The 119811-nt window shown below is 38.2% G+C and overlaps 6 protein-coding genes across 6 annotated transcripts; 5 read left to right on the top strand and 1 right to left on the bottom strand.

Annotated features, from left to right (window-relative positions):
- Positions 1 to 1627: 1627 nt before the first annotated feature.
- LOC139128417 (uncharacterized protein C8orf48-like) lies at positions 1628 to 17773 on the bottom strand. The gene is made up of 9 exons (XM_070694188.1): positions 17635 to 17773; positions 16927 to 17012; positions 14738 to 14804; positions 10302 to 10537; positions 7604 to 7817; positions 6084 to 6205; positions 5211 to 5257; positions 4524 to 4629; positions 1628 to 2330 (listed from the first exon to the last, which is right to left on the bottom strand). Exons 2-9 carry the CDS (start codon positions 17002 to 17004, stop codon positions 2232 to 2234), a joined length of 969 nt encoding a protein of 322 aa, XP_070550289.1. The 5' UTR covers positions 17005 to 17012; positions 17635 to 17773; the 3' UTR covers positions 1628 to 2231.
- Positions 17774 to 24627: 6854 nt separating this feature from the next.
- On the top strand, positions 24628 to 45955 carry LOC139128425 (signal peptide, CUB and EGF-like domain-containing protein 2). Its single transcript, XM_070694195.1, has 26 exons — positions 24628 to 24942; positions 25386 to 25571; positions 27361 to 27720; positions 27930 to 28415; positions 29085 to 29204; positions 29899 to 30027; positions 30331 to 30456; positions 31234 to 31356; positions 31616 to 31738; positions 32272 to 32400; positions 33054 to 33185; positions 33425 to 33544; positions 34204 to 34359; positions 35932 to 36057; positions 37185 to 37310; positions 37528 to 37650; positions 38095 to 38187; positions 38602 to 38712; positions 39211 to 39408; positions 39818 to 40051; positions 40772 to 40908; positions 41397 to 41499; positions 42167 to 42355; positions 43084 to 43170; positions 44179 to 44340; positions 44763 to 45955. The coding sequence occupies exons 1-26, from the start codon at positions 24852 to 24854 to the stop codon at positions 44903 to 44905; spliced, it is 4113 nt and encodes a 1370-aa protein (XP_070550296.1). The 5' UTR covers positions 24628 to 24851; the 3' UTR covers positions 44906 to 45955.
- Positions 45956 to 52907: 6952 nt separating this feature from the next.
- On the top strand, positions 52908 to 76557 carry LOC139128432 (sushi, von Willebrand factor type A, EGF and pentraxin domain-containing protein 1-like). The gene is made up of 29 exons (XM_070694201.1): positions 52908 to 53737; positions 54361 to 54569; positions 56688 to 56867; positions 58465 to 58617; positions 58745 to 58927; positions 60469 to 60657; positions 61595 to 61789; positions 62104 to 62358; positions 62701 to 62940; positions 63694 to 63927; positions 64642 to 64946; positions 65262 to 65499; positions 65880 to 66041; positions 66323 to 66484; positions 66929 to 67090; positions 67463 to 67711; positions 67918 to 68072; positions 68294 to 68573; positions 68932 to 69199; positions 69717 to 69927; positions 70312 to 70462; positions 70821 to 71030; positions 71488 to 71619; positions 71870 to 71992; positions 72312 to 72349; positions 72834 to 72932; positions 73257 to 73308; positions 73955 to 74797; positions 75403 to 76557. Exons 1-29 carry the CDS (start codon positions 53253 to 53255, stop codon positions 75582 to 75584), a joined length of 6345 nt encoding a protein of 2114 aa, XP_070550302.1. The 5' UTR covers positions 52908 to 53252; the 3' UTR covers positions 75585 to 76557.
- Positions 76558 to 79064: 2507 nt separating this feature from the next.
- Positions 79065 to 93732, top strand: LOC139128429 (uncharacterized). The gene is made up of 4 exons (XM_070694197.1): positions 79065 to 79442; positions 90305 to 90721; positions 91221 to 91343; positions 92468 to 93732. Exons 1-4 carry the CDS (start codon positions 79358 to 79360, stop codon positions 92872 to 92874), a joined length of 1032 nt encoding a protein of 343 aa, XP_070550298.1. The 5' UTR covers positions 79065 to 79357; the 3' UTR covers positions 92875 to 93732.
- Positions 93733 to 96640: 2908 nt separating this feature from the next.
- LOC139128436 (kin of IRRE-like protein 1) lies at positions 96641 to 99461 on the top strand. Its single transcript, XM_070694205.1, has one exon. It carries the CDS (start codon positions 96733 to 96735, stop codon positions 98389 to 98391), a length of 1659 nt encoding a protein of 552 aa, XP_070550306.1. The 5' UTR covers positions 96641 to 96732; the 3' UTR covers positions 98392 to 99461.
- Positions 99462 to 103838: 4377 nt separating this feature from the next.
- LOC139128424 (TPR repeat-containing protein DDB_G0287407-like) lies at positions 103839 to 118454 on the top strand. The gene is made up of 16 exons (XM_070694194.1): positions 103839 to 104249; positions 105402 to 105616; positions 106893 to 106994; positions 107386 to 107461; positions 108434 to 108638; positions 109378 to 109523; positions 110602 to 110760; positions 111152 to 111362; positions 111678 to 112036; positions 112647 to 112844; positions 113485 to 113669; positions 114060 to 114291; positions 115154 to 115349; positions 115645 to 115727; positions 117556 to 117739; positions 118073 to 118454. The coding sequence occupies exons 1-16, from the start codon at positions 104073 to 104075 to the stop codon at positions 118417 to 118419; spliced, it is 3075 nt and encodes a 1024-aa protein (XP_070550295.1). The 5' UTR covers positions 103839 to 104072; the 3' UTR covers positions 118420 to 118454.
- The last annotated feature ends 1357 nt before the right edge of the window (positions 118455 to 119811 follow it).

Below are 119811 nucleotides of genomic sequence, written 5' to 3'. Positions count from 1 at the left end.
CAACATTGTGCAGGTGTGCTTGGCCAACCTCTGATCTACAATGATCTATTCTAGTCCAGTGTAGCATTTCTGGCTTTCACAAGCTCAGATACAGATATTAGAGAGGTTTGGCTACACGTTTTACGTGAACATGAACGCGAAACGTCACAAATTTCTGCGATGATGTCATCGACTTGTGCTTACGTTCTCCACGTACATGGAGCCGGCGTCGCGTATTTACGTGGAGACAGCTGTTTTCACGTAATTTGTAAACATGTAAATTTATTCTCATTTTTAGGTATCAAAACATGATATAAACTATGAATCATTCATGCACGTTGTTGGTTGGATATATGATAGTGACATCGTCAAAGATATTCATGAATTTTCGTTAGTTTTATGCGAAATTTCTTATTCGATTCGCAGCATACTGGGTAACCATTGAGCTGTCTCAGTGATGCGGAAACAGACTACGAGAACTCGAGCCGAGCAGAATCATTTCTTGCACGTGCCACAAGAACGCGTCACGTAACGCGTAGCCAAACCAATTTTTGCACGTGAACGTGTACGCCAACACCAACGTGGATTCTACGCGTTCACGTTCACGTAAAACGTGTAGCCAAACCTCTCTATTATGTAAACTTTGATTAATCTGCTAACCCTACATGGTTAAAGATGTAAAGATTGTGATGCTTCTGCCTTCCATTGTCTCTTGCCATTCTTGTTAGCTGCTAGCCACCTCACTACATCTGAACCACTGCCGTAGGAGATTGTGTTCAAACCTAGCAGTTTGCAGGAGTCGGCCAATCAGGCTGCATTTGAAAGTATGATGCTACAATTCATCACAAGTGGAAATTGTAAATCTTTTTCTGATTGGTTGGCTGAACTGGTTCCGGAGATTTGAACGCAATCTCGATGGCCTTAGGACAGATGTAGTGAGGCAACCATCTGCTAATGTGAATAGGAAAGAAGAAGTAGAAGCTGTGGGTATGTTGTCATGTCTATATCTGAACTTTAATCAGATTGCTGCTCACCCAAATTCCCTGTAAACACAGGTCTACACTCACTGCCAATGGCTTTTGGCAAAAACATAATGAAAGGGTTAAAGTATATGTTACACGTGAGACCAGGGTACATTATCAGAACAGGCTTCAATGTGGTGTCTGAATAAGTTGCCTAACAGACTACAAATGCACATACAAAGTTTGGCAGTGCTTGAATACATCCCCGTACTCAACTTGCAGTGGAATCCTTGTTATTTGAATTTCAGTATTTGGAAGGTCATTTAAATAGAATGTCAATGAGTGTGCACTGACTTTGACAAAAGTTACCTTCTGCAGAATGGCTACTCTAGGCAAGAGCCCTCTTGAGGTGAGGAAAGGGGTTTTGGTTCCAAATCTGACACTAAACCAAAGTACTTAACACTGACAATAAATGTTGGAGGTACATGTATTTAGCAATGCATGTATGTTTTTTATTTGATTGAATACATTGAAATTCATTAGCTTCACATTTGTTGTGGTAAAAAGTGTGTCAAACCTTCCTTTCTTTACCGGTATACCATACTACGACAGGTACTCACCCTCCTGAGCACCTGTAGCTTGAAGGAATACTTTCTTCCTGAGAACAAAAACTATACAGTCAGTAATTTCTGATAAAACTTTATTCAATGTTTATCATGTAAATAATCATCTTGTAAGATTACAGAAAATTTAGTCCCCATCAAGCTGCTGAGCAAAACCCAAATTAGTGTTGTAAAAACGTTCTTTGTGTCATTTCAGCAGCCCTTTTATAAATTGCCAGGGATTGATATGTTGACACTTCCATAGACAATATCAGTCAATTTTGTGACGTCATCTGAAAGATTATTACTGATAATGTATCCAATTATCCAGCATTGTGGTCGAAGATTTTTCTACAAATTCACTAACATTGCCAAAACATAGCATTGCAATAATGTACGCCCTCCTCGCCCATGATAGACTCAAACATTGCACTCTACAATATACAAGCTGAAGCATAGCACACTATGGTGTAAGCAGTTTGCTTTCATCCACTATGGTCTATGAGGGGGTACATTATTCCTTTAATTATTCGAGAATTAAAACATCTCCATGAAGATTGGATGGTAATTTTTTGGCAAGAAAAATGCAAAAAAGATAAGGCCAATGGGGCTTTAATGTAATTCATATCTCTGGCCTTTTGAAAATAAATTAAAGATTAAAACATACTTTCTGACAGTAGTGTATGAATTATGATATTCCCTGCATCATTTTTTGCCAAATCTGTTGTGGGTCTTCCGTTGGTTTCGGTAGAGTCTTCGCTAGATCACCAATCAGTGTTATTGAATCCTGAAATAGATACACATCAATAGATTTGATAATTACTGATTGCAAAAATAAGGCGATAGGTACCAGATGTGGCACTAACTGTTTCCTAAAATTTTAGTGTTTTCTGAGAAAATTACTTGTATATTACACAGGCTTTGTAAATCCTACATGAAATCAGAGATACAGATCCTTAAAAAAAGGGTCTATGATGAAATTGCGTGATACTTAAACATTCAATCTGTATGAAGTCACTAGTGCTAGTACATGTAAATTTACAGATTAACATCGTTTTGAACTTCTGGATTTAGATTATACAGACATACTTTAACATCTACAAATGGTCCATTTTGATGTTTTGGCATAAGTATGGAAAATGTAGGCACTGTTAGGAAGATGCCGTTGAGTATGGAATATTGACAGGGGTCTACGTTTTTGAAATTTACCACACTGAAAATTCTGTTAAAATTTGCCTGTAGATACTACATTGCCATTTGCTTCTTCTAGTGTATTACACTTTTATGTCTGTTCAGAGTCTGACTGGGGACTTGTACTTATCTCATGTACAAAAACCTCAAGCTTCAGATCTCTCTGTAAAGTAGTATGGAGATTACTTGTGATGCAAGGTCAATCATGTTGACTATCTTGCTTAAACAGTCCAGGCACTGCTTGGCCATATCAATGATATTTAATTTTGGGAATATGGTGTTAGAGACAGTTCTAGGGTCAACTGAAACATGCCTTAAAATCATGTGTGAGATTACTAAACATTTTCAGGGTAGACAACAGCAGTGTGCCACTGTGGTGAAGATCTACTACGTAACTTGTATTTTGACCATAGAGGGCGCACTCCATTACAGCTGAGCCAACTATTCAAAGAATCACATTCAATTAATATATGAAATGTGCGTTGCTTTATTGCTGTAACTTTTGATGATAGTTGAATAAATTTTATGTTACTTTTACATGCAATGTCTGCAAGTATGGCTTCAATTTGTATCAGACCACAAGATATATTTCTGAGGGACAACAGATATAAAACCTTAACATGTAACAAAAACTGACCAACTTACATCAAGAGATGGACAAAAGTTTTGTCATTCATTTATCATGCCTATCAACAAATTTTGGACATTGAAGGTAAAACGGCAGCCTGTTTTACATGTTAAACGCCCAAACTGTTAACATACTAAATCTTCACAATAATTATTGTTCTTCCAAAACACATGTACCTTAGTTGAGAAGTGCCACTGCACCACTTGTAGATTTTTTTATTTTCAGTATGCTGTTGATCTGGTTTTTACATATTATTATTTCTATTTTTCATATCTTCTGTTAAAGCATTGTTGTTTCAGTGTTTCATTGACTGTAAGCTGCTTCACATATGCAGTTTGATAATTATTCTAGGTCCTGGTCATCTGTGTGACTCATCTAGTCTGGATTTCAAGACAAAGCCAAAGCCAAATAAACAATCTACATTTGTATATTATATTAGAGTGTCAGTCATGCAAATGGTTGTTCTGATGAGCGCTTATGCCAGCTTTAGTAAAAAATTGATTCAGCAGTCCAAAAATAGGCCCCTGAGCTAACATGGAAGGTTAATGTGAAGCCAGAGAGCGCTTACATAGCAGAAAAAATTTATGTAGTCACTATGCGACTAAATACAATAAAGATAATGAAAAGAGAAGTGTACATGTTTAGAAAATTGCTTATAGAACTTGCTTATTAAAGCATTTAGCTTGCACATTGTCGTATAAGGCTTTCAAGTAGCTGATTACACATTGTATGTATCCTTCTTGTATACAATACTTGGTCTCAAGTGCGGAACTCCCTTAAAGATTGTCACTTAATTTTTCTCCAAATTGGCTGCTAAATCTATGTCGTAAACATCTCTTCCACAGTAGAAACACAAATGTTGATATCATATCATAGAAATAACACCCTTTGCAGGCAGGCATGCACTCAATTTTGTAGCAATGCACTCCATAAAGCACTTGCCTAGTGGCTTCTACTATATGTCACACACTGTACCTAGTATATCTTGGGTATACCAGCCTGTGGCTAAACTTATTGCTCAAATAAATCAAAATAAGTATTTCTGTGGGTGGCATTTTTGAGCAAATGGGCTATTGACATTGTGTTTTTATTTTACTGTAATAACTATAACAATACACTATAACATCTTAATTGCATAATACCAAGAGTAATATTACTCACATGATTGCTGAGATATTTTTCAACCTTCAGATCCATTGCCTTTCTTTCTGCTAGTGCTGTCTTTGTCTTGATAAAGCTCTGTTCTGTGTTATATTCCCTGGCAATACTGCAACAATGGAGAAACACAGACACAACTTTTATATGTGACATTTCATGAACAGCACACTGAGGGGGTACTGTTGATGCAGCAGTCAGTACCCTGATACCTTGTAAAAATCATACAAAAAGAAACATTGAATAATGGTATGATACACAAGAATAAAACAACAAACAAATAAACAGTGACAACAAATAGTCTCCTATTTACTTATTTATTCATGCATGTGTTGGAGTTTTCTCTGCAAGTTTAACAGGCATACTTTTCTTACTTTGCCCTTGACTACGTTAGCATATATTATCACCTGTAATGAAAGTTTGTGTTAACTTTACAAACTGTTGAGAGGTTAAATTTTAAAATGTAAATAAAAAACATTACAAAACATGAAAATGCTCATAAATTGGAAAATCTGTATGTACACTTTTTATATTTACCAATTTCTACCTGCTGGGTGCAACATTTTTATCTTATTCATTGCAAGAATTGATTTTGGAATGAAATTCAATTTTTTTGAAAGTTACAGTTAAGTGTCTTAAATTCAAATTAACTGTGAGAAGTAAAAGCATAGAAAAACCCAATATTTTTCTTACCTGCAAATGTGACATTTCTTAGGGTCATGAAGTTCAATGTTTGCAGCCTGTGTTACATAAACAAATATAAAGACAAATAATCTACTGGGTAATTTGTCCTGAAAAACAATGCGTACACAGTGTACTCTGTGTAAACTCATGTCGTCATGTGCATCCCTGTTATTGAATTACACTGATTACACTGTTCCAGCCTCTTATTTCATTTTCCCAATAGTTTGGCTGTGATACCTTAATCCTTTTGTGGTACATTTTCCCCTTTCAAATTATTTTATTGTTTTTCGATTTTCGATTTATATACAAATTGCAATGTATGAAAGTGTATCGAGGATAAAACAGTTTGGCACATTTCCTCAAACACAGGACAACTCATTGACATCTACTACGGGTAGATGAGTGAAATCCACGATTAAAATGAAGCAAAGTTGACTCACAAAGTCATGCCAAATGAATAAAGCAACGCAAAATACAGAATCAAAAATGATATTTCTTCAGAATATTTATTTCTAGCATCATTATATTCTCAGCTTTGTCCATACCAGTGAAATTTGTAACGTCATGGATTCTGATAATGAATCCAATTTTCAAGCACTGTTGTCCATGTTTTCTACATCTACAAATTCAGTGGCATTGCCAAAACTATGAATTATGTGTACTGGCAATAATGTACCCCTTCTGGGTATACATTACTGTACAGAGGACTAAAAATAACATTGCACTCTGTAATGTAATCTGCTTCACCCCATGCATTATGTTGTGCAAAGGTTGCTTTCATCCATTACAGGCCGGAAGGGAGTACATTATTGCATTAATACACATGTAGCTTGCTATTCTTTTTGTCCTCTAATTTTCACAACTCATACAATGACCGATTACCTTATGCATTTTTTCCATGATATTGGTCAGTTTCAATCTCTCTATAAGTCTTCTATCAATTTCCTTGCCATCATACTTGTCTTCCTTTGGTTTGGGTTCGGAATAATCTTGGGCCATTCTTGCTGAAAATCACACATACTGTTGTTAGATAACTCTGTCATTTAATAATATGAAAACCCCAGCGGGAACACCATGGTCTCTTATGATATCTTTGTGTTTTCCTTTTCATCGATATTAATTTTGACGAATGATTCTCATTATATGCAGGTATTAAATAACAATATTACATCTACATAAATGAGTTGCACTGACTCACTACCATTTTCATAGTTGGAAGTTTTGATGAAGTTTTCAGAGTATTAATGGATTGCTGAAACACTGTGTATGGCTGTCTACTTCTGGTGGTAACATTAGATGCTGAGTGACTGTACACATGGTTTACTGCTCAATATGCTCTATTGCTGAAAGTCAAGGACTAATCAGCTATTGAAAATCCTGGAAAATTAAGGCATCACTGTTCCTCTAAGACATGTCACTACGTTGACTGTTTGTTTCCACAGATTGGCTGCCAATTTTTTAGAGATACCTAAATTAAAGTACATCAGGGATGTACATGGTGATTTTATACAGTAGGCCAAGGTTTACAGCCCTACACTGGAGGTGCCAGCAGATTTTATTTCAAAAGTCAGATGACTATAGATTGCGACCTTGTTACTAGTACTTTAGTTTGGCATCTAATATCCTTGATTGATTTCAAGGTGACATCACTTCATCAAACGTCACTGAGTTGTTTGATTGTGAGTCCTGAAAGTCTGGTAATATACTACAGCTTGATAGAGTGCGCTATATTTCAAGAAGATACACACAGCCTGTCTGTATATTTGAAATGTTTGAATACAATTAACTCCAAGCATGTAAAAGACATTGTGTGCATTTGTGTTACTTTATCTATAATCAAAAGCTAAGTTCTGTCTCTATAAAATTCAGTACAAAGTCACCGATAAGTACAGTAGACAACAATGGAACCACAAGGTACCATGCACTCTACTTTAGAAAATGTCTGACAGAAACGTACAGTGGACAAATCAAGCTTTTTGTAAATCAATGGAGATAGTTATATGATACTACTACATCAAAATGACAAATTTTGCTTTGTTAAATTATTTTTTGTGACTTGTACAAGTTCAGATTTGGCACAGCAACTAACTGAAATACTTTTGGGTTCAATAAAGGTTATTGTTATCATATTTCTCATGCAGGGCACTGAGTCAAATATTTCTACAACACCAAACATGTTACAGTGACGGGTATGTGTTAGGTGTTAAAACAACTTGAAGGAATCATGTTTCTAGGACGTATAAAAAAATACTTATGGCAAGAAAGTCAGCCAATAATACACTTCACAACTAAATATAAAAAAGTAAATTAATTGATATCTGACTAGTTATTCAGCAGAAATATTTAACAAGAGACCCTACAGAATAAATTTAAAATATTATAATCAATTTGTAAAGTCTAACCTGGTTTTATTTCTGGTGTCCTCAGAATTTGTAACTTTTTCTTGCAAAATTGTTTTGCAGCAGAGGGTTGTTTTGTCTTAGTTTTCTTGAGGAACACTGGTTCAGCACTGTGTTGAATTTGTCGAGGAGATGACGTCCTCAGACGATGTAGTTTCACTTGGATGAATTCTTCTTCAAAAGCTTTTGCAATCACTGCTCTTTCATCTTCTGAGTCCTTCATGAAAAGAATGAGTGAAGAAATATTATAATGGGCCATGAGCAAATGGACAAAATGAATCCATTTGTATGCACTATTTTCCGATGTCTACATGGTGTAGACATACCCTGATACTACAGTATGAGAATGTGTCACTTTATATCTTGCACACACCAGGGTTCTCAAAAATTTTTGAAGTAGGCGGAAAATTCAGAAAAGTAGGCGGTTAGCTTCTGTGTGCAACCAGGTTCCCTGGGTGGGGGGTGGGGGGGGGGTGTTTAAGAATTTTTTTTAATTGAGGACATTTCTGAGCAATTTCATGCATTCTTATACAGTGTATAGAAGGCTATTCCAACATACACACAGGGGGAGGGTTTCAGGCACGGGGTCCCCCGTCCCTGTGGGCAATAAATTTTAAAATTTTGAAGACATTTTGGAGTAATTTCATGCATTCTTGTACAGTATTAAAGACCATTTCAGCATACAGAATAATCATTATCATTGTCAATTACAACATGTTTTAAAGGGATAAAGTTTTTAAAAAACATCAGAAAAATTAATTTGATATCACTCGGGCCTGTCAACTGCATTCAGTTGACAAGGATAATAGCAAAATTTCACAAGACTGTTGTGTAGAATTATGTTTAGCTCATGACTTGAACAAACATTTTGAAATACATCATAGAATAGTGGTTTTCACAACCTAGAAAACGATCCGCTAGAATCCTGACCAGTCTGGCTGTACAAAGTTTTTACTGATTTAAATAAACTTGATTGAAGATACAGTAAAATCAAAAAGTTTTTTCGATTCAATGAATTATAGGAACACAATTTTCAGTGATTTTAATTCACTGTACTAATTTCACAATAAAACGAATCCGCGAGCTGATTATGAATTTTTTGGTGATGTTGAATATAATTGAAAAAGAGAGCTAAATTTCAGTGTTCATGTTTGATAAAACCTCAAACTAACGACACCGAATGCCAGCATGTACTACACCGTATGTGTACAAAGCACCGGCAGTCAATTGTAACACAGTACACACAACGCGATATCGGTCGACCTGAAATTTGACACTGTGATCGACTTAGCGTTTCAAAGTACGAAAAGTGAGACCGAGTAATTTTTTGTTTATTTAGATTTGATCTTAACCTCCCAAAACCAACAGACAAAGTCCTACTCTTACGCAGAAAATCAAATTTTGCAAGCGTCGACTTTCTCTTCCGCGATGCACACAACCACGGCCCTTCCACAAAACGCGATGTCGATCGACTTGAATATTGGCATCGTGATTGACCATGGATGGATTGACATGGCGTTTCAAAGTATGCAAAAATGAGACTCAGTAACTTTTGGTCACTTTAGATTTGATAAAAAACCTACCAAACCCATCAGACAAGGCCCTACTCTTACGCAGAAAACCAAAGCTCTCAAGCATCGACTTTCTCTTCCATGTTTGAGCGCAACAAAAGTCGGCTTCATTCGGAAATGGTCGGCTATTCGCGGGCATAACGTAATTGTATGTTAGTCCAATTTTCGGCTATACCCGATGTGAACGTCGGAATAATTCGGCCTGTGATCGGGCAAGCAAGGTTGACCTCGAGAGCGATTCCCAGTGTAGTACAACACGTTTGCTGATCGCGGTACACCGCCGTAAATTGCTAGACTACATTATATAGCCACATCGGCACTTCTGAAATATTATCTCCGGCTAGCAAGACCACCAAAAAAATCAAAATATTGTTATCAAAACCAGAATTTCCGGGCCAGAGAGCGAAACAGTGCTGAAAAGTAGCCGGCCAAAATATGAAAGTAGCCGGTCAATTTGGCCGGCATCCGGCTAAAAATGAACACGCTGCACACATATATAAGTAGATATGCATATGCACATACACATACATGCGTACATGTACACATTACAAAGTTCAGAATCTGATTATTTTTAACGTAGTTGTGGTTTTTCAGATATCAATGTTGGCGTCTTGTAGATAGTTAAAATTATGATATAGATTATGGATGCAAAACTATATCTGTAGTGACTTTTGTACAGTACAACCACTTCACTAGAACTGTTTATTTTGTCTTTACCATACATGCATAATGTACAATATGTACCAACTTGTTAAATTCTCGATTGGATTGGAACTCACATACAGCATATGGCACCAAGTCACTCAGTCAAGATATCACAGTCAAAACTGTTTGGCTAATTTCTAAACCTTCAAAAGAGTGGTTCAATAACTGAGCTAAGTTATTACAATTTTTTCTGACTGCGACCCCTTATAAAGTTTATGAAGCACTCACATATACATACTCACTATCACACTTTGCACACAAACTCAATCATAGCAATGCATCACTGAACTTGACTTCAGAAAGTTAAGTAGATCTCTCTAGAATTCCACAGATCTATAACTGTTACACTACTTTTCACTGTAATTATCTCCTGTATATGCTAATTAGAATGGAAAAATAGCTAAATATGATGTATTCATACTTACAGTACTAGGAGCCTCTTCTTCCCAGCTTTCATCGGAATACCCCAACTGACTTTCTGTTTGACTTGCCAGACTACTGCGTTCACTAACAGACACTGCTTCAAAACTCTCTTCTGTATACTCTCTCTGCTGCTCCGAGACATCAGTTTCACTCACATAGTAGATTTTTTCAAACCTGGCACTTCGTGAGTCTGGACGTAAGGGACTTGCAAGGAAATCTCTAGAATCTATGGTTGAATCTAGATGGATTGTAACAAGAAAATTCAGAAGTGACCACATGAAATATACTTGTTTCTCCTCTGATTCTAAGGTACTTTAAATAATTTTTTTGTTTACCCTCCACATACTTGTAAATTTTCAGAGAAAATTAAGAAAACAAACACAATGTTAACATTATTACAAATAAAATAATTCTTTTTCTGAAAGAAACTAACCAAAAATGAGCTTATGTTAATACACTTTGGTTTTTGTCTGTGTTTGTCCTTTTCCCTGGATGGCTGGTAGTTTTCAAAAATCCAAGAACGACAAACAAAGAATTTTCTTTAAATGGCCTTATAAAGAAAATAATGCAATGTCATTCCCTTAACTACATGAGCCACTGTGCCTTTAGATTCCTGTCGTACAAGGAACACCTATATATACATTTTGTGCCCCAGTAAATGCTGTAATCCAATACATGTACCTTATCTTCAGTTTGTGATAATCTCAGGCAGATTTCATCAAACATGAAATATATATTGTTTGGTACATTGTTCAGTTCCTGAACCAGCAAGGGTCAAAGAAAAATCAAATTTCATTTGTTATCGTATATAAGATGTTTCAGAAAAGCATAATGAAGGGAAGTCACCATTGACCTTGACCTGCAGTTCTGATTTTACTGAAACACAAGCTGAAGAATCCCAGTGGATAACCTTCAGTTTTATGAGTTGACCTTTTGCTTTCACATGAACAACATTAAGTACATGTAACAAAGTTGCTCAAGTAAAACGTTTAAAGCTCTAAAAGGAGAGAAAGTTTTTGAAATAATCCAATGTTCGAGAATGACATCTTATTTAATGGCCATCTTTAACAGTGATTGAGAGCAACTATGTATAAACAGACATTTATTGTACATAAAAATAACAACTGCAGTCTAAAATTTCATCATTTATTTATGAAACCCCTGATATTTTGGGGGCAGTTTACTTTGGGTGACAGTGAGTAAGATTCAACAATTATTTGTGTGCAATTCAAGAAGATGCTATGCTGTCAGTGTCAGGTTGATACTACAGACAATTATTAAGAACACGTGTATTGAATTCTGTCACAGTTTCTCCCTGTGAAAAGAGTAGCATATGACAAAACACTTGTCTATTTTCTGTAAAATATGTTCGCAGGGAATATCTATATATGCATTGTGTGACCAATAACTTCACTTGTCATGACAAGAAGACAAAATGATAGTCATTTCATTGATAAAAATTTATGACATCTGAAAGATACCTGGGAGGCATTTAACAATATCATAACAATGATGATATTCATTCAACTAATTGAGTCACGTTGTTTACATACTTACTATCTACTGTTGATTGAACAATCAGAGTGCTCAATTCAGGGTGTTTTATGTATAGGATAAAGCCCGAGTACGAGGGCTCCTATAAATGCCCTAGGGCACATTAGTTTATGTTTGTACCACAGCAGATTTTGTGAAATAGCCTTCCAATGTAATGGAACATCCTATAAATGCCCTAGGGCACATTAGTTTATGTTTGTACCACAGCAGATTTTGTGTTGCAGCTGGTTTCCGCTGTGTTACCAAATTTGAATATTAAAACATACCAGATGTCTACAGAATATGACATGTTCACTTTTGATTGGACAGTACTTTACTACGGCGCTGTCATTCGTTTCTGGAATTTGGTGACCAAGGCTTTACGAGTAGATAAAACACCCTGAATTGAGCACTCTGATTGGTCAATCGACAGTAGATAGTTTTTAATTACTCGTAAAGCCTTGGTCACCAAATTCCAGAAACGAATGACAGCGCCGTAGTAAAGTACTGTCCAATCAAAAGTGAACATGTCATATTCTGTAGACGTCTGGTACCTTTTTTCCCTAATATTCAAATTTGGTAACACAGCGGAAACCAGCTGCAACATAAAATCTGCGGTGGTACAAACTTAAACTAGAAAGCATTTGCAAGCAAAAGCGAAGTTCCAGAGACCAGAGCAGCGGAAGAAACAAGAGAATGTGTGACAAAGATAGGTGCAGAATGAAAGAGTGCTTTGGATTTTAATATTCAAGCACGTACCTATAGTTATAGGGCTGCTAGCAGTAAACACCATAATAGTACAACTAAAAGCGAGGCAGTCCACAGATTACAAATGACTACATGTCGGTAAAAACGCAACAGATACATACGGGGGCGACAACGCACGGAAATGTATATCAGACGACATTCTCGCGAGCCAGAGCAATAATTTTCGCTCCGCTGACCTACGCAAAAATCAATCGCTTGACGGGTAGCGCTGAGTTGTTGCCGTAAAGAGGCGCGTGGTTTACGACGATGATCAGACGAGAGGAAACATCGGACCATGGGATCTATTTTTCATACATGATCGCACCTAGGACGTTGAAATTGAAAACCGAGGCCACATGCATTGTCATTTGATTAAAAGCACAGACTAAAACGATTTTCATTGCAATGTCGCTGTTTTCACAAGATACTGACCGTTTGATCTTGGAAAGTTGAGCTGCTTTAACGTGCAGCCAACGCATGCCCTTGCGATGCGGTGACAGGGCTGTGTGTTACCGGCGTTAAACGGCCTCGCAGACTGATAATATATAGGAAAAACCGCTGGTGGCTCCTCAGAAATACGGCGGGCAGTTTCTCCGCCATCACAGCCGATTTTGATCCAAATTTTGCATTGATCATCGTTTTCGAGCACATCCACCTCGCCTAGGTACACGATGTGCCCAGCCGCGCTTGTAAACTTACGGAAAGCATATTTTTCTCTCTCTATGCGAGCGAAATCCGCCGCCATTGTCTCATGAGCATGCGGGCGAAACAGTATAGCGCCACGTACGGCGAGTATTTAGAGAAAAATAAAATCAAAAAGCAACAAAAAACAAAGCGAAAGAAAGCTAGAATTATTAATAGCTGAACGCAATATGATAGTCGAGCAATGGAGAATAAAAAATAAATAAACACACAAGAAATGCCCGTAAACCCGTCCGAGCTGAGCGATGACGTCATAAGCGTGTCGCAATGCATTCTGGGTAATTAAGGTAAAATTTGTGTATAGCATGTTCTATGATAGTAATACCGGAAATAGAGAAAGAAAGAAAGAAGAAAGAAAGAAGAAAGAAAGAAAGAAAGAAAGATAGAAAGAAAGAAAGAAAGAAGGAAAGTGAGCAAAAACTAACAGTTCCAGAGCTGGTCTCTGGAACTAACTAATGTGCCCTAGGGCATTTATAGGATGTTCCATTACATTGGAAGGCTATTTCACAATAAAAGTTTTAATTCATATCCTAAACATGTTACATTGACAAAGGGCACGGTTGACGAAAACACATTGAAAACGAAAATATATCAGTTAGGGGCGATAGTTTTTAAGTCGGATAAAGCCCGAGTACGAGGGCTCTTCTGGTATATAAAGTCCAACCAAACGATAAAATGTCTCGGCCTGCGGCCTCGACATTTTATCGTTGGGTTGGACTTTATATACCAGAAGAGCCCTCGTACTCGGGCTTTATCCTATACTTAAAAACTATCTACTGTTGATTGACCAATCAGAGTGCTCAATTCAGGGTGTTTTATCTACTCGTAAAGCCTTGGTCACCAAATTCCAGAAACGAATGGCAGCGCCGTAGTAAAGTACTGTCCAATCAAAAGTGAACAGGTCATATTCTGTAGACATCTGGTACGTTTTAATATTCAAATTTGGTAACACAGCGGAAACCAGCTGCAACACAAAATCTGCTGTGCCCTAGGGCATTTATATAATGTGCCCTAGGGCATTTATAGGATGTTCCATTACACTGGAAGGCTATTTCACAAATAAAAGTTTTAATTCATATCCTAAACATGTTACACTTACAAAGGGGACAGTTGACGTAAACACATTGAAAACGAAAATATATCAGTTAGGGGCGATAGTTTTTAAGTCGGATAAAACCCTCGTACTCGGGCTCTTCTGGTATATAAAGTCCAACCCTATGATAAAATGTCTCGGCCTGCGGCCTCGACATTTTATCATTGGGTTGGACTTTATATACCAGAAGAGCCCTCGTACTCGGCTTTATCCTATATATCATGATCAGGGAATGTGCAGATAGGCTAACAAGGGCCTTGCTAATCACAGACAACTGCAGTCTTGAAACAATACAATGGAAAAAAACATACACCAGTAGTACAATGATGGAAGTATGGAATTATCGTATTTGGATAAGCATACCTTTGCTTGTGTCTGAGAATGAATCTGATTTGTATGTCCTTGGTAGACCTGTCCTTTCATCTGTACTCTGCAAAGAAACATGGCATAGCCTCTTTGAGTTACAGTCATCTTTTGAAATTCTGGATTTTGAACTCAAAGTATACTTAGACATATCAGAGATATACTGCTAAAGAAGTCAACTTCCATCAGGTTTGATAGAACTTCAACTTTAAACAGTTTAAGGGTAGTGTCATGCATTGAATTCAAACTTGCCCTTGAATGTACATCAAAGAGCTGTTGCACTAAGACTTATGCATGGATAATTGTTATGGTGTTACTTTACATGTGTTTGTGCACAGTGGTTTGTGACAACTATATGAATTTGAATCAAAACAACAGCAATGACAAATTAGTGTTTTTCAATTATAAACAAACGTAAATAATTACATCAATCAGATTAATGCTACGTTAAAATAATTCTCTTTGCAAACACTTCAGTTCAGTGTAGCCTGCCAGTATAGTCTACCAAAATGTCCTATAAACTCAGCATGTGACCAGCTATGTCAATCAACATCACCCAAAGACGCACATCAATGTACTGGCCTCGACCACCTGTTTGTGTTTATACATTTCCCCATTACCATTCTAATAGAACTCTATGTTAAAAGGACCTCTGTAAACCAAACACCTCTCCAAACTGATCAATTTTCTCAGTCCCTGGAGGGTTCAGTTTAGACAGGTTTTACTGAACCTTTATGGTATTAACAACCATAAACAAACAACAAACATATCTCCAACATTGCAGTTAAATTGCTGAACAATTGAGAAATTAGACTTGGTTCAAGTCGGTGAATGTTTAAAAAAACAAAATCATTTTTAATAGTTTCTCTTGTGTCTCTCCTATTTCATACGAACCTATTTGGAATTAGGCAGCCCAGGCCAGGTTTTCCTGGCAATTAAACACGTTACCTAGGAGTCTGCGCAGTAGTGAGTTAGTTTCTGCCGGATTCACCGACTTGGACTTCTTGCAAAGTACAGGCGGTGAGACGGACTGTGTACACAGTGACGTCAAGCAAATACAAAATGACTGACAGCCCTCTCCTGTATATTCTGGCCGAAAAGAAGAACGCATCCTCTTCAACATTGAGTACATTACACGCTTGACAAATATGGCATAAAGTTTGAATTCGCACATGGACCAAGTTTTAAAACTGATTGGTTGACCTTTACAAATCATGCGAGATTACCAGAGAAAGTTGTCGAGATTTATATTCAGGGAAAATACATGTATGTGTGCGTCTGCACACCAACTGGCAGCGGTAAACAACTGACTAAAGAAGTCGCCCCACACTCTTCTGATTTTCATCACTTCGGACAAAACCGTACTGATTAAATCCCCCCTACATATTGCTCTAATGAAGGAGCAAGCCTAGAAGTTGAACAAAAGAGGACCAAAAGTTGTGTACATCAGCGACTGCAACATTGATATGACTTGCGGTATAAGGCTTGTTCAACCATGGAGCTATAAACGGAAGTTTTCGGCAATAAACAGGGGTCTATTGACTTTGATGACAGCATAGAGGTCTTCTTTACCTACATGGTGGGAGTGATTGCACTTGACATTTTATCAACAACGCCATGTGAGTTTTATCATAGATAGTCAAGAAACTTTCTTGACTGTCTATGGTTTTATGCACATCTTTTGGGAGATTGAAAGGTAACTCGTCCCAATATGCCAGATACAATGATGTCATCTTATGAATAATTGATCCATAAATACAAACGTCATCTCATCAATAATTTATAGCAATGCAGATTGTGCAAGAACGCCGGCTGACTCGCAGCGTTTTGGAAGGTTATATCCAATTGGGTGGCTGAATCTTACCAATATAATGAAAACAATACAAATAGACTCCCCAAGTGGCTGTGAATAGTGACAATCGACCAATCAGATAACAGCTTCGAAATCGCTGCGAGTCGGCCCAAGAAAGCCAAGTCTGTGATTCCGGGAGAAACTCCCCTGTATAGCATTCACCCCACTCACACATTTCACATGAAAACAGAACACAAATCATCGCGTTCAACCATAGACAGTCATTTCTCGACTGTCTATGGTTCAACCCACTAAAACATTCACAAATCACAGAGTTGAACCAAGTCAATGAAAAAATAAGCAAGGGCGTTATTTTGACTGAAAACTTCTAAATTACCTCATCGTCTGTAGTTACTGAATGGACATCAATGAGTGTTCTTATGTCTGTCAATTCTTCAAAGTCACTCTCTGTCATGGCTTATGCTGTAATCAAGAATCATCATGCACAGAAATGTAAGAGAAATGTATGTTTCTCGTTAGTTTTTAAACATGACACTTTACAGAAATGCACAGTGTGAATACACCGGGTATTTTTGTGTATAGTCTATAGATGTGCATATTTCACGTGATGGAAATTCTTAGTATCTCATGACAGTGCAAGATGATAAAATATTATGAGGGATTCACACTGCATACGTCTGGCGTACTCTCTGTAGAATATGATCCTCAACCAACTAAAAACAATCCATGCATGCGTGCACGGTCAGATTTTCGAGTGTACAACACTGAATTACCATGAAAAATTCAATGCCTTGAGGCTCGGTCGAGGGGGTCTTTACCCTGGTGTTTGTGCAGACGGTTAGCGATGCATAACACATGTAACAGGAAAACGCTGGGGCTTAATGAGAAGTAGTTTTAGGACGAAATAGTTTTGGAACGATCACGGAGCTTCGGAGGTGCCTCATGGAGGCGAGACCTCCATTTTTGCTGACATATGATGAGATTGAGACGACTCGCGACTGGACGATCGAGTTTGCCAGGGATGATCGACGGTACGGTGGCCAGTGAAATAGTCCCCGAGTGAAACAACTCTACTACTACTCACCTGGAACCTCAGTCGTCTCGATATTAAAATGTAAAGCGGTGCAAAGACGTTGAAGACGGTGAAAACATACACTGCCACAACCAACTTCCAACATGTTCGAAGGAATTTGATTTTCGCTCGTAATTTCTGCGCATGCGCGATGAACTTTTCTTAGTTTTCCTGTGAATGTCTCGTCTCTTCTTGTCATATGACAACAAGTTGTACAACATCTTCCCTTCTACATGTTCTACTGTCTACGGTACGATTCTACCGTTTGCTACTTAGTCTTATTGCTCTGATATAAGCTCCATTATAAACAATAAAAATGCGAAGCAACGGTTGCCGCTGTCGTGAGCTCGCGTGCATAAACCACAGGCGCTCCTTAGCTGGGTCGTCTGCTAAGTAGATCTATATTCGGATCGATCTATTGATCCCGTAGTCGTAGTCGTAGTCGTAGTCTTATGTTATCATTTCAACCTTTGGACATGCCTCCCGTGTAAATATTTAGGTTGCAGTGGCGGGCATATCGACTACGGGATCAATTGATCGATCCGAAAATCGATCTACTTAGCAGACGACCCAGGTAAGGAGCGCCTGTGGCATAAACGTGCAGCCACTTGGACATCAATAAAGCTGTAATAAGGTCATGGCCACTCACTTTGTTGAGTGACTGTGGAAGGTGAATCTTTTTTGTCCATGGTTAGAATCATGTATAGTCCGTCTGTTGTCCATGACGACTTAAATTGAGGGACGCCGAGTATTTGTTCTTAAAGCAGGAGACTCTATGGATAGCGCAGATACTGACAGGTCGTCACAAGGACCGTACGACCAATTTAAACACTGTATCAAGGCTAAAACATGTCTGTCATAGGTGCTAATCCTCCCTGAAGTTTTATTATTGGGCATTCCCCTCCCTCTGCCTATTTCTCGGTACCCACTGCCAGAATTTTCTCCGCCCACTGTTAAAACTGAAATTTCTTCCCTGCCCACTGTAAATATTGACCGTTTTTCTCCAGCCCACTTGTTAGTTTTTAAATTTGCCGCCCGCTAAAAAACTGCACACGAACACTTTTTTCACGAATAGCTTCGTTAGTGGCACCTGTCATAAACAAGCGAGAGGCGCTAATTTTGCATTTCGATATTATTTGTTTAGTAGATATACATTTTTGGTGAGGTTATTGAGATATCATGGTTGAATTCCCGGAACAATAAAAATGAAATCTGGAAATTACTATCTGTGTCACTTCTAGATCTGCTCCAAATTCTGGTCGCTTGAATTCAAATAGTTGAACTAACTAACTTTGTCATTTAGATGCTTCACATGCAGTGCACCTGGATTTCACCGATGGTGCAGGTTCGACCAGGTATGACCAGTGCGCAATAGCTTGCAAATACTTGAATGCGTGGCTTTCATTTCCGCCACTTTCGCAAAATCGCAATCGCCATCACTGTCCCTATTGCGTTTTCCTGTTGTAAAAAGTATTTTTTCTACCTTAGCTTATGTCTTACTATTAATTCCGAGACTACGCCGCGCCGTATCACTCCCTTGCTTTTCCAACTTCACTGTTCGCCCTCACCGTGACTGCAGTCTACTGTCTGCGGTCGTCACCGGGGATCGCCATGCAACATTCGTTGTATGTATAGTGACCTGATGACACAGGTGATCGCTGGTCTCACTTCGTAATACGGGCTACGTTCAAGTAGAAAAATCAGAGTAATATTTAGTTGTTGGCAACAGTATTCGGTACATTTCACACAAAGATGATAAATTTAAGCAAGGTTTTTTCATTATTTTCGGAGTAAAACGAAAACTTGTAGTATACAAACATAGCAGACAATCATACATATACCCCTACGATGATCATTAATGAATAAAGTCACAAAACAGAGTTCATCTCAAGTGCATATTATTTGCTTAGTTAGACAAGCAAGCTCATGGACGCCATCAGCCACTGCACAAGTAACATCAATACCTTGGTGTATATTGATGTTGACCGAGATTTGAAATAGCCTTCGTGCGTTGTCGACGCATCATTTTAAACTTGTAAATAGCTTAATTTTGCTTCAATGATACAGAAAGTACGATTAGAGATATCAGAATTCGTATAATAATAGATATATCGAACAAGCTTTCGAAATTATCTTCCTTGATACGATGTAAATGTTGCACTGGCGATGTTCTACCAAACAAACGAAAAAACTCTGGCTTGTTAGTGGTATTTCCGAATATGCCGTTGGTTAGCTTTCATAGCATTCGCATACCTGCCTTGGACGTCCAAAAATTTGCCGAAGTGATTTGAGAATAAATGATGATGATTCCCCTATTCTCCTCGCCATCGTTCGTCTAGCTATTAATTATATCAAGTGATAGCTTTCTATATTTATGGCGGGATAGTGCACAGAAATATCATCTAAAGGGACTTTTCACTGCTGTGATAGCCGAATGTAAAAATATCAAAGAAGTACAAACGATCCAGAAATTAATTATTTCGATCTAGCAATAAGTCAGATTTCTGTTATCGTACAGACCATATGGTTTCACTGTCACGGTATTGCAATTTGGATGGACGATCAAAATATATCACTGGTAAAAAATACATTGAAGTATATTAAAAATAACAAAAATACCTATAATGCATTACCTTTGACATTCTTTCCACTCAGTTTATAAGGCAGGAAAGGAAAGAGGTCGTATAACACGGACATGAACCAGTTCGGATGGAAGATGAATTTTGTTTTGGCTATGAATGTCGTTAATTACCAGATGAATGTCATTGCTAGACAAGTGTAGTTTGCGACAGAATATTATACGATCCCATCGCTCAATCACCAAGAATTTGTTATGAGATAAACAGGAAAAAACGAAAAATTTGTGTATAAATTTGTATATGCGTTTGTATATGTTTACTTTTTCTGATATCGAAATCCTGGGTAATTCTTATTAAGAGCCACCAGCCCAGGTGCAATGTGCCAGCTTTCTCAATTTTATGTACCGAGGACAGGATTCACGTTCTCTAGCTTAAGCTAGAATTTATAGCATTCATGATTATTCACTTCACTTTACGTTTACGTCATACACAGAGAGAAAATAAGTAGAACTGTTTTTTCCTTACCGTCGACTGCATATCTGGGCTAATTTTAATCGACGAAATCGTAAAATAGCGAAATGAAGAAATAAAGAAACTGAAAAATAGACAAATTCATACATTAATAAAGAAAAAATGAAAATGTGGAGAGATTTGCGACAAACAGCAAAACAGACGGTCGATTCGATGTATTATGGTGACATAAAATCAGCAAAGCGAAATGCTGTCGCTTTTCGAACTTGAAATAAAGATAAGTTGTGGTATTCTGGCAAAATAAAATGACCATGCTTTGACAATGCAAGAAAATTTATATATGTAAAAGTGCATGATACGCCTTCAAAAGTCAGACTTGGTACATTTTTGACTATTTATACAGTATGATGAAAGAAGAACACAAAATGCAACTTCCGTAAAATCAGAAAAAGTGATGATGTCATTAGAAGTTGCCCTTCGCTCAAAATAATCGGTCACATCTTACGCAATATCCGAAGCGTTATCTTTGGCTGACAGTCCACCAAGTGGAATCTTATGCCGGTGGGAAAACGCACTGTTTTTCCTAATGTCTATGCGAAGACCAAACTACTAACATGAATAATTAACATGGAGATCTCGACATTGCCTAACTTTTCAACTACCCTATTCCTAACCGATAGGAATGTCTGTGCAGTCAAATTAAGATCAGAAAACGACCTTTTTTAGCGAATACAAACGTCATTGTCTTGCATATAGGACTATACTGCCCCTTAACATCAGTGTAATTCCATTCCCAATAATTTTAGACAGGATGCTTCAGGTAATATACGCCATGAAACATTTCATCTGCACCTAAAGCAATTTCTTTATCCTCTCTGCTCCAAAATTTGCTTTTTAAGGATTTTTAGTGAACTGTGCAACTTGAACATGGGCGGCCGCTAGTTTACTTTAACATTGAATAATTTTCTTCCGAAAACTTCCATTGACCCATGACCGTGATCCAAACAATTACAGTTTTCTTTAAATTTGTTCGTCTTCACATTTTGATTCTTTTTCCAAAAATGCGCGGCAAGGGGACTTTTCTGTGACTTTTCTGTGGTTTGCAATACAAATTGAATATTCAAACTCAAGATGGTACTTGTGACCTTCATATAAACAGAAACAACGTATGCCAATGTCAAACATTGAATTTCAAACACTTCACTATACTATTTTGATAAAGTAAGGAAACAGGGTGTACCTCGTAGCGTAAGCACGTTTAGACCAAATGATTTCAAATGAATGGCTCTCTGATGTCTTTCAAGGCTTGAGGGGGGACATCCCTACATTCAGTTGGAATTGCTACTGACGGCCAAGTGAAATCTTGAAATAATTTGAGCTGAAAGAATTAATCCTTGGTGTACCGCAGTGAGTGCACAAAGGTTGCGTAATACACAACCTTTATACACTCGCGCTGGTAGGGTATTCACAACTGCTCACTTACTGATCAAAACTGTGATGAAATAGAGGTCGTTCATACAAAATTAATTTGAAATTTAACTTGACCGTCATTAACCAAGGACCATAGTGCCAGAGTTATGAAATGTAAACATAGTGGCACACTACGTCTGAGTGTGCAAGGAAACAGGAATGCTAAAAAATTGAAAACTTTCAATTTAGTAGAACATGTTTTTATTCATAGCAGACTCATAGCTTATTTCAAGTGGTAAAGTTACAGTATTTTTGATTTTTGCAATTGTTTTAACTAAGTATTTATTCATTTATTTAGTAAGTTATTTACTTATTCATTTAGGAAGAATTAATGCATATCCATTTACTCCAGTTTTATCGCTAACACTATATAAGGTGAAACGTTATATTTATGTCGTTTTGTTGATACAATCAAATTGGGCATATATTGTGCATTTTGTCATTTGTATGTTATACCGTACATAGTATAGCGCCTACTACGGATTTTGGGGGTTGGCCATCCCTGCAGCATGTTTAGGAATCTATTCGTGTGTGAATGACAATGCAAAAGAATACTACATTTTTAAAACAAAACGATATTCATTTTATGTCTCGTTATGTAAATCCCCCCCTTTTCCCAAGCTGTGGAGAACACTGAACATTAAACTCCGAGGCTATAAACATCTATATTCACTAACTTAGCCCAAGATGTCTGCGGACTTTCAGGTCTGCATGGTTGTTTCCCTAAGTTTCGTAGTGGGAGAGGTCGCCGTGTCTTATTTTCCTGTAGACAGGACACTAGACCTCATGGAAATGTCACCTATTTTAGCAGTGAATTGGCCTGAACTAACTGGCCCAACTCGACCTCAACGATTGAAAGTTCCCTGACAGATCTGGTAAACAAACTGTGCAACACACATGTGCCCATGAAGTAACCCCGCTATGCAATATACCCAGTACAGAACAGGTCGGAAGCCAGTGGATAACATCATGTTCACTTTGTGAAAAACAAGCATGAAACGTAAAGGCGCTGTCACTGTAGGCCGTCACTATAATAAAGGGACAACAGAGGTCAGCTACATAAATTTGCTTATTGCACATAACATTAGAAGAGATAGTTTATCTCAACTTTTCCAGATATCCAGCATCCTCGATCACATCTTGATTCAACTTCCTGTTATCTTGCAATCTTCTGGGAAACGAAGGTCGTGTCTGACTGTACATATTAAACATTTCAATAAACAGTGTGCAATTTTAAAAGTCATGACGTAGAGCAAGAGTCAACAGAAAACATTTTAGTCGGTACATGTATTAGTAGATTCTTATCATGTTTTGTCTATCCATTGATAGATTAATATACTTTTATGAAAGTCCTGACAAAATCAAGCAAACATGCATGTGGCTGAAACTTACGTAGAACTCTATATTGACACGGTTGTGTTTACACTTGATGCAAGCACGATAAAGAGCAAAGAACAGACGTTTGAATTATTCACTTTGAAAGCTATGGATGGAAGATTCATTCGTTAGGGTACTTCCCCAACTCTCATGCTGGGGTCAGAGATAGAATTGAAGCCATACATGATCTTTCTGTCTGCTTGTGACGCAAAGCATCGCTGTACTTCAGAAGCAGTAAATCATTGTGTTGGTACTGGCAGTCCTTTTGGGTCACTGTAGCAGCTGATTGTAATTCACGAACGCTTTAGTCCGGCACGTCATCATACGTAGAACAAAGTTACGCCAAGACTGATTTATGACAACGGTATCACCTTGTCAAGTTAAATTATCTTGGAGAAGGCGTTTTGCAGTCGCAGTTGAACACTGCACAGCCTGTACAGACATATTTTGGCATTTGGAAGTATATTTACTGTACGAATTGGTAATTGTGTAAAGCGTACTTTAAAATTATGATATTAAGTAGATTAGTAATTTCTATCATTACCACAAATTCGTCCACGGACGTTGTGAAATGAAGTTTGGACACATTCAATGATGGTCAAGGTATCGTTACCCGTCTGCTCCTTTCAATTAATAATATTTCTCCACTGAATTCGAATCGCAAATATGTAACCTTCATTAAAACATGCTTTCCATTCAATCATAGTCTATCAACATTGGCAGTGATATAAAGGCTGTGATTTCACCAACAAAACCTGTAAGATTCGAGAAAAGGCTGTGAAATCGTTGACAGATTATGGCGTACACTTATCTAACAAATCTTATCAGTTTATCTAATCTCAAAACATTTACCTTAGGGGACGCTTTCGAAGTATCGATCAAGGATAGTAAGGGTACAGGGTCCGGCCTAAAAACTGTCCGTAAAAATGTCCATTTTTCAAAATGAGTCGAAATGAAGCCTTGCATGATCAGTATATCAGCGGATAAAATGTCAGTGAGAAAATTTATGATTGAAAGTGTCGAAATGAGCTTGATACCTTTCGGTACACTATTTTGCCTCCATATTAGTTCTACGAATCTGTAAGAGACTGGTTGGATCACCTTCTCCGCAAAAGGTCAGAGTTCAGAGAGTTCAATCGCTGGAAGTCGAATCTGGGGGATGTTGCCACTTAGCTTTTCCTGTGTCCTATGCCATCGTGTTGTGATAATTGTCACATGATATCGAATTTAAAGTGCACTTCCCGGAGTTACCGTTGGCTTTCTGTGTAAGGCAACTGCTTGACGAGACTACTTGGAACATCGACCTTGTATCGGGAGAAGATATTTGCCACAATGCTTGCTCGAACATGGTCCGTCGCCGAGAAGTTTACGTTGGTTGTTCTTCAGTTCGGATTTTTAATCAATGTGCAGTCAGCTGTCGTAGGTAAGTGAATTTTTCATAAATCGTTAAACTAAAGTCTCTAACCCAGATACTCTTCTTGAAAACACTGTTTTGCTATTACCGCGTAATGGCAAGACACATCTTAGTTGCACTTGTCATGTATGGCCACTGCAAAGAATGAAATATTGTAATAACTTTTTGTAACAGAAAGGAAGAGTTTAATTGGCGTTGTAGCTCAGAGAATTACTTGAGTCTAGCATAGATCATGGACATATAGAGAAGCAGGCACATGATAACAGCGACCCTTCTACCTGCATGATACAACTCACCATGTTGTGAGAAATTTACTTTGCAGCATTATCAAAATTTTGCAATCTGTATTCCCTCATACAGTTTATTTATAGATTAAGATTTCTAAACATCGTTTCCAAGCGACTAACAATCATTGTAAGTAGGGTAATCCGTGAAATATTGCGTTTTATCAGCCGACGAGCCTGGCGGAAGATACAGATGTCCAGATATGGGCCCACTTCGCCGCGGATCAAGACTTGCTTACCACGGCGGTGCCACGATGATATACCGATGTAACCCTGGGTTTACCATGTCCGGTAGCAACTTGGTACGCTGTTTACCTACAGGAGAATGGAATCTCCCTAAACCGACATGCATAGGTAAGATAGCAATCCGCTCAAACTTCAGACCATACAAAACTATCCAGACGTTTCATCTAGTGCTTTATTCTCCTCGATGCTGCAGATGATGAAAATTCATGGATTTTATATTGCTGAACGAATGATGAAAGTCTAAGGATGGAGCAGATATTTAGATAGTATCCATTATAGAGTTACTTCGCTGCCATTCCTTCAGTTCAAGTCAACATTACTTTCTTTTTTCATACGAAAACTGGGCAATGAGGATGGCGAAGCGAGTAATTGACACAACGTTTATCCAACACTTCATGGTGAACACACTCACCATTTCGCAGTCGCACTATACGGTCTGAATAAAGAGTTTGCGTTGATTCGGCCTTCAAATCGGTGACTTACAATGCCGACCGGAAGGAAGCAAATCAAATTCTGAGAATAAAATATGATATTACGTGACAAAATTAAGCAAATTTTCCTGTCGCCAGTCGGTATATTTTCAAGTTTTTACCATAATAATTTCAAAATAGTGAAAGTGTCCTTGAATTTTGATGGCGGTATAAATAAAAAAATTGTCGTTATATGCATTATCAGAGATAAAGAGAGTGAATTGTATTATTGAAATGTAACATCTTTAAGAAGACATTACATAGTCATGTACGTAGAGGTTCCTGTACATGTCTCTTTAAAGGGGCAAGTCCTTAATCTCTGGTTCTCGCATTAATTCTTTAAACGGTAGTAGCCCTTTTTATGATTGAATATTTATCAAGTTGGTCAATTTACTTTAAGATAAAGCTGATAAATAACATGGACCTTAAAGAGTTCACAGTGGAATTGAATGTGAATGTTTGTTGTTGAGAATTCTTGCGCAGCCGACTTCGGGAAGTGATAGCTGTGACGTCAGTGATTGACAAGTAATTGTTTTACCCGGACGGGATGAACACCAAACGCCTTCCCATAGGCTTAAACATGTGCGCATGCCCATTACACTTCGAGTAACGTTGCAGTTGTACTCTGAACCATAGATCCTGTGTCTGAAAATTCCATCCATGCCGTCCCCGCACAGACTGGTCGTCACAGGGTAGTGTTAATCGACATTCCCTATTAGCTGTTGTATTTTCTCAGTTCTTGCATTTAACTTAAATACCATAAATGTTGACACTTAAAACTTCTTTTAAATCTGAATAACACTGATCAGGACTAATTTGGGATAATTGGATAGTATAGTATTGTTGGTTTAATCTGCAAATGTAATCTCATCTGCTTTTCCGTTTTTGCAATACATTGGCTTTTTATGAGTAATTTAGAACTTTCAGCTGTAGGGCACCAATCACTTTTGATAAATTTGAATTCTCTAATTAGTATCGTGTTCTGATGACTTCCCCATAATGGACTGGTAATTCTTTAGGAACTTACACCAGTTATGGAAAGTTTTCAATGACAATAACGAGACTTTTCTCTGTTCTGGCAACTCTTTATGTCAATTCCACAAAATAACTGTGACGTCATTCGGGAATTTCTCCTCTGCCACTCGGGCTCATTGATCTCCGCATGTGGCCATATGAGGTATACTTCAAAGTTCAGCGTCTAACTTCTTTATTAGAAGGTTTTTAGAATTTTGAAATAATATGTGGCATTTGTCGTGACTACTGCGTGACCTCATCGAAACAAAACCCAACAAATATACATAACAGTTTAACATGCACGGAAAATTGTTTTCTATCGACATACTTAATGAGCGCAAAATTAGCATAATTGTAATATATAGTCATTACGACTTAATATACGTTACTTGTTTTGTGTGTTTTCTGCGTAGGTAGTGGTTGCCCCTATCCAGGCAAAATACAAGAAGGCTCCGAAAAACAGAGCTATGGTGGCAACATAATCTCGTACAAATGCTACAACGGCTATGTGATGAGAGGGTCGTCCACCATCTACTGTGATGGGGAGAATTGGAACGACACTGTTCCCGAATGCATCGGCACTGTCGCTACGGCTTTCGCGAGGGCAAGTTTCTGTCAAGACCCTGGTAAAGTGGACAACTCGGAGAGGGTTGACTATGAGAATGATGGAGCTGTGATATTCAGATGTGCCCTTGGCTTTGAAACAATAGGATCTTCCGTCATCCGCTGCTTGTACAATGGAGAATGGAATTCACCAAAACCAGCATGTGCTAGTAAGATCATACTTCTCAACTTATCAGTGTCATCACATATCTATATTGTTTCACTCGGTAATTTGTAATCCTTTTTGATGAATGTTGACAAACAGACATTCAATTGCTGATTGATATATTTAGCTCTCATTTACATGGCTGCCATGCATATTTATGTGTTTTTTTTCTCGATATCGTGTAAAACGTATGTTGTTTTTGATCACACTTAGAGACTGGCTGTGCGTCTCCTCCTGTGGTCACGAACGCATACTCACAGGAACTATACCGTGGCACAGTCATAAAGTACACCTGTTACGAAGGGTTTCTACTGCGAGGATCTAGAGCCATCTTCTGCGACGGTCAGAAATGGAACGACACGGCGCCGGAGTGTGTGCCTAAGGGCGTGACAGGTGATTCGTTCGCAGGGCGCACAACCGCCAGCAAGGTCTCCCAAGGAGGAGGATTTGTTCAACTCGAGTCTGAAATCACAGATGAAAATGAAAGCCTGTTTAAAGTTGAAGGTGGAAAAACTTGTAGCAATGCTCCTCGGGTACGATTTGCCGGTCACAAATACGGAGAGAGACGAGACAGCTATGGAAATCGTTATTTTGTGGTAGTTTACGATTGCAATGCGCAGTACAGGCTGTCAGAGGGTGACTTGGAATTATTCTGCAGTGAAGGCCGGTGGAGAGGCACGTTACCGGTGTGTGTACCAGGTAAACTAGAATTATCTTACTTGATTTCGCACTTGCATTCTTGCATTGTGATTTGTCATGTTTTGAACACTGTCCAGTAGATCGCGCAATTGCTGCCCAAGGTCAAAAAGGCAGAGTAAAATCTATGCTTTGGCTGCTTGAGCTCGTCATTGTCTGCTCTGAGTGATCGTTAATGCAGGCATCTTAGAGGCACATGTACTTTTTCCAATCCTGAAATGTAGTACAATGTACTAATCTGTGAAATTTGCATTTCTTTCGCAGTACTCAGTACATGTACCGAAAGCAAATCAAAAATGCACGTTTGGAGATTCACTTCACTTTCGGCTTTTTCCTGTCAAATTAACTTAGACTGATAAAATAGACCAAAGTGCCACTCTGCGCTACAACGACGAAACAAAGCAGCCCATGAGAAATGCATGCGTGAACTGAAATAATTTAAAGAAAAATCAACAAACAAGCTTTTGTAGTATGTTACCAAACTATTCACTTTTCAGACTTTCAATCGAAGTAACGACTTTAAGATCTTTATTATACACATTACAACATTTTCAACCAAGTACGAATCCCATGTCCTACGTCCAAATCAGTAAGCAGTATATGGACAAGGTTGTAATGCTGTATGGCTGTAGTTAAGTTGGTTATGAGTGTTTTGGTTTACTTTTGTTTCAGATGATCCCTGTTCGATCGACAATGGCGGATGCGAACATATGTGTGAACTGGATGATGTTGGAGGCGTTCAATGCATTTGTCACGATGGCTACCAAGTAGTGAACCGATATCGCTGCGTTGGTATGAGCATTTTCATCCAGTCCTCTGTGATCGTTATTCTGTGATCGTTATTCTGTACTACTTATCTCTGGGTAGTTATTTTGTGATAGTTATTCTGTGATAATTATAATTATTCTGTGGTAGCTATCCCGTGATAGTTATTCTGTGGGTAGTTATTCTGTGATAGTTATTCTGTGGTAGCTATTCTGCGGGTAGTTATTCTGTGCTAGTTATTCTGTGCTAGTTATTCTGTGGTAGCTATTCTGTGCTAGCTATTCCGTGGGTAGTTATTCTGTGCTAGCTAGTTATTCTGTAGGCAGTTATTCTGTGATAGTCATTCTGTGGTAGCTATTCTGCGGGTAGTAATTCTGTGATGTAGTTATTCTGTGGTAGTTATTCTCCACCAATAATAAAATATTTCACGCCTAAAAGACGATGCCTACAAAATCGATAGTGTCGTAGCACTCTAACGTGACCTATATTGCGAAAGAGTTAAATACTGTACTTTCATCACATCTTGTGACGGTGGAGTGAACTTGACCAAGATGCATGTCGGGACACACTATGACATATTCCAGAACCACATTAATGAAACCTGCTTGAAATGATTATATTTTAATACGTAAACGCAAAAACGTGTCACTGACCTTGTGAAATGACTTTTGCAATTTTACCTTAACGAAATATATCTCACATTTTTCAATATTTACAACAGACATAAACGAGTGTTTAGAAAATGGCGGCCACGGTCCTTGCAGTCACACATGTCAGAACAGGAATGGTGGTTTTGAGTGTGACTGCCCTGGAGGTTATAGACTGATGAGCGACGAGTTGAATTGTCAAGGTAATGTATCAGACCCTAAATTGGTCGTGTCAGTCAGTCAGACCGTCAGTCAATCAGGCAGTCACTCTACGAGTTGCCAGGTGCACTAATCAACAACTTTACGTTGTTCGTCAAGAAAACAAGTCTGTGCGGTTCTTTAGACGATGTATCACATAAAGAAAGTAAATTGGAAAGGGTACAATATAATCGACATCTAAGGGTGATACTGTTTAACTCAACAGTAAAATTTGTTGATTAACCAATCATCTGACAAATATTGAATATACAATAACCGTGTTGCCATTCATATCTGTACTCTTACAGTTGTGTTGGATCCGTGTCTTGAAAACAACGGGGGATGTTCTCATCGCTGTCACAACATTAACCAACAAGCCTTTTGTAGCTGCCCCGATGGATTCCGTCGTAGATTTGACGGAAAGACATGTGAAGGTGTAGTAGATTTATATCATTGTCACAATGGCACAACCTGTCTTCATGTTTATCCTTTTAGTCGACTTTGATTCCGAACATTATAATGCTGTAATCACAATCTGTCAATTGCATTGGGATAAATTTTGATTATTGCCGAAATTCACCCTAAAGTATCCGGTAACAATAACCGAGATACAGCAGAATTATACTTGAAATCGTTTGAAACTGACAGTGTATCGTTCAGCCTTTAAGTTTGCACTCGATATGACACTTGCACATAGTTAGCCTAGGCTGAAACTTTTTTCATCGAAATAAAACATCGTCATATGAAACAAAAAGATTCATACGCAGCTCTTCTAATCTACTTCTTTCATTCATTGACTTTGACCAAGTCCAAATAATGTTGAACCGTTAATTAACAGAGAGGTCTTACAGACTCTGATAGACTACAGTGTAATCTTCTAAACATGTGAAATAATACGACACCATTGGTGTTCGTATCTTTTTCCTTGTATATATCTTTAGACCGTGAAACTCATACTCATCCAGAAAACTGGCCAATAACGATGCTCTTACTCGACGAGCTAATGGCCAAGCAATCATTAGTATTCACAAAACTTTATGATTTCTTTAAACCTTACCTTCTCGTAAAACTGCACCTTTGCATCATTGTTGTCAAATTATATCATTTTCTTTCTGATACTTCTTATTAAATCTAGGCATCATCCTATCATGATAATTCCAGCTTTATATAACATCCTGTACTGTATTGAGATGTCATAATCTATTTTACAGACATAAATGAGTGTGCTGAAGGAAGGGGCCAATGTTACGACGGAGGCTGTGAGAACACACCGGGATCTTTCCGATGTGTCTGTAACAATGGTTTCTACATGGCATCAGATGACAGATGTATAGGTATGGCATTACGAGTCTTCACTTGTAGTCCATGCATACTTTTAATTATGTGAAGAGGAAACGCACCATTCCAACAATCTTTGCCAGCAAACTCCATGTTGTACTGAAATTGTTTTTGAGTTTTGATGATTCTGAGAATTAGGCCAATCAGGTCACACGAATTTGTGCGAACATATGACAATGAAGTGAAATGCCACTTTTGATTTTTACTTGCTTGTTTTAATTATCTATTACTTTATCTTTTTGTGTCCCTCACAAGACATCGATGAGTGCACCATGGACAATGGAGGTTGTTCTCACCAATGCAGGAATACATGGGGAAGTTATGCGTGTCAGTGTCCTCGTGGATATGAACTGTCAGACGATGCGCACAACTGCGTTGGTCAGTACTCTTCAGTTGCTATGCCACGCATGTCTGTCTGTCTGTCTGTCTGTCTGTCTGTATGTATGTATTATTGGAGTCTGTTCCTATGTTGGTTGTCAACTCAATGATACGTCTCGCCAGGGCATATCTTCCTTAATGTATTTTTGTGCAGAAACCAAAAGCTGAGGTAAAGGAGGAAGATGAGACACAGCCTGAAGAACCCATGACTGATGATAGGGATACTAGTCTGTCTGTCTGTAAAGTATGTATGTATGTATGTATGTATGTATGTATGTATGTATGTATGTATGTATGTATGTATGTATGTATGTATGTATGTATGTATGTATGTATGTATGTATGTATGTATGTGTGCCTCCTAATACAGACTTCGAGATGTATGTTCTAACACGTTTTGACTGAATATGTTAGAAGTCATGTAAGGCTTGCTGTGTTCGAAAATCATGGCGAGGTACTTAAAATCACTTGTCAGCTTGTTGTTCGATAAATTGCTTGCATAAGCTCATGTTTATCTTACTTATGTCATTCAGATCAAAACGAATGCCTGAATCCATATTATTTTTACCAATGTCCCTATGGATGTGAAAACACGCCTGGATCATTCCGTTGCCGATGTCCCCCTGGCTTCACCTCTGAGCGTAATGGTATAACCTGCATAGGTAAGTCGACTGTACAAAAGTCTCATATTTTACCTATTCGCCTTTTTGTCGAGGGAACTTCATCGATGAACAATAGTTTTGCCGTATATTAACTGGAATGTACGTTGCTCAACTATACCTATAGGGCCTACCTATCGGCTTAAAAAGTATCACCTGATCCACAGAGACTATTCATATCGAGAATAGATTTACTAAATTTGAACAAGGATATATTTCTTTGACTTGTGCTATTCAACAATTGTACTCGTCTGGTTCCTCTGCACGACATAATCCAATGTACATCGATTTCAGCTGGTAAAAACAGGAAACATTCAAAAAGTACGACACAAAATTATACGGAAATCCATGTGAAAAGATTATTTAATAAATTGTAAAACGACTGCGAAAAGTGTACACTAGCGATAGAGAATTGTCAGCAATTTTCCCTGACACTTCTTATGTTTCGATGACCTTCTTGGTATTGCGTAGTGATTGCTCACTTGTATTATATTGATCAGCTTCAGCGGTGACGTCAGAGGTATCAGACGACTATGCCATGCCTTATTGTACCACACAGACGTTTTGACACATCGACATTCAGTGCACGAGTGTATTTGTCATGCAACTCGAATAGAACGATTCAGTTAACAAAGGGGATCATACTTTCTTGGCAGACATCGATGAATGCGCAGAGAATTCTGGTCTAGGTCCCTGCGAACAGCATTGTACTAACACTGGAGGATCCTTTATGTGTTCATGTGTGGAAGCCGGTTACCAGCTATCGCCAGATGGAATTTCATGTGAAGGTTAGTGTAGTTTGTGTTATATAGTTTATCAGCATACTTTGTTACTTTGATATTTTTCGCTTTTTGACACTCTTTGGTATTCTCCCGAAAGTTGACAATCAATTTAGATGCTGACGTCTAAATGTCGTCGAAATCTTATCTAAGTAGAGACAATGGTTTTACAAATCAACAAGACAAGGCTCGATTCGTGTATGTTTAATCATTTCTCATCCACATGCATGATCCGTTCTCATTAACAGACGTAGACGAGTGCCTTGATGAACATGCCTGTCATCACATCTGTGTCAACCTTCCCGGTGGTTTCAGGTGTTCCTGCCATCCGGGATATATTATACTACCAGACCGAAGTACTTGTGAAGGTATGATTTAGTTTACAAGTCGATATGAAAACATATAAAATTGCAATATTGAGGAGTTCTTTGTCAGTCACCTGTGGAATGATTTATACGGATGATTTAGGAAACGGTGTCAGATGACTAAAAATGTTGAAATATCCTTCCGCACAAAATATCACAGAATTCGTTCCAGTAAGATTTATTGCTGTTGTTAATTTTCGTGATGTCAATAAATTTATGATCAACACAAGTAGGCTAATAGCATTAAACCACTCTCAGTGATGGTATACCACGAGATTTTGACAGTGTCACGACATATCCACGAGCGATAGCGAGTACACAGAAGTGAACTCGTCAAAACCGAGCGACAGTATATTGAAATTCTATCATTGAACGTCAAAAAAGGATTTTTGCTCTTGTCGAGAGCTCGCGCGTATACCAACCGTGCTATATCGCGAATATACAGTGGCACTGTTCTTTTCGCGTCTCGACCAATCACATCAATGTATTTGCGCCATCAATTTACTGGTATCATCAATATACTGGTATGAGATAATAATTAATATCACAATCAATTTCAAGATGACAAAGCTACCCAGATCGGTTGAAGAACACACCAAACCTTCAGTACAACTTTGTTAATTTTGTAGTAGCATATTATTTTGGCGCCTTTTATGTTGCAGGTTGTCGACTTAACTCATACAAAAGTATGACGGCAAATGAATGCATTGAATGTCCCATCAACTCTCACACTCGAGGGATCGGCAAAGCAAGTATCAGTGACTGTGTGTGTAACCATGGATTTGCAGGTGATCCAAGTCAAGATATACCATGTGAAGGTTAGTGGTTTTGTTAAGGTATAATATTACCTCCTTTCACCAAACTTTATTAGCATGTCGGATCGTCCTCAAATCACAGGATACCTAAGGGAGCCTTCAGTAATAACAGGGGGGTGGGCCGGGGGAATTGGGGGGAGTGTCACTTTTTAGAAAACTGTTCAAGGGGGAGGGTCACTTTTTATAAACCCATCTTGGGGAGGGTCACTTTTGACAGAAGCTGATATTATGGCCAAAACTTTGATTGTCCGTGTGATATTTCCTGAATAGGAAATCACCAACAAAATACGCACACACTTATAGACCGCCATGCATAGTGAATTGACATTTCGGTGAAATTCCAAAATCAAATTTCTTACACAACCATAGACTTGTAACCACTCTAGTCTAATCAAGAACAATAATGTGAATAATCAAGCATACATAAATGCACAGATTTATCTAATTTTGTACTGAAAAAAAATTATTCATAGTTTCATCATAGACCCCCATGCATCATAGTGAATCGACATGTATTTCAGTGAAATTCCAAAATCAAATTCTTACACAACCATAGACTTGTAACCACTCTAGTCTAATCAAGAACATTAATATCAATAATCAAGAGTACACAAATGCAAAGATTTAACTATTTTTTATTGGAAAAAAATCATAGACACAATGGATAGTGTAAACCAGCTTTTTAGATGAAATTCAGAAATCAATTTCTTGTACACAAATGCACATTTTACTTCCTTTTCAAGCAGAGATCATTTAAATACATTATCAAACATATATAATATACAGATATAGCATGTTTTGTGGGGGTAAATTGTCAATAATTTGCCTGATGGACTCCATGTATTATGATTTGATATTTTTGGATGAAGCACTAAATCAGCCTGAGCCACATCTTGCCTTCTTATAGTTGCACAAAATATTGTGACCCTCCCTCAAATGTATGAAATACCATATCTCTTCAAAAATTCTTGCGTGATAAATTGCAACTGTCCCTCCAAAAACACCAACCCTCCCCCCTGTAATTTTTCCCTAACATAACAATGCTGATACTGTTTCAGTTATTCCTGGGGAGAATACCGCAGTGATGGGGGTGGGGGGAGGGTCAAGTTTTAGAATGTCGGACAAGGGGGAGGGTCACATTTTAGACAGGAGGATAGGGGTCACATTTTATGGTACAGGTGTGCGCGAAATTCCCCCGGCCCACCCCCAGTAATTACTGAAGGCTCCCTAAATTCCGATACAAGTACGAGTATTGCAAGTCAATGCATTGGTAGCACCAGCCTTTGAATATGCCAGGCCATGGCTCTAATTACAAAACTTTGCACCAGACAAGGCGACATCGGATGTGGTCAAGGTAGGTCGGTATTCAGACTCGGCCCCGGTAAGGTTATGTCATTTCGAAATGGTTGCATGGAAACGCCGGTCACAGAAGGTCAAGTGTTAAACTTTATGTGAGACCGTTTGAGGTAAATTTATATCCATAAAGATGAATAATTGCGTTATTTTGTATCAACGGACGTCGTGGGACACTTGTAAAAAAGACTTATTATTATTTTTGCCCTTGTCATATTACAGACATCGATGAATGTGAAATCGACAACAATGGTTGCTCTGATCATTGTGTGAATACACCTGGCAGTGCTTACTGCGCATGCCCCGTTGGATTCGAACGTCAACTGCCGGAAGAAAAAATGTGTATCGGTAGGTAGCCAATTATATTCCTCGAGCTGACAAAGTAAGCAAACCACCGCAAAGAAACATGAAACTGTTGAAGAAATACCGAAAAGTGGTTTATATTTATCCGATCCAATCTTGATCAAGTTTACAATATTACAACTCTTGGACCTGATTTCATTTGCATACTCATCAAAAGATGTTAACCGCCACCGACCAGAAGGCGTCATGGGAAGTCTCATTACTTATAAAGAAACTACGAAGACAAACAAATCAGGTGTTTTCCATTATTAGATGCAAGACATAATGTAGCTAGTGGTATTGACCCTGAACAAGCACATCATAGACTTCAGAAACACAATGCCAAGAATTAACTAAGAAATGACATATAAACGATATAATTTGAAATTATCTTTATGTGGCACGATGCGTGTAATAATTATTTGTGTTCTGCATTTTACGACGACTTAAAAGATTCTGCCATACTGCAAGAAAGATTTAGTTTTTGACAATATTAAGATCAGTCCCGGAGTGCTGGCGGCTTTTAAGTTCCAGGCTAAAATATTATCATCCCGTGTAGTTCAGCATGTAATGCTTGGCGATGAAAAATCAGAGAAAAAGAACGAGATATGACTGACGCACAACCTATGTCGACGTAGCGGAACCGCATATATAAGCGCTTTAACGTTGTAAATTCGACTTCCGTTTGCAAAATAAAAGCTCAGTAACTCAGGCAATGCTGGGCGTCAGCCTATCGCACATATTCTTCCAGGAAGACAAAAGTAAGTCTGTTACAACAACATTAAATTATGCAACGAAAAAACTCTATACCATTAAATAAAACAGTACGTACGCAACATTAAATCCTAGCTCAAGTTTTCTTGTTTTTAAATGCTCTTAACGAATACAATCTGAAGTGAAATTCAAAGTGAAATTCGTTTTCAACGATTGTCACACTCTTGATATCCTCTCACAGAATATACATTATCTTTCAATCTTTCATTAACGGGAAGCTGATAATCATGGCGAACAATTTCGACGACAATTGAATTAATGAGTAGAACATCCAAAGTTAGCTGATATTTTCTTCCTGTGCAAAATAAATCATAATCGTCATACAATGAGTGTAATTCGTTATCTCTTTCTTTTAAAAGACATCGACGAATGCAGCCAAAATAACGGTGGATGTGAACACAATTGTTTGAATGGCGAAGGAAGTTTCATGTGTTCGTGCAAAGATGGGTACATCGTAGATCCCGAAGACCCTTACATGTGTATAGGTAATGTCACCTTGATATTCATTGTCATAAAACAGCGATTACGACAACAGTGATAATGACCATGCTCGCGTTGACCACAAGTAGAAATGCGACACTAGTTTGCGCATTTCTCCCGGATTTAGTCGGAGTTTGGTAGATTATAATATAATGCACTTCAATCGGTGTAAAACGTGAAATGTGTGACATTTCTTACATTATATGCAAATTTTATCAACAGATATCGATGAATGTGAGCATAACAACGGTGGCTGCAGTCAACTTTGTGTCAACTTTGACGGTGGTTATCTGTGTGAATGTGATGGTGCATCAATCATGACGGAAGATAGGAAGTCATGCGAACGTAAGACACATACACTCCTTCCCCCGTCTTCGTAGTCTCTCTCTCTCTCTCTCTCTCTCTCTCTCTCTCTCTCTCTCTCTCTCTCTCTCTCTCACACACACACACACAGCCTTTAATATGGCAAACACATACCTAGTGAACCGAACAGTTTCATGGTTCACAGCGTATATTTTGTGAATAGACCGTCATACTCGAATTCTGACACTCTCCCTTGTTTATTTAATTCTGTGAGTTTGTGAATTTCTGCAGGTTTGAAGTTCATTTCCTTTGGTTATGTATAGATTTACACAGGTTATGATCCAAAACTGTGCTTCATCAAACACATCGTCTTTCTATCAGCTTGCTAGTCTTCAAGTGCAACAGTACTTGAAACCTTCCAATGACTTGATAGCAAATATTTTTGCGTGTAATCGAGCATTTTCGATCTCACTTAATTGTTTACAGCGGTAGTTTGCAGTGCCCTCGCCGTTCCTCGATATGGAAAGGTCAAGCCCAAAGGAGTGTGCTCGGGTGAAAATCCAAACAAACCCCTCATCGGTAAGTGAAACAATCCATCATGGGCACCGACGTTTGTCAGCTTGCAAGGGGAAAGGCCAGATGGGTTATGTTAGAGTTATTTATAGAATTCTGGAAACCATACCAGGATACGGATACAGATGGCTTTATTGCTTGCATTACACTGTGGTCTGACTCAGTAGATTAGTGGTACATGCACTTTGAAAAGGAAACTCTATAAAAACCGTGTAATAATATCTTCTCTGTTACGAATATTTGCTGCTGAGGAAATCGCAATGCCGGTTACCCTGTAAGCATTTGTTGCGTGCCTCTAATTCAATCTCAACCAAGAAAAGTGAAAACTTTTCCATTTTATCATTAAAACACAGTGGTGTTGACAATAAAGGGTACAATACGACTATAGTGACTGATGATCAAATTCTGCTTCGTTTGCAGTTGGAACTGAGTGTACATTTGACTGTTTGAAAGGCTACGTACTCACTGGATCAGAAAAACGAATTTGTGAAAATACAGGTCGTTGGTCGGGTTCTGAAACTACTTGTACACGTAAGTCGGGCTTCAGATTCTATTTTTCATGAGTCTCTAAGACTGATCCTTTTCCAATAAACTGAAATATAATCATGGCGTCAACATGTGTAAACATGGATGATCAGACAGTCCCCACGGCTTGGTTAGGTTTCGAGGGAGGGTCCGTACCTTAATAATCACCCTTGGCTTGCTATAAGTTGGCTCTGTCAGTGTTCTAGGTGAATTTAAAGAAATACATGGACACCTTCGACTTCATATGACGTCAGAGAGACAAGTCCTTAATTTACTTTCATAAAATATAAAACATCCCTCGGTAAGATCAGAGTTCAGCCAAATTGGTGTATTATTTACTTACTTTTCATCTTGACGAAGCTTAATGTAGACACTGATTTAGAGGGCTGAAGCGTTCACCACTTGTTCCAACTTATTGCGAACTTCATTCGAGTCTTCCCTCAAAGTAATCTTTGTCAGTCGATTTACGGGTGTAATGTTTTCGCTTGAATTTCTTTGTTTCAGCCGTAACCTGTCCAAATCTGGACGCCCCAGCAGACGGTAAGGTCTTGCCGATGTCGTGCGAGCGTGGTAACGGTTTAAACCGTTTCCAAACACAGTGCGTCTTTACCTGTGACGATGGGTATCACTTGGTTGGTACCAGAGTCAGCAGATGTCAACATGACAAGACGTGGAGTAGAGAACCGCCAACTTGTGTCAAAGGTCAGATTTATCTCCGTTTAGTTTAGAATAATTCTATTTAAGTCATTTTATTTCAATTAATCTCTGATCCTTCAATCGTTTACATTTCAAGTCAATATCAGAGCACAATTACACATTTCTATGACTCTTCCGTTTCAAAGAATGTAGATAGAAGTGTATTTTTTTTCAAACTCATGATGTCAATAATTTTACTACATAGAAAACAAAAAGGTGAGGAACTTTCTTTCTATACCATTTACTTCCAGTAAAGTCAGTCCAAAGCTAGGTCAATGAAATCCTTTCAAACAAAGTCAATAAAATCAAACTCTCAGGAAAAAGTATGATAAAGAGTTGCTTTTAGATAGAGCTGTAAGGGTTCGTCAGAAAGACGTAGATCCTAACAAGTCGGTTTTTTGTTTCATTTTCTTAGAAAACAAAGATCCAAGTATCACATGTGCTAATGATCTGACAATTGAACTTCCACAAGGAGAATCTTCCATAGTCACGTCTATTCCATCGCCAATCGCAAACACTGAAAATATCCAGGTGAATCGTGCCACAACAAATACAACGTTTACACCTGGTATAACCACCATTCACTATGCGGCTATCAGTGACGATGGACAGAAGAGAGCCACCTGTGTCGTTACCGTCAATGTCATTGGTTAGTTTTTCAGTGAAATTGTATTATTTTTTTGTCAGCAAGATTTCCTGAAATGCGTAGAATGTGTCTTTAGAGACACCGCCACATCGAAGCATTGCCACGGCAGAGATGGACTGTTGTATATTATAGTGTTGTTAGCGATGGATCATTGAACCCTTACGGTGGGGCAGATTGAAACGGGAAAAAGCAGCGGAGCGAAAATTACGATTTTAAGCCTTGCTTCATAAAATTCAATAGTTACATTCTTATGACAAAAGTGGCCATAATTCTTATTGACATTCTGTGACTAATTTTAAAATTTGAAAGCGACGACTAACGATAACCCTTTCGTCAAGATCTATGGTACATCTCTTCCGTCAAGATATATAGCAAAACCCTTTTGTAAAGATCTATGGCGTATCCATTTAGTCAAGATCTCTTTGGTCAAGATCAATGACACATCTCTTTGATCAAGATCTAAGGCACATCTCTTTGGTCAAGATCTTTAGCATCTCTTTTGTCAACATTTGTGGCGCATCTCTTTCGTCCAGATATATGGAACGTCCCTTTCGTCAAGCGCTGTAGCACACGCTTTCAAATCGGCTAGACAAGTTTCGATAATAGTGATAGGATGCATGTGGTTTTATCGTATTCAAATTCAGTTTCGGTCAATTTCTTTAAGAATTACACTCATTTCTCAGTATTTGTTCACTAGTCTATATGTTGTCTTCAACTTCACAGATAAAGAACCACCAAAGGTTGTCAGCTGTCCGAAATCTTTTAGAGTAGAAACCGGGTCACGGTATCCAGATGAAATACACTGGAAGGAACCAGAGTTCACAGATAATGTCGGTATCGTGGAGGAATGGAATTCCAGGGTAAGTAATATCATCAGTACTGTTTATGCAGTGATGGTGATAGTAACATTATGAATTCAATTGTAAATTCAAATTACATATGGTGGTTATGTCAATTTTGACCGATGACCAGCTTGTGTTCGTTATAGATAATCAGTATGTTTTTCACTCTACTGTAACATTCTAATCGTAAACGCGGAACGGAATGCCCCGATCCATGGCTTAACAAAGACACTGAAATAACAATCGATTTTTTTGGTGGCCATGGTTTGACTGTGTTATGAACTTAGAAATCGACTATTTTAAATTATCTAAGTACTAAGAAATCGACTATCGACTAATAATCAAAAGATTGATGGTTTTCGATATGAATTGTAACGAGTAACAAATAAATATTGTTTCTGTCAGCACATTCTGTTTTATGATATAAATGAATTGTCCTTTATCTGTCAATATCCTGGCTGCTGAAGTTCCTTTCACCGTTTCTACGATGCATGGTTTATTTCTAGGACCCTGGCGGAGCGTTCACATGGGGTGTTTACAACGTAGTGTATGTTGTCAAAGACGCAGCTAACAATGCGGCCGACTGTTCGTTTACCATTGAAATCGAACGTAAGTTAATATATCTGCACTGACTCCAGGAATGTCCCCGGCGGCGAACACCGGAAAATTCAGCGAGACGACCTTTTCTAGTGTTACAGTGCACTCGGGAATTCACAACTTTAGTCGCCGGAAGCGAACAAATGAGATGTTCAAGAAAATTAGAATCAGATTCTAGTAATTCGTTTCAAAGATTTGAAGCAAACAGGCTGTTTTGTCTGTGAATCGCCCCTCTACAGCTCTCCAATGCTGCCCCAGTTAAATTTCTTTGTGTACTGTTAACATCGTGTTCTTGGTCTATTCGCATTAACTTCTTGAGACTGTAGTGACCTGAGTTCTTTCATTTGTATGATGAGCGATTCTAATTGCAAAATTCAACATGGTCGCATTTATTTGGAGGTGACTCTTGGTACATATGATATTCGAACAGTCATGTGATCAATAGCATTATGACATTGCGTCATGACAATGAAGGAGAGAAGACAATATAAACTGCATATCGCGTATTATTTTTCTGTTAAAAAGGTAAACTTTACCTATGAAGCAATTAATGTCTATCACAATTGAAAAATAAAGTCGAAAAAATGCAAGTTAAATGTTACTCATTCACATCTCATATCTATGCGATGCAAACAAAGTCTTTGTAAGCCATTCTATTATCACTTGACTTGTTTTCTAGCGAAGAGTTGTGGTGAGCCAGTCGGCCCGTTGAACGGCAATCCAGACTGTGTTGATTGGTTATTCGGTAAAATATGCAACCCTGTGTGTGACGATGGATACCTGTTCTACGATGGACAACCCTCACATCTTTACCTTTGTGGAGCAAACGCTACATGGTCTCCAAGCAAAACCATGCCAGACTGCTCCGGTATGAACATTTATTTCACCTTTGTTCACAGCAGTTCCATATATTTTGTATTACCATCAAACTGTACCACGCAAAGCTCCATCAACAGTAACCTTTGAAATATTTCTACTATGAGTTTGTTCAGTTTTTATAATATGGTTTATCGTTTTACTCCCAAAATCATGCCAAAATTCATATGTTTAACTTTTTCAAATTGAATACAATCTGCATAAATATGTGAATAATTATCCACTGGTATTGTTAAATATTGAATGTTAACCCGGAGTAATTTTTTTTCGTTTATCAAGGTTAATACTTTTATTTCAACTTAGATAAGTTTAGATAAGATAATATGTGTTTGTTTTAGAAAACAACAAAGGTGAAAATATATGCAATCTAATATCTGTTCCATGAAACCGTTTCCGGACTTTCATGTAAATTAGTTTACAAGAGTGAAAATAATGGAAATTTATTATTTCCATTAGGATACACCCAGTCTTGAACGATGACGAATTTAATGTGTAGGCTACTCGAATGATTACAAAAGCGATAAATAAAATTGCACGGCGAGTATCGGTTGTACAGTATTGCATGACAACTTCACTGTTCAAAAGTATAATTTTTTGGTCTACAGAACAATGTTTTTATTTTTCAGTTCAAGTTGTAAAATTATAGTATAGTATTGCTAATAAGCATTAAATCTATAGGGATAAGAGACCGGTATTAACACGTACTATTTATCTCAACAGAATATAGACAGCTTGACGACGCAGACCATTGCCCACCTGGATTCGAGCTGAAAACATTTGAGCAAGAGTTGGTGGGCACTGTTTGTGGTACGTACATTTACAAATCGTTAGCACTGGGTTCGTTGATCGAATTCTACTACAAGTTGTAACAGTGATATGAACAAGCGACAGCTCGCTTTGATTAAACACTTCATGTGTCTGACTAGGAAAGAGAAAGCAGAGTGAAAGATGACACTTAATTTGAAAGCGGATTCACGCTCGTCAAATCAATGAAAAGATAGATAGATAGAGATAGATATAGATAGATAGGTAGATAGATACACACATACATACGTACATACATACATACATCATACATACATACATACATACATACATACATGCATGCATGCATACATACATACATACATACATACATACATACATACATACATACATACATACATACAGATACACCATACATACATACATACATACATACATCATACATACATACATACATACATGCATGCATGCATGCATGCATGCATGCATACATACATACATACATACATACATACATACATACATACATACATACATACATACATACATACATACATACATACATACTACATACAAACACATACATACATATAGATACACACATACATACGTACATACATACATACATCATACAACATACATACATACATACATACATACATACATACATACATACATACATACATACATACATACATACATACATACATACATACATACATACATACATACATACATACATACATACATACATACATACATACATACATACAATTTATATAATTGACCGCAGTCCCTCCACGTTGGCTGAACGTAAATTATTTGAACAGTACATATGAAAGTACTATTATCGCCATCATGATGATTGCAGCCATCCAATGAACAGTGATTAAATGCACTTCCTAATCAAACTTTGCCCACTTCGTCAGTCCGTTATATTGTTAATTATACGGATTGATTATGGCCTTTGTCATCTTGTCATCTTGTCAAATCAACAATTGAATATGTCACCTCACAAAATGCACTGATTTTTTTTTATTTGTTTTACAGTGAAGTGCCCTCTAGGAATGTACTTAGACAATTCAACTGAAGTGTGTACAGTTTGTCCAGTCGGTACCTATCAAGATGAATTCGGCCAAAGTCAATGTCAAGAGTGTCCAAACGGAAGTAGTACCCTCGATATTGGCAGCACTAGTCAAGTTGATTGTACTGGTAAGTTATCTCTTTTACGTCTTCTGCCCGGATGTTTAAGAGTTGTTGCACTAATCTCGTCTCGCTTGTCTTCCAAAACTCGTCTCTCTCGTACATGTAGCTCTAATCTCGTCTTGCATCAGAACGGACATCGAGAATGTGAGACATTCGGTAATGTTGTCGTCTTGTCGACATCATGGCCTACCATGTTTTGCCAGGAAAAGTCCACATAGGTTGCTCGAATTTAAATGTACAACAAATGTTGGTATTGAAAATTAAAGAAATACACTGCTTATTGGGCCTATCACATTCGCTGAAAGGACATGTAGATTTCACACCTGTCAGTTGAAACCCATAGAACTATGGGATCTCTGCTCTCAATGATCGCCATATGCTGTATCCTTCACTCTGACTTGGGTATGTCGCCCATTTTCATCTTTCAGTTGAGATGATAACATCAACGCCATCGGAAGACCAAGAGACCGGTGACGAAGACAGTCAAACAAACACCCTCTTCTATGGCAACACTGATGAATATGAACCATTGGATAATATCAGTAATGATACGTCAACTATTGGCCCATAATCTGTCGACTATAGACATAAGGACAGGGCGATGACGCAAGCCGTAAATCATAAAAAATAGGTGACATTGACGTTAGAGACCGCAATGTACAGTTCTTGCTTACTTGACCCTGTCTCTAGCATCACTGCCATCGTTACAATCACACTGTACATGTGAAATGTTATCGCTTTTTGAAGTAGCAAATGGTCAATGTAATATCAAATTTTTATCATGTAAATTTTTTTAAAATAACATTTTGAAATCATGTATTGAAGATATATTTTCATCTTTCTTCTCTGTAGTCATCTTAGTATTTTGCCAGTCAATACGTATTTTATTGTCACAAAGTTCTTTGCTGCAGTAATAAACAAAACTTTTAGAGGGAAAAATGCCAAGCTTTCAAGGTCAAAAAGGTTAAATACGAAAAACCTCTTGTCATTAACAACAATCAGTTGTACAGTTCGATTATTTTGAATTATTTTCTGATATTGTATCGGCAGTGAAGCTCTTCCATGTCGACTGAAACAGATAATTCTCTAGTTGAGACTGTCCTAGGAATCAAAATTACAGTATTCAGGCTAGGATTTCATGAGAAGTTCATATCAATATGGCGTAGATAGCCAATCAGATTTAAGCATCGTCCCGTCATGCGGAACTTTCTCGAAATGGCGTCTTGTGTGAGCCTTCATGGACTAGACTCGTTCAAGGCAACCGTATTCTAAGTACCGCTTGTAGGTAAACTGTTGCATTCAATAAATGCAAACCGATGGTTTATTTTAAAATTCGAAATGTAAACGAAGTGATTTTCTCGTTTGTCTATAGTCTTTATGATAGTAACGTAATTAATCAGTATATCCGTGTCACTGTACATTGAATATCATCGATAAAGGGCGAGTGAATGGTAAATTGACATGATATACAATAAACACTAAGTCACTGACTCGGTCAAGTCAGTTTATTTAATTTACTACTTGAATAGCTTTACATCGTTTAGCTGCTTTTTTTCGATCTCAGAACCTTTGTGTTGTTATTGTTTCTCATAGAGCTTCTGAATAAAGTGTTTTCAGAAAATTGTTCTGTCTATTTCCTTTAAAACGGTTTCATTATGAAGTGCATGCAATGCCCGCCATATTGTTTTACATGCATACTAAGGGGAACACCATTTGATTTTTCGGGGGGGGGGGGGTATGGAGGATTTTGAGAAAAAAAAAATTGTCGCCAGGTGAGATAGAAGAAAAAAAAATTGATCCTGTCATGGCCTGAGAAAAAAAAATTGTCATAACAGACAGAAGTGAAAAAAAAATTGTCACAATGCACCAGAAATTAGCAAAATTTGGAAACCCTATTCTCATGTATTCTTTGCCGGCGCGCCGCCATAGGCGGCGCAAATGTTTTTACCACAAGCAATTCTTATGTTTTTTTCCCAGCACTTATGATATAAGCATGCACTACATAGGTCTACTTTACACCTCCGTACACTCAATGTTTTCCTTCCCTTTTCTGACCTAAGAAATCATATTTCAGGATTTCTGTTGCAATATCTCAATGGCATAGGCACTATCTAAAGGGGACTTTTTGACTTCTGTCAAATGTGAAAATTTTAAAACACAAGACAGGAGTCAATAAACTAGTGTTAAAATCAATATATTATTCTCTCAATATAAATATATTAGGAAGATGTACAAGTTGACCATGAAAAATTGAGAACAACAAATATAATGAAATACAAGGGAGGGGGTCATGCACTAAAAAAATTGAAAACTTCAGGGGGGCGTTACTCAAAATGTGGAGAGGAAGAAGGGGCGAGGTTACTCAATTTTTTTTGGCGAAACAAACTGAAACACATCTCAGATTGCACCATTGCACACATCCATTTCTCAAAATTTTCAATGCGAGAGGGGGGCACCCCCTCTCGTGCTCTCCCACCCTTGGGTCTTCTAACAGTTTTACTGGTAAAAGACAAATTTAAAATACCTCTCGGATTGCACTACACTGCACCGTGGCGCACATCAATTTCTCAAAATTTTCACAGGATCTAGGACAAAACTGAACTGTTGTGAATTCATCCTTTATTATCACAGAAACATGTTTTCATTTACCTCAGTTCAATGACCATTTTGACAGTTAAACATACCATATTCATGCTTTTCATTAGAAGCTGGCAGCTGGAGAAATGACACAAGAAGGTCACAGATTTTCCATTCCTGTATATTTATTTATCTTCAGTCTCTGGCAAACAGAACTGTTTTTCACAAATTGTATTGTCATTGTTTGGTTGTTGAATATTGTGACACAAACACTGATCATGCATAAAATGTAAAAAAATATTGCAGTGTTCAATGTCATTTTCAAACAGTTTTACCGAGTGCAAAATAACCTGAAACTCCTCTCAGATTGCACCATTAAACACATCAATTTCCCAAAATTTCCAATACGAGAGGGGGAAACCCCCTCTCTTGCTCTCCCCCTTGGGGTGTTATAACAGTTTCACATAGTAAAAAAATTAAAAAACACCTCTCAGATTGCACCAGACTGCACCATTGCACACATCAATATCTTAAAACTTTCCATGCAAGATAGGGGAAAGCCCCTGTGACTCTTTCCCCCTAAGCCTCTCGCATGTTCCCCCTGTACTTTCAAATTCTGCCCGGTCAGATATCCTAGTGAAAACCCTGTCATAATACCCATCCAAATTAAACATATATTATATGGTTAGATACTATGTGAGCTTTTATATCTTTATTTTATTGTGACTTACAATTTCATTTTGATGGGTTCACTTTTTTGAACCATCATGAGATAACTGATGATAGTCTAGCAGAGTACATCAGGATTTCAAAGGTCTTTACTGTTGCTGTATTTTGTAAATTTTACAAATACATGTATTTGTATTTAACTTTTCTAAGTGGGTGGGATCAGTCAAAATTTTAGAGTTAGAGAGGGGAGTTACTCAAATTCATCATGGTTGAGGGGGGGGGGCGTCACTCAAAATTTCTGAGTTTCAGGCCGTAAATAATGACAACGCATCACAAACTTGATGACAAAGAAAAAAAAATTTGCATTGCTACTCCATTTGAAAAAAAAAATTGACGCAGCTCTGACAGTAGAAAAAAAAAATTGCTGTCACTGTGACAGGAAAAAAAAATTTGCTCCCATACCCATTTCCTCCATACCCCCCCCAAATCAAATGGTTCTCCCCTAAGTCCTGCATGATTGTAAGCAAGGAAAATATTGTACTTCAGTGAACAGAGCGATAGAAGTTCATAGCAAGCATAAGCTTGCTGGTTAAAACTAAACAGAGCCTGGATTGACTCTTGCTTCTTTGCAATCTTTCGATAGTTTTCAAATGCATGTGTTATTCAGACTGAACAGGGAATTATTCCTCTGGATATCTTTAGACGGGTTTCGGTGTCACATTGCGGGACGGCAGTGACTGGTGTTACAGTGTATAACAGGGATGGACCATTTGATATCCTGGGGGGGGGGGCTTGGAAGATTTGGGGGAAAAAAAAGATGCCAGGTGGAGTTGCTCGAAAAAAAAATCTGGCTTTAAGTGGCTGATGGAAAAACAATTATGGACCATTGCGACTCGGAAAAAAATCTTGGCAATTGTTCGATGCACACTGCAGCATCAATAAAAATCAAGCAGTAGCTCTGGAGTTTTATAAAGCATAAACCATTTCAAGCTTGAGGAACAATAACTGAATATGAACAATTGTACAGTATACATGACCTTCTGATTAGAGGAAGTATGCTGAAATTGAAATTGCTCACCAGTGTTTTCCAGAAATGTGTAAATCTGAATGTATGGATTTTGTCAAAATACCACAAGAAGAGAGACAGCCTGCAAACATTTATTATCGTTTGCGTATAGAAAACTCATAACAATGAAAAAATGCATAGAGACTCAATCCAATGCGTAATATTATTACCATTGGATCGACTCTCTACACATTTTTTCATTGTCATGAGTTTTCTATATACGCATGTTTTATTCGTAAATGCGAACACTGTTATAGTGAATTATCTTACCAATGTTTTTCTTAAAAAAGCGAATGTGTTTTGATTAGAATTGAATGAGTTTGATGGTTTTGGGGAAACTACTATGTGGTAATGAAGAATGGAAATGGGCAATGAAATGAGCAGACAGCAGGTGATTTAAGATTAAATGTTACATCTTCACTGCAAATAAAACCATAAGTGTGTCATAAATAATACAAACAAAACAAAATCATGTTTGTTTGTTTTGTTGTATGTGAGCCACGTCTAAGACACACAACAAAAGTACTGTTTCAGTCTGTAAATGTCACCTCAGATGCCACCAGAGAAAACCATTTCCACTCCAAAATTTCATTTTTCGCCTTGCGAGAGGGGGGGGCACCCCCCTCTCGCGCTCTCCCCCCTCGTTCGCTACGCTCACTCGCCACTCAGTCGCTTCGCTCCCTCGCAGTCCACCCGTCTACTTTCTTAAATTACCCGGCTACTTTCAATGTAAGGACAACACTGACAAGTAAATGCCATAAATGTACATGATTTTACAAATATGTTTTTGTAAAGTGAATCAAAAATGTACATGTATTTACATATCTTTATTTAGTTTCTTGAATATAGTCTGTGTGCGATACAACAGCATCTTGTTACTGGGTGTGAAAAACCAAGCAAACAAACATTGCACCGAAATTTGGTAAAAAAAATATATCTCGAAGAAGGAAAGTGAAAAAAAAAGTTGCCAGCATATGCCCTGTAAAAAAAAAAAATTCATGGTGAAGCACATGGGAAAAAAAATAATGGCTCTCCACCAATCTTCCAAGCCCCCCCCCCCCCAGGATATCAAATGGTCTACCCTACATGGAAATAGCTACCTTAACCGAATATGAGTGCAACGAGTTACTTTTTAATATTCTATATGAGTATATTCTATCCCCCTTCCCCCAACATCCTGACCCGATTATAAGTAAAAGTCAAGTGCTGGTGCTGGTGGTAGTGCAGGGAACTGTTTTCGTAGACGCTATAGAAGTTCAGGAAAATGGCTTGCGCTAAAATTTACCACTTGATTTGAACTCAACTTGCATACCGAAGAATTCTGACAGTTCATGGTGGATGTAGTTTGATCGAGATATATATTTTTATTCAATTGAACGGATTGTAGTATTCGAATGAAGGAAAATCGGGCGACGCGAAAGTTGATTTGTCGATTTGTCGAACTTGTGCAGATCAGGGTCGACAAAAAATAACTTAAGCTACGCTTGGCTGTATTACTCCAGCAATTTTTCGTCCTACTTCGTTATTTTACATTTGGTAGACCACAAACTGTCATGGTTTCGTTTATTTGTGGAATGTTAAATTAGGAACTAATTTTCTTTTTGAGTACATTGACTGTGGAAGGAGATGTAAAAGTTCGTCGGCATGATCACCAACCAGCATGTAGTAGTTTGTTGGTAATTATATAGGACGTCATCCAATATACAGGAACATGGTATGGACTCACAGCAAAATTGTTCCAATAAAAGACGTGCTTTCTGTCTCTGCTGTCTTCTGTCATCCATGTAACTGCATGCTCTTATTGTCATCACTGTCATCATGTAACTGGTGTTTGTGTCATGCAATCGACACCACTCTGTCAGGTCTGTAAGTCCAGAGCTCATCATGTCGGAACCTGTGCTGCGGATGCCAGGCAACCGTCAACAAGACTACAGATCGATATCGGCTTGTGATGTGCAAAGATTTCACCTGTAACCAGGGCAAGTATAACTCATTCATTGACACAAAACGAGCTCGACTTATTTTCTTTGCCGTACAACAGACAAAGCTTGTCTCTCTCTCTTTGTTTGTACCTGTCGGTCGAAAGCCCCCTTCCCAGCGGGCAAAACGTATCAATGTCATGGTTGATCCTATCAAGGACCGGAGTCAGGGTGTAGATCTAAGGGGATAAGTTTATGCACCGCTAGTGAAGGGAGCATGTAGGACTATGGCTAACAATACGCTAAGGTTGTATACGCCTCGAAAGTGATGGACTTACACTTTGCTCAAACTTTCCCCAATGAAACTTTTAACCATTCTATTACCAATTCAAGAATACAAATCAGGGGTTACAAAGCAAAGTTTGGTACCAGAGAAACAAATTACGTAACATTTACCGATATTCAAAATGACTGCCATCCCTGTGTTAACTCTATGGGAGAATTTTCAATTTTCGATTTTCGACAAACTAAACCGATGAAAATTTTTCTCACTTCAAGAGCTTTAAAACGAGCCCCTAAAAGTTGTAAATCAGAAAAGAATTGAAAAAAAAACAGTCCGAATATCTGTCCCCGAGGTGCATTCTACCTTAAGTTTTTAATTGGCGATGGTAGAATACCGAAGTATGTCAAAGTTTGATGCGAGGAAAAAGATGAAAATTTGAACAGGATATTGTGAAACTGGTGCTCAGATCAATGCGTGCATTGTCCATCAGACCGACTTACGGAAAATATTTTATGAGCCCGAAAAATCAGAGTTGTTCTGTGACAACTGTATACACATTGCAAGCAATCAAAAAACTTTCAAAGGCGTCAATAAACGTTCTGGTGTCTAATTTGTTGTTCACAGAAAGTTTCAACATCGCAGGCACAAGTAACCTGTCTTATTGCGGACATCAATGATTAACAGCAGAGATAATCGAAGACTGAACCCGGACACAAATTTTCCAAATATCGCGTGATAATCTCGTACGCGTGTTCGGTGTAACGTAGACACTCCGTGTACTCGTTCACGCACCATGCATTTCAGTAATTTGAGTTACAACGTTCAAACAGGGACAGTACTATCATCATAAACTGAGGACTTTTTGAATGGGATTTTTCCTCTTCCGCACGACAAAAGTAAATTTGCATTTCCTCGTCTTTAAGGAACACAGTATTAATAGAATACTGTATATATCCCAAGAAATTTGAGTAGAAAACATGTAGGATGGAACACAGTATTAATAGAATACTGTATATATCCAAAGAAATATGAGTAGGAAACATGTAGGATAAGCAATCTCGTAAACGAGCAAGAAAGAGAGCATAGTCTATAAATACAGCTGGGGAAGACCTGTATGTACATCCTTTCTCAGGAATTCAACGTTTTGTCGTCTTAACGTCGTTTAAGGCCGTATAAAAAGTAAATTCCGAATGTATCGACTATCGTAGTATTGCCCATTCATCAGATGAGATTTTAACAAAGAATTAAAAGAGTATGTTTACGACAGCGAAATACTAATACTACACATCTTAGAACGAGGTGTCACATTCAAGGGCAGGATCAGACAGTCCCTCATCAAATTTTGGGAACACGCTCTCTCACAGCTTGCTATGTCCTCGTGTCCGCTGGGTAACAGACTCTCTCCGTGTCCTCGCCACAGAGTACAATATTCAACTTTAAATTTCCCCTACCACACACACAATTTAATGGCTTCCAAAGTATTTTACGAGTGTATAATGACTTGTAAAACGATCTAAGCATGTGCAGCAGTTGTATTTGGATGGGTATGTTAGGATTGAACGGCCGGTTCTATCACTCCCTTCCCGGAAATGCTAGCATCGTTTATTTTATTTCCACCATCCAATCTTTTCCCATATTTGTCCACCCTCCTTTCTCCTGCGTATTCTATGATATATGACGATTGTCTGTCTTTGTTTTCTTTGTTTTGTTTTGTTCTACACCATGAAAACATGCCCAGGCAAAAACATTGCCGGCAATCTAAAATGAATTACAAGTGACGTTAGAGCTAGCAAACTAAGCTTGTGGATTTACTATTGTCAAGATTGAGTACATTTCCATGCATGCGTGCAGATGCGTGCGTGGACACAGATTATTTTGTATATTTCTTTGTCTGTGATGCACAAAACAATGGACACATTTGACAAACACTTATTATTGACACCTCTTCTACGAATAACCCTCGAACTTGACTGTGGTTGCGTGGTCAATTTGTACACCTACTTGAAGCTGTCATGATGGATAAACTCGTGTGACTATTATGGCACCTACGTAAATCACAGATTGTGTGTAACCCTTAATCAGCTTATGTGCCACTTTGCATAAAGGCAGTTAATCATCAACATGTTTCGCGTCTCTACTGTTTCCGTCATAACCATGATAGTAAGCTACATTTATCGTCACTTCCTGTTTTCCGGGAAGAAATCTGTGTCTATTGAGTCGGGGAAACCCCTCGTAAAGTTTTGAGTAAGTTAAAACTCTCCCCGAAACGGACAGCTGGGGAAGTCCTGTGTATACTTATAGGCAGTGCAGTACTAAACAATCTTGAGCACAGCCCGTAGACGACAGCAGACAGTGGAGGCAAATCCAAAGCTATCGATTCAAGGTGTCAGGGCTGATACGGACCATGCGTGCGCTGAAGATGTTTGCCGTTGCAAAGACATTGATGATAGTTGCCGTGATTTTCACGCCAGCGACGGGGCAAGATTCAGAGATGTCTGTTGAAGAGCAGGAGGAGATAAGTCAAGAGAGTCTAGCGATTTTATCTAAATTTGAACCCTACCAGGCCACCATAAGCGATGTCGTATTCCTAGTCGACGACTCCGGTAGCATTGGCGCACCAAACTTTCATTTCGAAATCGATTTCATCCGACATGTCTCCACAATATTTAGTGTATCGGAAGATGAAATCCGTGTTGCTGTGGTAACGTACTCCGATCCTGATAAGATAGTCCGTCGCATTGATTACATAGGGAACCCAGTCGGTAAGAATAAATGTTCCTTGTTGAATGATTTGAGCACGATACCGTACACAGGTGGTTGGACTGATACACGGGGAGCTCTCGTTGAAGCTCGGAATATTTTACAACAGGCTAGACCATCAGCTAAAAGGTAAGGTATAACAACAGTGAATTTAATGTAGTGTGGTGCTTTAAGTAATATAGTATTATCGCTGCTGAGCGTAGAATAGATGCAGCAAAGCTCTATGGAGCCTAGAGATGTGTATGTAGGTCAACAGGTTCAGTAGAAAGTTAGAAAGTTGACTGCTAAAGCATCGATACCACCACGGTCTCTCTCCGAACGGAGGAACCGCAGTGGCATCAAGTTAAGCTCCTTGGTCACGCACTGAATTGTCGTAAGCTGGAGATTTGACATCACTCACTTCACGGACCACAGCAGTTGTAGTAGAGAAATTAATGGTCTTTCTGCGGTACAGGGTGGAGATGTGTAACACATGCACGATAAAATATACTATCAAAATGAATATAAACATTCCCCTATAGGTTGCAATTTCTGACTCGTCAAAATGCCAGAATGTAAACAGACAGTTTTAATAGGGACTGTCTTCTCAATACTCAACCTTGAACAGTCTTAACACTGACAAAGAGATAATATTACCGAGAAAGATCTCGTAAAGTCCATTTCATTAGTTGTATGAAGTTGTACATTTGCTGGAAACTCACGTCAATTGCATCACCCTCACTGTACATCTTTAACATTATTGCCCGATACAGGCTTATCGTACTGTTGACTGATGGACAGTCGAATCGAGGCGATCCCATACCAGACGCAGAAAATATTCGAAGCAGCGGCATCGGCATCGTTGCAATTGGCGTTGGGAACATTAATGAGGATGAACTCAATGGCATAGCCACTGGCGAAAACGTTTTCATTCTGGACAAATTGTCAGACATCGAGAAACTTGCTCAACGTATTAAAAATGGTAAGAAGTGTATATTTACCACAATTAAATATTTAATTTTCCCATATGTATTTTGCAACTGACGATACAGTTGTGATATGGATACATCATTCAAACTTACCATAGATTTGGTACAGGGACATTTAATCTGGTGGAGACGAGGGTTATACAGTAGGGATCGGTGACTCAAAACTTAGCATGTGGCATCGTATTTTGTTTCAAATGTCGCTTCCTATAAGAGAACTTTTCTTTCAGACAACGATGGAGTTTTCACAGTTCTGACATTGCTCAAACATTAGAATTCTGTAACGGAGAAATCCACCATGCCTATAGCAGTCAGATAAACTTGACTCTGGAAAAGGTATGCAGAGACAAACTATAAGCAGTAGGACGACGCCTATATGACTTTTCACAGTCGAGTTCTAACCCGATCTACTTTATTTACATAGCACTGGGAGAATGGTCTCTAAAATGGGCAAATATTATGAGATTTTCCCGTCACTGACTCCTGATGCCAAATACGATGTTCTCATAGCCCCCTATGCAGTGAGTGTTAATCAAAGCTAGATTAATGCCTGACAAATATAAACGTGAAATTTATCCTGGTTTCTTGCTAATACTTTATTGCCATGTACTTTCAAAACTAAAATCAGCATCGGATACGTGCTTCAGCAGACAAGACCGCTTAGGCGAACCTATGCTAGGTGACGGGAAGCATACTATGAATATTGGAGACACAATATTTACGTTACAAGTAAAACCGCACCGAGAATAATCCTCTTCTACGTTAATCCAACCATCTACGTTTGAAATGGGGCGCCCATTTCTAGCTGAAAGTTCGAATGTGACAAAATCTATAAGTTGGATAAAACTGAATCCTAGGACGTGCAAACAATACACCATAAACCCGTTGCGTGTACATGTTATAAGGTTATTAGTTAGGATAGCTGCATAAAGAGTCATTGCATAATTTTGTACAAGATATGATCTTTATGTGTTGAAATACTGCGGTTTATTATTGAAGCATTGCAATCAATAGAATCTGTTACGTTTACATTGATATGCAAATAAACGATCAAAGGCAAATATAAACTGAGATTTATCAATTACGAAACAGCCGTGTTGTATACAGCCTGACAATATGTCTTGTGATAGAAGGCGTTGGTGGACCAATGTTCGATTGGTTACTGAGGGATGTTTCTGTCACGTGGTATGGATCATACACTGAGTCGGTTGGGAAATTAAGTAGCGATAATTGATAATAAAACTTCTTACTCTCTGAAAGAAAAGGCTTAGGCACATTCACATCGTTTTAATTCAGAAAATATTTGCGTGAATTGCTTCGAGTGTTTGGATCGACCGCAATGTAGCGCTAGCTAGCGCTGTTAGTACCGGTTTAGGTAATCATGGTAAAATGAACATAGGAATATACCTTTGCTTGCTTTAGTAAGTCACAAACAGTTGACCCGTCTCCCCTTTATTTCATTACATGTGAAACAGTAATATGTTGATACTATAAAGCTCTGTCATTTTGCTGACTACTTAAGTTCTTGAAAACATTTTGACCAAACTTGTAAAAGAATGTTCAGATGTACAGATTCAGTGGATTTTAGAACTGTATTAGCATTAACAGGGTGCGCTATATTTACGAATACAACTCTCCGTCACTTTCTCCTACCACAGTATTCGATATGGAAAACGAGCAGAAACTCATTGCCGAACATCGCACAATTATGAGAAATAAAACTCTAAATATAGAACTAGTACATTGCTATAATTGATGGTTTTAAGTGCTGTCTGCGGTATTCATCCGCAGAACGTTGTGACAATAGAATTTTATTTGCCTTGTCGCCCTGAAATCGTTAATATTTTAGATGTATATAGAACACAACACGTCATGGTTTCTGGCCGTTTATGCTATGCTGTATCCAAGACGGGTTTCAGAATGACTGCTGATGCAAAACAAAAATATTTTACAGAAAGTAATTGAGATAGTCCGTTCTTTCTTGGCGTGTTTAAAAGTCATGCATCTACCAACTGCTTTCTATGTAAACAAAACCGATGCCTTTTGCCTTGGATCTAAATGATGACGATCAATATGACCTCATAACCCCACAATTTTTTTCTGTTTGACTCTAGATGTAAAGGAGACAACGTGGGATTTGTCCGTCGGTGGAAATTCTTGCAATAGTCTTTGTACAGAGGGTTATGACTGCTGCGATGCCCTCGCGACCTGTTCTTGTGGAACTCGCAGTGGTGTACACCAATGCGCATGTCAGCCAGGTTACTCTGGTAACGGTTTCAAAGATCAATGCACAGGTATTTTGGAGGAAACTTGTTCGGTTTCTTTATCTGAGAAGTTTACCGTTTTCCTTTAGTTGGAGAATCTATCCTTGTGTCATTAAAATGACAAGCAACTACTTGATAGGAAAATATACAAGCTTTGAACCTGTTGTTTCTTGACACCATTTTTAGCTCATATTTGGTTTTATATATAAATACCAAAAAGAGCTTATATGATGAGTCTGAGTGGCGTCTGTGTCTGTATATTTGTGGGTATGTGCGGATGTATGTCCGTCACACACAAAGGCTCCCATACCGCCAAAGCTACCATCTCAGTATTTGGTGTACAGGTAGATGTAGGGGTTGAGATGTGAATTTGTTCAAATTAACACATCAGTGTGAAAAATGTGCAAATGAGGTAAGAAAAAGGGAAATACTGCAAGTGTGCAGGAGTGGTGGCAGTGAACTGAATCAGCCCACACATCTGAATAAGAGGATTTTGACCTTTAACGTATTTGTATGCAGGGTACCTATTATGTTTGGGAGTGATAGCAGTAACTGAAACAGCTAATTTGTCATTTCCTGTCATTGTTTATGAACTGTGACATATTAACAGATCTGCTGAAACCATATGGAAATCTATTTTTGTACATCCATGGTAGAAAGATTCTCCTGCTATGCATGTTGCTAAAGTTGACCTTCAGTACCTAAAGTTTCAGACCTTATTTACTTTTGTCATTCTTAATTTTCTGGTTTAAATATTTCTTGTTGTTATTTTTCTGGTTGTATTTCTTGTTGTTTTTCTGGTTGTACTATGCAGAAATTGTCATAAAATCAATGCATAATTTTCCTGCACTGAACAGATAGAAATAACACTTATTGTTGATCTTTGGTATGTACCAATTCTGATCAAATTTGAGCGACACCGTATAACTGCGGTATTTTTAAATATTGCTCATCAGATTTTAATGGCAGCAAAGTTAAATTCTCGATGAAAACTATGGAAAAAGGACTTTTGGAAATGTAACGAAAAATTTAATTCTCGACTGACTCGATAAATGAGTTATAAACAAGTAAATACGATCGTCTTACGGAATTCCGTGTGATCAAAACTAGAAAAATATCGACGCTATCCATGATTATCGCTTACAAAAACAACTATATGATGACGTAATCCCTAGATACTATTGTTGTCGCGATTTTCCATACTAGATATACTGTCTCACCTGTTCACGTGATGGATCGTACTCTGACAACGATATTTCGATAACGATTGAATATAATCAAGATAACTTTATCAAAATTCATCGACTTTTGGCTAAACATGAAAACTCAAAAACTGGCAGACAAGCCAAGCTTTCAACACGTTTTCTTCCTCCATACGTTGTTCGTTGAACGAAGCTGGCTCGCGGATGACACTCACACAGCGTTTAGCATACTGTGAAATATTTTGCGCTGTGAAGTACCCAGTGGCTCCAGGGTCTATGTCGATACACATGAGAAGACTGGGATTTTAGCAGTTCCTTTCCGCCCATTCTGCTTGTCAAGCAATGAACAAACCAATGGCATATCTTCTTTACAGGTTTATGAACAATTCGTAATACATTGACCGATTTCTGACTCTGTTTAACAGCGTGTCCCCGTGGAACCTACAAAGAGAAGTATGGTTATCTCGACTGTACACCTTGTCCGGCGAACTCAAACACTGATCAGACCGGAAGTACGTCAATCAGTCAGTGCCAGTGTAAAACTGGATACACCGGACAACCAGGTCAAAATTGTACAAGTAAGTCTTCTGTTACAAAGCATGTTTTGGTACGTATTTTTCATACGATATTAGCAATGTATCTTAGAGTGACTGGTCCTCTGTTCTTCAATTATGTTTCATGATTTGCGATATTGTCTTGTTTTAGTTATTCGATGTCCGGCGTTAAGTGCTCCCTCCGGTGGTTACGTCACAAAATGCGACAACTCGTACAACAACAAATGCTATTTCAAGTGTGACAGGAACAGGTATCGTCCAACACCTGGTGGCGCTGCCGAACGCACGTGCCTTGAGAATGGTCAATGGTCTGGAAGCCCGTACACTTGTACCAGTAAGTGTTTACTTCAGCATTTTGGAACACTAATTATTTCGGATAAGTCCGTTTACTATAATGTTTGGGTTTCATTGATCAATACAAATCTTGTCTCTCATAAATTTATCATGTAATTCCTTGTGTACAATTATGCCACCTAATTAAGGCGTGAAAGTGTAATGCGCGCAGTCGATCATATTTTCAATTCAGTGACGGATTTCTATAAGACACATAAGGCTACAGAAGCAAAAGTAAAGGTAAACTTGGTTATACAGGAATTTAATGCCCGAAATGCCTAAAACGATGAAAAGATGAATGAGTTTAGCTAGTTTCACGAACAAAGAGACTTTTGCCATATCATGTAATTCAACGCCCCCAAACACAAGACAAAAGCTATTTCAAATGGATATTACCATACCAAAGAATTACTAGTGCGATAGTTTACTTTCTGACATTCAAACAGTAACAGAGCTATGAGGTATCAGAGAGTTCAACTTTATGACTCGCCATATACAACTGAGCACAGCGAGTTTGTTGGCGATTATGTTAGCAGAATTATTTTAGGAACTTGAACTTGTACCTTTGTTTTTAGCTCATATTTGGTATGTATATAAATACCAAACAAGAGCTTATATGGTGAGTCGGTGGCGTCTGTATGTATGTCTGTCTGTCTGTCTGTCTGTCTGTCTGTCTGTCTGTCTGTCTGTCTGTCTGTCTGTCTGTCTGTCTGTCTGTCTGTCTGTCTGTCTGTCTGTCTGTCTGTATGTATGTATGTATGTATGTATGTATGTATGTATGTATGTATGTATGTATGTATGTATGTATGTATGTATGTATGTATGTATGTATGTATGTATGTATGTGCGGATGTATGTCCGTCACACGCAAAAGCTCCCAAACCGCCGCACCTACCATCACAGTATTTGGTGTACAGGTAGACCCAGGGGTCGGAGATGTGACGTTGTTCAAATGAACATATCAGTGTCAAAAATATGCAAATGAGGTAAGAAAAAGGGGAAATTCTGTAAATGTGCGGGAGTGGTGGCATTAACTGAAACAGCCCACATGTCTGAGTTGGAGATTCTGTAATCTCTAACCTAGTACCTATTTGTATGCAGTGTACCTATTATGCAGTGTAGGAGTGGTGGCAGTGACTGAAACAGGCTACTCCACTTAAACCTTGAGTCATTTCCTGTCATTGTCCATGAACTGATATATATTGGCAGACCTGCTGAAACCATGAAGGACTGTGTTGAAACATTCCTCTGCTAGGCCTGTTCCTAAAGTTGACCTCCAGTACCTAAAGTTTCAAACCTTATTTACTTTTGTCACTTTTGTTTTTCTGGTTTAAATATTTCTTGATGGACCAATTCAAACCAAATATGAGCACACTGTCCGTGACGGTATTTTTCGTGAGTGTAGTCAACGGCATGGATACTGAAGTTGTTCAACAAAAATATTTCAAGTATCGTTTCCTTTAAGACTCTACTACTTTTGTGAAACGTTAAAACAAAATAGCTTTTCCACTAAGGGTTTGTTTTCTTTGTTTTAAATTGCAGAAATCACATGTAACGCGTTATTAACGCCTCTCAACGGCAACAAAGTGTGTGATTCCCAGGATAATGCTATTGGAACACAGTGTAGATTTACCTGCGACAATGGATATGATTTGATCGGTACAACTGATTTGAGATGTCAAATGAATAACGGAGTCGAAGGTTGGAGCGGTAACGAACCTTCATGTCAAGGTATTAATACACTAGTTCTTCAATTGTTTGTTTATGACATAGGAATGTAAACGATGACAAAATTCGCTGTCGGGCATAAAGATAATTGACAAATTCGTATCTAACACTCTCACTTCCACGTTTGAAAATGTAAATTTACTAAAAGTATATCGCCAAGTAATTTAAAAATGTAAAACTATATATATTTGTCCTTAGCTACATCTAGTTTTTGACAACGCCTCTGAATGTAGACGTGTTTTGTAATTAAGCAAATTACAAACTCAGAACTTGAATGTTTACGGTGAAAAATATGTAAAATAGCTATCTCCAAAAGAAATTGGAAGTGAGCAAACGTTGTCATATATTTTCCATTTTTATCCAATCGAATATTGTTTATTTACTTGTCAACTTATAAATAATTTTTCGAGCTAGACCATGATCAGAGGATTTTCTTGCACACTGTTAAGTCATAACTGCATATATTATTGCTTGATATTCGGTGATAACACATATGATCCTACAATAAGTATAACAATGTTTGCTTCAAAGGAACAATATTTATTTGGAAGGGAACGACAGGCATAGAAGAATTTCATTGGAAATGGGGAGATGGAGAAATTTGTAATTATAATACTGTAACAGTACTCGTATCGTATCGGCACGGAAGCCTTACTTAAGGTGAATTGTGAGCTTGGCCTGATTTATGACATACTGTGTTTACTTGGCGGCACTTTAAAATGGATAGTGTATACATACCATTGAATTTCTCCCATCCATTTCTGAAAGGGCAATAAAATGAATTGAAACATGGAAAGTTACTAAAAGATACCCCGATCATTCTTCTGCACCGTTCTAAATGGGCATTTTCACAGACATTTTCGTATTTTCTTCAAACTAAAACTATCAAGTTTTCGATCAACGACCTTGCTTCTAAACATAATATTCACTTTTTCCACAGTTAAAACATGCCCACCTCTCGACGGAAACAAACTCATTAAAATCAGACCAGCGTCGTGTCAAACTACCCCAATGCGATACCAATCAGTGTGTCTTTATGAGTGTAAAAATGGTTACAAGTTCCATGGCAACGACACCACGGAATGCCTAGCAACGGGGGTGTGGTCAGGGGCAAAATCTCCAAGATGGTGTAAAGGTATGTTTTGGTAATACACGGACTGATTGCCTGAATTTGATACTTGGTGAAACATTTCTAATGTCAGAATAGCCAATTTTGTTAATATTAACAATAAAATATAATATCATAGTACTTTTTATGGAATATTACTTTGTGATCTGGATTACTATGTATATTAGTTGCGGAAAATTATAGTTGAAATGTCGAAATAATCGTGTAGAGAATTAGTTATTGTCTTTCTTAATTGAAACAGTTTATTGGTTCGATATATATATATATATATTTCATTCCATTTATGATCCATTAACAGTTAAAAACACGATATTTCTCAGATACTGAACCACCACAGCTTCACAAATGCCCTGTAGATGTGACCGTCACTGCTGACTTTCACAAAGCTACTGCCAGTGTATCTTGGGAACTACCAACAACCACTGACAACACTGGCGTCGAACCAACCTTAACCGTTCATCCGCCGAACACTAAACCACCAAGCTGGTTCAAGATTGGCAAAACTGAAGTGACGTATACGGCAAGAGATGACGCAAATTTGACAAGCACGTGCAAATTTGTGGTTACCGTAACAGGTATGTGGTTTATGAAACATTCCATGTTTACGTCTTTGTTCTGTGCAGTTATTTTTGTCGACTTTATAATGCAGTGAAAAGCTGCGCTGTGGTGATAATAGTTATCACCGTAGTCGACAATAGCCCTGTGACTTTTTCAGATTATAAATAGGTCACAATTATTACTGTCGCTAATAGAATTGAAAAGTGGGCACAGTGCAGGTAACCATTCACTCTACCGTCAGCCTTGTCAAGTATCTAGATTTACCACCTACATTTTATATTCTGAATCTTCAATGCGATGATTGCGATGATTGCATCGAGCCCACTTCATCGGTGCCATACTTTCCACTTCCTATTTAGACAATGAAGCACCGCAAGTGATCTCCTGTCCATCGAACATCGAGATTCAAAGCTCGTCTTTAAAGACCAACGTTACCTGGGAACTCCCTGTCTTCGAAGACAATTCTGGACACGTGACTGTGCACGGGGATCGCCAGTCTGGATCAGAATTCTACTGGGGACCACCTGCGCATGTCTCCTACAGAGCCTGGGATCAGGCAGACAACGTTGCTTTCTGTAATTTCACTGTCACTGTGAAACGTAAGTGTACCACCATCTCAGTGAAAACATCATTCCAGTCCTACCAAATAAGTTCCATTGTTAAGGTACAGGATTTCTCATGGGAAGTGGTGCAGTGTCTGTGGATTCCATTGACTTGCATGCTGGAAAATGTCATTCTTATATTTCAATTCGTTTTACTTTCAAAAAAAGTCGGTTTTGGAAAATTGCGTTCATAAAGAGGGGTGATGAGCTAGATTCTAAAATAAAACGGCAAGAGTGTTTCTTTTTTCTCGAAAGAACCTGTCAAAATTAATGACTCGGCAGTTTTCTCAGTGCCTTATATCACAGTGCATCTTCATTTCTTAGCAACCAACTTGTTTCTTGAAAAAGCTGACATTAGTATGTAAATGAATGTTATAGAAATTGGTACAGAAAGGAGATGACAATACAGTCTTTATCAAGCCCCTAAATCTTTGAAAACTGACTTAAAAGTAAAAAGAGCGGCAAAGAATCCAATAGTATGATGTCATTTTACGCGATATGTAACCAAAGAACACCGAACATGGCGACATCAATACTGTTCTTCTCGTCATACTTCTTGTATTCTTGTCTCGGCTGCCCAGGGTCCATGCAATTATATCGAGAAATGACAATACTTGTTGTTTTGCACAGTCAGTCTGATTACAAAGTTGACACTTGGCAGAGTTTTTACATTACAACTCTCAGTTCAGCGACTTTAAAATTATCTATAAAAAGTTTTGAGGTTGGAACTTTTATTTCTTTCTTGAACAGAACACTCGTGTCCTTACGAGTCACCGCCGAAAAATGGCGCTCTATCTTGTGAAACGTGGCTCGGCGGTCAGTTTTGTACAGTGTCCTGTCAGAGTAAATGCGACTTCGTCTTTGAACCCGAGGCAATCTATTACTGCAAGCAAGATCGAGCACGCCAGGCTGGTGTGTGGAGACCAGCACCCATAGTACCGAGAGGTGGCAGAGATTTCATGTTTCCTTGGCCTGATTGTGCGAGTAAGTGGTGTTATTGATATCTTTGTTAGAAAAGACACGAAGCACTTATCAAAGTTACAGTGATATCTGCTGGCCTGTGTATATCATTCCAAGGTGACGTGTATTATTAAGACCTCAAACATGTCCTGGCCTCAAACGTGTCTCGGTTTCTTTAGTTGAATTTGATTTCCATGCAGTCTAATGAAATTTCTGTTCATATCTACGTGGTACTTGTATAGTGTTTAACGACTGTAATCTATTCCTATTATTTCGCCCAAGGAGCCACGTCACCAGAAACCATATCGAACTACAATACGCAACGTTATTCCTTGCAGTTGATGTTTATCGATATTTCCCGATTGGCTTTTCTAGAGCGATCGTGCGTATCTTTGTTCTCTGTACTAATTGAAGGCTTCATCTAATTTTGAAGCACGGGGTCGCGATTGGCACTATTAGTGCCCTTTACGATGTTTTATTCATTAATCAAGAAAGGAAGGAAACGTCCACATATGATCTCACAAGTAAAAATAATTCCCATGAAGTATATCTGATCAAGAATTAATAGCAGGAGGAAGAACAGAAACCAACCTGCATCGTCCAAAATATACTTAAACATTCGAGCTCAGAGTGTTGTTCGCCCTCTGACCAAGTTTAAGATAGCTTTCGTATCAGAGTTACTATTTCCATGTGAGCAATTATGGTTTCGATATTAAGTTATGTACTTAAATCTTTCAGAACTTACGAAACCAAAGCAGGTGAAAGTGGGACTTGCAGTTCAATATTACGTCGATTCTTGTTTCGAGGAGAGTGCAACAGAAGAAATCAGACAGAAGTTCATTCTACAGTTCAAACAAATCGATAACTTAGTCGCAGGATTTTGCGGTCAAGGCTGCGAAGTAGGCAACGTCAAGGTGCATTGTGGGAGTGCACCGCTTCCGGGAGTAGGTAACATTGTCCATAAGCGAGATGTGACGTCAGTCAGGCAAATCATAAGGGTGTCAGTAACGGCAACAGTGGAAATACGACCCGATGAACAAAATGTAGGTATAATTTTTTTTAACATGATTATTTTTTCCTTCAAAGTGACACCTTCTCAGATGGCAATGTCTTGTAAAATGACGCAATGGTCTTGTAGTGTATTGTCTATGTTCGGTATCACAATAGAAGCTGATAAGCTTCGACATTGAACTTTTCCAAATTTGATTTCACGAATATGTTCAGATCATGAGCCCCATCACTTGCGATAGAGCCTTTGATTTAAAAAAAAGAAAGAAGAGTAGAGGTAATTCACTCATTCCATACGCACTGTATCAATGATTTTACGAGTTTAACGATTTTCTAAACTTTAAATAAAGGAGGAAGATGCAAGTGAAAGCTCAGCAGACGACCTGAGCCGCACCCTACAACCACAAGAGAAGATAAACATGATAGTATCAGAAATACAGATGAGTGTAGCGCGGGGATTGTATCGGGACATCATCACCAACAACACTGGAATTAATACACTGCCATCGGATAAACCTGAGTTCCTACAAGAGACAGATATTCAACCTGAATGTCAAATCGGACAGATTCCAAGAAACGATTCGTGTCGTATGTACAATCATTACTAGATTCGATATCTATCAGAAACAGTTATTTGGCAATTTGAAACTAAATCCTTCTGAAACTGCCACAACTCTCAAAATCATACCTCATTTTCTATCAATACGTGGATATTGCAGTCAAAAGATACATTTCTTCTGGCACCTTAACAGGCAATGTCTAGTAAACGCTGGTTATAAGTTTGGATTGCATGTCGCTTGTACCTATATATTCGGAAATCATGGATATTGGATTATTTCTGACTTCTCACACACCGGGATGACTATCTTTGTCTGACACTGTGTGCACGTTAGTTCCACCGTTTGTGTTTGACACTGTAAAGTGAATAAAATGTCCTTTATGAACCAGATTTCATCATTTCTTCGCAGTCACCTGCCCACCGGGAACTTACCAAAACGCAGATACAGACAACTGCGAGGCATGCGCTGTAGGATGGTATCAAGACAGGGAGGCTGCCACGGCGTGTGAGCGATGCCCCGTTGGAACTTCCACCGACCATGAAAAGTCAACGTCACTGAGGGACTGCAAACGTAAGTGATTTCATTCTTCCAGACTGTTTGGCATAAAACGCTGACGTATAATTGCAACCATAGCAGACGATATAATTACAAAGGGCGTTACCTGACAGCTGTAAAATCACGTGACATGAAATCAGGTCTATTTCAGGCGATCTGGATCAGTTTTTTCGCACTTTTTATCCTACCACATCAGGGTAACTCAATAAATTTTCGTTACTTACGAAGGAACGTTCTCAAAACTCGAATAACATGACATATTATGTTGTTTTGTTTTTTCCTTTGCTTCCATACAGATTTCTGCCAACCGGGTACATACTCAACCACCGGTATCGAAACATGTATTTCATGCCCTCGAGGTACATACCAGGGCAATAATGGCAGTACATCCTGTGTAGCATGCGATGGTGGCCTACCAACATGGACAGAGGGCGCTGTGTCCATGGATTTCTGCAAAGGTATTTCTTTGTGTTTGCATATACAAATGTACAATATTCATTATCTCGCGTATCTGCGATTAACGAAATCGAGACGGTTAGTAGTCATCGAGCCAGAATTGACCATATAAGATGTGTCCATGCCATCTTTTAAAAAGAATTATTGACAAAACGCACGGAAGCAGTCTAATAACAACATTGTCTCTGGTTTGTTTTTATTTTAAGTATTGACATTATTCTTGATCACATAATATTACCCTTCCCATTGAGTATTTTAATGTGGTGGGAATTCAAGCGTATTAACTTCTTCAACTGCTTTCCATCGGATGTTTATCCATTCGAGAACTTGATCTTGTCATCTTTATGTCATCGAGTGAGGAAACTGAAAGCGAGTTTTGACGTCAAACCACTGAACGCGAAAGTATAAAACTTGAACTTCATGATGTCTAATGTCAACTATTTCAGCTGTCTGTGAAATGGGCAGCTACTCAGATACTGGTTATGCACCATGTATTCCGTGTCCACGTGGTACGTATCAGCCAATGGCAATGAGTAAAGACTGTATACCGTGTGATGAAGGATTAACCACACACTCCGATGGAGCTCACGCTGTCCAATACTGCCAAGGTTTGTATGATCAAAGGTTACAAACCAGTCTTATTCGCACGTTTGTTTTGTAAAATTTGCCACAATCCGTCTCAGGCTCTAGCCTTTTCGGCGTAAAGAATGACCTTCCATGATGAGTCGTTGCAATGTGACGTGTGTGTTCTTGCTGTCGTCATTGCTGTTATTTTGCTAGTTTTCGTCAATCTTGTCTTTGTTGATAATATTGTTGTTCATGCTCTCAGGTAGTTTCATTGGGATTCGGAGAAAACGCTTTAAACTTAATCGTGTAGAATTACTTTATGCATCTATTCACGAGTAGTGCTTCTTCCGATAAACGCGTATTCAACTGTCCGTCTCAGGCTAAAAGATTGCTTTTACATTGATTTTTTTCAGCCGTAGATACATGTGACCTATTCCCATGCCTAAACAACGCAACGTGCATCGGCTCAGCCCAAGAGCGTACATGTCACTGCCTACCAGGTTATGGAGATAAGGACTGTGGTACAAACATTGATGACTGTGCGGAAGGACTTTGTCAGAACAATGGTACCTGTATTGATGATATCAACGACTTTCATTGTCTCTGTCCACAGGGCTTTGCTGGTACAAACTGTCACATTAACATCGATGAGTGTCAATCACGTGAGTACAGGGTCAAAACGTGACCTGCATCTTCCTAGAATAACCTACTTTGTTCAGAGTTAGCTCTAATGCCAAAGGACACGAGTCAAGAAAACCTTTGAACAGCGTAAGACCTAAAGTTGGTTCAGGAGTTACATGCGGCTTATCGCATTATTATGCGCTCTGAAGTATAGCAGGAACATAATATTTTGTTCTTTTATATTTAGATCCCTGTTTGAATGGTGGTAGCTGTTTCGACCGAATAAACAGCTATATATGCAAATGCAGACCTGGTTATACTGGACAGAATTGTGAGATAAACTACTTCGACTGTGCCTCAAGCCCATGTCAAAATGGAGGAACTTGTTTTGACTTGGCTCAGGTAACATACTTGCATTCGTAAACACAAGTTGATACATGCATAGATGCATACATACACTGGTCAGTTTTAAAAGCTTCGTGGTCGCTTCATCGATATAACAGGGAAATTCGCCTTAGGAATTATCAAGATTAAATTTATTGGTCCTGGAAATAATTTCAGTGTTCGATGAGTATCTTTTGCTTATATCTCCATAGATTTCCACATTTTCCTGTCTCTTTCAGAATTTCACGTGCTGTTGCCCGCCGGGATACGACGGCTATCTGTGCGAGAAAGAAATCGACCATTGCCTGTCCTCTCCTTGTCAAAATGGCGGGCTTTGTAGGAGTGGCTTTAATAACTACTGCTGTGAGTGCATGCCGGGATTCGCTGGAGCGAAATGTGAAGTGAACAAAAATGACTGTGAAGTTAATAATTGCACAAATGGCGCCACTTGCCTCGATTTGATTAACTCCTATTTGTGTACATGCGGCATCGGATACACAGGAGTTTATTGCGAAGTCGGTACGTTCTCAGTCTTAACTGTTTTGAAAGAGAAAGAATTGAAGACAATTTTATCACAGTAAATCTGAATATTCAACCAAAGTTTACCATACCCCTGACAATACCTTGGTATCATTATTATAGAATGCAAACTCAACGTTTTACGACCATCCGAAAGAAAGTTATGCACCTGTGTTAGTATTTCAGCACTGTAGTCCGAGTCACTGTAAATTCTTCGTGTCTGTGTGTCCATGGATATCTCTCTGGTCTGCCAAACCATAGACCCTTCGAGAAAAACTTAGCTTCACCGTAACATAGCAGCAGTCTGTAGCCAGCTTTGTTGAAAGACACATATTTTTATCATATCATTTTCTTTCAGAGATCGCAATCGATTTCAGCTTCAATTTCCAAAGTGCTCAAAGTACGGATTATGCAATGATAGATGACATACCCGATCTCTATGACGTCACGATGTCATTTTGGATGAGAACAGATGACAAGTCATCGTATGGTACACCTTTCTCATACGCCCACGCTGAGGGAGCCGCTGGTTCAGTGGTGGACAATGCTCTAACCTTACAAGATTACAACAGTTTTGTATTATTCATTAACGGGGAACCAATTTATACAGATTTCAGGGCCAACGGGTAATTTTCTAATATTCTTTTCTACAAAGGTATAAAGACAGAAAAGCTCTAGTGGACCAATTGGAGTAAGGCTTTCACTAGACTCAAAGTGAAATACCACATGATTACAGTACCTTACGCTGGCATTTGGGTTTTTATATGCACAGTAGTACATCAAACTGTCAAGGCCCGTCGCAACTCTTTCTTTGCAAACTCAAGTCTGGTGAACCTTTTTTTATAAATGTTTTGGCAATTATGGCAAAGAAATCTGTATATTTGTACAAAAGTCGCACAATTCGTTTTCAGTTTTCTTCTTATACGAGGAGACTCATTAGAAACTTTCAAATGCCCCTGATTTTGACACAATGTCAAGTTAATACTCAGTCACATTCCCACAGCGACTGGAAAACCATGAATTTTTACAACGATGATAGCAATGTCTTCTATGGTTTCACCGTGTACGTCATTAGAGGTCGATGTTATTTTATTACCTGGAAATAGTCCTATGTCATCTGACATGTGAAAAACTTCTTTTCAGAAACAACCTCTGGCACCACGTGACAGTCACATGGGAAAGTTCATCAGGGTCATGGAAGTTTCTCTTTGATAGCCAAGTCATTCGCAGTGGTACAGGACTCCAACAAGGACAGCTGATTAGCGGTGGTGGTGTCTTGGTCATAGGACAGGAACAAGATGGCGTCGGTAGCCTCTTCAATGCAGCTGAGTCCTATGTTGGGGAATTAACACAGGTACATACTTCGATTGTCATTATATGTACAGTAGGTTGAATTACTAATCACCGCCTCATTAACCTCATTAATACTGAAATGCTTGATTACTTGATGAGAAATTGATGCAATTGTTGGAAATTTCTTCCAAATAAAGACTGATATTTTACAAGAGCTCACCAACTTTTTGTTGCTCAGAGACGCTCAGTGTACCTATAGAGAGAAATGTACGGCACAAAGTCTGATTGTCTAAAAAGACCTTCCTAGTATACTTTCCAAATCATTTGTAGCATGACACCCCATTTGGTATGTTTGCGCATGCCCGGTCTCATATGGAATGAAATCTATTACAAATGAGTGGATATTCAACTGGCTTAACCGCTTATAACTATTTTTGAATTTCAGGTTAATTTATGGGACTATGCTATGACATTGGAAGAAGTAAATACTCTATACGCAGGTTGCAACGAGATGGGCAACGTTCTCGCTTGGATACAGCTTAAGCACAATATCCATGGTAACGTACTTGTTGAAGAACCGTCTTCCCTTTGTGGGAGTAAGTATACTGTAGCTTAAATTCAACATATTTCTTTTGAGTTACGCAAGTGAATTTAATCACCGTACAATCATCACAAAAAGTACACGTCGCATAATACAATGAGTTTTTCGATGGTCCATCACAGAAAGCGCACTCGTGGAAATTTCCTTGCAGATTCAAGAACCGTCTGTTTAATTACGTATTCACGCTTTAGGGTACTTGTCGAAAAGAAGTTCGAATTTGCATTACATTTTATAAGGAAATTTGGATGGCGTATTTTCATCGTTGTCCACTTTTTCATCTATGATAAGTTCGATTAATTTTACACATTTCGCTCCAATAATTTATTTCTGCTACTTTTGCAATATCTTCACAGACCGAGATAATTGCGCCAATGATCCATGCAGAAATGGTGGCATATGCAAAGATCTAACAGACGACCATCAGTGTATATGTCCTGATGGATATGGAGGAAAGAATTGTCAAACCATCGAGGACATATGTCTGTCTGCTGTTTGCCAAAATGGCGGATCTTGTCGTCGTCAAGGTGAAGCGTCATCCTGTGTATGCCTCCCAGGGTTCTCTGGTATGTAGCTTTGCATTTATTCGATAACTCGATTTTCAATGAAACGAATTATTAATTGAACTGTTTCACACAAAAAACAAGGAACTGTTATTTAATCGTTGAGGGTAATTCGTTCTTTAGATATAATAGGATACGAAGATATTCTTTGCGGTACAAGCAATTTCTCTTCAATAGAAACAACTTGAATACTCCAAAGACAAAAGCAAGGCTTGGTGAACATGCATGTACATATTGTTAGTGAGACTGAGGCAGTAAATGGCGTGACTTTTCCATTTTGGAAACCAATACTACCTGTTTAAGAATTACATGGTAAAGTTTCGATACAACCGACTTTATACATTGTCATAAGCAGTACTTCTCGCCAATAAACACGTACGTGTAGCATGGAGTACATAGTTTTTCTTTCTATTTTTAGCCATGACGCGACTTTGATATTCTCTTTATACATTCTTTTCAGGTCAACACTGTGAGATGGTGATCTCAATGTGTTTAAATAATCCTTGTCAGAATGGCGGAGTATGTGAACTTAAACATGGTACACCAGTTTGCAGCTGTGAACGCGGCTTTGTCGGGAGATTTTGCCAGTATGGTAAGTATTATCACAGTCCTTTTGTGGAGGGACCGTGGTATTATGATACTGTGGCAGTTTTTCGTGTAATCAACATGCTACATCAGAAATCACAAACTTAGTTTTAATTTTGCAGATACAATTTGATATTTATTTTCGAACATTGTGACTGTTGTCATTCACACCAACTTTATTTCCTTGATTCTGTAAAAACGAATTCACAACATTAATAGTGTGCTTGAACTCATACATTCATTGTTTTACTTCAAAGATATTGATGAGTGTCGTCATCAGAACGGTGGATGCAGTCATCTCTGCTTTAATACCCCGGGTTCCTTTTACTGCGCATGTCCGAACGACTTTGCCCTTCTGGCTGATAACAAAACATGTCACGGTAAGTGTAATTTCCCACGTCATCCTACACCACGCTATGACAACTTCAATATTTATGAGATGATTTCTATTTGATGAAGAATCCTTTGGCGCGTGTTGCTCATTTTTTGTCAGGAAATGAATGTTTGGTCCAATATTCGTTTCCGTATAATTATACAACACAACACCGAAAAGGAAAAGAAATACACAAATGTTATTTCTTGTCTGCTATGCCACGTATCGACGAGACACTATCGCGAAACACCTATGAGTTTTGTCCTCTGTCGTGTACACTTTGTATAATGTGTAAAGTATTTTATTTTTGGTGTGTAATCTTTCAGAGTTGTCATTCTGTTCGTATAAAGGCGTACTTTACTCCGTAAGTATACTCATTTCATTCATGGCAGCCCTCTGTGATATCAAAAGTTTCGGTGTTACAGTGACATAAGTCAATACGCTCCAAGTCACGTAAATGTGTGTAGATGATCCACGCAATAACGTATACAAACCAGAGTTGTACAAATCTACGGAGTTTTTAATATTTCGGGGACCAGCTCGCAAGTCCTCCTGTCTTATTTTGGAGTTCAGTTCTATCGTATATACCATTAGCATTACCACGTGCACCCAACTGGATCATCAGGACGGCAATATCATGTCAAAGTAAACAAATAGTCATTTTGAACGCCACTCTATTTACTCACCTGAAATCGTTCTCTTCCTAAATCTTACTACATGTTGGGAGAATATGAACAAAAGTTGACAGTGTTTGAACGTGGGCAATCGTATTTACTTTTCATTAAACATTGCAAGTTTGCAGTTCAAAAAAATGAAATCACTCAATGGAATTATCTCGTACATTTTAGGTTGAAGAAGTATGGTATGATGGATGCTCCGAATGCAGATGTCAAAATGGGACTGCCAAGTGTTCTGATAAACAGTGTCCAGCCATCACATGTCCGCAGGTATTCAAAATATACACCGTGATTCTTTCATATTACCTACAGACGATCAATACTGGACAATTAGGCATTTTTGCAGAATGATTCAGCGACTTGTACTGTATTCTGTTTCATATATCCCTGGATTGCAAAACCAAATAAAGATACAAGGATAGCTTTTGATAGAATACATCAGAAAGGTAAAATAAAGCGAGTTAGATCGCTTCTAAAATGTTTAGCATAATCAAGTTTCATCTCTCAGTCGATCGCTTCTGTACAGCCTGATGATAACAGCTGCACATCCATGTCGGTCTGACAGGACAATACTTGTTTCTTGTTGACTTCCAGGGACAGCATCCATACCACGCACCGGGAAAATGTTGCAGTTTCTGTATTCAAGGTAAGCCGGCCAATTAAACAGTGAGGTTGAGAACTGTCTTCAAGAATACTACGCCGTTTGCGTGACCCCTTGCTGACTTAGATCCCTGACATCTGCCAATCAACTTTCAAGTTGCCATACTTTGGCAGCAGAAGAACTAAGATTGACTTGATGTCCTTGAAAAGGATGCAAGGTCGCACAGGGTCATACATACAACTTTAACTTCGAGAAATAAATCTGCCTAGAGCCTTAAAGAAATAAATCAGCCTGTGGCTAATTTCTTCGATGCTAACGTACCCATTTCAGGGATTTCGTCATTCTGATACCTAAGACAAGAGTCGTTTTTTATATATTTTCGAATGGAGACGCCTTATTAAATTATGTCAACAACTAAAATACTATTCTTGTTCGTGACATACAACGTGGATGTTCTGATTGAGATCAATTGTCACAGTCAGCAATGCAATGTAAGAATTTGCCTCAAGGAATCATCTTACACAAAAATCCGAAATCGAAGGCCCTAGACGGCTTTCATTCTAACCTCAAAACTGAAGAAAAATTATTATATTTAAATTTGTGATCATCAGCAGTTTACCGATTGTAAGTTAAGTCCAGAGAGATTCTGGTCTTAACTGATGGCATGATGTATGTCTTCTGTTTTTTTTAGATTCGGAAACGTGCACCGTGAGCTTGGACGGTATGCACCACACCTTCGATCAATATGCATTTCAGTTCAAAGGTCGGTGTCGCTACGTTCTCGCCCAAGATTGCGCTGACGGTGATTTCAGCGTTTACATCCAACGTGAAAGGAAGAGGATCGGCCAGAGTCCGACAGAATTCCGCAAGGCGCTCTTCATACACCTGAACTGCATGACGGTAGAAATCCAATACAATGGCGTGGTCAAAGTTGCTGATACACAGGTGGAGTTGCCGTACAGTCACTCTAGTCCCAATGTCGTTGAAGTGACCAAACGGGGTGAGTACACCATCTACGTCAGAACTGCTCCAGGTGTAACCATAGAGTGGAATATGTTTGGTGATATTGTCGTCGAAGTACCTGGCAACTACAGAGACAAAGTGTGCGGCCTCTGCGGCAACATGAACTCGAATTTCAAAGACGATCTGACCACAAGACAGTTTCTGCCAGCCAGAACCACAAATGAATTCATACATAGCTGGAAAGTAGATGGCTACAAATATTGCAAAGCAGAACGAGCTGTACCTTCATCAGCTCTAAGAGCCATTAAGATAACACATGTGGATCTGTGTCGAGGTAAAGACTATCGCGAACAACGAGAAGCAAGGTCACGCTGCAGTGTGATGAGAAAGCGAGAGTTCCGACCTTGTTATCCCGTGGTCGATCCAAACTCTTACTACGAAATGTGTTTGCAGGATGTTTGCACCTGCTCCAAAAATGAACTCTGTTATTGTGAGGCCATCACTGCCTATATTCACGAGTGTAGAAGAAACGGAATTGTAATTCGCAAGTGGAGAGATCAAAACCTCTGTGGTAAGAAAAAATAAAAAAATCGTTTTCTTTTCAATATATTTCCCTAAACGCTTGACTTTCTTTCCATGAAATACAACGTGTATTACAGACTCCTTTCGCATGGAAATACAACGTGTATTACAGACCCACCTCTGTGTATGATGAACACACCTGCTCCTCTTTTCGAATTGAACTGGTCACAAGTTCACGAACTTTAAGTTGGTCATGACTAATCTTATCTTATTGCACGTTCAAGTTATCTAATAAGAGTATCTTCTTCAGACATGCATATTTTCTAAATAAATCCAACCTTTTACATGCCCTATGTACCTGAGCTTTTATTAATATTTATAGGTATAAGTTAGTAATGAAAAGTTCAAAAAGGGAAAGCAATAAGCATTTTTTATCTTGATTTCTGTCTGTCTGTCTGTCTGTCTGTCGTCTGTCAGAATCAGTAAATTCATCGCTTAAAATGAACAGTCAAGGTTTGCCTACCTAAGGCGTATTTGTTAACCCTCTTTTGATGTGGCCATTCAAAGGCAAACTATTTACATGGAGAGGCCTTAATTATTGTATACTTCACCTGACCGGCATGTGTCACATTGTAGGTTTTTTTAATTTCTCAGCAACAGCTTGCCCTGAGGGTATGATATACGATGATTGTGGGCCGCCATGTCCCGAGACGTGCGATGGTTCTGAACAAAATAATCCGGTATGTCAGGATCAGCCGTGTGTACCTGGATGTCAGTGTCCTGCAGGGAAGATGCTCCACCAAGGAACTTGTATCAGTCCGTCAATGTGTCCGTGATGTCATGCTATCATCAACCTGAACCGTGAAACTTACATGGCAGCTCTATGTACATTTCCACTTTCGGAAAACTTGCACTGCCGAACACGTATACATTGTTCCTTCACTCTATCGCCACGGTCAAAGTATTTCTCGGCGGACGATCTTTTGAGTTCATTTTCTGAAACTGAATTAGAGGGAAAATTAAAATGTAAATGTCGACCGTTCGAATCGTAATATGATTTTTTACGGAGTGAAATTGCAAACCGCTATATCAACAGCTTTGATTTGACATGGAGATGTCACAAATTGTGTGGATATATGGAAAATAATAATAATTTATTTAGGTTTTTTTCTACATCTTCTATGCCATCTAAGTGATCCCATCGAATATTCAACGCCGCAGTTACAATTTTATATTTATTTATTTCTGAAAATGTTTTTGGATTTATTTTCACCTCTACACTGTGTTATAGTGTACCAATGTCACTGCAATTGGTGTTTTAAAAGTTATGTTAACGTCATGAATTACAACTATCAGATATCCTGATTTATTTCATCGGTCTGTAAGAAGCCCTGGATAAGTTGTAACAGCTACCAGAAACACAATTGTGTGATTTAGATTGTGTACATTGTCCGTACAGGTTCAATGCAGTACTACATGCACAGAGAGATTTGGGATCTTTGATTTCTGAGATTTCCCAGCATGCAGTTTGAAATGAATACGTAAACCCAACCTTGCTTCTATGCGAGACGACAATATACCGAGGCATATAATAAAGTATTACCAGACACAATTTGTTCTTTAACTCAAGCTTAAGAGACAGTCGCTTTCGAGTAAACTGAAAGGATGGTACGATACTAATATCTACCGTTGTGACACAGGTATTACTTCATGTACAGATAATAGACATACTTCTCATCAACCTCATTTGTTTCCGGTCAGCGTATGGAATCTAATGTTGAATAAATATATACTTTTCATTAAATTCTTGAGTTTGAGTGACGTCGTCGACTTAAGGATGATGGCGGAATTCTTCTGAAACGTCAAAGATTATTCATTGAATTTAGTCATTACATCATTACATGCAATGATATCGACACAGCTTTTTGAAATAGTTCTCTTAGTTTTTGAGATTCAAGCTCAATAGTTTCTTCCTTCCCTGCTAATTCTCGGGGAATTTAATGCATGATAAAGGCTAATATTAAGTTAAGGCCTATGGAAACAGTCTCAAACATCGATTGCTAAAAGCGTAAATGAATTTACATCCAATGACAGTTTTACGCTGACTTTCTGGACGAATGCCAAAGTTGGCGATCGCCCTCTTACTACTAGAAAGCTCACATCTGTTGAACTCTGGTCCAAAGGATTTCATCCCATAACAAGTACAGTGATATATCAACACAGTCTCGTACCTCATTTTTACGTCGCCTATCGACAAGTTCCATAACTGGATATTAGGTACGGGAATTAAAACGTTCAAGCTAGTCGGACTTACCTCCTATATTACAGTTGCCGAATGTATGCTGAAATAGGTCAGTTTCCACAAGATCTACATATGATTCAATGTCATTAGAGTAAACTGAAATTTTATTTCAGCAACCTAGCCTGTCCTACATTATGCTCCTGAGACAGAAATATTGTTTGCATTTCCAAAAATAGTACATGGATTTTGACCTTACCGATACTGGATGATCATTGCCTCAATAGTTGACTGGCTCCAGTCGCTTGGCTTTCCTCGGCAGCGGTTACTTACTGGCCAAAGATATCTGATCCGCTTACATCTGTTTCTAGAATGACGTCACCAATTTATCTGGTTGCCTCGTTGCTTGTTCAATGCTTATTGGTATCGGTGTTTATAAACCTTTTGATTGGACACTTTTGATTGACACCTATCCATCACATGACTACTTAAATAACTTTTGTAATAAGCATAAAATTATTATAAATAAAATTATGTATTGTGTTCAATAGAAATTAAGACAATCGTTGGAACATTGTTGTTAGATATGTAAATTGCGATTTATTGACAACACTCGACATTGCAAATCAAATGATCATCTCGACACGATACATGTGTCAATGATGGTTTCTTTTACATTTTCGTTAATTAAGAATCTATCATCAGGGTTTTTAGCTCATATTTGGTTTTATATATAAATACCAAAAAGAGCTTATATGATGAGTCTAAGTGGCGTCTGTATATTTGTGGGTATGTGCGGATGTATGTCCGTCACACACAAAGGCTCCCATACCGCCAAAGCTACCGTCTCAGTATTTGGTGTATAGGTAGATGTAGGGGTTGAGATGTGAATTTGTTCAAATGAACACATCAGTGTCAAAAATGTGCAAATGAGGTAAGAAAAAGCGAAATTCTGAAACAGGCTTGAAACAATCTTACTCCACTGACTTGAGTCATTTCCTGTCATTGTTTATGAACTGTTACATATTAACAGACCTGCTCAAACCATAGACAGTAGAGGGGAGGAAGACCGTCTATGGTCAAACTAAGGGGGGCTAGCTGCCTTTCTGCTATGCATGTTGCTAAGGTTGACCTCCAGTACCTAAAGTTTCAGACCTTAATTACTTTTGTCATTCTTGTTTTTCTGGTTTAAATATTTCTTGTTGTTTTTCTGGTTGTACTGTGCAGAAATCATTGTCATAACATCAACGTAGAATTTTCCTGCACTGAACAGATAGAAACAACATTTATTGTTGATCTTTGGTACCCATACTGGTATGTACCAATTCTGATCAAATTTGAGCGACACCGTATAATTGCGGTATTTTTTTAAAATTTGCAAACAAGGCTTTTACGTTCGTTTTCAAGGACAAGTTGGATGTACTCGACAGGCACACATAGTTTCCTGGCTACCAACATATTCTTGCTAGCGCTAATCGCATTTGTAGGTTTGTTGTGATCTGGCGTCTTCCGTACTGTTTTTGGTAACTGATGTCTGAAATAGTGGAAAAATTTCTGTTGTTTTTGCATACGTTTACTGTTGCAGATTTTTGGTACGGGTTAGCCTAATAACGTAACTTCGATTTCTGTAGACACTATCGCGATGATGATATGGGAGATCTTTTTTCGCAATTTCTGGACGTCCTATAAAACCTATTTAAATATTAACTTGGGTATATCAATGCCAGAGTATGATATAATTTCGAATTAACACCATTAATATATATTCCTCGTCAATACACACAAAGATTCGACATTTGCGCTGCAAAGTGTGATCACCAACTCACTGTAAGATACTGAGTAAAACTATGCAAACAAGCAAACAGTCTTCGTAATTAAAACAAGGAATTTCGGATGCATTTACAGGACGTATGTCGTGTTTATTTATTGTTTTAATTTGTTAATCAAGAAATATGTTAAAGTGCTATACATATTACAGTATACTGCGATATAGCTACACTGTTTCATAGCTCACTTAGAGGGCCTTTGTTCATTTCGGACCCTCTAACCAGATAATTCACTCGGATCTGGAAAATTCAGCTTTGACTCCGGGCTACATGGTATAAGCAGTGTTACTCTTGGTCCCGTGATAAGTGTCCGCATCAAGATTATTTTTATGTGTGTTTATTCGGTCTGTAGTTTGTTTCGTACGAGTCATAGACGGCAAATAATCATGGAAGAGGACATCAGTGTCTGATGCAGCTCGGTGTGTACACACACTGATACAAACAAATGCGATAATCTGCTGGAAGATGACTTATCAACGTTGGGAACGGTGACACGTTGAAGCTTGCTTGAGACAGACAAGGAGAACAGGCTTTGACGTGCAGAATGGCGGCAGTCAGGTTCAAAAAAGTGTGTGTTTTGGTGGTGTTCACCTTTGCCTGTCACCCGTGTGCAGCAAGTAATCGAGAAGGCAAGTATATTAGAGCGATAAAGTCCAGGGGCAACTTTGCTGCCGGGCTTTGCTGTAATTGTGTAGGAATGACTTGACATCTGCGTAGACTGATTATTTGTTCTTATCGTTGAAAGACGACTATTTCGTACATGCCAGCTGTCGTATACTTTCTTTGAAACAAGAATTTTATTTGTAGAACTCACGAAACTAAACGACCCTTTTTAGCAAGTTTATGCTCCGAATACAGTCTCGACACGACATCATACCGCCGTGTCCGTACCGCTTTAAGTTTCAGCACGCGTGTATTTAATTGAAGTGGCATGCCCACGTGAAAACTCAATCAGATTGACGTTATACACCAAACGTTTGAAAGATATGTGCATGGTTCAGCAGGATTTTCTTTGATACAGCTGCCGACCAACAGCTGACAAAGCAAGTCGAGATGTCTACGTATCAAATCACATTTTCAGCCACTGGTTTGAGATAATTACCGTCCAATATTGTCGTCTGAGCCTGTCTCACACACGTCAATGTACTTATACAGCAAAGACCTGAAGATCATGCAGTCGTCTCTGCCTCACTTTAACAAGGGTCATTAAACGTCTAGGCTATCAGCACATACTTGGTTAATACAGATCGCCATCCTTGTCATTATCCATTGCACTACACTTTGGCAGGTGAACAGAATGTACAATACTAGTAGTACTAGTAGTACACAGTAGTACTAGTGTTAGCAAGGTCACGGAAAAAAACTTGTAGACTTTGCTGTTATTATGACGCTTGGACCGGTTCGCTGATATTTTACAAGGTTCCCCGGAGATCGGCCTTCGAATAGGCAGATGACATACAGACGGAGAAGTTTGTATATATATTCGTTGGAATTCAGAGATACCAGATGTGTTGGTCGCGTGAGGTCTTGACGTCATTTTTCCACTAAAAATTCTCGAAACCGTGACTTTTGTAAAACAGTGGGAGTGTAACGATATATTGATGTGTTGAAACATCGAAGCCCTTTGGTTAAAAAAGTAACATAATGATTGTATACTTTAAAATGGGCCGTCCTAATGACACTTAAGTCAGTGAAAACATGAACTTGTGTGATGGACGAAACTGTGTCAACTGAAAAGGCCTTATACACATTGTCTGAAATTTACATCGTTTTATAAATATTTTATCAATATGTAAATGAGGAGTCCATTTTCACCTGATAATTTATCATTATTTCAACGTCAATGATGAGACTTGGCCATTGTGTACGTATGATTCGACATTTGTTTCAAACAACTGTATTCCAGACCCTAGTTTCTTTCATCGAGCTTGGCCCTGTATAGTTTAATTTACATCCATGGTGAAAACCGATACAGATATAAACAAGGAGATTTCGGTCAACAAGCAGTCGACACACAAACGTCACGGGAACAGTTTAGTAGCAGCAAACTGGGATAGTCAACTTGTCGAGGCCCGCCTAGCCAATAATCCTGAGTGCCTGGTCCCAAAGTCTCTGACATACATGCCTCGACTCTCAGCTGTTGAACTCGTTCACATGTATTGTTGGTTGTATTCCCGTAGAGATTAAAATTATAGCCTGATAAGCTTTGAGTGTGAACTTATAGTGTGTTTTTTCATCCTTGAAGGAGATCTTGTTGACGTCACATACCGGCTAAATGACAGCATGCATTTTCGTTTATTACCTTCACGCATGGTACGCAAAGGGGCCGGGGCCATCGAGAGATACACACGCTTTAAACCTGATTGAACGTAAAATTGTACCAGTATTGATGAACAAATTTGAACTAAAATAGCGTCAAACTCTATCATGTTGATGTGCTGCCAACAGTGGATACTTTTATTGTTCGAGTCATTTGGTGACATCTTGTTCCTACAACACCAAATTCCAATAACACATGCTGTGTAATATAACACGATAAAGTTGCTATCCTTCTACGTGTTCGATTAGTATGGAAATATTTCAGTACGACTGAAGAAAATAAATTTTTGACAATGTCCTTGGCAAAACTCATTGTTTATCTTCCAAATGACAGAAAACTATACGACGCGATGGTTAGTTAATCTTGTATACAGTGTGCATTGAAACCCAAAGTCTTCTTTTTTTAGTTTCAGCAAAGACAAGAAAGGAATGCTACGAACCCTGTACATTGCTGGTCGGTACATTTGCTGAGCCATCATCATATGAATTCGTTATATTTTAATGAAAGGCATTCGATAGCAATATAATGTAGTACGATGTAGTACAATATACATATTCGAGCGAATCAGCGAATCAAACAGTATCTATTGATAAAACACCAACAGCTAGGATATGGAATTTCTTTCAGATGCTTGATTTTCTACCTTTAATGTAGTGTCAATTATAGAGAGAGATTTTTTTTATTCCATGGCAATGTTAAGTTTCAAATGTATGAATGGTTCTGGACCAGTATTTATTTCATTTATTCACTCACTGTTCATGATTACTATACACTCTCTACTGCTCTCAGGATAACGTAGTTTTCATTTCCGTGCCACTAAAGTGTAGAATTCATTACCGTCTGAAATCAGAGAACTATAAAAGTGTAAATAAATAAATAAATAAGCAAATAAAGAAATGAATAAATTTTATAATCCTCACATTTACGTCTTATAACTACATTTCCGTATTTGCCCAAAGCGATACGACTACCAAAGAGAAACGCATTTCAGTACAATTTTCAGTAATATCGATCAACACATAGCTACTGCGATTCAAAGCTCAATCATATCACCTTGACGGTAACCAACACTTTGCAGTGACTGAATACACTTGTACAAATAAAAAAAGGAACCTTTACCACTCCCTTATCGATGTAACACATGATATTTGAGTAAAAAATCTTAATCACATGGATTTAGAGATATCTGGTCAAGAAAATGATTCATGAGACTGGCATGCGAGAGCTGTATACATTCATCGACAGATGATTCCATCGCGATAATATCATAGACTTTGGATTTATTTTGTTACGCATCGGACTTGTTGACTATATGCAAATATTAAATTGGCATAGCTGTAAACACGTATGCTGCTTTCATTATCGTTTGCAGATTCCACGCCCTCAAAGTACAATACTCAATGTTAGTATCGTCGAAAGAATTGTCGACACAACTAAAATACATCTGTCAACGATAATGTTGGACAGAATATACGCATACTGACAAGTTGAACACTCCCAAATGATTTTAGAATTAGAACAAGAATCTTTTTTATTTACCAACAGAACAGAAATCATAGGAAACACATCAAAATTTAATGGCGAACGAAGCTTTAATTGAAGACAATAAGGCAGTTGCATTTTTGACAAAATGATGGGTGCAATAAACTTTTTAAAACAAACAGTCCCTGACTTCTGTGGAAATACTTTGCAATACCACAGAACCATGGAGGTAGAAACTAACTCCATGCCAAAAAGTAGTTTGCGCTCTTTGTAAACCAGACTGCAATTTGTACTACTTGAAATGTGTTAATGTTTGTTTATTTGTTTGTTTTTCAGTTTTTCTCTTAGGTCTTTTTTCGCCGGTATATCTTTCTAATTTTTACGTTAAACAATACTGCAAAATAGCAGAATTTGAAAAAATGGGTTTAAACCTAGGTTTTTCCGTTTGTTGCTTTGATTAACTTCCGAAACAACCTTTTGTAATCTGCGAAATATGAGGAGTGACAAGCTGAGATCTTGCCAGTTAAACACCGAAAGCTGGACGGTTGACATTCCATCGTTGAGATTACTTTCAGAAGAGAATGATTTTCGTTTGATTCTGTCCTAAGTCACTAAATAGCCGCCTTTACAGGTCGAGACCATACCAGCCTTTAACTCGCAAAATTAGTTAAAATTTTGAAGGAAGATGCTGATGAAGATGCTGATTATATATATCTACTAACTTGATCAGCAATTTCATCCGAGACATTGATTTGCATTCAGAATGAAATACTTAAATTTGTTTTGCTGTAAAGTTTAAAGACGACTGTAATCGAAAACTGCATTAACAAGGCGTAAAACCCTATCGATCTTAAAATTACATTTGCATGTTCAGAAAATGTTGGATCTCTTAGGTAAACGTTAAATCCATACCTACTGAACAGGTCTCTTTATTACTGAAAAGAAAAACGAGGGCAATATTTAATTATCTTTCATCATAGATGTTGCAATTTAAAGTCACACTTTTGCAGTGCAGACTGCAATTTATTACTTAAAATGTTCGTATTGGAGATATTTGCACTATACTCCAGCTATTAAAACACCGAATAATATATCACAGATATATTATTAAAGGAGGGACATTGTCAATTCCTCGCAAAATCATAATGCAGAATACCTAAATAGCCCCAAATTTACATATCCGAAATTGTCATACGTGTGACGTCACTATGCCAGATTCCAGTAGACCACTGAGACGCCGTGTCAGCGTAGATGACAAAGCTCCTACAAGAAGTGACAGGGACAAACTGACAAGCAAGCCTCAGCGACGTCGCATATGTCGTTGACGTCACGTGACAAGGACTTGCTAATCGGCCGGCTGCGGTGCATAAGTGTGTTCTTCGGTGACACATTTCAAAGTGCAGGCTCAACTTTCACTAGAAGTGACTTTACTCACAGATCAAGAGGTGATTCTCGTTACGTTTGCCTCTTCATCTCACTGGAGTATATTAATCTTACTCAATTTTGTTCACTGATTGAAAAGTCCGCACTAAAATTGCCGCAAGGCACAACAAATGACTGCTAAAAATAAAGTCATGAAGTCGATAAAACTTTTTAAAATGACGGTGGAATGAGGCATGTATGTGATATGGACTGTTATGTATTGTATAATCACAGTAAAATGACAAAATCCGATATGGTGATAGCATTTAATGTCCATTATGAACTCTTAACAACCTCAAACCATCTGGAAGTCTAAAACTTGTAGCCAATACTTTAAATATATTTAGAGTAGCTTGACCAGTGACAGTTAATTGCCATATATCATTTGTACACCCACGTATATATGTCATTCACCTTTAGTTATGAGCCAACAGTGAGTAGTAACGCTGTGATACCTTCAAAATTCTGCATTTTGCAATTCTTGGCTAATTCTTGACTTCCATCTTGTGTGGTAAGTGCAGCCCGCCAACAGATTGCTCTTGTTGTGCAGACAATTTTGCAGAAAGTCGAATGGACATTTTGGAGGGTGAAAACGGTCGGTCGAAGTACCGGGTATCACGGTAGCCAGACACTGACTTACGCCTACTCGGTTTATATTACGAAGCATAGCCAGACACGATTTGATATTCAGGGCCATGTACGCACAGTGTGATTTCACTGTCATAATGACGTCCTACTTCATAACAACACTCGTTGTCTGTTAACCTTTACTTCAAATTAACAACTGGGCTGCCGTGTTCTCCGCCAGAATATAAACACAGATCGCTTTTCTAGACACGCTTTTCTAATTTCGCCAACGCAAATATCCACAGCGCAGCCTGATGGCCTCGGTAAATTGGCCAAACAACGCATACCTTCGCTCACCAAACAGTGATACAAATATTCGTGTCGGATAGTTAGCACAGTGAGTTCCAAAGAATTATTAAGATTTTTTTCCAAATCATGAGTTGATACACCACACATTAGATGAACTCCATAAAGATATCTTTCCATTGCAACATCATCTTTTTCTTACCACTTGCTCATATGCGCAGCCTGTCAAGTAGTCAAGAAAGCATCGATCCATAGTGAATGAAGCGACTGTCTAATATCTATCTATTGCTTGTTATAAATGTAACTATTTCTAACGTTAGATTTATTAAAGTGATTTTTCACAGTCGCGTTTCTACATTTTCACATTTTCATTTTTTTTGTCAAGACTTCCCAGCTGCTGCCTGTCAACTCTGGCAAGAGGTTATCGCTAGTGGCACACCCCCTGTTGTTGCTTCATTTGACCCTTAACCCTGGATGTTAATCCTCATGAAAATAACGACATACAAATATCCATCGGAAAGCCTGTTGTTCAGACATACCGCGTGTGCATTTCCGAAGCTTTTTTTGAAAAAAAAGTAACTTTGTCATAACCCTCCAAGTCCGGATCCATACCAAAAAAAATCTATGGTATAAAGACTGCTCTACCCAAAAAATATATATATAATCTTCATCTTAACCATTATTAGTAAACTTCGTCACCCAGAAGTTCAGAAACCAAACAAGATGGCGTAGCAGAAATAAAACAAACTAAATGCAATTTAAAAGTTTTTATGGAAGGAAAATGATGACAGTAAACGCAGACAACTGATCATTTTTTTCTAGCAGAATGTTATTGATTGCATATTCAGGCTACTATGACCTGCCAGACCGAATGATCTTCATTCTATTTCTGCTACCCTGTCTTTGCTGTTCTTAATTGACATTGACAGACTGACTGCTCCGATCAACGTATATGTCATTCTGTGTATACAAACAGCTAACGATTTAGAAACACCGCTGTCTGTAGGACCTCTGCTTTTTCATGAACCGTGGAAACACAGAGCTACTTGACAATGATGTAGTCTCCATTGATATTTGCGGACCCAATTTAGTGATAGCGATGGGGATATTTGTGCCGACATAGTTCTCCATGGATATGCGCAGACTTAAATGCGGTGATCCCAATGGATACGCACTGACCAAGTTTGGCGATCTCCATGGATACATACTTACCCAATAGTGATCTCCATGGTTACGTGCTGACCTGATCTATATGATCCCCATGAACACTCCCTGTCATCAAGACTCACTGTACTTAAAATGAATACTTTGCGGTCTAACAACCTGCAAATGTCATGTACATCATTGATGGTAATCTTTGTCTTTGTATCAAATCAAGTTAATGTCTCGTCGGAAATACCTAGTAGAAATATTTCCGCATTAAAATACCACATATCAAGAAGACGCAGATGACATTGACTCAAAATCATTGAAAAAATAATCCCTTACGAACATTAACCCCAAGGAGCTCTTCTCACGTGTGGTCACAGTGTTACCTCGAAGATTGAGCTCCCCTCCTGCCGTATGTGGCTGTCTATCACATACCGCACAATACTTGAGATATCCCATGGTGCACTTTCATTTGTACTATTGGAGAATCCTCAGTGAAGTCTGGAATGTGTAGATAAATTTGCAGAGTTGATTTACTAATTTTGAAAACGTACCTTCAGGCACGCCATTTTCTTGAATTTCCATTTCGAATAATTTCGAAAAATATGTTTGATGGAGACACTAGATAGCGTTTTTGTAAAATTTCCCAACTGTTGTGTCCTAAGCCATACAGTGTATTTACTGTAAATGAAAGTAGGTAGACAAGTTGCGGCTGTTTCGTTAAACAAAAGGAATATATTGATAAATGTAATGTTTACTATACTTTTAAGAGTCAATAGATTATAGGTGTATCATGGTGTGTCTTTCCAGCAAGGTGAGACTTTGTGGAACGACATGGCGGTATATCGGTCTATAACGCAAGAATAAGACGTCATCGATAAGACCTATTAAAGACTCGGGAACTTTCCATCCAGTCATAATATTGTCACATGTAGCTGCAACTGAGCGGATAAAAAAAACATAATTCAGTCAATTGATTGTCTACGTGTTACTGAATTGCTGTGTCACAAAATTTCTGAAGTTCACTGAGAAAGAAGATTTCAAAGATCCAGACCTATCTTATGTCCCTACAGAAAAGTAGCTTTGCCATTTTGTTTCCGAACTGTTCACATTTTGCCTTTGCATTTTGAATTCATGAAATACGTCACTGTACTAGCTGTCCCTGCACCAAGCATTACGTCATTGATTAGCGTGCAGTTTCTGATAAACCATGACTGTTCAGGCTTCAACCGTTGCGAGATTGTAGTGTCTCAATGCGATGGTTGTACTGTACACTGATACACAATTGGCTGTGAATACTGGTAGTGCAAGGGCACGCCCTCCTTATTTTGTCTCATAGAGAGGACATAGATCCTGAAAAGAGGGTCTGTGCAGGGTGGCTGTTGTATGGCAGACTGTGCCAGGTCATGACAGTTTCATGACAAAGTTAATGAATGTCTGAAAGCGATTTACAGACTTTTCAAAACCGTGGTTAGTTGAAAATGGAGCAAAGTTTTAAAATTCTTAGTAAAAATAACATGCAACCTTGTCAAAGTTTAAATTTGGCTTACTCGCATGCATATTAGCCTTGGATAGGTGTTTTATTAAACTGGTGTACAACGTGAGTCTCTTTCACTGACAGCGTAAACCTGTAGACGGAGCATGCAATAAAGATGTTATCGTGAAATTAATTTTTCTGTTTCATACTGTCACAGCTGAAGTAACATTATTATGTCTGCATAACCATGCCCTAGAATATTTCAGTGTTTAATGTTGTGACCGGAATGATTTTCGTGCCGTGAAGCTGTGAAGTGTACAGTGTAGTTCGTTTTAAAGAATGCAGCGAAAAAGAACATTGCTATCGTCGCTATGGTCACCATAGTCCAACAAACCACTATGCAAGCCGTGATGCATCGGCAGGTTTATGGCACGAAGATTTATTGACAACGATACTCGAGGTCACAATTCACTACAAGGTTCAAATTAGTATCTCTGTGGCTCGCTGCTGGAAGGAAGCTTAATCGTGTCGACGTTATTAAAAGAAAATGTAGAGTAAGCTGGATTAAGCGTGTTAACCTTTAGAGTACTTGAACCTTCAGAGTTCTACCATTATATTTTTAATCATAGCGACAGACGCTCACAAAAACCTTTCTTCAGCTGTTCAAAATCTGAGGAAAAATAAACCCAAAAGACAGAAAGTTGATATTCTAAGTGAGGATTTCTTATAAAAATCGCGGATTTGGATAGTTGGATATTTTAAATATGGTAGTTATTATGAAAATTCAATATCAGTTTGTTCCCATGTTTTTGAGTGATGCGTGTTGGGAAATAAAATACTAGAAATACAAGTGCCGAAAGTGGACTGGATGAATTAAATCAGCCAGGGCTAATTTAGTTCTTCAAGTAACAATGTCTTTAATTTGGATAAACTAAACACGATTATAGATTGATAGGGTTGAACTGCTGACAAATCAAAGGTGGTATGTTACGTTCTTGGAAGTCCGTTGATGCCTGAAATTCCACTGCGGTCAGGTCATTTGCCCACGCCTCGGGACACATCTGCCATCACTTACTGTGAAAGACATAATGAAGTTGTGAAAGCGATGCGGTCTGGAATGGTAATTTGAGGCGGGGGGGGGGGGGGGGGGGCTGCGTGTACCGCATTCACTCCTAGTCAGATGTTATGCAGATATGGTGATAAAGAAACAATTAAAACCATTACAATGTAAAACAGAGAATGAAAATTCAATTCCATAACTCAGTTGCCATAATGGAGTGAATCAAAACGCATCGGAAAGTATTCATTATTTATCCCATGTATTAATGGGTAACAGTCCACAACAATTATTTCTTCCGTCGTAAAACTTCACAGAGCCGAAGTTACACACTGGTAGCTGGGCCTGCATACTTGCGGCGAATATAAAAATCAGCGAGGTCCCAACAGTTGTGACCGCAGTAAATTGAGGCAAAACAGACTTTGAAAACATAACTGAGTGTTGACCACTGGTTTAGATTAAGTCTGGCATCTACAAAGAAGACTTTTAGGGAATCACATCAGATTCTAAAGTTTTCCCGTCCTTGAAAAACCTGAAATGTATTATATGGAAGTTGCTTTGTTATATGGCTGATAGGTGTATCAAAATGGAGCGGAGCATAAATTAAAAATAAAGCTCTAAAGATAAGCAGTCATTGGTCAGAAGAAGTATTCTGTATCCTCGCATGTCTGTTGGCCGAGTTCAAAATCATGCTTTCTGACATAATAGGTAACAATCTTCAAACTAATATGACTGTTTCGTTCATGCTATAAAATATTAATCGTTTACTTTGGTTCAAGCGTAGCGTCTCAATCCCTCTGATTGAAAAAGGCTCAAATTAAAAACCTTCATTGAGTGCAAATTTAGACATACACGTTAACGAAAGATAGTCACGTTCTCGCCACGCGGGTCAACCAATTGCAGAAACAGTGAAACCCTTGTGACATCAGAGGTGATTTTTCCCCAAGAGATAAAACAAGTACAGAATTTGATGTACACAGACTTGTTTATCCCTTCAGGCGAAATTATTTTAATTGCCAATAGCGGCTACCAACAAGGTTACTGCTTGCGAAAAATGGTGTTTGAAAGTAGGGCGAAAGGCGTCGAAAGATGAGCGGGCATTTTTTCTCTATCAATGGGCAGGGATAAGTATGGGTATAATAGTAAAACCGCTCGACAGACAGCTTGGATGTAGACTCTGAGTTGATTTCCTTCTTTTGTTGGGTGTAATAGTTGGAAGGGGAAGAAGCGGGGAGAGGAATTGGAGCCATTTGTTTTGGTAGATGGCCAGCAGAGAGTTTACCTGGTGTGGGATTGATGGGCGGGATTGGAAATTTTTCAAATGGACGGCGGAGAACAGTTTTGAACTGCTTTCAATTTTCCCTCCATATTGTAAATTCATTCAAAAACGCTTTAGAGTGTTCCTAGAAATTGTTGGCTTTGGCAGGCTCTTTCATTCGATAAACTCCGTAGCACTTGAAGAAAAACAAACTGAAAGAAAAATCAAGACACAGAACCTGAAGGGTATGGGCAAGTCATTTTGCTAACCTCATAGTATCATGTTACTTGATTTTACTTTTGTGGAATTTCCATGAATCAAACGTACACACTGACGTAAACTTGACAACAGCAGCGAAATAAGGATGAAAAGTGAGAAAATAGAGATGACTTGACATGGTCATATGCCTCTGAATTGTCCTAACCATTGCTCTTGTGTTGATTTGGTCTGCAGTGAGAATGTACGGTAAAGACGAATCCAGTCACTGTGGTACATACAAAATACAAACCGGCGGAATCATAGTCGCCGAAGACGATGGAAGTATGGCCAGCTTCTTTAAGTACGACTGTACCATATCATTCAGAACAGGAGACGAATGGAAGATAAATCTAAGATTTGAACACTTCAGTGTCATTTCCAACGACCCGAGGACTTGTGGAAACCATAGACTAGAAATTTACGACGGTTTTAACAACACCGATGACCCTTTGACAAAACCTGGTGGACTGTGTTCGGATCCTCTCCTTGGAAATCAAACTGTTCCCGGACCAATCAACACAACAACCAATGGGATCACACTACGATTGAGGAGAAGCACAGCACCACTTGCCGTGTTCAGAATCATTTTTACTTCGTTTCATAGTGTTGCAGGTGAGTGACAGTAACACTTTTTTCAATTCAAAATGTTGTTTGTGTCATCAAAAGTAAGCTGTCACACCAAAGTCTACAAACAGTGGTCACGTCACTCTAGATCACATGATGTAACATACATTGATGCCATGATGTATTGTCATATTTATTTTCTTCTTGTTGGACTCAGTAATATTTTGATCATCACAACTGTGTTTTGTTAACTCTTGTTACTTATTGTACATTTTTGAATTTTATTCAATTCGTGAATTTATGAATGCATTTATTTGGTGTAATAAAATTCAAATTGAAATTGTCACACCGCTTTGTAATAGTCAGCAGCGACAAAATACCCAGAAAGGAGAAATTGTCGTAAGTGCACCAATACGTGCAGGCAGTTTGTATATTTTGATATAAATAGGTATCGTTCCAAAGAATTTTATCCAACACAGATAACCTAAGCAGTTCTGTTCGTCATTAGTTGAAGTTTCTCATTAATGTTGGTTTCACACTCTTGCAGAAGGATATTGTTTTCCTTGTTTTAACAACAGTGGCATGTGTATACACCATAGTCTGACATGTGATGGCGTTGACAACTGTATCGATGCCGCCGATGAAGATGATTTGGAAGGCCCGTGCAGAGGTAACTATATCAGTAAACAAAGTCTAGTATGATTCCATCCGGGGTGAGAAACACGCCGAACTGATGCGCCCATGTTTGTTGACACTGACTCCCACTCTGAAATACGCCGAACTGGTGTGCCCATGTTTGTTAACACTGGCTCCCACTCTGGTATGGCTGTTGATGTTCAGTCTCCCTGAAATCTATCATAAATACTCATAGTCATTCTCTTTGCTGCGTAATTTTTCAGTAAGGCTTGTTATTGTATTTAATGATCATTCTCCATCGGTTTGATGTTTTGCATTTCGAGAATAGAACAAAGTAGTGTTGCCAATGGTCTCTGTGCCTTGTTTCTGGAAAGCCTTTCTCCCTTTCATCAAAGATGCGTTCTGCAAATATTCTGTCTTTTATTCCAATGATCGATTCTAGAAACGACGATGAAGGTTTCGCAGACGATAGATTTGTACGTTTATGTCAGATAAATTATTGGCATTGTAGCAAGGATACTTATGTGTGTTATGAAAACCTCTAAACTCCATATTTGTGTATGTGTGTCAGACATCCGGGCACTTTGTATAAACATTCCGCGAATAAGACCCAAACAATATATTAAATTTAACTTCTGCTTGACCGTGTTAAGTAAACATTCCTTGAACGTGTTTTATTCGTCTAAAGGGATCGAATGGCGTCACAAATCGACAATATTTACCATCCCCTATGACAACCGCTCGGGATCCTAGCACTAACTTAAATATAGACATCTAAGTGTCGGGCGATAGGCATTTTTTCTGTTAACTACAACGAGAAACCAGGACTTATTTTCTTTTGCATTCTGTTCTGTCTGTACCTATGTTACTTGCCCCTTCTTTTTTTGAAAACATGCTTCACGTCCCAGGTTAGAGCAGTTACGGGGTCAATGAAGGCATAACTATTTTTATCAGGGGCTACTTCTTGTTGTTTTGTTTTCTTCTTCTTATGTCTTGGTATTGTGAAGTAATATCAATCAATTTGATGCATGTAAATTAGACTACAAGTACTTGCAAGAGTTCATACTGCACGATATCAAAACATATATGACATTTTCGCCGTTTATACATCACACACCGTCACACAATGTCTCCTTTTCCTTTCTTTATTATTTTCAGACGATTTATACGCGGTAGTTGACCTGTCAAAAGTCAGGCTGATGATAATTGTCGGCGTCGGAGTTGTTTTAAGTATTGGTGTCATATTGGTCACGGCCATCATCATCGGCTATTTCTTTTGGAGGACAAAAATGAAGGCCGAGGAAGAGCTGCATGATGGGATGTCAATTGAAAGTATTTATTCCGGTGCATCAGAATCGACAAGTCATCCACGCTTGAACAGCGTTTCGTCGCGAGCGATGTACTTGGCTCGCAGTACAGCTGGGGAAGCCGACAGTTCAAATTATTCGACCCCTGTCTTGGAACGTGGCGGCCATGCTCTGACAAATGGAAGTGCAGTTAAGACAGAAGAGAATATAGAACTTCGTGAGAATATACGACCAGAGGATGATCAAAGGACCGAGTGACATCATCTTTTGGATTAAATGGTTGAGTTTAAAGATTATGACATTTATACGGGCCAACCACGTGTTCTACTCATAATTCTAACAACTCAAATATTATTTTCTTTATGATGGACACAAAAACCGAAAATAGTATTCCGTAAACGGACGAGGAAATTAAGAAGAGGCAGTGATACAGACGATATCCAGACACTGCTGTAGTTTCTGAGTAAAAACAAAAGTTTTCTCAGAGCCAATTTCAGGGGCGGGCTCTGTGATGACTAGATAACCTCATGTGAATTGCTTTTTCGGGCAAATAATGTCATTTACAATAGACACTGGCATTTCAGAATTGTTAATTTTACATAGTTACCCTCTACTTCAGTGGGGCGACAAAGAAATTCGAGTTTGTGTTTCCGTTAACTAAGAAGAGAACTGTTGACCATGACCTGATATCAAACTTTGATATGCTGCTAATCTAGTTCGTGTAACGCTAGAAGGCCGTTCTTACTTCACGACTATATGTCAAGTAAATGTTGACTTTCAGATTCATTAACGCGGTAAAATTTTGACCAGTATTTACATTTGACACATATACAAATCGACAGTTCGCGTTAAGAATGGAGTCAACTATACTATAAATGGAGCAAATATGACAGACACACATCAAAAATCAGCTGGGGTTAATTCATGACCCCATTTTAGACCGTTTTAAGTCAAACCTATAACCTAATTTTAGTTCATATAATTTTTATTTTCGTTTTATTTATTTTATTCTCGTCAACAGCGCCAGTTGGCAGCCACTTACAGAAAAGTTAAAATATGAAATACAAAATGTAAATCTAATAAAAGGCAAAAATTGAAAATGAAGAAAGTACATACAAGAAACATACAACGGGACGTCACATAGACACGACCGAAACTTATTTGTACTCCCGAAAATAAAACAATTACAACTAGAGCACTCCCTATATTTTACATACATGTGTGCATTAAAGACCAACGTTTATTAAACACTTTAATTTGATCGATCTAAGTTCACCAAAACAAGTGCCAAGGAAGGTCATTCCCCTTCCAATGTTGGTTGACAGCCAGGGATCAACTTAACGGTTGTATGAACCGTCAAAACACTTTCCGTTCATTGTAGGATTTGTTTTCGTCCGCACAAATCATGTGAATACCTATTCCTAGTCGTGTGAGTCATCGCAATCATGTGACGCCATAGTCAGCAGAGACAAAAACAATTCCAGATAAACACGGATAGATGGCAGATACAAGAAATTGTTTTCTTATTTTCTTTATTTGTTCTGTATCTAAATTGGGTTCACTTTATCGAAATCTCGGCACAATTTACTGTTTGGCCTAATGCGTCTGAGTGTAAATGCATGTAATTGACACACCCAAAGGCAAAAAATCATTATTATCCGATATTGTAGTGTATTTACATTCATATTTATTGACATTTTATTGCTCCTTAAGACACTTTTCCAGCTTTAAATACACAAAAAGATTGTTTGGATGCCTTTTCCGTTCACATCTTGTGGAATTTGTCAGTTTTGCGCCTGTTTTAAGGCCAGTTATCGTTTCTGTAGCTCGCCACTGCTGCGCCATTACCGTTTCATCTGGAAAGGCCTTTGTTTCGCCCTGGTTTTCATTTGCCAAACTTTCAAAATACTCTAATCATAAACCCCACTCTCCAGGCTACTGTAACTACTTCAAATGTAAAATGTAATTTCATTATCTTCTTGTACTTTGAAAGTTTACGGGTATGATAGAAATTGTAGACATTTATTGCAAAATAATTAAAGGTACAAGCTATAAGCCAGTACAATGTATAAGCTAGTCTTTTTCGAGTTTTTTCATAAACATCAAAACGGACACGGATACATATAAACATTAAAATTATTAAAACGAACATTCGCTTATCAAAGTTCAAGGAGGGTCATCTACTATTGTTCATTTACCCCCCCCCCCCGGGAATCCAAAGAACAGATATGAGAAATATACAATCTCTTTCCGTCCAGAATAGATTGGTTTCCGTCCAGTCAAGATCAATGACTTCCGTCTTTTAGAAGTGCATGTGCATGTGATCGCTCCTGTACATAGCAAAGGAAGTTTGACAACAATGGCGATCTCGATTGTCAGAATTCCGAAAACTTTGACTGTAAGATTATGCAAATAGTAATGAGCGATTCCCATTAGAATCAGTCATACTTACTCACTTTTTTGTTCATCAGTCTTGAAATCGAAAAATAGTATAATACATGAGAAATTAGTGGTGAAATTGGCGTGAAAGTTTATCTTGTTTGACTCATCTTACCAAAGGGAGAAACGACAGTGTTTCCACGCACGACTTATGACTGTAATATATTTGGAGGGAAGCGTATATATCATATCTGAGTTTTAAAAGAAATTGACATTTTCCTGCGTTTCATGCTCACATGACCTCGCTGTCTTTAAATTTTCTGTTCTCTCATAATTACACCCAACGGGATTTGAACTTGTAGCAAATAGCAGTGCTAATCGAGGTGATGTTCAACCGATGAAATTGTAGTCTTATACTGGGGCCGCACACATAACGCTACATTCAAAACACATCGGGACCGGGAGAATCGAAAGGGGTGCCTAAAACTAGTGCAGATCGTGCGTGTCCGAGTCGAAGGCGTGTAATCTGTTTGGAATAGACAAGCCAGAGGGAAGTAAATTCTATGGTTTCAAAGAAGCTGATTCTTTCAATTCTGAAAGTTATCTCCTTCAGGCCAAGCAAAACATTATGTGTCATTGAAACCCCCTCCAAAATCTTCTATCAGTCTGTGTTTTGCAGAAAATGTATGATGTTAAGAGAAAGAAAAGTTCTCAATGAGTGTAGAATTATATAAAACACAGAAGATATCTATGTTTGAATACATTTACCTGATCTATACGATGACAATCTCTTTAACCACTCACGTGACTTTCAATGTTTGCGTTTATTGCGCAAAATCAACCTTGAATTTATTATACTGATTCTTTACACACTGATATCTAAAGTTTGTGTTGCAGTCACAAATGCTCAATACTTTAAGTAAAATTATTGTAGCAAAGTATCCAGTACTTGAATGAGTCATGAGGTACACGCATGTTCTGGAGAAGAAAATAAATGTGTTCACTTTGAATTCTGTTCATTTTCCCGCTATTTAGTCCCTTGTTATAGTTTGATGTAATTGACATCATTTGGTTACTTGTAGGGGGGACACCCAACAGATTCGACAGCGGGTCCGGGGAGGGGATAACTGCCTAGGCCTTGCAAATACTTCGCCAGCCACTTGGGGGGAAGTTCTGTACAAAGTTCTGCTTTGCAAGTTTGGTTCACTGTTTTTTAGAAACATTTGGTTTTAAATAAATGGTCCATAGTGTATCTGAGGTAGCTGTTACAGTACGAGTTTCAAATGAATTCACAGCGTATCGTATTGTGCATCAAATATCAGTATGGACTGATTGTCAAATTATCCAAATATGTCCGACTTTTAATTCACAGGCAAAATATGCTCACGTCATGTTATAATAAAAGTAGTGTTACTTCTCTGAGCCTTATTTTTTCGACAAGAGAATTCATGTTAGAATTGTCATGGTCGTCCTGTCAGCAGTTCAGCGGTTATCCTCTCGCCAAAGTACAACTTTGCATTCACCATTGTGAACAGAGTCACGTGGCTTCCTGGGTGACGTCATAAAAGAATAAAAAACCAAGGATGAAGGAAATTGAAATCTTACTCCTCAATAGCATATTTCATAAACCCCGGTAAACCTTAACGAAGGACACAGTCAACTGAAAGCTTTCACAGACTAAACACCTGTCTCTGTACATACGTTTAGTGTGGGCGTTGTTCTGTCATTGACTGCGAAATGTTTGAAGGTCTGGTTCTTCCGCTGACTGTGGCATTGAATTTGGTATTCTACAGCGCTGTTCAATGCGAACCTATCTTCGTTGAACAACCCGAGGATGCAGATTTTACTGAGGGTACAAATGCCGTGCTCCACTGTAAAATTGACGGCATGATAGGAGACAAGTCTGAATACAGAGTGATTTGGCAGATGAACAATACAGAGGATAGCTACAAGTATATCCATGGCAGAGAGCGATACGTATATCAGGAACGTTACAACCAACAAGGGCAGCACAACTTAACTATCCACAACGTTGTGCCGAGAGACGCGGGACATTACAGGTGTTTGTTGTACAGTGGTTCTCATTTCATCATGTGGTCGAGGCTCGCTGCCGTGCAAGTCACACCGCCACAGTTTCGACAACATCCGGGACACAAAGTAGCGATCAAGGGCGATTCGGTGGTTCTGTCGTGCGAAATTGACAATTTAAACAGTGACATGTTCGTTGTTCATTGGATGAAAGGTGTTTACACAATTTCGCACGATCGTAGGATTTTGAATCCGACTATGCTTGGTATACCGAACATTAAATCCCGTTATCACGTACGCGGTGAGGTCGGCTCTGGGGTCTTCGATTTAGAAATTCAGGAAGTCAAGCAAGAAGATTCAGGAAACTTCACCTGCGTAATTTACCGGCGGAACGAACCATATTATGCAACGAAGTCGGACACTGTAACTGTTTCTGTCGTCTCTGCCCCTCGTATTTATCCATCCTGTCATGTTTTAAATCCACGTGACTCATTTGTAGAGGGAAATGATATAGTTATAGCTTGTCTGTCTCGTAATTCCGGGGACGGAGTTCAGTTATTTTGGAGAAAAGATGGCGAAGATAAAAAGGGGTCTTTGATTCGTCCTGATAGAGTAGATGTGCTGGATACGTGGTCGCTATCAGCAAATGATGACGGAGCTTACATTTCCTGTGTTGAGGAGCACTTTAACCTGGATAAGGATAAACTTTGCACCATTGGACCAATTGATGTGAAATTTTCACCGATTGTCTCACTGTCGCGTATTTCAGATAAAGGGCAAGTCGCTGATAATCTCACGTTTACGTGTTCCGCCAAGGCGAACCCAACTGTGTTAGATTACACCTGGCACGTTAACCACAAACCGGTGTCTGAGGCCTTACTTCATGGGCAATACGACATTCTTGAGAAGTCTGATCGACAAATACTGAAACTTCGTGTTAATTTGAAGGATTACACTAATTTCCATATTGGTTGCCAAGCAACAAATATGGTTGGAACTTCAGCCGCTGTGTCAACAATCAAGTTAGACGGAGAAGAGACGGAACACGCAACAGAAGTTGATACCAGTATGATTTCAGAGAGCGGTGCCAACCATCAGGTCGGAATTGTTACCGATTCTCCAGACTGCATGTCGGTATCATTGGCGCTCACCGTAGCGTCGGCCATGTTTTTTCTCGGCGCTTTCTCCGTTATAGGCCTGCGCTGGTGTAGATCACGCTACAAGAGATACAGAGAAGGTGAGCAGATGACAAAGAGCAACGTTAACGTGAAGAAAAACAATGATATCGGTTTGAATACCAATCTGTGCGCATCGGGAAAAGAAAGCGGAAACAACACCGACAAATTCGTCAAAGTCGATAGCTACTGAGGAGGACAAAGACATTCGATTCAGTATACGACTACCAGTAAATAGTTTGAGAAATTACTTACAACGAACACATCTTTTCAGTGTAACCTTAATATTTTGCCTTATTGATGCTTATCGGTCCGAATAATGCATGATGCAGCTATGGCAAATTGCCTTAGTAAGCTTATGAGTATGAAATATATAGTAGTCTAAGTACATATCTACAAAAATAAAATTTATGTTTGTTTACAATCATCATATGCATAGGTTACACCGTAGATATGTTTGATCATATTTCTCGGTGTAATGCTGAAATGCAAACCAAAACTGACTTTTCTCGTTGCTATGTTTCGCTGCCATGTCATCGAGTAGTGTTACTGATTTGACCTTTCTTCAAGGCCTAGGGGGAAAGTCGTATAGTTCCAGCAACAAGGCGGCCAATGATGGTCGTAATATGTGCTTGATTTCATTCAGGAATTGGTGCGTATGCTTTTTATAACGAGAGGACTCTAGCACAAATTTTAGGTGAACGTTATCCACATTTTTTCTGACTGTACAACGCAGTCAGATTGTGTTGAATGTGCAAGCGATGTTGCTTGGCCGTGGCTGGAAGTGTAGCATATTGGTAAGACTATGAAAACTTCAATGTAAAATATATTTGCTTTAATAGTTGTGAGCGACTGCTAGAAGTTTAAGAATTGCAAAAATGTTTGAAGATATTATGAAGGAAACCACCAAGAAAACCACAAACGCATTTCATGTTCTTAGACGATCTGATGCATTTTGTAAAAAGTTTGCAGTTCGTTTTAGCTAACAAGACTCTATATTGAGTAAACCATTCATCAAACCAATTAGGATTTTTAGAAGTTCAACCGTCCGAGTCTTTCAGCATATACTTTAATAACACGGAAAGTTGCTGTTTTTTGTTTCATCACAAATCGTGAACAAATACTCTGACGAATCAAATCAGTGAAATAGTAAATTTAAATTTTAAACGTTCCTGCTCCAGTATAGAATGTACATGCTTATGATAATGAATAATGTTCATGACCACACAGGTACATGTTTGTAATAAAGTTCGTTCAGATAAATACCGTCTGCAATGTTGCATTATTTAAATACCTTTAATTATATTCTTTGGTTTAAAAAGTAATTTTACCAACTATAATGATTCATAACAGTTTCCTCATCGTGTGCACTCCCCATATGCATTAGATAAGCTTATTCAACCCCTAATATAGCTTTTCATGCTTTCACACACACACCTGTGCCACTGCCATCCCTGCGTTCTTCTGATGACATAGCGTAGAATTACGGCCAAATAAAGACATCTTCCAAATCCATCTTTGGCCAATCGGCTGCAAGTTCACATATCCGATCGACCCGGCCATACTATCGTCTATTCATATGCATGAATTCTACATTTTAGCTTAACTAGAATTGGGACTTACACACAACACGATTGGAACTAATTTGGGATAATTGGATTTTCATATTTGAAAATTTCTTGAAAGTGTTAGGTGCCGTATAGCTGAATGTTCCAATATTACAAATTACTCATAAAAACAAGTGTGTAATGTAAAAAGAAAAGCAGATGAGATCACATTTGTAGATTAAATCGGCATTACTTAAACCATCCAATTATACCAAATTAGTTCCAATCGTGTTACACATATATGCACAATATTACGATACTATATATTATTGGTAATTTTGCGTTGTGTCAACAAGCGTTGGGGTAACGACGTTTAGTTCTTTTGCAATTTCTTGTTTCCCGTTACCATCTACACGAGGCCGTAAAAGGGTAGGCGTATGCTCCACAGGGACTCCCTGCATGCTAACGCGATTATTTCAAAATTGTCAATGGTGTACATATCGCCATAGCTAGAATTATACTACGATTCAAACAAAAAATCACATAATCTCTCCATGACTAATTATTTGACGCAATATTTGGGTTCAATAGCTGTAACAATACTGAAATAAATAACTGTCAACAAAAGCTTGGGCTTTTGGCGAGAGCTTTTGTAAGACTATCCATTTCTTCCTGTCTTTTCTTTTTGAAATATGGCGGTAAAAGTTTAGTGTGTCCGCATAAGTATCAGAGAATGGTATGTCCTGACCTCTTGGTGTCATGACAACAAATCTTGGAAATCTATAGGTAATAGTTTTTAGTGTTGAGATTCAATGTTGAGCTTACAATCGGAATTACACAGTTAAAATATCAATATTCGACTCAAATGACAAAAAAGTGAGGGGGAATGTATAAAACCACAATGAAACAACCAACAATATATCAGCTTCCAAGACAAATTTAAAATGTTAAACTATCACCCTTACTCAATGCCATAGTATTAAAGAGGCCAATTTACAACTCATCGACACTTTATTCCTTTACTTTTAACAAAATTCCTCAATCGCTGGTGAATATACCTTCAAACAAAACACAATTTGCGATTGGAAATGAGGATCAGAAATTCTAAGTAGAGGGCGCTCTGTATAGGGCTTCAAGTGTCGACATATAAACTGCATACCAGGGGCATTCCAAAGCTTCACTAAATTAAAGCCCCAGTGCTGCTAACTTTCGATGGTTTTTTCATTATTTTTATTTTATAAATCAATTGCAACTTCTTATGCTACTCTCTGAAGGATGTTGAAACACCCACTATTTAGCTTGTCAACTTAGCGTCTATATGTGTAAAATGCATGAATATTGTTTACATTTGAATTCTAGTCCGGACCAGAAGTCAGTTTTCAACAATAACAATGCACTTTACAACCATAGGGGCTGAGTTGACAAGCTGGATACTGTGTATATCAACATTCTTTGGGGAGAAGAACAAGGAATTATGGTTCACATTCAAAATAAAAATGGTGAAATTATCATCAAAAGTTAGCAGCACTGGGGCTTTAAGTTAATACAATAAGTTCCGTTTTTCCTATCAGCCTTAGTGAACGGTATTCAAATCATCATCCGTCCATCCGATTTGTCTTTGTTAACTTAACTTGCTTCATGCCTTTGTAGAAAACTGAATATTTCGCAAATCACAAACTGTTACACAATTTTTAATCAGTCCGGTTTACGAAGTCTCTTAGCGATATCTGAGATAATCATGACTTTTAGGTATATTCAGTCCTACTTTCAATGAGTGCAGTGCAATTAATATGCTTAGTCCTTGATGATGTCTCACAATTGCAAAAATCAAAAGAATAGCGTTGATCGCGATTTCAGGTGTGTTACTAAATATAGCTGCACGCGCACGACATCGGACAAGGCTGCCTGAAATTCGGACAAATTTCGTTGTTGCATGGTCGGCTGTCATTGCAGCTTATCGTCTGAGTCATAAATTCATAAGAATTACTGTGACTTTTAGTAGCCTCTGTAACAATGGCAGGTTTTATTTTTGTCGTTTATGCGGAATATGCGGACAAATATTTATAAATGACGTCATTTGAGATCAGCGCTATTACAAGGAAATTGAGCACAGTAGTAACACTGCCTGAGACTTTCTGCAATGTTAAACATAAAATAGTGTGAACCATTTCCTTTTAAATATTTAAACTGCATAGTATTTTTGTTCATTCTAGATTCCCGTATAATGCTTTACTACAGCATTTAATGAGATAAAATACAATGGCTCGCATCGGGTGGAGCTTTATCGAAAATCACTCGACAGAGTTTGCCCTCCAGGTGAGGTTGTTTCTAGGTCAGGAGTTGCAACATCTGTCTACCATCAATATGAAACCTTTCTTGTTAAAATAGGATCAAATACGCCATTGCCTGACTGAGATCTTTGTTTCACAATAGTGGACAAAGCAAACGACTGAGATTGTCAGTAGTTGTGTAAGGTCACAGTTCGCCGAGTTTAACGTGCAATGTGGTTGCGCTTCTCTTCAAAATCGTTGTTGCTCAGAAGTAGGTTTACGGGTACCCGTTTTGCAGTACATAAATTATGTAGAGATAAGACATGGCACTGTGGATTTGCATTTGCAAGACCGATTTTTGCTAGCTCATGTAAATTGTCGTGGAGATGAACGTTACTAGATGTCCTTGACTAGTTGCCATGGGAACTGCGTTCTGCAAGTGTTTGATTTTACCGCTAATCTGTCGTGTAGCATTAGACACATGAAGACAAAACATAAAATGAACACTTTACACGAGAGTCTGACTAAGACTAAAATACAGCAAAACTCGACAAACGACAAACTCAGTGACCAAATGAATGTAATGGAGTATTTTTATAAATATGTTGGGTAATATTGCTGGTCAATACAACTTCAATGTGCAGTGAAAATATAATACACAGCAAATAAATAGATTGCGCACTTGCAATAAGTGTTTGTCATATAATTGTGTGCATGTAGGCCTACAGTTCATTTATTCAAAAACTCTAAGATTGGATAAATTTGACGTGTTTTGTTAGTCATTCATAATATATTGCATTGTCCATTATGTTATTGGACCAGCCTCAGGAAGGGCCGGAAAATATCCTATGCGAGGACTGTATTATTTATATTTGGTGGTCTCATTGTATGGGATTTTTCCGCCTTCTATGAAACATCTCATAAATTTTGCTTGTTGTTGAGTTAAACTAATTATGGAAGGTCATTTTGTGAAATACGTAGGTATCATCAGTGTAGACAATAACTAAATTTTGTGATTATGTAACCGATAATTATCAGATTCTTCGCTTAATTCGAGTTTAAGCACACAAATCCACCGAATGCTCATCTTATGATGCTGATCACAAGAATTTGTCGATGCCCTTCAATAACGCAACATGTCTACAGCAAGTGACCATTACACAATGCGCTCGTCTTTGCGGTTGATTCATTAGTGACAATGCTTTAAAGCAGTTGCGTAATGTGCATTGAGAGCTCTCAATGTTGCAGGCAGGTTATAGACTACACATGCTATTGATAATTCGACCAGTGGCATTCACACCATGTTTTGTCACTGTCCCCTCACTGTTGTTTTGTAATATAGCGATGACTGATCTTCGCATTTGTTCGGACTACACCGAGAAGATATCGATATAGATGAACTCTATGAGATTCAAACAACTCCTATGAATACCACCAATGCTGCAATAGTCTGCTCGTGCAGGTTCGCCCTCTGCAGTGCAAGTGAAACCACGCGTGAAGTGAAACAATTATCGAATATTTGCCAGAGGTTACTCTGGGTGAAAGCGTCCATGTTCTCATGACGTGTGTAAATAAAAATACAATTTACAAAAATTGGAAGGGTTTCCTCAGAAAGTATATGAGGGTTGAAGAAGTATAATTTGTTCGTTAATGCCACATTTTCAAACACAAAATAAAACTGTTATTCATCAATTCAATATGTCATTACGCCGCACTAGTTACACAACAATCATAGACTTGAATGGCTTTCTAATGCATAGAGCAACTAAACATTGACCGTCGTCTGGGTAACCAGGTCAAACAATTGTAGGCGGAAGTGAACGTGGGCCGCGGTACGGCACAAACCATTGCGGCTACACACCTGCGAAAGGACACAAAGTCTTTATACGTCAGAATAATCACTTTATAAGTCTGTGCGTTTTCTGCCTTTAACCATTCATAATAAGAGCATCGACCACCAGATAATGATAACACCATAGCCTAGGCTGTTCGATCGCGTAAGGAAGCAATAGGTGGTTTTAAGCGTTCAATCTTGCGGTCAGATCGGCGACAGTAAAATGGGTAACGGGTGTTCGGGTTCGGAGTCAACTCCCGTGAACGAGATGGACGGGTCAAGAGTGGCGACACCTTCGTATGCAGCCGCGGTAGTAGTGACAAACAACGAATGGTGGTGTGAAGCGGTCAAATTTCGTATTGAAAAGGGAGCAGATAAAGTATTGCAAGTCATGAAAGAGGTAAGCATTCTATTCAATGATTCTATAGCTGTGCAGAATGTGACCAGCTCAGCTCTGTCTGCTTTGTCACAGCATGGAGGTAGTAGAGACCATCGTCATAGGAGCATAGGCGATCCCTTTAAATGTCTGAACATGAAGTCAGGTCAGGTTATATTTATAAAACGTATGTATGATTATATTTGAACAGAATGCTTGGGGCCCACGTTAAAATACAACAGGTTACTAACGCTACTGCAAATACTGTGACAGCTCGCTGGCGTGTTAGTGACAGCTATTAAACAATAGACAGGAGAAGCGAGTCAATGGCGATCGCGATGTCCCCGGGCCACTGTTTAGAGAGAGGTCAACGTCCTTTATTCTATCTTGGTCGCTGTAAAAGTCCGAAATATTTTCTCGTTGAAATTTTATGACTTCTTTCCATATCGAAATATTAGCAATATTATAACAGGTGGTAAGTATCCATGTATGTCCTGCAGATAAATGTATTTTGACAAAAATATACAGCTGGTATTGAAAACCTGGAATAAATAGATGTCAGCTGAAATAACGCTGTTTTGACTTTTGAAATCTAGGTATAAAAATACCGATAGGAGCTGAGTTTATCAAAGCGACAGATGTAGTATAGCCCGACTACAAATGTAACGAACTAGGGGTTCTTTCTTGGCATTTTACACTAACTTAGAGAATATTTATGGGGTGTACATACCAAAGTAATAGTTTTACATCCTACGTTGTCCTTTAACTATCAACATTAAGCTGGCTGGTATGTGCCTCGAAAGTGAAAGACTTAAATTTTTTGCTCAGTTTTCCTTCAATGACATTTTAAACCAAGGTCACCATGCAGTTTTATACATTATAAACAAATTATACCAGACATTTAGCGATTTTTGAAATTTCAAACGGCCACCATCCCATAAGGAAAAATAAACTTTAGCTATTTGAGAAACCAAGACAGTGAAATTCGTTCTCACTCCGAGAGCTTTAAAATGAGGCCCTAGAATTCGAAGCGGTAGGTCAGTAAAATATTGAAAAAATTGAGAGTCCAAATGTGGGCATTCTGCCTTAAATGATTGACACAAGGTCTTGTGCAGACGCCTGATTTAAAATTTCCGTCATCCAACATGTGAAATAAACTACATCCTCTTGTTGCAGAGACGAGGCTGGAAGACCATTCGTCTGTTTGTCAGCAGCACATTCAGTGACATGCACGCCGAGAGAGAGCACCTGGTGAAGAGAGTTTTCCCAAAACTCAGGGAATGGTGTGACCCACGGAAATTGAGACTGATTGAGTGCGACCTCCGCTGGGGTATACCAAAAGATTCAACGACAGCATCCACTATACAGACATGTCTCTCAGAGATTGACAGGTAACTGTTATGTGCAATTTCTTTATCAACTGATTATTATCGCCATTATTTCGAGTCTATTCCCCCTAACTAAAGTACGTTGAAATACAAAGTATTTGACCAGTTTAGAATACTAAGTTCAATGTGCCCTGTTACATTCGGCGAGTGAATTCCATGTGAAAAAATGTGAAACCGCGTTACAATTCAGATCTCAACACGAAAATTTGACGCTACATACACAAAGTACACAGGCTGCACAGTCAAAAAATGAACATAATGTATTTCAACATGATTTTAGAAATACAGCACGAAACTTCATACAAATAGAACAAAAGTTACAGCATATACATACAAAGTTACGGTTGTTGAAGTCTCAGACGTTCGTTCCTCTCAGATGAGACTATCAATCTTTTGAAGTCGGCAGAGGGTGTAGTGCAAATGCTTTAGAAATCATGGGATGGAAAACTCAAACACGTCCCATCCTTCTTAAATTATTGCGGTGTGAAAATTGAATTCCAAACCCTTAGAGAACATCCCCGAAACAGATCAGATGGCAATATGGGGAAGGGGCAGACTGAGATAGTAATGTGGATAGAGACAGAAGGGTAAAACAGAATTTTCATGTTGACCTGAACCTAAAGTTTGGTATTCATATGGCGTCTGGTATTGATGCTGTTTGATATTGATACCGTCTAATACTGATAGTTTCATATCGATACTATCTAATAATGATACTGCTTCATGTTGATACTGTCTGATATTGATACTGTCTGATATTGATACTGTCTAATACTGATAGTTTCATATCGATACTATCTAATAATGATACTGCTTCATGTTGATACTGTCTGATATTGATACTGTCTGATATTGATACTGTCTAATACTGATAGTTTCATATCGATACTATCTAATAATGATACTGCTTCATGTTGATACTGTCTGATATTGATACTGTCTGATATTGATACTGTCTAATACTGATAGTTTCATATCCATACTATCTAATAATGATACTGCTTCATGTTGATACTATCTTCTATCGACACTGTTTCATATTTATACCACAATATTGATACTGTCTGATATGGATACGATCTGATATTGATACTGTTTAATATTGATACGGACCGGGTTTAATATTGATACTGTCTGATATTGATACTGTTTGACATTAATACCATCAATCGATATTGTCTGATATTGATACTGTCTGATATTGATAGTTTCTGATATTGATATTATTTGATATTGATACTATCTGATATTGATACTGTTTGATATTGTACAAATACAGGTGTAAAGAGGAGAACCAATGCCCCTACTTTCTGAATCTACTGTCAGAACGCTACGGCTGGGTTCCTTCCATTAACGAAGTACCAGAAGACATCAGAATAAGGTGATACTTCCGCGTGTTTCATGGCAATTCTTAGATCGAATTCGTCAGCATTGGCATATAAACTATTTTGTTTGCCTGAACCATTTGCTACTTTTGAATTTCACTAACAAACCATAGTAAAAAAATGAAGATCAACATTAGACATGTTACCGAGCTTGTGAACGTATCTTTTAAATCATGGTAAATTGTTATGAATGCAACCGTGTTGAAAACGTTGCTTTGTCCGTGGTACGTACGACTTTTCATATGAAACTTCTGTCACAAAATGATGGTGCAAAAGATCACAATAGTGTAATGGAATGCTTATATAGCATAAGTTATAAACGTTAAAAATGAAATATCTTTACAAGTCGGTTTTTTTTGCTAAAACTTTCTATTAAATCCTCTTCAGATATAACTGGTTGGCGGGAATGTCTATAACAGGCATGGAAATTCAACATGGTGCGTACAGAGAAAGTAACCCTAATGTAAGTATTATTTACCATATTGAAGGTGAAATGTTGTCCCCTCGCTTACTCTCGCTTTAATACAAGTATCGTAGCTTCGGTAGCTTGTCGTTGTCCACGAATAAAACTCTATATACGGTGTCATTAACGTTTGCCCTGTGTAAACCCAACTCTGGTAACGTCTGTTGAATGAGAACGATAGAACAACTCTGAATTCGCATACATATTTGTCACAGCGATTAAAGAAGTTGAAAGGGCAGGCTATTTGTCACCTTTATCTCAATATAAATTAGTCAGTATTACTCATTATCAATATATATATATATATATATATATATATATATATATATATATATATATATATGTATATATAACATAAATTACTTAAAGTACAAAGTAACAAAGTATCTGTTACTTAAGTTTCATGAATCCTGCAATCGTCAGACAGACTAATGCGTCTCTTGCCAAAACAGTCACTTTTATATGGTTGGGGCCTATCATTATGTTGTGTTGTAGGCGGTGTTGAAATTTGAAAGGATCAGGTCTTTGACGTATCATGGTCAATTATTGACAAAACATCGAGTTACTCATTATCAATGTTGACAAATCTACGCTGTTAAAACAAACACTCTCGAGTTGATTTCAAAATGTCGCCACCAAATGTTATATTCTGTTTATCAAATTTCAATCATCAAGAAACACAATATAATGGTACGTCCCAACCATATATTCCGTATATATATATAATATATATATATATATATATATATATATATATATATATATATATATATATATATAAGCATAGAAGTGGTGAAAATAACGGAATAAACTTTAAACGGGCATTGAGATTTAATCCACATGATAGAGGTTACTCACAGCCGTTTGTACGGCTCAGAAACATTGATTTGAATTTCATATATTATTGGCTTCCTTAATTGTCTTGTGTATGATTGATTTTCATAATGATATTTATTTCATCTTCACATTTAGGCCGTGTTCTTCTTTAGAAACCCTTCATTTCTTGAAGACATGCACGACGAAACAATTCGCAAGAATTTTGTGGACGAGAACGAGCATGCCAAGAAGTCAATTTCTCAAATGAAGACAATGATTAAAGATAATTTTCCTGATAGGACAATGGAGTATAGATGCAAAATGGACGGAGTTGGTGATGACGGTAAAGTAAGACTTCAAGGTACGGTTAGTTGTTGCTGAATTTATAGCGTTGGGTATTGTTGATCATTTTACGGTCAATAAAGTACGTCACTGTGTTTAAAATGAATGAAATTATCAATTCGGAAGTAAAAAATTGGTTCTGCTAAAATGGAAATGTGCTGACGAAAAAGACGCAATGTTTATAGATTTTATGATACTAATAAATCAATTTCCTTGAAAATATTTTTGTTTCATAGATTTTTACGTACCTCAATGAATCGCTCAAATGACTGTGTATAGTCTTTCATGTGTTAGTGACTTTTTAAAGTGCCTATGTCCTGATGATATACCCAACTGTCAACCGATAGACTAACATTACATTAATAAAGTCAAACTTATACAAGCACTCACACTTTTGCTAGATTAGGTAGCTTTCTAAACAGATTGCATCTGACACACACAGTACCTAAAGCATTGTTACATGTAAGTTGTCACCACCGACTGGGGGCGGTGTTGCAACCGTGACATGATCTGACGACGAAAGACTGACTTTCGACAATTTTGCACGACACTTCCTAATGTTGGAGAACCACTCGCATTTTGTATTCAAGAATATCTATTGCAGAACGACTTCGTAATTTTAGCATTATAACGATATCTTTTAGAATACATCTGACTGCTTACACTTTTTCATAGATTTAGCAATTTCTGCTTCATACGTGATGAAGGTCATCCTTCTCAGTTCGTTGTTACTTACCAGTACGCTGTCTCTCCTACAGGTCTTACGGATTTTGGTGATCAAGTCCTTGATCATTTTAAAGACGCACTGGCTCGTCAGTATCCAACAGATAAACTCCACGACGCCGAGGACATGACGGAAGTTATGAAGGCTGAACACGAAATATTCATGACAAGTCGATCTCAGGTAAGTCTGGATTTTGTGGATTATCAAAAGTCAAGCCGTACCCAAAGAGCTCGCTGTAGCGGCGGCAGTTCTTGTTATATATAATCGAGTTATACTTGACATTCCCAATGATCTATGATTTGTAGTTAAGTATAAGTCCAGAGACAATGTACGTAATTACTAGAAATCGTTAAAGACAAATTCGTTTTTGATTTTCAAATACAATATGAGCAGGGGTAATCCTAGTAAACGTATATGCCAGGCAAAATTTAAAGGAAAAAAACGAAGAAAATGTATCAAAAAAGTTATTTTGTTTTGATTTTTTCATCATTACAATCTGCCTCTTGAATGTATTTTCCTCGATAAATCTATATATTCAATGTTAACGCTCCATTGGCGGATGATTAAATTGATTCAAGTAATTTTGTTTTCTATGCACAAAAAAGTCACTTGATCTAACCCAAAAAAACTATTGTCTAATAAAAAGTTTCCAGCATGTCAATATGGCCTATGTGTGTATCTGTGTATGTGTGTGTGTGTGTGTGTGTGTGTGTGGTTGTGTGTGTTAAATGCATAATTTTGACAAGTGTCTGAGTTTTTGAGTAAAAAGAAAGACATCACAAATATATCTAACTCAGTCCTAGCCAAAAAGGTATTCATATGTACATTAGGCTTTGTGTTGGTAAAGTTGATACATATCTTTCAACAACTTTTGACAAGAACTTGAATATTTTCTCGTTTGTAGAACAAAATGAACACATTATCAAAGGCTGCGTACAGTTATTATTTTTCAAGAGAAAGTCACAATGCAACGCTGATTGCTTATTTGGACACCTCAATTCACAATACCCACCGCTTCCGCACGAATAATGATCCTATGTGACCGTTTTCAATTTTTTTCGAAGACGGATCCTGTTGCACACTGCTCTGTATATTACAAAAATAAGCTTATGTTTACCTGACTAAGATCGAAGCGAGTAATTATAATTCACTTCTTCCATGATAACTGAAAGGTCAATTTTGCTCGAGATATATTTCACATGGAGCAAAATACGTAGACTCTTACAGTGTCAATATCACCTGTGATTCATGTCCGCAGGTTTTACTCGGAAGGGACGAGCATGTCAAAGCAATTACAAACTACATTGAGTCATCTTCGTCAAATGTACCATTGGTTCTCATTGGCAAACCTGGGGCGGGTAAAAGTGCTATTGTGGCCTATATGGCTCAGAAATACGTGCAAACATCAAAGTACAAGGTGAGTTGTATGTAAGTCACACGATATGTGATCTAGCTTATTGTATGTTATTTAAGTTTATTATGACATTTTTTCTGATTTTGCTCTTGATACAGTCTCCACATTACAATATTCATATGCACTTATTTAATTATTCACACTTTGAGGCTATGTCACTTTTACAACATGCAACTTTCTATCAGGGCCTGTATGGAAAAAAACGCGAGAAAAACTAAGTCGCAAAATAAAAATATACAAGAAAAAGAGAATGTATTTTTTCAATCCACATTTTAGTAAAAGTAAATTGAAAAGTTTCGTTCTGAATTATACAAACACAATCTTACTGTTTACGGTGTCTCTTAGAATTTCTGTTGGCATTGACTCTACATTTTCTTATCTACTCCCGCTGCAGGTATTTTATCACTTTGTTGGCGCCACACCTGGTTCAACCAATTTACATCGACTCTTGTCTCGCATTTGGGGTGAGCTGATGCCTCGTTCGGAACCGGCACCCGTCGATTTAGATGAAATCATTCGTAGCATGACAAATGTGTACAGTAAAACAAGCGCTGGACAGAAGACCGTTTTATTCATCGACGCGGTTAATCAAATGGATGATGATGGTAAAGATAACATTGTCTATTCCTTCAAAAGTTTTTCTGTGTGATTTTTTCCAAAGTCTTGGAAGAAAACAGTGTAAACGATTTGAACTAATTTCGGAGAATTGGATCTTTTGATTGTTCAAATTCATTTATTAAAAGTGTAAGGTGCCCTGTAGCTGAAAGTTGCGATATTGTAAATTACCCATAAAACAAGTTTCTCGCAAAGAAGGAAAACCAATGGGCATAATATTTGCAGATTGAACCAACATTTCTACACTAACAAATAAACCCAAATTAGTTCCGTTCGTGTCACTCGATTTTCTATCTTTCTTAAAGGCGAGTCATATAAGATGAGATGGTTACCGATGCAACTAGAGAAGAACTTGCGTATTGTCATTAGTACATTGGATGGCCCTTACCTATACACCCTGAGATCTCGCGAGAAGAAACCATTAGAATTGGCTGTCGACCCACTGCCATCGGGTATCCGTGGAGAGATCGCTGCCAAGATACTGGCTGAATACAACAAGAAACTTGACAAGGAGCAAATGGCAAAACTGGTAGGCAAAGCCGAGTCAGGAAATCCGCTGTGGTTGTCTACAGCCTGCGAAGAATTAAGATTGTACGGCGATTTTCATAGACTGACGTCGAAGATCGAGTCATTGGCTGAGGATCTGTCGGGCATTTTACAACAGGTGAGATGTATGACAGATAGAAAGAGTTCATATTACAAATGTTGCGCATGTAATTGTCGAATAACTCACGAAATTCATTCTGTAACTGTAACAGACAAACATAAAAACACAGACGGATAGATCGTCATTAATCGTTACTTTGCGAGAGGAGCAATAGCAGAATACCAAATTCAATTTTGTATCTTGAAACTCATTTATAAGAGAATATCGATGACCGGCAATTTTCTCTTGTGAAGCTACTCTGTTTGTTCACATAGCTGTAGAGCGAGTCATGTGTCGTTTGCCGAGTTGGGATCAGATAAGGTTGAATGAAAGATGTAATAAAAAACAGCGGAGAGACTATTGCATAGCAACGAGGAGATACAAATATTTTATGCATACGCCGAAGCACTTGACATAAGCAATTATAGATACTTACCTTCACTTGATGCAAGTTATTGTCATTAGTTTAATATGGCATAATTTTTTTTCGTTAATGGCCCCAAAAATAAACGGAAAGATGAATCAGAACAATTATCGAAATCATGGGCTTGTCATGATTTTCAAGTTATGTGTTCATCAGATTTGGACGGAGGAGCCATGATTTGCAGTTCACATTCTCTTTTCACAGATGCTTGAGAGAGTGGCTGCCGAAAACGGGGGAGATATTGTGAGGGCGACGGTATGTCTTCTTGAGTGTTCAAAACACGGGCTGTTGGAAAATGAATTGCTCGAATTGCTGGCCATTAAACCAACTATTCCTGAAACAGCAAATTCGGTGTACCAGAAGTGTACCATCATTCCTGGTGAGAAAGTACCCATGGCCGAGGTTTGTACCGTGTTCTATTTATTTCAGTTGAATACTACATATTTATCAACTGTAATCGAACCATGACGTCGTTAAAATGAATACGCCGCATCAGAATGTATTGTTGTTGTGGTTGTATTGTGCAAGTTAAAATAAGCTTATCTTTGCTGTTAGCAAGTACACTATCGGTCGAGAAACTGACTGTTAAGCAAGTATGCGCCTCAAAAGTGAGACTTAAAATTTTCCCAAAATTTTCCTCGAGAAATCTTTCAACCATTCTCTTTCGAAATCAGAATAAAAATCGGAGGTCACCTTGCAAATCGCTACTGGAGAAAGAAATTACCAAAAAGTTACATGTAATTAAGATTCAAAATGGCCGCCATTTGTGTTAACTCCATGAAGAAACACACAGATTTCGATTTATCGAAAAACTAAGAAGGTAAACAACTTTCTTACACCAGAAGCTTTAAAACGACCCACACAAGTGGTAAATAAAAAAAAAGAATAGTGAAAGTTTGAGAGTCCGAATATCTGTCCTCTACGGCATTCTACCTTAAAGCAGTAGACTACACGCCGTCGGACATATTCTTCCATTTTCACTTTTCATGATAATTTATCGCTCAGAAGCTGTAAGTGTGTTTATTTGTTTTCTTTCCTCCAGTGGGCTTTGGTCTATCTGGGTCTGAAGAGATTTTTACGACCGTGTGGAAGCTCTGGTGAAGGTCGATTAGACTTCTATCATCGTTCTATCAGCAAGGCTGTCAGGAATATTTACTTCGCTGGTGGATCCAAGGAACTGAAACAGTGGTGGCATAAGAGACTTGCAGATTACTTTAACAGAGGTGGGTGGTCAAGAATCTGTAGATTAAAATAAAATTAGTGAAATACGCGATTGTTAGAAACTGAATATCTCCAGTGTCATCAAAGATATTTCTTATATCAATTCGGATATGTAATCCTCAAAGTGCTAATGGCAAACGGACGCTAGTTTTTGTTTTGTTTATTTTGAGGAAAGGTTCTGCAATTCTTAATGGTGAACGACATAGGGCAATGCACACAAAGCGACAGAGCCAACGATGCCTACCTATACGATCTTCCCATCAGAGTAAAAGTGATGCCAATTGCGTGAGGTTTAAATTTCATTAAAAAACGAATTGTACACAGTCAAACCGTTGAAAAATCAAGAATGGCAGTCTGTAAACAGCTGACATCAAAATATAAATTGTTCACTTGCAGTAAGGACACGGAGCGACGCGCAGAAGAATTCCCATATCACCTGGATACCATAGATGATATGAACAGACTGCAGGAATGTCTCTTAGAATGGCCCATGTTTGAAACCATGTACAAAGAGGAGACGAAGATAGAATTGATGAGGTACTGGAGACTTGTCGGCGGATACGACCTAGCAGCAAAACTTTACGGCGATAAACTTAAACAAGAAATGGAAACGGTAGTGCCTAATGAGGTGAACAGTTTAATTTGTTCGAATCTGATGTTCTACTCCCGAAGTCATGTGAATTTTAGTCCCTTCTTGAATCTATTTGTCAACAGTAACATTGCATATTGAACAATTTGTTGTGTGAACAATGCTAATACTTTGTATCTCGACACGTTTGCCGTCTATAGAACTCAAATACTCAAATGTTGTCTCCCTAAGCTACCCCTACGTGACGGCAACGAGCTGCCAATTTGTAAAGTGAACTTAAATGTAACTTCGAAGTTTTGAGGAAAAGCTAGACCACAACAGGGCTGTTCAAACACCTCTTCTGCCTCCATAACGTACAATAATAGGCAATAGACAAGTTGAATTGGCCGAAGTATGTAAGCGTGGAAAACTATTTATGTACGAAGTAGAAAGTCATGTTTGTTGTGGTACTCTCATCTCAGTCTGTATTCTGTTACAGCATTCCCTCTCTTCATCTTGGCTGACTAGTTGTCTTGTAATACTCCTGCATCACATTAAAGACAATATTGTATGTACTTTTACAGCCCATATTCAGAGTGCAGACGTCGTCGTGTGAATTATGAGTTCTTGTGAGTTCAATCCAACTCTTCAGGCAGGGCGTCCAAGCCTAACTTGATATTGCTACTTGAGAAAGGGGAGATTACGTCGCTTTATATTCCCTGGGTAATTGACGTGAATTTGTGTGATCCAACTGCAAACTCTGGTCGGTCACATGTCCTTTTTACTGTCGATTATTGTGTTCTCATGACTTCGTCAAAAGGTATTAAAAGTGATATGAAAACATAGTGTTACATTTGAAAGATATCTGAATACTGTTACTACGTTTTGTCTCATTATCATTTCTCTCTTTTTATCACTGTAGTCGGCAGAAGACAAGAAAAAGCGAGAGAGCGACAATATGAGGATAAACAAATTGGTTAGCCGATTTTTAACAGATATCGGTCAATACGATGCAGCAAGACAGAAACTTGGTGAAGCTATTGAATTCCATTTGTCTGAATTCGGAGAAGACGACACTGAGAGCCTTTTCACGTTGGTTAAACTTTGTTACGATGAAGGTAGGCCAACAGTCATTTCCTTTAGTTCATTAACGAAGCTTATGAGTGTTGAAAATCATAGGGCAAGCCGTAACAAAAGATGAAAAGAGCATTGATTCAAGATGCAAGATGCAAAGTACATACATTGATGCAAAAGAATTACATCGTCGTCAAACCTTTGAACCCTATATTGTACTTCTGGACAACAAAAACTGATATTCAGGGTCGCTCAGAAGTAACGTAAGTGTGATAGAGATTACAGGGTAATCAAAAAGAGAGCTTTTTGAACTTAACTTTGTTTTGTTTTTCTTTGCAGCGATAAAATTTGTTTATGGGTCACATCCAGGGTATAGAAAATGCTGTAGACTCGGTAGCGAGTACGCAAGCAAATGTTTAGAGGTACGTACAGAGCAGTCACTCGTAATTCAGACACAGTATGACAGTTGTCTATTGAAATCGTGTTGCATCGTCATGTTTATATTGCTCAGTGAATAGTCACCTTTTTTATCGTGATTACGAAACTACCGTGGATGGCGTAAACTAGCTACTGAAACAAGAACAGCAAAGTAATAGTCGCGCCAGTGGCTTACTGACTACGTATGCGCTTATTCATAATATAAAACTATGCGACTAACCTCATGGGCGCCGCCATGTTTTTTTGAGTACTCGTAAATAAAAAATACAAAACGTGCAAATTATTATTTTATAACATGCCATTTATAAAATATATCTTTTGTTAGCCAGTTAGTGTTATTATCCACCTTGTCGCTGATACAAAATATCGTTAATATCACGCGTAAAAAGTAGGAAATGGGAGAAAACTGTCGTGCATATGAACGGGGGGGGGGGGGCATACGCAAAGAATGCTGGGATTGAATTTAGAAAAGCGCCCCCTGTGTCAATAACTAGATTCAAAAATAGTCAGTTTTTAGACGGAGCGCTCTAGTTTTCAGCTTGCAAGTGGAAGGTGGGCAGTGCGGTTACCATTGCAATGGTAACGATGGCATAATACGTCCCTTGTTTAAGGTGAAGTACTACGAATTACGTCAAAATTGAGTTGTGGTGTCATTTTCTTAAAACTTTGCACAAATATCCTTGGAAGTTGTGCAAGTGCAAAAATGAAATAAAAAATGGGGGTCACCACGCTCGTTTCCATGGAAACGGACGTTAAAATGGCGTCGTTAGAAATATATAAAAATGATATAATTCACTTAAACTAAAGAAAGCAATTATAAAACGCTTAGCAAATGAGTTAATTTTAATAAATACCAAGACTTAAGATCCATATCTATCGAATGTACAGTTTTCATGATGTTTGTGAAGAAATTTTAACATAAGTATCGATTACAAAATGACGATATCGAAATTATATCACTACATAATTTTCGAACTTTCTTCCTGTCGCTTTGAATGGTGTCATTTTGACCAAACTTGGCGAATAAACTCCTGACATAATACCATTTAGTTTACACTTTTAATAAAAGGGTGTCACCACGCTTCTTTTTACAATATCTCCAGGTGAATGGGTAATTTGCGCCATATAAATTGGAGAGAAATGTTAATTTTTCGCTCATATTGAATAAAAACCAGCTTCCTAGGGGGTCAAAATATGACAAGGTTATAGGTCACATGTATGTCTAAGACACTGGGTCAAAAAATTAGGTAAAAGCGCAATTTCAACAATGACAGGTGATGTTAAATACATGCGCTACAAAATAACCCATTTGCGGCAGGCTGGAGTTAAACCTGCGCAGAAACGTTCTAAAGCGTGTGCGCGTCCGAATTCGTCGCCCTTTACCTTAACACAATAGGCTGTTATCACGGTAAAAAATATCAATTTTTGTCCAACATTTTTACACATTACAGAAAATCTATTCCTGCACTGCTGCAGGGTTTGACGTCGTGTACGTTAATGTACGTACGTGAAGTGTTTTCACCAGAGGGAAAGTGGGCATAGTTGTCATATAAACGTATATGAAGTAACAATTACCTGTAATTATATTTTATTATCATGAATCAATACAAATAACAGTGCCAATCTTAACCCCTGGCGCGACACCAAGGGCTGAGCCCTATATAATATTAAAATTTAATACAAATCACACACACGTTGGTTGTTAATGCCATGATTTTCTGTGAACATAGGTGCCAATAATAGATGAAAGTAGTAAGCGTCAATTTTATACTGCTATGTTGAATAATTTATACCTTGTAATATTGTTGACAGGCTTACAAGAAGAAAGGTGTGGCGGAGAACGACCCATCACTTGGGCAATTCTACTTGTACTGTGGGTATTTCCTGAGTGAGAACTACTACGAGAAAGCGAAGGCAATATATAAAGATACAGGTGACAAGAGAGGGTTGGCACAGGCTTTGTACATGCATGCAGAGAAATTCCAGTATGATTCTAGTAAGTAACTTTTACATATGCATGTGGACTCTTCTATTGTTGTCAATTTGGAATATTACGAAAACTGACATCGACGCTACGCATATAGCAAGAGATGATGTTTGTTACCAATGCTCCACATAACTTCTTTGACATATCGTCTGTTCGGCAACGCAAGAATTCATATTTCGATTTGTATTGAAAAGTATGCCGATGTGTGTTACTCACTCTCTTTCATCAATTAATAGTTAGGGTGTTTGTCTTGAAATATTTGCCACCAATACGGGCTATAAGGCACTCAAAGAACAGTTACACTTAAAATCCAACCGCTGAAACGAGTTTTTCTTCTTGTAGGTTTTAGTACATCACGAGACATGTACGAAGAATCACTAAAACTGTGTCTGCCTGAATTTGGTGAATTCCACCAATGTACGGCCAGGTGTTATCAGTTGTATGGTCAACTCTACTGGAATCGATGGAGCCAACAAATGGATCCTCAATGGTCGACCTATATGGAACCCTGTCTGGATCTCTACAAGAAAGAGTTGAAGATTTTGGAAACCCTGCTTGGACCGTTGCATCCCACCGTTGTTCGCTCTCGAGAAGATGTGATAATAATCTTGCAGACGTTAGGGCGGGATGGTGATGCAAATAAACTTCAAGAGGAACAGCCAGATGATAGCAAACTAATCGTACAATAAATCTATGTTGAAATGAACATACATGAGTTTGGAATCACTGTGACAGTATGTATGTATCTACATACTGTGTATGTGATCCATCTGTGCATATATGTATATATCTTCATGCAATCTAGAATTGGATTCAACTGCTAAAAATATAATCTGTATTTACATACGTGCTTTGTATAGACGGATAGATCATATATTTTGCATGGGCCTATATATCAGTCAGACGGTGTCACGTAGCGTATTAGATCTCAAAATATTTATTATGAGACTTTTGATATTGAAACTTTAAATAATGTTTTAATAAATGTATCTGAAATAGATCTTACTTTAAGAAACATCATCGATTGAGTAAAAATAAGTGAAGTCAGTTTCAAATGTTTTACCCATGTTGGCCGATGTATTCCAAAACATTTATAATAAAGCTGTAATCATGACACAAATAAATTTAATGCACAAATGTAACGTCCTATAAGTAGAGCTTATTTTATACAAATCTAGAATGGAGTAAAATAATTTGTGAAAAATTATTTGCATTGTGTTAATTCGGCCCTAATGTATTAGGTATGTGCTCAGATGCATCTCATAGCTTGCACTTATGGTTTACCTAACTTCAGCCACATCATCCCAAGAACCTGCAATTCAAACTCTGCTGGCCAAATGGTGTCGTAAGACAAGCCTGTGGACTTTTCAAGACAGCGAGTTAGTAAGACAGGTACTACTACTGAATCTTGGATCGTCGTATGAGTAGGATACCGGAGATCAACAAGAATAGTCACTGTGGCTCCGGGCTTGTGGATGACAAATGAGAATTTTTATTTCTTTGACAAAAGATGTTTACAAAATAGCCCGCTGATCATAGGAGGCTACTAAGACGGAACTACTTAACTTTATACTCGTTTACTTAAATTACAATTGTATATTCGATTTAAGGTTCCAAGACAAGAAATGTGACCTTTTTAATCTAGCAATTCTCTAACGGTTAATAAACTCAGAACCCCCGTAAAGTATACATTTTCTGAAAGCCTACATATATGGGAACATTTTGGTAACCACAGTGTCACCATTATTTACATAACTATCACGTGACAAGATAATTTGCATAACCTTTCAAAAGTCGGTTTTCCCTATGTTTTGTCTCAATACTTCAAAATATCTGACTCAAACTTGCTGGAATGCAAGCTGTCACAATGCTCTTTCAAAGTATGTCTCAGATTTTTATATCTTGCTTAGTTTTTTTGAGCACAATTTTAAAGAAATCAACTATTGTAAAATTCACTGCTCTGGAAGTTTTTTGGCATAAAAACTGTTTAAGAAGGTTTAAAAAAATTCTGAGACATTTTTTGAAGACCTGTAGGATAGCTTGCACTCACATGAATTTCAGCCACATATCTCAAAGCATTG

The sequence above is a fragment of the Ptychodera flava genome, unplaced genomic scaffold (genome assembly GCF_041260155.1).
Source record: "Ptychodera flava strain L36383 unplaced genomic scaffold, AS_Pfla_20210202 Scaffold_53__1_contigs__length_892398_pilon, whole genome shotgun sequence".
NCBI classification, from domain to species: Eukaryota; Metazoa; Hemichordata; class Enteropneusta; family Ptychoderidae; genus Ptychodera; species Ptychodera flava.
This window is presented reverse-complemented; position numbering and strand designations above follow the sequence as displayed.

Bases quoted from the DNA above. Each gene is read 5' to 3' on its own strand.
- LOC139128425 (XM_070694195.1), top strand. From the start codon at position 24,852: ATGCTTGCTCGAACATGGTCCGTCGCCGAGAAGTTTACGTTGGTTGTT. The intron at 37,311-37,527 runs GTAATGTCACCT...TTTTATCAACAG, and splicing joins AGACCCTTACATGTGTATAG to ATATCGATGAATGTGAGCAT. The intron at 40,052-40,771 runs GTTAGTTTTTCA...TCAACTTCACAG, and splicing joins CGTTACCGTCAATGTCATTG to ATAAAGAACCACCAAAGGTT.
- LOC139128417 (XM_070694188.1), bottom strand. From the start codon at position 17,004: ATGACAGAGAGTGACTTTGAAGAATTGACAGACATAAGAACACTCATT. The intron at 7,818-10,301 runs GTAAGTATGAAT...CTTTTCATGAAG, and splicing joins AAGAAGAGGCTCCTAGTACT to GACTCAGAAGATGAAAGAGC. The intron at 5,258-6,083 runs GTAATCGGTCAT...TATGTAACACAG, and splicing joins TCATGGAAAAAATGCATAAG to GCTGCAAACATTGAACTTCA.
- LOC139128432 (XM_070694201.1), top strand. From the start codon at position 53,253: ATGCGTGCGCTGAAGATGTTTGCCGTTGCAAAGACATTGATGATAGTT. The intron at 54,570-56,687 runs GTAAGAAGTGTA...GTTTGACTCTAG, and splicing joins TGCTCAACGTATTAAAAATG to ATGTAAAGGAGACAACGTGG. The intron at 58,928-60,468 runs GTAAGTGTTTAC...TTTAAATTGCAG, and splicing joins AAGCCCGTACACTTGTACCA to AAATCACATGTAACGCGTTA.
- LOC139128436 (XM_070694205.1), top strand. From the start codon at position 96,733: ATGTTTGAAGGTCTGGTTCTTCCGCTGACTGTGGCATTGAATTTGGTA.
- LOC139128424 (XM_070694194.1), top strand. From the start codon at position 104,073: ATGGGTAACGGGTGTTCGGGTTCGGAGTCAACTCCCGTGAACGAGATG. The intron at 111,363-111,677 runs GTAAAGATAACA...TCTTTCTTAAAG, and splicing joins TAATCAAATGGATGATGATG to GCGAGTCATATAAGATGAGA. The intron at 112,845-113,484 runs GTTTGTACCGTG...TCTTTCCTCCAG, and splicing joins AGAAAGTACCCATGGCCGAG to TGGGCTTTGGTCTATCTGGG.
- LOC139128429 (XM_070694197.1), top strand. From the start codon at position 79,358: ATGGCGGCAGTCAGGTTCAAAAAAGTGTGTGTTTTGGTGGTGTTCACC. The intron at 90,722-91,220 runs GTGAGTGACAGT...ACACTCTTGCAG, and splicing joins TTCGTTTCATAGTGTTGCAG to AAGGATATTGTTTTCCTTGT. The intron at 91,344-92,467 runs GTAACTATATCA...TATTATTTTCAG, and splicing joins TTTGGAAGGCCCGTGCAGAG to ACGATTTATACGCGGTAGTT.